This window comes from Triturus cristatus, chromosome 1_1 (assembly GCF_964204655.1).
Source record: "Triturus cristatus chromosome 1_1, aTriCri1.1, whole genome shotgun sequence".
NCBI classification, from domain to species: Eukaryota; Metazoa; Chordata; class Amphibia; order Caudata; family Salamandridae; genus Triturus; species Triturus cristatus.
This window is the reverse complement of record NC_140579.1, coordinates 654,932,066-655,074,343: the sequence shown is the minus strand read 5'-3', so window position 1 is coordinate 655,074,343 and position 142,278 is coordinate 654,932,066.

Genomic DNA, 142,278 nt, shown 5'->3' with positions numbered 1-142,278 from the left:
ACAATTATGACTGAGGAAATACAACCATCACTGCCACCATCACTCCAGTGACACACCCACACACACCTCTGACTCACGTGCCATACATGCAGGTGGACACACACATCACAACACATGGCACACAGGGACCAATGCGTGCACACTCAGACACTGGTACTCACCACTAAGCAAAGAAGTCGCGTATGAGCTGAGTTCGGATGTCCTCTTGCGGCTCCACATCCTCCACATCACTAGCCCCATTGCCAAGCCCTTCGTCCTCCACGGGTGGATGGTCCTCGTCATGTTGATTCAGGATGAGTGGCACAGCTCTTTCAACTGCCATGTTGTGCAGCATGCAGCAGACCATGAAGATCTTGCAGACCTTCGCCGGGGCATATGGGAGTGCGCCGCCGGTCTTGTGTAGGCACCTGAAACGGCTCTTCAGCAGGCCAAACGTCCTCTCGATCACTCGCCTTGTCCGGCCATGGGCGGTGTTGTAGCGGAGCTGGGCCGGCGTGATGGGGTTGCGGAGAGGTGTGAGCAGCCAAGGCATGTTGGGATAGCCAGCGTCCCCTACAAGGGAAGCACATGGACATCGTTAGAACTGGTGAAGCGGTCGTGCTGGTAGGTTATGCAAAATTACAGGACAGACAGACTGTACCCACCAACAACACATGCCCGTTCGTTGCGCAGCTGCATCATCATTTCAGGCATCCTGCTACGCCTAGGCATCGTGTGCTGATCCTGGAAAACGAGCACAGACATGTGAAATCACCATGTTGGCCTGACACACCACAAGGGCATTAATGGAGTGGTAGTGCTTTCGATTGCGGTACGCCACCTCCCGTGCGTGTGGTGGTACCAAAGCTACATGTGTCCCATCTATGGACCCAATGACATGGGGCATCCCTCCCAGGGCATAGAATCCACGCTTGACCGCAGTCATCTGTTCAGGGGTTGGAAACTTGATGAAGTCATCCAGGTGAATCAACATGGCCTCTAAGAAATCATGCAGCACACGGCAGAACATGCTCTGGGACATGCCACCAACATGAGCTATGGTATTTTGAAAGGTACCCGTGGCAAGAAAATGTAGGGCAGCCATTACCTTCAGCTGGGGTGTCAGTGCCGTAGGATACCTGTGCTGCGGTTGCAGGTGTGGTGCCAGTCTCGCCGTCAACTCCAGAATCAACGGTTGGGTGAAGCGGTAGAGCCGGATGCTGTCATTCTCCTGCATGGCAGCCAAGTCCGGAATTGGTCGGGCAAGAGGCGGCGCTCTGCAGTAATTTGGAAGTGACAAGGAAGAGTGAGTGCACTACGACAACAATTCATATGTACTGAGCACATGTTAATCTGTCAATACACATATGCTACATAGGGAGTCAGGTATGTGCTACATGCCCAGGACACGTATGGATGCAAGGTGACACTCCTACCAAGACCCAGCTACACACGGAGATTGAGAACCTCCCCATGCCACGCCATGGGAATAGCTGTGACCCAGTGCAAGTGAACAGCCAGACGCAAGACAGGAGTGACATACGCCCACACATCAGCAGCAGTAGGATGCCGATTGCAGAGACTGGTAGCGGAACACTAGAGCCACAGGTCACATGACATCACACTAGGACAGCCCACACACCTTGCCATGAAGGTGCACATGTCATGACTCACCACACATTCATTGTGAGGATGCAGACATGTCCTTGTCACGCTACTCCGTGTCCCATGCATACATGTGCACCTCACATCCAATACCACATGTGGCATGGTGTGCGGAACAGTGTGCAATGTCAATCTACACACAGACACATGTTGGTTGCTGCAACGGCTGCAGCTTTTGAGGGTGCTCCAACATCAACCTGATGGGAAGCCCCCACACATACATGACATAGTCACATTGTGCACCGTTGGTAGTGACAAGTCAGGTGTGGTAACCCCTGTACCGGGCATCAGGGGACACTTCCGTGTGTTGGTGTCCGTGCCATGCCAGTGACGCTCACCCCAAGTGTGCAGTGCGACATGCACACATGTCAAAGGAGTCAAGGGCATGCCTGGCACACATTGCACCATCACACAGTACATCTGTACACATCTCATCATACATCTGGTGCCTTCTCGACTCAGGGGTCATGTTCCACATCACAGGCCGTCACACCTGTGCCCCACACATGTAGTAATGCACAGACGATGCCTCAATGTCAACTAATGGACAAGTATGTCCATTCATGGACAAGTATGTCCATCCATGGACAAGTCTGTCCATCCATGGGCAAGTATGTCCGCTCTATCCCTACCTGTGTGCCGCCTGTCACCACTGTGATGTGTGAAAACCACTGTACTGCTGCGAAGAGGGCCTGTGTACGTTACCATTTCACTATGGGAGTGCTGCCGTATGTGTACCCATCGTGATGGCGAGCGTACAGTCATGTGTACGGGCCGTACCACTACGAGTACGCATACGCAAGAACACCCATAGTGGTACGGGCCGTACACACGCCTGTACGATCACTATCACTACGAGTACGCATACGCGAGGCCACCCATAGTGGTACGGGCCGTACACACGCCTGTACGTTCACTATCACTACGAGTACGCATACGCAAGGCCACCCATAGTGGTACGGGCCGTACACACGCCTGTACGCTCCCTATCACTATGGGTGGCCTCGCGTATGCATACTCGTAGTGGTACGGGCCGTACACACGCCTGTACGTTCACTATCACTATGGGTGTTGTCGCGTATGCGTACTCGTAGTGATAGTGAATGTACAGGCGTGTGTACGGCCCGTACCACTATGGGTGGCCTCGCGTATGCGTACTCGTAGTGATAGTGAACGTACAGGCGTGTGTACGGCCCGTACCACTACGAGTACGCATACGCGAGGCCACCCATAGTGATAGGGAGCGTACAGGCGTGTGTACGGCCCGTACCACTACGAGTACGCATACGCAAGCACACCCATAGTGATAGTGAACGTAGGCACGCGTGTACGGGCCGTTGCAATGCATTTGGGGTGCCCTAGGGCCCCGGAACGCACCGTACCTGTGTGTGAAGCTCCAAATTACATAGGGGACACATGAGGGACAAGTATTAAGGCCTACATGCATGCTGGTTGTCATGGAGACCAAGTTCAAATTTTGAATTTGTTCTGGAAGGTGCACAGCAGAAGTCAGTTGGAATTAATCTACTTTGTTGCAATGTGTTTGGGGGGCTGACATCATGCAGGAGAATGAAACCGATAGAGTACACACAGACTGCTAGGTTTGAAGGGATTGGTGGAAACATAGGATGCAAATGTGAGTGACCAATCACTCTGTACTCCTGTGCATGAGACAGGGCAGAAAGGCAGATATAAGGCAGCAAGGTCCCATGAGGGAGCACTTGCCTGCACATCTTTGAATTCGTCGACCCAGCTGCTGCTACTGATTCCCTGGAACCATGTCAAGGGCTGTGGAGAGGACACAGCCATTCACCCTGGAGGAGAACCTGGCATTGCTGGATGTGATCCTCCCACAGTACCCCCTTCTGTATGGGCGACCAGGGTATCAGGTGAGTGCATAGGCCACTGGCACAGACTGTCCCTTTGTTGTGACTGTGACTTCTGGCATTGTGTCCTGGTGTGACACACATGCTATGTACTGTAGGGGGGGTCCCAGGGGGGGATGCCTGATGTCTCCCAGCCAGAGCATGCTGTGGTGCATGTCTGCTCTCCTCACTTGCATTGTGTTTACTGTGACATTCACTGCATGTGGCATTACACATTGTGCCTGTCTAATCCTCCAGGGTATGGAGCTACTACAGTCCTCATGTGATTCTGTGGTTACCCCAGTGTGACAGGTGACTGTACCTACAGATGTGTGTTTGTCCACTGTACCTATGCTGAGAGTGTCCACATGATGTGTTCGTCCCCTGGACATCTGTGTGTGTAAGTCCAATGTCATTTGTGTGGGTGCATATGTGTAGTGGACCACCCCAGATGCGTGGGGCCTGGATATGCCCTGCACATCTCATGTGAGCAGGGGGCAGTGCTGTGTGTCTGACGTGCAGAGCCAGCCCCACACCTGTGAGCCCCCCGATCTAGTGGCACATGTGCAGTGAGGTTTGTATCTGCATTTGGCAATGGCAGGTGAATGTCCTGTGTCTGTGTACTCTGCTGAGGTGGCGTCAGTGGCCTGTGGCATGTGACTGCTTTGAGGTGCTGGCCAGACACAGGAGGTGTGTGTGCAGAGTCCTCCCAGCAGTGCTCTGAGACAGGAGGGGTGGGTGCAGAGTCCTCCCAGCAGTGCCCTGAGACAGGAGGGGTGGGTGCAGAGTCCTCCCAGCAGTGCCCTGAGACAGGAGGGGTGGGTGCCTAACACTCCCAGCAGTGCCCTGAGACAGGAGGGGTGTGTGCCTAACACTCCCAGCACTGCCCTGAGACAGGAGGGGTGGGTGCCTAACACTCCCAGCAGTGCCCTGAGACAGGAGGGGTGGGTGCCTAACACTCCCAGCAGTGCCCTGAGACAGGAGGGGTGTGTGCCTAACACTCCCAGCACTGCCCTGAGACAGGAGGGGTGGGTGCCTAACACTCCCAGCAGTGCCCTGAGACAGGAGGGGTGGGTGCCTAACACTCCCAGCACTGCCCTGAGACAGGCGGGGTGGGTGCCTAACACTCCCAGCAGTGCCCTGAGACAGGAGGGGTGTGTGCCTAACACTCCCAGCACTGCCCTGAGACAGGAGGGGTGGATGCCTAACACTCCCAGCAGTGCCCTGAGACAGGAGGGGTGGGTGCCTAACACTCCCAGCACTGCCCTGAGACAGGAGGGGTGGGTGCCTAACACTCCCAGCAGTGCCCTGAGACAGGAGGGGTGTGTGCCTAACACTCCCAGCACTGCCCTGAGACAGGAGGGGTGGGTGCCTAACACTCCCAGCAGTGCCCTGAGACAGGAGGGGTGTGTGCCTAAAACTCCCAGCACTGCCCTGAGACAGGAGGGGTGGGTGCCTAACACTCCCAGCAGTGCCCTGAGACAGGAGGGGTGGGTGCCTAACACTCCCAGCACTGCCCTGAGACAGGAGGGGTGGGTGTGATGCACAGTGTGAGCCTTGATCATTGATTGTGACATTGCCATCATTCCACCTTTGTACCTACAATGGCACGTACTGCTTCTTCCCTCCCCAGAGGATCATGCCCCTATGACAAAGGTGCAATGCGTTGGCTGCATGACATGCCTTGTTGTAAACAGCTAATTTTTTCTCATGTGTCTCTCTGTGACATGTGGCTGGTGTATTGATGTGGTGTCACTTGTTCTTCCTCACAGGTAGGCGCCACTGCCAAGGAGCAGATCTGGCTGACTGCCGTCAGTGCCGTGAGGGGTGTGGATGGTCGGAGGCGGAGCCTGTCCCAGGTGAGGAAACGCTGGCAGGATATCCGGTGCTGGACGCGGAGGATCGCACGGGTCCTGCTGGGGGACTCACCTGAGAGCCACAAGAACCGCGGGCGCCGCCGTCTGAGCCACCTCCACAGGCGTGTGCTGCCGGTGGTCTTTCCAGACTTGGAGAGGCGCTTACAGGAGATGCAGCGGCCGGAAGGGGGTAGGTACATGTGTGTTTGTTGTGTGTCACCGGCATTTGTAAGGGCACAGTAGCATGAATTCACTGCCAGGGTTTAAAGGTGCTGTGCAGATCCAGTTTGCCCCAGTATAGTGCTGCGCTCCTGCCACCCTTCCCCTCCTTGCAATGTGTTCCCTGGTCTGTGTGTAGTCACTCCTTCACAAGGTAATGTAGGCTGGCGCTTTGTCCACGAGAACTATGCCTGTGGCATCATGTGTGGGGGTGGTGTGTAACTGGTTTTGGGACCTTGCCTGTGCCCTGTCCAGTTCAATGCATGTGGGTTCCATGTCAGTTGGCACTGATGCTGAGTCCAGACATGGGAGTTAGTCTCTCAAGTGTCATGCCTTACAGCGCGCATGTCCTATGTAGTGGCCTGTGACATGCGGTGCATGAGTGTGCGATACGCATAGTGCAGGGATGGTGGCGTGTGTTGCAGTCATTACCATTCAGGAGCATGGAGTTGTGTGGCCACTACTGTCCCCTGGGGCACCTTTTCCTCGGTGTTGTATGTGTCATCCCAAAACGTGGACACTCTCAGTGTCTACAGCTTAGGTTGTGCTCTGTGCCATTGTCCCCTGGCACCATGTATATAGACGTGAAATTTAGTACAGGTGTCCACTGTGCAGCCTGACCTGAATGTCCTTCTTCATACTCACAGTTGCCAGTGCCTGTGTGTCTTGTTATACTCATCTGAGGATGGGCACTGGTACCTCATTATTTGTACAGGCGCACCTTGGGTGTCTGGCGTCCAATCTTGCATTTTGCCTGCCCCTGTGTTTATCACCCAGACTATGAGATGTTGGTGCCACCTGTGTCTCAACGATTTGCCTCGTGTAGGGGGTGGTTGGGGCGGGCAAAGCCTATATGTCAAATCCTGATTTCTACTTGCTGGGTCTGGGCAGTGTGTGATGTTTGTCTGGACATACACTCAAGGTGCAGTGACCCAGTCATGTTGGGCATGTTTTCAGCATTACCTATGCAGCATGTGTCTCAAGTTCATGGATATGGTCCCAGGTCATCCCTATTTTCGCCAACGCTGTGTGGTGCAGATGCAGTGCTGGATTGTCCCCAGGGCCTGGGTGCTATGTCAGACTCTGTTTCCTGTAATTTGCTATTGTCTCATGCTCTCCATGGTATTTCAGTGGCATGGTGGCTCAACCAAATGTGTGTTTCATGCCCTACATCGGTACCTTGTTTAGTAGATGTTAGGGATCTTCCTTTTCAGGCTATGCAATGTAACCTATGTAGATTGGACTCATGTGACAGATGTGTACAGGTGTCTGATTACTTTCTGTCTCTCCACCCTGCCCACAGCATCATCGGGGGACACAGAGGGAGACATGGACACAGACCAGGCGGAGGGACCGAGCACCAGTGCCAGCCGTGACATCGAGGCTGGCACATCGAGTGGGACAGAGGCGGAGGAGAGTGTGGCCGAGGACCTGTCGACTGGCACGTCAGAATACGAAGCTGACAGGTCCGAGGAGGATGTCTCCGAGTGGGCGGAGGCTGCACCAGCAGCTGACAGCGGAACAACACCTCGCACCGCCCCCTCCGTTCCCATCAGCCGCCTCCCACTTGCTCGTGTCCCTTCCCAGCGTGCCCGGTCACCGCATGTCTCCTTCATGCCAGGCACCGCACCCCCTGCCCCTGTCTCCACTGCTGCCGCCTATGCCGAGTCTGTGGACATCCAGCGGCAGCTGCAGGTTGGTCAGGCTGCGATCCTTAATGTCCTCCATGCCCACGGCCAGACCCTCAACAACATCGAGGCATACTTGGAGGGCATTCATTCATCGCAGGCTGACCAACGCAGCTTGATTCGGTCGATAGACTCGACACTGACTGCAGCAGTGGGTCTCCTGCAGCGCGACCTCCCACCACCTACCCCTGCCCCATCCACACTTCCCACTCCCATGCCTGTCCCATGTACACCCAGACGTCGGCATGCACCCACATCAACAGACACAGGCACCACACCAGCAGGGAAGGTCCACCGCACTCCTCCTGACACGCACACACAGGGTGAGGTAGGCACACCCACTGGGTCGGGGGGCAAACGTGTGACACGCAGCCAGAGTGGGAGTCCGCATTCCACCCAGTCCACTCCCTCCAAATCCCCTCCCCTCAGCTCTCCTGGCCACCTCTCCCCCAAAGACTCCTTCATGGCGGCTCTGTCCCTGAGCCCCACAGTGACACCACCCCGCAAGCGGTCAAGGAGGTCCCCGGTCAGGGTGCTTGATTCCCCCCCCTGTCTACACCCTCCCACAGTGGCGCTGCGACCCATCCCTCTGACCCCCCCCCCCCTCCTTGGGGCCTGTGGATCCTTCGGGTGCAGGGGAATCCCTGGAGGACCTTGCAAAGGTGTGTAGTGCCATCCTGGCCTCCGCCTTTGGCCCTGCCCCACCCCCTGTGGTGGAGTCCTCCATCCCTGCACCCACAACGCCTACCCTTTGCCCTGATGTCCCTGCGGTGCCTGGTGCTTCCCCCCCCCTGATGCCGTCACCCCTGTGGAAGACGACGGCATGTAACTGTGCAGGCAAGCTAGGGGACACGCATCCCACTGTGTCCCCCATCCAGCTGAGACTTATTGACTGCCCTATGGGCTTTGTGAATATTTAACTGCCTGCAATCCACGGACACTGTGATCATGCTGAATAAAGCTTTATTTTTTTTTTCATTCTGACACTACTGCTATGCTGGTATTGGTGTTGGTGGGGCTGCTACATGGTTTTGGGTGGTGTTTATGTGTTGGGTGTGTGGGAAATGTAGTTGTGGGCTGCTCATTGGGGGGACCCTGGGATCTGTGTGCCATCACAAGGTGTTAGCTAACTTTCTTTGTTCATGTAAGCAGTTACTGCATGGTGCAATTGTCCCAGGGTGTATTCCTCCCTCTGTGTACCCTGATATCTTCCCTGCAGGGTGTTCCCAATCTTTAGCGCAGAGCTGTGTCTACATGAGCTGTGTGTGTGACGGAGCCCTTCTACTTTGGCCATGCATGCAGTGCCATGTCTCCACCTGCAACATTCGTGGCATCCTTGGTGATCACTGTACATGTGTATGGAGTCTGTTGACATGAGTTCATGGGGACATGTTCCCTGGTAGGCAGTATGCATGTGTGTACTTCCAGCCTCACACACATGTGTTACACCCCTCCTGTCTCAGGGCACTGCTGGGAGGACTCTGCACCCACCCCTCCTGTCTCTGGGCACTGCTGGGAGGACTCTGCACACACCCCTCCTGTCTCAGGGCACTGCTGGGAGGACTCTGCACCCACCCCTCCTGTCTCAGGGCTCTGCTGGGAGGACTCTGCACCCACCCCTCCTGTGACTGGGCACTGCTGGAAGTGATAGGCACCCACCCCTCCTGTCTCTGGGCACTGCTGGGAGGACTCTGCACACACCACTCCTGTCTCAGGGCACTGCTGGGAGGACTCTGCACACACCCCTCCTGTCTCAGGGCACTGCTGGGAGGACTCTTCACCCACCCCTCCTGTCTCAGGGCACTGCTGGGAGGACTCTGCACCCACCCCTCCTGTCTCAGGGCACTGCTGGGAGGACTCTGCACCCACCCCTCCTGTGACTGGGCACTGCTAGGAGTGATAGGCACCCACCCCTCCTGTCTCAGGGCACTGCTGGGAGGACTCTGCACACACCCCTCCTGTCTCTGGGCACTGCTGGGAGGACTCTGCACACACCCCTCCTGTCTCAGGGCACTGCTGGGAGTGATAGGCCCCCACCCCTCCTGTCTCAGGGCACTGCTGGGAGTGATAGGCCCCCACCCCTCCTGTCTCAGGGCACTGCTGGGAGTGTTAGGCACCCACCCCTCCTGTCTCAGGGCACTGCTGGGAGGACTCTGCACCCACCCCTCCTGTCTCAGGGCACTGCTGGGAGGACTCTGCACCCACCTCTCCAATTTCACAATATGTACGCTCATGACATGCACGGATGTGGGTACGCTCCATACGTACGCGGGTGGGGGTAGGGGTCGTACTTACACTGTTGGGGTGGGGGTACGCTCCATACGTACGCGGGTGGGGGTACGGGTCGTACTTACACTGTTGGGGTGGGGGTACGCTCCATACGTACGCGGCTGGGGGTACGGGTCGTACTTACACTGTTGGGGTGGGGGTACGCTCCATGCATTCGAGGTGAGGGTACGTGTCTTACTTACACTGTTGGGGTGGGGGTACGCTCCATACGTACGCGGGTGGGGGTAGGGGTCGTACTTACACTGTTGGGGTGGGGGTACGCTCCATACGTACGCGGGTGGGGGTAGGGGTCGCACTTACACTGTTGGGGTGGGGGTACGCTCCATACGTACGCGGGTGGGGGTACGGGTCGTACTTACACTGTTGGGGTGGGGGTATGCTCCATACGTACGCGGCTGGGGGTACGGGTCGTACTTACACTGTTGGGGTGGGGGTACGCTCCATGCATTCGAGGTGAGGGTATGTGTCTTACTTACACTGTTGGGGTGGGGGTACGCTCCATACGTACGCGGGTGGGGTTAGGGGTCGTACTTACACTGTTGGGGTGGGGGTACGCTCCATACGTACGCGGGTGGGGGTAGGGGTCGTACTTACACTGTTGGGGTGGGGGTACGCTCCATACGTACGCGGGTGGGGGTACGTGTCGTACTTACACTGTTGGGGTGGGGGTACGCTCCATGCATTCGAGGTGGGGGTACGTGTCGTACTTACACTGTTGGGGTGGGGGTACGCTACATGCATTCGAGGTGGAGGTACGTGTCGTACTTACACTGTTGGGGTGGGGGTACGCTCCATACGTACGCGGGTGGGGGTACGGGTCGTACTTACACTGTTGGGGTGGGGGTACGCTCCATACGTACGCGGCTGGGGGTACGGGTCGTACTTACACTGTTGGGGTGGGGGTACGCTCCATGCATTCGAGGTGAGGGTACGTGTCTTACTTACACTGTTGGGGTGGGGGTACGCTCCATACGTACGCGGGTGGGGGTAGGGGTCGTACTTACACTGTTGGGGTGGGGGTACGCTCCATACGTACGCGGGTGGGGGTATGTGTCGCCATTGTTGGGGTGACGTGGGTGTGGGCGTGGTACGACTCGTACCCACGCTCTTCAGGCGTGGGTACGGGACGTACCTGTCTGGTTGTGTTGCCGGTTCGCGTCGTGACGGACTTCCGTTGTGGCGGTCGCTGGCTTAGCTGGACACGCCCCCACCCCCTCGTAGTGACCAGGGCATGGGAGTCAGGTATGTCCTGGGCATGTGTGCTGTGTGACTTTGGTGGGGGTTTTGTGGCCTGCCCTGGTCCTGCCACCCCCACCCCACCCCACTTTCCCCCCTCCCTTAGTTATTCTGACCTTCTGCAGCATCTGCGTCGGAACCTGTAGAGGAGGTCGACTGCTATGAGGGCCGGGATGACACGTAGGTTCGGGTCCATGTCTGTCCGTCGCGTAAGGGTCCTCCTTGTTCGCGTCGTCCTGTCTGTCCGTCGCGTACTGGTCCTCCTTGATCGCGTCGTCCTGTCTGTCCGTCGCGTACTGGTACTCCTTGATCGCGTCGTCCTGTCGCGTACTGGTCCTCCTTGTTCGCGTCGTCCTGTCTGTCCGTCGCGTACTGGTGGTCCTTGTTCGCGTCGTCCTGATTTCCCGGCAGTTTTTGGCAGCCTTGAAAATATTCACCGTGCGGGATGACGTCGGTGCGAATCGTAATTCCTGGTTCGTGAATGGCAGGCTGCGAGCGTCCCGACGTCAGGTCGGCGCTTTCCCGGATCGCATTTGTAGGTTTATTTTGTTCGGTCGGGGTTTTTTACGATTCGTACGGAAATGGTGTTCCCGTGCGAATCGTAATTCCATGTTTGTACATTTTGACGACCGGGTACGCGTCGGACGGAGAATATGCTCCGTCCGACGGTTCGTACCCGGTTTTTGCCGGATCGTGATCGGCACCTTTTTCCGACCCGAGGACGTGTCAGGGAATTTTCCCAATGCGATTCGTATGGATTTTTTCACATACGAATCGTACTTGCCAGTTTGTATGGGACATGTACGATTCGTACGGGAAAAAAAACGGATACGATTCGTACGGGGAATATTTTTAACGGATCGGAATCGCCTATGGGGCTGAAATTTGGGGCCGCATAAACTTGAAAAGTGTCCAGGCCGAAGAAAATAGATTCTGTAGGAGGCTTTTGGGCATACCAATTTCATCGTCCACCTTTGTATGCCATAACGAGTTAAGAATGCTATACTTGGAAGATTACATTAGGTCACGCCCTGTTTTATTCTGGCTAAAGGTTTGGAAAAACCCTGCAGCCCTATTAACATGGGAGATTTTAGTAGATTGTCTAAAATGTGATAAGGCCGGTGACATTTCCTGGCTGGCTCAAGTACGGGCAAATTTGACTGCGGTCAATCTAGAGCATATTTTTAAGAACCCTGAACAATTAGATGGTATTGATGGAAAGATTATTCGTAAAGTTTTATATCAACATTATGGGGATGCGAGATATGCCCGGGAATCCGCCAAAGTATCTGTGAAACAAAATATTTTAATGACAGGCGAGGGTGGACCCCCATTATGCTCTCCTATTAGTTATCTCTTAAGAGATATTACTCGTTGGGAGCTAAGACTTCTTTTTCGTCTCAGATCGGGCTCAATAAAGTATCTGTTGTGCTTCCCCACGGGTTACCAACCTAATATTGAGAACTTGGTCTGCCCATGTGATAGCTTAGGGAAACAGTCTACGCTACACTTTTTGTTCTTTTGTTCTTTTTACCAAAAATATAGTATGCAGTTATTGATACCGTTTTTCAGGGCAAAGGGCACAACAGATTTTAAGGCTGCATACAAAATTATTCTCCAGCTTAAAGATGATGATATAACATACCGAGTGTGTACTTTCTTGAAAATGGCCATTCGTTCACGTCTTTCTATGAATTAATGACTGCTGGATTAGGCTGTACAATACACATTTCTGGATTTTGTACTGTTGGTATTTATATTTTGTACTATGCACACTTGCACCTTCATTTATTGCTGCTAACTGTAACCTCTCTGTGATTTAAGGATCTGCCCGTTTTTAGCTGCTTTTTTGTGAAATATTTGCACTTGCACACTGTCACTTTAACATCAAGTCATGGATAACCTAGTAACTTTTAATTGATTTGTTTTAATGTGGAGTCTCTCTATTTTTTAATGATAATGGACTATGCATGTGATTATGAGTAATGTTTGTGCTTTTATGGATAACGCATATCCGAATAAAGATAACGTAACAGTAACAGAAAATATGGGATGCCTATAAGGCTTTTTATCAGAGGCAGAATTATTGGCATCTCAGCTAAAATTAATAAGCTAAATAAAGACAGATTTAAGTTTTTGGAAGCTGAAATTCTCAAAGCCTCGCTTAACCCACCAACCAATCGGAATAGTGTAGAACAGAGGGAGGAAAGTCCTGAGCTGCTACCTAAACTACAAGATATTGCAGAATATCTAGACAGTATTATTAGAAGAAGATGGGAAGTTAGCAAACTTGCTAATTATGAATATGGAGAAGGCAGTGGGAAGCTCCTGGCCTGGAAATCTCGAGTTAATCTAACTAGAAATGTTATTAAAGAGATCTGTAATATAGAAACAGGGGAGATACTCTCGGATAGGGCCAAGATGGAAAACGCGTTTGAACATTTTTTTAAGGATTTGTATACTGAAGACCTATTAGTTACTGACTCCCAAATTAAAAACTACCTAGATAAAACGCCCTTACAGTGGTTATCTGAAGATCAGGCTCAACAATTTAATAGGAAGATCTCACTATCTGAAATCATAACTGCAATAAAAAAATGTAAAGAGGGGGAGTGCTGCAGGGCTAGATGCAATCCCTAATGAGTTTTACATTGCTCTAAATGAGACGCTAGCCCCGGTCATGGAGAAACTTTTTGATAGCATTTTTTCAACGAATTCCCCAATCCCTAGCTCCTGGAATGAGGCAGCCATTACCTTGATTCTGAAATCCAAATAAGATAACAAGAAAATGTGAGTCTTACAGACCCATCTCCCTGTTTAATTGTGATTATAAAATCTTTGCGCAAAATATAGCAGGGAGATTGAATAATATAATGGGAAAATTAGTTTACCAAGATCAAAAGGGGTTTATCAGAGGGCGTCAACTGCATGACTTAACCCATGAGTTGATAGGTGCTATTGATATCGCTTCAGCCAATAATTACGATTTTTGCATTCGATGCGGCCAAAGCTTTTGACCGGGTAAACTGGACCTGCTTACATCAGCTAGTTCAAGCGTTTGGCCTAGGAGAAAATATCGCAAGAACTCTTAGGAACATCTATGAAACCCCCACAGCTAGAATCATAGTTAATGGAAACCTAACCAATTCAGTTACTTTAGAGCGAGGCACTCTTCTTTTTGATTTTTACATAGAACCACTGGCACAAATAATCCGGTCCAGTGAGTTTTTTGCCCCTTTCGAATTTAGGGGATGGTCAAAGAAGTTAGCCCTGTATGCTGACGACCTGATGATTTTTACAAAAGAATCACCTGCGATCTTACCAAAATTGGAACAACTCCTGACAGATTTTGGGAAGATATCAGGCTACCAAATTAACTCTAAAAAAACTGAGATTACGTCATGGAATTGGCAATCTAGTTCACCTTTAGTACGCCATCAAATAAGATATTTAGGCATTCAAATCACCCAGAACATCAACGATTTGCCTCAGGTTAATTTAGAGGTTAAAAGGAAGGAGATCAGAGCCTTATTGAAATCTTGGCGTAACCTCCCATAATCAATTCTTGGGTGCTCTAACTTGGTTAAAATGTCGGTTTTGCCCAAAATGACATTCATCTTTGATGCAATCCCTCTATTATTTAGTTCAGTCACTCTAAAAAACTTGCAGTCGGACATAAATAGTTTTCTCTGGGCTGACAAAGGATCAGGAATGCATGGAAGAAATTGAGATGTGAGAAAGCAGCTGGGGGAATAGCTAGTCCTGATTTTGGGTTCTACAGCTGGGCTTTCCTTTTTAAGAACATGAGATCCCTTCTTCTTGAATCTACCAATTTTATGCCTTACCTCTTAGCTATGTCTAATAGCTTACCGCAAGGAGGTGATGGGTTTCTTTTTAAATTTGGACACCCCAAATACTTTAAAAAAATTAAACTGAAGGTGATACGGTCGATCTGTGAATTAAGGTTCCAGATGAGGAAATTCCATATTACTGTGCTAGTGCTCCCATTTAGAACTCTGCAGGCACTCCAGAATGCCTAAATGACAGATTATTAGCCCCTTTATGGGAAAATGGTTATCAGGTTATCAGAAATGGGGCCAATTACTGCGTGATAATAAACTTTTGCCATGGGACGAGCTTAAATCTCAAACAAATGAAAGTTTATCCAGATTTAAATTTTATAAAATCTCCCGCTGGGCTACAAATCAAGGCAAAAATTGTGTTATGAATGAGGAATCGGAGAGCAGGTTTGGTGGCGAAATGGTACTGGATTCTGATTAAAGGAGATTTGCCACCGTTGTCTATGGAGGAGCCCTGGAGAAGAGAACTGCCTTCCAGCAACATTTCATCTTTATGGCAAGTATCTATATGCATTTTGTGGAAAGTTGTGAAGGCTGCATCATTGAGGAGAAATCATCTGTTCACACTCCACAGAGTTTATTGAACCCCGAAGAGGCTCTCCAAGCTGGGAGAAGGAGAGAAGTTGCTATGGAAGTTCGCACCGTGCGGTGTTTTTTCCATACGGTTGTGCATTCGGACGGACGGGATGGATCGTACTTGCGCGCTCGGACTTCAGTTTCCCGATTCGTAGGTAAAACTGTCCGGGGACGTGTGGGACACTTTTTCCGACCCAAGGATGTGTCAGGGAATTTTCCCAATGCGATTCATATGGATTTTTTCACATACGAATCGTACTTGCCAGTTTGTATGGGACATGTACGATTCGTACGGAAAAAAAACCGGATACGATTCGTACGGGGAATATTTTTAACGGATCGGAATCGCCTATGGGGCTGAAATTTGGGGCCACATAAACTTGAAAAGCGTCCAGGCCGAAGAAAATAGATTCTGTAGGAGGCTTTTGGGCATACCAATTTCATCGTCCACCTTTGTATGCCATAACGAGTTAAGAATGCCATACTTGGAAGATTACATTAGGTCACGCCCTGTTTTATTCTGGCTAAAGGTTTGGAAAAACCCTGCAGCCCTATTAAGAAGGGAGATTTTAGTAGATTGTCTAAAATGTGATAAGGGCGGTGACATTTCCTGGCTGGCTCAAGTACGGGCAAATTTGACTGCGGTCAATCTAGAGCATATTTTTAAGAACCCTGAACAATTAGATGGTATTGATGGAAAGATTATTCGTAAAGTTTTATATCAACATTATGGGGATGCAAGATATGCCCGGGAATCCGCCAAAGTATCTGTGAAACAAAATATTTTAATGACAGGCGAGTGTGGACCCCCATTATGCTCTCCTATTAGTTATCTCTTAAGAGATATTACTCGTTGGGAGCTAAGTCTTCTTTTTCGTCTCAGATCGGGCTCAATAAAGTATCTGTTGTGCTTCCCCACGGGTTACCAACCTAATATTGAGAACTTGGTCTGCCCATGTGATAACTTAGGGAAACAGTCTACGCTACACTTTTTCTTCTTTCGTTCTTTTTACCAAAAATATAGTATGCAGTTATGATGGAGCAGGGTTTTTACACTAAAACCGAATATCTGTTTCATTTTCGTATGTTATAACTAAAAGTACTACTGATTAATTATTAAGTATTAAAAGTTTGTCAAATGTTGTCTAATCAACCTTATTAACAAGAGAATTACACGTGGGAATGCTATTGCATGGCTAAATAATAAGTGAACTAAGTTGGTGAGCAAACTGACAGAAAACAATGTTGCTTATGTGATGTTATGGTGTTTTGCGCTTATAATTAATATGCATTAATAGCTTCTGATGTCGCAAATGGCTAGATAAATACACACACATAAGGGTATTAGCAGGGGAATAGCACTGTATATTCATTTCTATGCAGTAATTTTGTTTTATGTCTATTTTTGCCTAAAGTTGTCCATTGTGGCCTGCCACAAAATGGCCACCACCCGCAGCCTGCATTGGAGTTGCTGGAAATTTACAGAAAGGCTTCGCTCTGCCTGTGACCTTGCACCTCCGATGAACTGAAAAGCCATAAGCATGATGACAAGTCTGGGATATCCGCCAAAAGCCCCTGAAAGACAGAAAAGTTGATACGAACTTAGTGTGAACCCATTTTGAAACAAATTCACCTAGTAGAGACATCCGTAGATGTAGCGAATTAGTCATGGACGTTCAATTCTGCTATTCATTATTTGGGACAATCTATGTGTGAGAACCTCCCGTATAATATCGAAAAGTACCAAGATGACATTATTTCCGCCATTCATCCGTTCTGAATAAAGAAATTTTACTTTTTAGAATGTAAATTTCAGTATAAATAATAGTAGACTAGAGAGGTCTAGCGCCACTTCTTCCCGAGCTGATGATGCGAGGTCCCTATGCTGACGGAGAGGACGATGACTCTTCATGACGACAGAAGACTCTAATACTTCTACAGAGGACCGGTTCTGACTTAGGATCTGACATTTAGACAGAATAGGTAAATATGAGAAAAATGAAATTTGCATTTAATTGGCTTTTCTTGAAATTTTAGATAAATGAATAATCTGTTTGAATTACTGTCTCGGGTGATTATTTATGGTCATGTTTATTGATTTTACTGTGAATTCTTTGAAATGTATTTTGCTAGATCCACAGCAATCAGCTGGTCGCATTGACCTCAAAGTACAGGCAGATTAGATAGAGCATATGTGAAAGGTGTTTCTCCTTTACAGGGCATGGATAGTGTGATTTAGGGTGAATGTTGGTGTAATGGGCCCCAACAGCGTATGATGTGTGTATGCGTGTGTGACTGTGATATCATTCCGTCCGTGGAAGTAGAGGGGATTCGGAAGCTCTGATCTGCACCAGTTTCTTGGTAGCAGAATGATGGTTAGCTATTGTCTTGATCTGGCGAAATTGCGTGCATATAGGCTTGTTGATTATTGATTGATATTTGTACTAACACTATGGTGCCGATCACGATCCTGTAAAAACCGGGTATGAACCGTCGTACGGAGCATATTCTCCGTCCGACGCGTACCCGGTCGTCAAAATATACAACCATGGAATTACGATTCGCACGGAAACACCATTTCCGTACGAATCATACAAAACCCCGACCGACGAAAATAAACATACAAATGCGATCCGGGAAAGCGACGACGTGACGTCGGGACGCACGCAGCCTGCCATTCACGAACCAGGAATTACGATTCGCACCGACGTCATCCAGCACGGACAATATTTTCCGGCTGCCAAAAACTGCCGGGAAATCAGTACGACGCGAACAAGAAGTACCTGTACGCGACGGACAGACATGGACCCGAACCTACGTGTCATCCCGGCCCTCATAGCAGTCCACCTCCTCTACAGGTTCGGACGCAGACGCCGCAGAAGGTCAGAACAACTAAGGGAGGGGGAAAAGGGGGGGGGTGGCAGGACCAGGGGCAGGCCACAAAACCCCCACCAAAGTCACACAGCACACATGCCCTGGACATACCTGACCCTCAGGCCCTGGTCACTACGAGGGGGTGGGGGCGTGTCCAGCAAAGCCAGCGACGGCCACAACGGAAGTGCTTGACGACGCGAACCGGCAACACAACAATACAGGTACTTCCCGTACCCACGCCTTAAGAGCGTGGGTACGAGTTGTACCACGCCCACACCTACGTCACCCCAACAATGGCGGGACGGCTCGTACCCACGTGGCAAAGGCCTGGGTATGGCCCGCACAAGCATTCCACAGCGTGGGTACGGATATGTACGGACCGTACCCCCACCCGCGTATGCATGGAGCGTACCCCCCACCCCAACAGTGTAAGTACGACCCGTACCCTCACCCGCGTATGCATGGAGCGTACCCCCACCCCAACAGTGTAAGTACGACCCGTACCCTCACCCGCGGACGTATGGAGCGTACCCCCCACCCCAACAGTGTAAGTACGACCCGTACCCCCACCCACGTATGCATGCAGCGTACCCCCCACCCCAACAGTGTAAGTACGACCCGTACCCCCACCCGTGTATGCATGGAGCGTACCCCAACCCCAACTGTGTAAGTACGACCCGTACCCCCACCTCGTATGCATGGAGCGTACACCAACCCCAACAGCGTATGTATGTACCGTACCACCACCCCAACAATGTAAGTACGACCCGTACCCCACCCGCGTACGTATGGAGCGTACTCCCACCCCAACAGTGTAAGTACGACCCGTACCCTCACCCGCGTATGCATGGAGCGTACCCCCACCCCAACAGTTTAAGTACGACCCGTACCCCCACCCGCGTATGCATGGAGCGTACTCCCACCCCAACAGTGTAAGTACGACCCGTACCCTCACCCGCGTATGCATGGAGCGTACTCCCACCCCAACAGTGTAAGTACAACCCGTACCCTCACCCGCGGACGTATGGAGCGTACCCCCCATGCCAACAGTGTAAGTACGACCCGTACCCTCACCCGCGGACGTATGGAGCGTACCCCCCATGCCAACAGTGTAAGTACGACCCGTACCCCCACCCGCGTATGCATGGAGCGTACTCCCACCCCAACAGTGTAAGTACGACCCATACCCTCACCCGCGTATGCATGGAGCGTACCCCCACCCCAACAGTGTAAGTACGACCCGTACCCCTACCCGCGCATGCGTGGAGCGTACTCCCACCCCAACAGTGTAAGTACGACCCGTACCCCCACCCACGTATGCATGGAGTGTACTCCCACCCCAACAGTGTAAGTACGAACCGTACCCCCATGGAGCGAACCCACACATGTGTATGTTCTAAGCGTACATATTGTTAAATAGGAGGGGTGTGTGCCTATCACTCCCAGCAGTGCCCAGACAGAAGAGGGGTGTGAGCAGAGTCCTCCCAGCAGTGCCCAGACACAGGAGGGGTGGGTGCAGAGTCCCCCCAGCAGTGCACAGACGCAGGAGGGGTGGGTGCCTATCACTCCCAGCAGTGCCCAGACACAGGAGGGGTGGGTGCAGAGTCCTCCCAGCAGTGCCCAGAGACAGGAGGGGTGTGTGCAGAGTCCTCCCAGCAGTGCCCAGAGACAGGAGGGGTGTGTGCAGAGTCCTCCCAGCAGTGCCCAGAGAAAGGAGGGGTGGGTGCAGAGTCCTCCCAGCAGTGCCCAGAGACAGGAGGGGTGGGTGTAGAGTCCTCCCAGCAGTGCCCAGAGACAGGAGGGGTGTGTGCAGAGTCCTCCCAGCAGTGCCCAGAGACAGGAGGGGTGTGTGCAGAGTCCTCCCAGCAGTGCCCAGACACAGGAGGGGTGGGTGCAGAGTCCCCCCAGCAGTGCCCAGACGCAGGAGGGGTGGGTGCCTATCACTCCCAGCAGTGCCCAGACACAGGAGGGGTGGGTGCAGAGTCCCCCCAGCAGTGCCCAGACGCAGGAGGGGTGGGTGCCTATCACTCCCAGGAGTGCCCAGACACAGGAGGGGTGGGTGCAGAGTCCTCCCAGCAGTGCCCAGAGACAGGAGGGGTATGTGCAGAGTCCTCCCAGCAGTGCCCAGAGACAGGAGGGGTGTGTGCAGAGTCCTCCCAGCAGTGCCCAGACACAGGAGGGGTGGGTGCAGAGTCCCTCCAGCAGTGCCCATACGCAGGAGGGGTGGGTGCCTATCACTCCCAGCAGTGCCCAGACACAGGAGGGGTGGGTGCCTATCACTCCCAGCAGTGCCCAGACACAGGAGGGGTGGGTGCAGAGTCCCCCGAGCAGTGCCCAGACGCAGGAGGGGTGGGTGCCTATCACTCCCAGCAGTGCCCAGACACAGGAGGGGTGGGTGCAGAGTCCTCCCAGCAGTGCCCAGAGACAGGAGGGGTGTGTGAAGAGTCCTCCCAGCAGTGCCCAGAGACAGGAGGGATGTGTGCAGAGTCCTCCCAGCAGTGCCCAGAGACAGGAGGGGTGTGTGCAGAGTCCTCCCAGCAGTGCCCAGAGACAGGAGGGGTGTGTGCAGAGTCCTCCCAGCAGTGCCCAGACACAGGAGGGGTGGGTGCAGAGTCCTCCCAGCAGTGCCCAGAGACAGGAGGGGTGTGTGCAGAGTCCTCCCAGCAGTGCCCAGAGACAGGAGGGGTGTGTGCAGAGTCCTCCCAGCAGTGCCCAGAGACAGGAGGGGTGGGTGTAGAGTCCTCCCAGCAGTGCCCAGAGACAGGAGGGGTGTGTGCAGAGTCCTCCCAGCAGTGCCCAGAGACAGGAGGGGTGTGTGCAGAGTCCTCCCAGCAGTGCCCAGAGACAGGAGGGGTGGGTGTAGAGTCCTCCCAGCAGTGCCCAGACACCGGAGGGGTGTGTGCAGAGTCCTCCCAGCAGTGCCCAGAGACAGGAGGGGTGTGTGCAGAGTCCTCCCAGCAGTGCCCAGACACAGGAGGGGTGGGTGTAGAGTCCTCCCAGCAGTGCCCAGACACAGGAGGGGTGGGTGCAGAGTCCTCCCACCAGTGCCCAGAGACAGGAGGGGTGTGTGCAGAGTCCTCCCAGCAGTGCCCAGAGACAGGAGGGGTGTGTGCAGAGTCCTCCCAGCAGTGCCCAGACACAGGAGGGGTGGGTGCAGAGTCCCCCCAGCAGTGCCCAGACGCAGGAGGGGTGGGTGCCCATCACTCCCAGCAGTGCCCAGACACAGGAGGGGTGGGTGCCTATCACTCCCAGCAGTGCCCAGACACAGGAGGGGTGGGTGCAGAGACCCCCAGCAGTGCCCAGACGCAGGAGGGGTGGGTGCCTTTCACTCCCAGCAGTGCCCAGACACAGGAGGGGTGGGTGCAGAGTCCTCCCAGCAGTGACCAGAGACAGGAGGGGTGTGTGCAGAGTCCTCCCAGCAGTGCCCAGAGACAGGAGGGGTGTGTGCAGAGTCCTCCCAGCAGTGCCCAGAGACAGGAGGGGGGTGTGCAGAGTCCTCCCAGCAGTGCCCAGAGACAGGAGGGGTCTGTGCAGAGTCCTCCCAGCAGTGCCCAGACACAGGAGGGGTGGGTGCAGAGTCCTCCCAGCAGTGCCCAGAGACAGGAGGGGTGTGTGCAGAGTCCTCCCAGCAGTGCCCAGAGACAGGAGGGGTGTGTGCAGAGTCCTCCCAGCAGTGCCCAGAGACAGGAGGGGTGTGTGCAGAGTCCTCCCAGCAGTGCCCAGAGACAGGAGGCGTGTGTGCAGAGTCCTCCCAGCAGTGCCCAGAAACAGGAGGGGTGGGTGTAGAGTCCTCCCAGCAGTGCCCAGAGACAGGAGGGGTGTGTGCAGAGTCCTCCCAGCAGTGCCCAGACACAGGAGGGGTGGGTGCAGAGTCCCCCCAGCAGTGCCCAGACGCAGGAGGGGTGGGTGCCTATCACTCCCAGCAGTACCCAGACACAGGAGGGGTGGGTGCAGAGTCCTCCCAGCATTGCCCATGGAAAAAAATAAGGGTGGAGTACCCACAGATCCAATTGCCACAATTGTCAGTCAGGTGCACAAAGACCCTGCAGAACATGTACCACATGTGTGCGAGGCTGGGAGTATACGCATGCATAGTGCCGAAAAGAAAACATGTCCACATGAAGTCATGTCAATAGTCCACATACACAAGTACAATGACTACCAAGGATGCCACGAATGATGCAGGTGGAGACATCGCTCAGCATGCATGTGCAAAGTTGAAGGAGTCCGTCACACACCCAGCTAATGTACGCACAGCTCAGCGCTAAATATTGGGAACACCCTGCAGGGAAGATGTCCGGGTACACAGAGGAAGGAATACACCTTGGGACAATTTCACCATGCTGTAACTGCTTACATGAACAGAGAAACCTAGCTAACACCGTGTGATGGCACACAGATACCAGGGTCCCCCCTATGACCAGCACACTACTACATTTCACACACCACCCAAAACCATGTAGCAGCCCCACCAACAGCAATACCAGCAAAGCAGTAGTGTTCCAAGAGGAAAAAAATAAATTGCTTTATTCAGCATGTACCAAAAAAGTCTTATTTGTAGGAAGTTCAATATTTACAAAGCCCATAGGGCAGTCCAGAAGTCACAGCTGGATGGGGGACACAGTGGGATGCGTGTCCCCTAGCTTGCCTGCACAGTTAGATTCCGTCGTCTTCCACAGGGGTGAGGGCATCATGTGGGGGGGAAGAACCAGGCACCGCAGGGACAGGAGGGCGAAGGGTAGGCGTTGTGGGTGCAGGGATGGAGGACTCCACCACAGGGGGTGGGGCAGGGCCAAAGGCGGAGGCCAGGATCTCGCTGCACACCTTAGCAAGGTCCTCCAGGGAATCCCCTGCACCCGAAGGAACCACAGGCCCCAAGGAGGGGTGGGGGTCAGAGGGATGGGTCGCAGCGTCACTGGGGGAGGGTGTAGACAGGGGGGGGATCAACCACCCTGACCGGGGACTCCCTTGACCGCTTGCGGGGTGGTGTCACTGTGGGGATCAGGGATAGAGCGGCCATGAAGGAGTCTTTGTGTGATATGTGGCCAGGAGAGCTGAGGGGAGGGGATTTGGAGGGAGTGGATTTGGTGGAATGCGGACTCCCACTCTGGCTGCGTGTCTTACGTTTGCCCCCCGACCCAGTGGGTATGCCTACTTCACCCTGTGTGTGCGTGCCAGGAGGTGTGCGGGTGACCTTCCCTGCTGGTATGGTGCCTGTGTCCGTCGTGGTGGGTGCATGCTGACGTCTGGGTGTACGTGGGACAAGCATGGGAGTGGGAGGTGTGGATGGGGCAGGGGTAGGGGGTTGGACATAGCGCTGCAGGAGACCCACTGCTGCAGTCAGTGTCGAGTCTATCGACCTCAGCAAGCTGCGTTGGTCAGCCTGCGATGAGTGAATGCCCTCCAAGTATGCCTCCATGTTGTTGAGGACCTGGCTGTGGCCATGGAGGACATTAAGGATCGCAGCCTGACCAATCTGCAACTGCCGCTGGATGTCCACAGACTCGGCATTGGTGGCAGCAGTGGAGACAGGGGCAGGGGGTGCGGTGCCTGGCAGGAAGGAGACATGTGGTGACCGGGCACGTTGGGAAGGGACACGAGCAAGTGGGAGGCGGCTGATGGCAATGGAGGGGGCGGGGTGCGATGTTGTGCCGCTGTCAGCTGCTGGTGCAGCCTCCGCCCACTCGGAGAGATCATCCTCGGACCCGTCGGCTTCATATTCGGTGGTGCCAGTGGACAGGTCCTCGGCCTCACTCTCCTCCGCCTCTGTACCACTCAATGTGCCAGCCACGATGTCAACGCTGGCACTGGTGCTCGGTCCCTCCGCTCCGTCTGTGCTCATGTCTCCCTCCGTGTCCCCCGACGATGCTGTGGGCAAGGTGAAGAGACAGCAATTAATCACACACCTGTATACATATGTCACATGAGTCCAATCTACGTAGGTTACAGTGCATAGCCTGAAAAGAAAGATCAGAACATCTACAAAACAAGGTACAGATGTAGGGCATGCAACACACAGTTGGTTGACCCACCATGCCAATTAAAATCCATGGAGAGCATGACACAATAGCAAATGACATGAAATGGAGTTTGACATAGGAGCCAGGCCCTGGGGACAATCCAGCACTGCATCTGCACCACACAGCGTTGCCGACAATAGGGATGAGGAGGGACAAAATCCATGAACTTGAGGCACATGCTGCATAGGTAATACTGAAAACATGCCCAACATGACTGGCTCAATGCACCTTGAGTGTATGTCCAGCCAAACATCCCACACTGGCCAGAACTAGCAAGGAGATTTCAGGTTTTGACATGTAGGCTTGCCCCGCACCAACCACCCCCTACATGAGACAATTTGTTGAGACACAGGTGGCACGTACACCTCTTAGTCTGGGTGAAATACACAGGGGATGCATAAATGCAAGATTGGACGCCAAATACCCGAGGTGCGCCTGTCCAAATAATCATATACAAATGGCCAGCATCAGATGATTGTAACAAGACACACAGGCACTGGCCACTGTGACTATGAACAAGGAAAATCAGGTCAGGCTGTACAGTGGACACTTGTACTACATTTCACGTCAATATACATGGTGCCAGGGGACAATGGCACAGAGCACAACCTATGCTGTAGACACTGAGAGTGTCCACGTTTTGTGATGACACACATGACACCTAGGAAAATATGACCCAGGGGACAGTAGTGGCAACACAGCTCCATGGTCCTGAATGGGAATGACTGCAACACACGCCACCATCCCTGCACTATGCGTATCGCACACTCATGCACATCATGTCACAGGCCACAACATAGGACATGCGCACTGTAAGGCATGACACTTGTGAGACTAACTCCCATGTCTGGACTCTGCATCAGTGCCAACTGACATGGAACCCACATGTACTGAACTGGACAGGGCACAGGCAAGGTCCCAAAACCTGTTACACACCACCCCCATACATGATGCTCCAGGCATAGTTCACGTGGAGAAAGTGCCAGCCTAGATAACCTTGTGAAGGAGTGACTACACACAGACCAGGAAACACATTGCAAGGAGGGGAAGGGAGGCAGGAGAGCACAGCTATACAGTGGGTAACTGGATCTGCACAGCACCTTTAAACCCTGGCAGTGTATCCATGCAACTGTGCACTTACAAATGCTGGTGAAACACAACAAGCACACATGTACCTACCCCCTTCCTGCTGCTGCATCTCCTGTAAGCGCCTCTCCAAGTCTGGAAAGACCACCGGCAGCACACGCTTGTGGATGTGGGTCAGTCGGCGGTGCCCGCGGTTCTTATGGCTCTCAGGTGAGTCCCCCAGCAGGACCCGTGCGATCCTTCGCGTCCAGCACCGGATATCCTGCCAGCGTTTCCTCACCTGGAACAGGCACCGCTTCCGACCATCCGCACTCCTCACGGCGCTGACGGCGGTCAGCCATATCTGCTCCTTGACAGAGGCGCCTACCTGTGAGGATGAACAAGTGACACTACATCAATACACCTGGCACATGTCACAGAGACACATATTAGAACACATTTGCTGTTTACAACAAGGCATAGTATGCATCCAACGCATTGCACCTTTGTCATAGGGACATGATCCTCTGGGGAAGGGCAAAAGCAGTACGTGCCATTGAAAGGACACAGGTGGAATGAGGGCAACTACACAATCAATGATCCAGGCTCACACTGTGCTTCACAAGCTACACCAGGGTAATGTGCAGCACCTCTAAGCAGTCACATGCCACAGGCCACTGACGCTACCGCAGCAGAGTACACAGACACACACAGGCACAGGACATTCACCTGCCATTGCCAAATGCAGCAACAAACCTCACTCTGCACATGTGCCACTAGACTGGGGGGGGGGCTCACAGGTGTGGGGCTGGCTCTGCACGTCAGACACACAGCACTGCTCCCTGCTCACATCACATGGCCAGGGTATATCCATCCCTCATGCAGCTGGGGTGCTACGCTCCACATATGCACCCACCCACATGACAGGGGACTTACACACACACCCATGTCCAGGGTACGAACACATCATGTGGACACTCTCAGCACAGGTACACAGAACTAACACACATTTGTGGGTACAGTCACCTGTCACACTGGGCTGACCACATAATCACATGAGGACTGTAGAGGCAACATTCCCAGGAGGATAAGACAGGCATAATGTGGCATGCACCATGCAGTGATTGTCACAGTAAACACGATGCAAGTGAGGACGGCAGACATGCACCACTGCATGCTCTGGCTGGGAGACATCAGGCATTCCCCCCCTGGGACCCCCCCTACAGTACATAGCATGTGTGAGACACCTGGACACAATGCCAGAAGTCACAAAAAAGGGACACAGTCTGTGCTAGTGGACTCTGCACTCACCTGATACCCTGATCGCCCATACAGCATGGGGTACTGTGGGAGGATCACATCCAGCAAAGCCATGTTCTCCTCCAGGGTGAAGGGCTGTGACCTCTCCACAGACCTTGACATGGTTCCAGGGAATCAGTAGCAGCAGCTGGGTCGTGGAATCCAGAGATGTGCAGGCAAGTGCTCCCTCATGGGACCTGGCTGCCTTATATCTGCCTTGCTGGCCTGTTTCATGCACAGGAGTACAGAGTGATTGGTCACTCACATTTGCATCCTATGTTTCCTCCAATCCCTTCAAACCTAGCACAGTCAGTGGGTTCTTATTGTGTTTTTTTCTTCAGCATGATGTCAACCCCACTGTTAGAACCGGCGGTCTCTAGTTGGCAGAGGTATACACTTCTGACAAATAGGGACCAACCAACTCTAGTCAGGGCAAGGGGATTACACACTCAGATAACCCCTGCTACCCCCTTGGTAGCTTGGCAGAGCAGACAGGCTTATCTCAGAGGCAGTGTGTTAAGCATTTATGACCACATACAGTAATAAAGTGAATACACTACAGATGGACACGACACAGAAGTTATTATAAAAATAGTATTTTTATATAAGGCTTAGCACAAGACCAAATAACGACAAAAATATACCACAGTCTTAATAAATACTCTTTGGAAGGAAAAATAATAGTTCAAGTAAGGTTTCTTCTTGGCAAATAGTTCTTTAGCAAAGTATTCTTCTGAGCACAGTTCTTTGGCAACAATGTAACCCCCACAGGAGTCACACGACGTCGAGTCTACAAGATTCCCAAGGTTCGGCGTTGACCGCGAGGAGCGCTACGTCAAGCCTGGAGTCGCAACAGACCCCACAAGTACAGTACCTTGAGAAACGAAGAAAACGATGATCCACGGCGTCGAGATGTCGGCGTCGAGGTCGGCGTCGATCGTGCCTCGGAGTCGGGTCAATCCACAGCGGCGTCGAGGGATGTCGGGCCGGAGCAGCGCTCACGGCGTCGAGACGGGCGTCGAGTCGATGCGATCAGCAGCGGCGTCGGGACGGGGTCGCTTGGAGGCAGAGCCGATACTCACTCCCCACTGGCGTCGATACCGGCGTCGAGACGGGGTCACTTGGAGCCGGGGCCGATACCCACTGCTCACTGGCGTTGCTGCTGGCGTCGAGACTGCAGATTTTCCCTTGTGTACTGGAAACAACACTTTCCAGCAATTCAGCAATTCAGTAGATGGTGAAGTCCTTTGGCCCTGTGACTTCAACAGGAGACTGGCACTCTTCCAGTCCTTGGAGATTTTCTAGCAAGTGTTCAGAGAGTACACACCAAGTTCCTCTCTCCTTGTTCCTTGGCAAAAATAAAGAAGCAGCTTTCAGGTTCCTCCACAGCAAAACAGCACTCAGGCAGAAAGGGGAGGCAAGTCCTTAGATCAGCAGGCTTCTTGTCCTTGGTACAGGTTTCCTTGTCAGAAGTGATCTGATCTCTTGGTTCAGGGGTCCTTCTCTTATACCCCTTTTTCCCTTTGTTCCCTTTGTCCAAGCAGGGCGATTCCCACCATCTCAGGTTTGTTGTGGGTGTTGCCAGGCAGAGGCACCTGGCCTATTCACTGGGCAGGGCAGAGTCCTCAGCCGCCCAGCAGGAGGCGGAGCCAGTATTGTCACTGGTAGGAGCAGGGCTATCAGTCGCCCAGCAGGAGGCGGGGCCAGTATTGTGTCAGGCAGGGCAGGCTACTCTTCCCTCACTCTACGTGTAAACGCCCCATTCACCCCATACTGACTCACTCAGACCTCTGGAGCCACCCAGCCCCTGACACACACACCAAACCAGCAGAGACCGGTAGATAGTTGAACAAGAAAATAGCCACTTTCTAAAAGTGCTATTTTCAAACATAGAATTTAAAAACCATCCATCCTAAAGGGTGTGTTATTAAATTCTGAGTTCAGGGATACTAAACTCGACTTGCTACCATGCTCCCTGAGTCAGATAGATTATAATGGAGTTAATAATCAGTCTGCCCAGTCTGGCCTATTGGAGGCAGGTAGCCCTTCAATAGTGAAAAACGAAAATGGCTGTAATTCACTATTAGGTCATGCCACACACATCAGGGCATGACCTACCTTTTACCAACAATGCACCCTGCCCTAGGGCCTACCATAGAGGTGTCTGAAATGTGGCAAAGGGAAGGTTTAGAGACTGGTAAGTAGGTTTCCTTACCAAGTCGACATGGCAGTCAGGGACTGCACGCAGGCGCCGCGGTGGCAGGCCTGAGACACATTTTGCACGCTGCTTCTGTGGGTGGCACAACCAGTGCTGCAAGCCCACCAGCAGCAGTTAACTTACACGCCCTTGGCACGCGCAGTGCACTAGACTAGGGTCTGAACAGTAAGTCAACCAAGCCAATCATGGTAACACCAATCAACGTAACAATTTAACATAGGGAGCACTTGCACTGTGGCACTGATCAGCAGTGGCACAGTGCCCAAAGCAATAATCCAGCAAAAACATCGTAAACAGAGGAGGCAAACAGAAAAAAATGGAGGAGAGACTCATGCCAATGATGCCAGGTCTAACACGTGTCCCCTCCAGCTGAAATGTGGGGAGAACTACCCTTCACCCAGGGAGTCCTCATCACTAAGGCGGAAAAATCTGGACAGACCATCAGCATTGGCGTGATCTGTACCAGGGCGGTGCTCCACCGTAAAGTCCATCCCCTGTAGGGAAATGGACCACCTCAACAGCTTTGGGTTCTCACCCCTCATCTGCATTAACCATCTGAGGGGCCTGTGGTCTGTCTGAACCCGGAAGTGAGTCCCAAACAGGTAGGGTCTTAGCTTCTTCAGCGCCCAGACCACAGCAAATGCCTCACGCTCTATCGCACTCCACCTTTGTTCCCTGGGAAGTAACCTCCGGCTGATGAAGGCTACAGGTAAGTCTCGGCCCTCCTCATTCATCTGTGCTAGAACAGCCCCCACACCATGCTCTGAAGCGTCTGTCTGGACAATGAATTCTTTTGAAAAGTCGGGTGCCTGGAGGACCGGTGCTGTACACATTGCAGTTTTCAGGGTGTCAAAGGCGTTCTGACAGGCGTCAGTCCAGATCACAAGTCTCGGCTGCTTCCTGGAAGTCAGCGAGGTCAAGGGGTGCACAATGTTGCCATACCCCTTGACAAACCTCCTGTAGTAACCCGTGAGACCCAAGAAGGCTCTCACCTGAGTCTGGGTTTTGGGCGGTTCCCAAGCCAGGATGGTATCTATCTTGGGTTGCAGGGGGGCCACCTTGCCGCTCCCTACTTGGTGCCCCAAGTACACCACTGAACCCTGCCCAATCTGGCACTTACTAGCCTTGATTGTGAGGCCTGCTCTGCGCAGGGCCAACAACACTTCCTGGAGGTGGCGCAAGTGTTCCTCCCAGCTGGCGCTGAACACTGCTATATCGTCCAGGTAGGCGGCGCTGAAATCTTCCAGCCCGGCCAATACCTGGTTAACCAACCTCTGGAATGTGGCAGGGGCATTCTTCATCCCAAAGGGCATCACACGGAACTGGTAGTGCCCATCTGGTGTGGAGAATGCAGACCTCTCTTTTGCCCCATCAGTCAAGGCGATCTGCCAGTACCCAGACGTTAGATCAAACGTACTAAGGTACCGGGCAGCCCCCAACCGATCGATGAGCTCATCAGCTCTGGGGATGGGGTGCGCGTCAGTCTTGGTGACCGAATTGAGTCCTCGGTAATCCACACAGAACCGAAGTTCTGGTGAAGCACCAGGCGCCGCAGCCTTTGGGACCAAGACCACTGGGCTGGCCCAAGGACTGCTAGAGGACTCAACCACCCCTAAGGCAAACATCTTGGAGACCTCCTCCTTGATATATGCTCTGACCTTTTCAGTCACCCTGTAGGCCTTGTGCCTCACAGGAGTGCTGTCCCCAGTGTCCACATCATGGACACACCACTGAGTGACACCAGGGATTAAGGAGAACAGATCAGGGAATTGTACCAACAGATGGCGACAATCTTGCTGCTGCTCAGGGGTCAGTGTGTCAGAGAGGACAACACCATCCACTGACCCATCTTTTTCTTTTGCACACAGGAGGTCAGGAAGAGGCTCACTCTCCTCCTCCATCCCAGCATCTGTGGCAAGGAGCATGCCCACTTCGGACCTTTCTAAGTGGGGCTTTAACCGGTTGACATGCAGGACCCTTAAGGGGTTCCTGGGAGATTTCAAGTCCACCAAGTAGGTGACATCGCTCTTTTTCTCCACAACCTCAAATGGTCCGGTCCACCTGTCCTTGAGCGCACAAGGTTCCACAGGGGCCATGACCCAAACTTTCTGACCAGGTTGAAGCTCAACCAGAGTGGCATTCTGATCGTACCACCGCTTCATCTCTTCCTGGCTGGCCTCCAGATTTGCCTGAGCAAGATCTCTGAAGCGCCGAGTCTGGTTCCTAAAGGCCAGCATGTAACTATATACATCCTGGGGAGGTTTCCTGGGAGATTGCTCCCAGCCTTCTTTAACCAGACTCAAAGGTCCTCTTACCGGGTGACCATACAAAAGCTCAAAGGGGCTGAACCCTAGAGACTTCTGTGGCACCTCACGGTAAGCAAACAGCAGGCATGGCAAGAGGACGTCCCATTTACGCCTCATTGGTTCTTCAAGACCCATGATCATGCCTTTTAGGGTCCGGTTGAATCTCTCAACCAGCCCATTACCTTGAGGGTGGTAAGGAGTGGTAAACTTGTAGGTTACCCCACACTCCTTCCACAGAGACTTCATATAATTCGAAATGAAGTTGGTGCCTCGGTCTGACACCACCTCTCTGGGGAACCCCATGCGGGAGAAAACACCCATCAGTGCCCGTCCCACCACGGGGGCCGTCACTGTTCGGAGAGGGATGGCTTCCGGGTACCGGGTGGCATGGTCCACCAAGACCAGGATAAACCTGTTGCCCATGGCTGTCTTGGGGTCCAGTGGCCCCACAATGTCAATTCCCACTCGCTCAAAGGGGGTACTGACGACGGGAAAAGGTTGGAGGGGAGCCTTCTGCTTCCGCCCACTTTTCCCACTTGCCTGGCAAGTTTGACAGGTCCTACAATGGATATCTGAATCCCTTCTCATCTGAGGCCAATAAAAATGGGTGACAAGCCTGTCATAGGTCTTGTCCTGCCCCAGATGTCCAGCTAACGGAACGTCATGAGCCAACCCCAGTAGGAAGGCTCTGAAGCGCTGGGGTACCACCAGCACACGGGCTGACCCAGGTTCAGCAGCCTTAGGCTCGCTATACAGGAGGTCGTTCTCCCAGTAGACCCAATGTGATCCTGACTGATCACCTGTCGTTTGGGCTGAGGCCTGCTGCCTCATACCCACAAGAGAAGGGCACACTTTCTGTTCAGCACAAAATTCCTCCCTGGAGGGACCACCATCCTGCTGCCAATGGGTCAGCTCGGGCAGGTCTCCCAGTTCGGCCACTTGTTCTCCTGTCGGTTCCAGGGCATCCCCCTCAGGGTCTGCTCCCTCCTGGACCGCGGGAACGATGGGGGACGGTTTCCCGCGCCCCCTGCCTCTTCTCTTCGCGGTTGGGACCTGGGCCATACTTTCAGGCTCCGGGCCCCCATCAACACCCTTACTGACTGACATGGACCGGGTGGTCGCACACACCCACTCAGGCAGACCCAACATTTCCAGATGCGCTTTTCTCTCCACCTTAGCCCAAGGGGAGTCCTCCAAATCATTGCCCAAGAGACAATCAACAGGCATGGCGGGCCTCACAGCAACCTGAAGAGTACCTGAGACCCCCCCCCACTCAAAAGGAACTTGAGCTACCTCACACTTACTCTGTGAGTTGTCAGCAGCTACAACGGGGTAGAATGCATGAGGGACCACCTGCTCTCTGGACACCAAGTGACACTTGACAGCTGTCACACTCGCTCCGGTGTCTCTGAGAGCTTCCACCCTATGGCCATTAATGGTCACCCACTGCCTATATTTCTTAGTGTTACTAGGCAGAGGGGTTGGAGGGACCATTTCCACGTCTCCTAAAGAGACCAGGGACATTTCTGCGGGACCCCACCCACCGGGGGCACCCATCTCCTCCCCTCCCAGGGCTACACTCGCTACCTGACGAGGGGGTGCACGCGGCGGTGCATTCGAATCCTTCATGGGACACTGGGGATCATAATAACGGTGTCCCACCTGCTTACAGGCATAGCAGGTCATGGGGCCCCTGTGAACAGGTTTACCTGTCGGGGCCTCTGGCTTCTTTACAGGGGGAGGCTGGGAACCCTTCCCTTGGTTCCCTTGGGGACTACTTTGGGGCCCTTTCTGAAACTCCCTCTGTTTACCCCTGTCCCCCCCACTCTTCTGCTGGGGACCCTGCCCACCTTTGGCTGAGTCTCCCACTGGACCCTTGTGGACCCTGGTACTGACCCAGCGGTCCGCCTCCTCAGCAAGTTTTCTAGGGTTAGATAGCTTGCTGTCAACAAGGTGCTGGCGTAGCTCTGGAAAACAGTTATTAGACAAGTGCTCCCAAGCAAACAAATCATAAAGAGCATCATAACTATCAACCTTGCTACCCTTTATCCAACCATCCATGGTTCTGCAGAAAAAAGACACATATTCAACCCACGTAGTACCAGGCAACTTCTTACATTCTCTAAAGGTTTGTCTGTACTTTTCTGGGGTTAAGCCATATCTCAGCATTAAAGCATCTTTCATATGAGTATAAGACATCCTATCCTCAGCAGGAAGGCTCAACAAGGTATCTCTCCCCTCGTTTGTAAAGCGGCTCCACAACCCCGTTCCCCAATCCTTCTCAGGGACCCGGTGGGCCAACAATGCTAACTCATACGCTTTAAACCATTGGCTAATATCTTCATTCTTACTGTAATCTTTGATCACATCCTTAGGAAAATAAAACCTACTTTCTGCAGGCGCGGATGGAGTGCTGCCACCAGAGGGATTCAACTCTAAACTCTTAGTTTTAAGCTCCATCTCCCTCACCATCTTCTCACGTTCAAACGCTAATTTCTCTCTCTCAAAATCTAATCTTTTGCTCTCCATTTCAGCTTCTCTCTTGCTTCTTGCATTCTCTAATTCCAACTGCCCTCCTAATTTAAGTTTTGCCATTTCTAACTTGTACCCCCTCTCCTTCTCCCTGTCTTCTAATTCTTCGGGGGAAAGGCTCCTAGAGGACGCACTACTGCCTGGAGATGACACTGGCCCACCTGTGGGCTCTTCCTCTTCCTCTTCTTCTTCCTCTTCCGGTACCACCACCGGATCAGAGGGATTTCTGGCCTCTAACCAGGCCTTCAGCGCTTTGAGGAAGCCCTCTTTCTTTGAGACACCTGTGGTAGGAACTTTAAACTGCTTGCAAAATCCTTTTAGATCTTTTAGCGTGTAGGAATCTATCTTCTCCTTATCGAATTCCCCCACAACATTCTCCACAGGTGTAGCAGCTCCGGCATTCTCCATGGTCAAAACTGGCAGTGTTTAAGAAAATAAGCTCCAGGAAAGCGGAGAACAAAAATAGGCAATCCTACCAAACAGACTGTGGCTGCGTTATGGTCTGCTTTCACTATGTAGCGTACACTAATCACTGCACATGAGTCATAAATGCAAAGTTCAAATCCTCACCGCTGACCACCAATGTTAGAACCGGCGGTCTCTAGTTGGCAGAGGTATACACTTCTGACAAATAGGGACCAACCAACTCTAGTCAGGGCAAGGGGATTACACACTCAGATAACCCCTGCTACCCCCTTGGTAGCTTGGCAGAGCAGACAGGCTTATCTCAGAGGCAGTGTGTTAAGCATTTATGACCACATACAGTAATAAAGTGAATACACTACAGATGGACACGACACAGAAGTTATTATAAAAATAGTATTTTTATATAAGGCTTAGCACAAGACCAAATAACGACAAAAATATACCACAGTCTTAATAAATACTCTTTGGAAGGAAAAATAATAGTTCAAGTAAGGTTTCTTCTTGGCAAATAGTTCTTTAGCAAAGTATTCTTCTGAGCACAGTTCTTTGGCAACAATGTAACCCCCACAGGAGTCACACGACGTCGAGTCTACAAGATTCCCAAGGTTCGGCGTTGACCGCGAGGAGCGCTACGTCAAGCCTGGAGTCGCAACAGACCCCACAAGTACAGTACCTTGAGAAACGAAGAAAACGATGATCCACGGCGTCGAGATGTCGGCGTCGAGGTCGGCGTCGATCGTGCCTCGGAGTCGGGTCAATCCACAGCGGCGTCGAGGGATGTCGGGCCGGAGCAGCGCTCACGGCGTCGAGACGGGCGTCGAGTCGATGCGATCAGCAGCGGCGTCGGGACGGGGTCGCTTGGAGGCAGAGCCGATACTCACTCCCCACTGGCGTCGATACCGGCGTCGAGACGGGGTCACTTGGAGCCGGGGCCGATACCCACTGCTCACTGGCGTTGCTGCTGGCGTCGAGACTGCAGATTTTCCCTTGTGTACTGGAAACAACACTTTCCAGCAATTCAGCAATTCAGTAGATGGTGAAGTCCTTTGGCCCTGTGACTTCAACAGGAGACTGGCACTCTTCCAGTCCTTGGAGATTTTCTAGCAAGTGTTCAGAGAGTACACACCAAGTTCCTCTCTCCTTGTTCCTTGGCAAAAATAAAGAAGCAGCTTTCAGGTTCCTCCACAGCAAAACAGCACTCAGGCAGAAAGGGGAGGCAAGTCCTTAGATCAGCAGGCTTCTTGTCCTTGGTACAGGTTTCCTTGTCAGAAGTGATCTGATCTCTTGGTTCAGGGGTCCTTCTCTTATACCCCTTTTTCCCTTTGTTCCCTTTGTCCAAGCAGGGCGATTCCCACCATCTCAGGTTTGTTGTGGGTGTTGCCAGGCAGAGGCACCTGGCCTATTCACTGGGCAGGGCAGAGTCCTCAGCCGCCCAGCAGGAGGCGGAGCCAGTATTGTCACTGGTAGGAGCAGGGCTATCAGTCGCCCAGCAGGAGGCGGGGCCAGTATTGTGTCAGGCAGGGCAGGCTACTCTTCCCTCACTCTACGTGTAAACGCCCCATTCACCCCATACTGACTCACTCAGACCTCTGGAGCCACCCAGCCCCTGACACACACACCAAACCAGCAGAGACCGGTAGATAGTTGAACAAGAAAATAGCCACTTTCTAAAAGTGCTATTTTCAAACATAGAATTTAAAAACCATCCATCCTAAAGGGTGTGTTATTAAATTCTGAGTTCAGGGATACTAAACTCGACTTGCTACCATGCTCCCTGAGTCAGATAGATTATAATGGAGTTAATAATCAGTCTGCCCAGTCTGGCCTATTGGAGGCAGGTAGCCCTTCAATAGTGAAAAACGAAAATGGCTGTAATTCACTATTAGGTCATGCCACACACATCAGGGCATGACCTACCTTTTACCAACAATGCACCCTGCCCTAGGGCCTACCATAGAGGTGTCTGAAATGTGGCAAAGGGAAGGTTTAGAGACTGGTAAGTAGGTTTCCTTACCAAGTCGACATGGCAGTCAGGGACTGCACGCAGGCGCCGCGGTGGCAGGCCTGAGACACATTTTGCACGCTGCTTCTGTGGGTGGCACAACCAGTGCTGCAAGCCCACCAGCAGCAGTTAACTTACACGCCCTTGGCACGCGCAGTGCACTAGACTAGGGTCTGAACAGTAAGTCAACCAAGCCAATCATGGTAACACCAATCAACGTAACAATTTAACATAGGGAGCACTTGCACTGTGGCACTGATCAGCAGTGGCACAGTGCCCAAAGCAATAATCCAGCAAAAACATCGTAAACAGAGGAGGCAAACAGAAAAAAATGGAGGAGAGACTCATGCCAATGATGCCAGGTCTAACACCCACAAACACATTGCAACAAAGTAGATTCATTCCAACTGACTTCTGCTGTGCACCTTCCAGAACAAATTCAAACTTTAAACTTGGTCTCCATGACAACCAACATGCATGTAGGCCTTAATACTTGTCCCTCATGTGTCCCCTATGTAATTTTGAGCTTCACACACAGGTACGGTGCGTTCCGGGGCCCTAGGGCACCCCAAATGCATAGCAACGGCCCGTACAGGCGTGTGTACGGGCCGTACCACTATGAGTACGCATACGCAAGAACACCCATAGTGGTACGGACCGTACACGCGTGCGTACGTTCACTATCACTATGGGTGTCCTCGCGTATGCGTACTCGTAGTGGTACGGCCCGTACACACGCCTGTACGTTCACTATCACTGTGGGTGTCCTCGCGTATGCGTACTCGTAGTGGTACGGCCCGTACACACGCCTGTACGTTCACTATCACTATGGGTTTCCTCGCGTATGCGTACTCGTAGTGGTACGGCCCGTACACACGCCTGTACGCTCACTATCACTACGAGTACGCATACGCGAGAACACCCATAGTGATAGTGAACGTACAGGCGTGTGTACGGGCCGTACCACTACGAGTACGCATACGCGAGGACACCCATAGTGATAGTGAACGTACAGGCGTGTGTACGGGCCGTACCACTACGAGTACGCATACGCGAGGACACCCATAGTGATAGTGAACGTACGCACGCGTGTACGGGCCGTACCACTACGAGTACACATACGCGAGGACACCCATAGTGATAGTGAACGTATGCACGCGTGTACGGGCCGTACCACTATGGGTGTTCTCGCGTATGCGTACTCATGGTGATACGGACCGTACACACGCCTGTACGCTCACCATCACTATGGGTACACATACGGCAGCACTCCCATAGTGATACGGGAACGTACACAGGCCCTCTTAGCAAAAGTACGGTGGTTTTCACACATCACAGTGGTGACAGGCAGCACACAGGAAGGAATAGGGCTGACATACTTGTCCATGGATGGACATCAAGGCATTGTCTGGCCAGTACTACATGTGTGGGGCACAGGTGTGAAAGGCTGTGATGTGGCACATTACTCCTGAGTCGAGAAGGCACCAGATGTATGATGAGATGTGTACACATGTAATGTGTGACGGTGCAATGTGTGCCAGGCATGCCCTTGACTCATTTGACATGTGTGCATGTCGTACTGCACACTTGGGATGAGCGTCACTGGCATGGCACGGACACCAACACACGGAAGTGTCCCCTGAGGCCCGGTACAGGGGTTACCACACCTGACATGTCACTACCCACGGTGCACGATGTGACTATGTCATGTATGTGTGGGGGATTCGCATTAGCTTGATGTTGGAGCTCCCTCAAAAGCTGCAGCTGTTGCAGCAACCAACATGTGTCTGTGTGTAGATTGACATTGCACACTGTTCCGCACACCATGCCACATGTGGTATCGGATGTGAGGTGCGTATGTATGCATGGGACACGGAGTAGCGTAACAAGGACATGTCTGCATCCTCTCTATGAATGTGTGGTGAGTCATCACATGTACACCTTAATGGCAAGGTGTGTGGGCTGTCCTAGTGTAATCTCATGTGACCTGTGGCTCTAGTGTTCCGCTACCAGTCTCTGAAATCAACATCCTACTTCTGCTGATGTGTGGATGTATGTCACTCCTGTCTTGCGTCTGGCTGTTCACTTACACTGCGACACAGCTAATCCCATGCCATGGCATGTGGAGGTTCACAATCTCCGTGTGTAGCTGGGTCTTGGTAGGAGTGTCACCTGGCAGCCATACGTATCCAGGGCATGTGGCACATACCTGACTCCGTATGTAGCATATGTGTATAGACAGATTAACATGTGCTCAGTACAAATAAATTGTTGTTGTGGTGCACTCACTCTTCCTTGTCACTTCCAAATTACTGCAGAGCGCCGCCTCTTCCCCGACCAATTCCGGACTTGGCTGCCATGCGGGAGAATGACTGTATCCGGTGCTACCGCTTCCCCCAACGGTTGATTCTGGAGTTGACGGCGAGACTGGCACCACACCTGCAACCGCTGCACAGGTATCCTACGGCACTGACACCCAAGCTGAAGGTAATGGCAGCCCTACATTTTCTTGCCACGGGTACCTTTCAAAATACCATAGCTCATGTTGGTGGCATGTCCCAGAGCATGTTCTGCCGTGTGCTGCATGATTTCTTAGAGGCCATGTTGATTCACCTGGATGACTTCATCCATTTCCCAACCCCTGAAATGTTGACTGGGGTCAAGCGTGGATTCTATGCCCTGGGAGGGATGCCCCATGTCATTGGGTCCATAGATGGGACACATGTGGCTTTGGTACCACCACAGGCACAGGAGGTAGCGTACAGGAATCGCAAACACTACCACTCCATCAATGCCCTTGTGGTGTGTCTGTCCAACATGGTGATTTCACATGTCTGTGCTCGTTTTCCAGGATCAGCACACGATGCCTACATCATGAGGCGTAGCAGGGTGCCTGAAATGATGACGCAGCTGCGCAACGAACGAGCATGGGTTGTTGGTGGGTACAGTCTGTCTGTCCTGTATTTTGCGTAGACTTCCAGCACGACCGCTTCTCCTGTCCTACTTATGTCCATGTGCTTTCCATGTAGGGGACGCTGGCTATCCCAACATGCCATGGCTGATCACACCTCTCCGCAACCCCATCACGCCGGCCCAGCTCCGCTACAACACCGCCCATGGCCGGACAAGGCGAGTGATAGAGAGGACGTTTGGCCTCCTGAAGAGCCGATTCCGATGCCTCCACAAGACCGGCGGCGCCCTCCCATATGCCCCGGCGAAGGTCTGCAAAATCTTCATGGTCTGCTGCATGCTGCACAACATGGCAGTTAAGAAAGCTGTGCCACTCATCCTGGATCAAGATGACCAGGACCATCCACCCGTGGAGGACGAAGGGCTTGGTAATGGGGCTAGTGATGTGGAGGATGTGGAGCCGCAAGAGGACATCCGGACTCGGCTCATACGCGACTTCTTTGCTTAGTGGTGAGTACCAGTGTCTGAGTGTGCACGCATTGGTCCCCGTGTGGCATGTGTTGCGATGTGTGTCTCCATCTGCATGTATGGCACGTGACTCAGAGGTGTGTGTGGATGTGTCACTGGAGTGATGGTGCCAGTGATGAGTGTATTTCCCCAGTCATAATTGTGACCTAGCATGTTGTCATCCATACATGTGTCGAGTACATGCACATGCAAGTGGCTGTGCTTTTTGTGGCTGACTTCTTGTGTGTCTCTCTTCCCCAGGTACTTGCGCATGCCGTCTGCTGCTTGCATTGTTGTGGCACTGCTATTCCTCATGGACACGTCATCGTGTGCTGACTCAGCGTTACACGCACGGACAAGTTTGGAAGTCTCCTTAGGGTAAGGGATGCATCAGGGGTGTATTGGGTGTGGCAGTAGTTCACGATGTATGCACACTGCCCCTGTCGATGTTTGTTTCCTCTGCAGACATGTTGCATCACCACGGTACACATGACATGCAGATGGGTACACCTGAATAGATGGTCAGACTTGTTGACAGTCATCAGTGATGGGATTGTGGAATGTGATGATGGCATCAATGTGTGTAACACTGCCCTCGGACACATACGGTTTGCATTGGCTTGACATGGTGTGGGACTTCCACATCAGCGGATCAATGGTGTATGGCAGTCTCTCCGTGAGCAGCAGGGGGTGTTTAGCTGTTAGCCGACACTTGTGTGCCAGTTCCATGGATATCACGCATTTGTGCTGCAGAAGGGGGGTGCCAGTGTTGGACCCACATGTTACTCCACATGACCCGTTCATGTGTACTCCGACTTGCCTCTGCAATCCCAAATACATGACTAATAAAGGTGTCCCTATGCCTACAAGGTGCCTCTTCTCTGTCAATGCTGGTGTGTTGCCACGGTGCATCCGGCATGTCTGGAATGGTTTTCCGTGATAGTGGCTATGTGTCTATGTGTAGAGTAGCAAGATGCAAGCTGTTTGTGTGGGATTAGACCGTGTATTGTGCATGATGTCCATGACTGTGTGGGTATTGTGACATGTGCCATCCCCATGCATCCAACGTTGGCCAGGCCACCATTCTCTGCATCCACCTGACTCAAGCTTGCAGGACATGGTTCTGCCACCTGTCTACACATACCTTGGTGCCCCCCAGGACACTCGACATGATCCCTGACCTCTGCGCATGACTGTTGCTGTACTCAATATGTCTGTCGGCACGGTTGTGCGGCCACCCCCTCAGCTGGTTGGGCCCATCACGGGTGTGTATGGTGCTCCATGTCTGTCTTGCCTAATACACTGTGACCCGTGTGTCCTGTGCCAGACTCAGGCCCCAGGGTGTGGATGGTTGAAGTCAAATGAGAACTCAGGCATGGTTAGTCTTTATAAGACACATGTAAGGTTATAATGCAACCAGCAAGCATCCTCTCTTTATAGTGTGACTTTTTATTTTAGTGGGGGGGGGGGGTTTGACATGAGGGGCTTTCCGGGTGTGTGGAATCCAAAGTTCACTAGGGGAGTTGGTGTCCTTGCCATTAGAAATCCTCAGAGTCCATGCCACAGTCTTTGTCAACATTGGTCAGACAGTGACCAGCAAGGCCATGTGACAGAGAATGTCTTTTGATGCTGTGCTGCTGATGCTCCAGTGGGCCAGGTGCCAGGCCAGGTGTCCTGGGAGATGGTGCTGTTGCGCCGACCCTCACGGTCTTTTACGTGGACGACCCGCCCTCCTGCGGGGACCCTCAGAAGCAGGCCGTGACGATGTTTGGGATGCTCCATCGGATGTTTCCTCTTCCTCCTCCTGATCCCTCCCTGTGGGTGGTGATGTTCTACGCCTTCTGGCACAGGGAGGGTTGCCCATGTTGTCGGCCATCCGACGGAGTGTAGTGTGAATTCCCGTGACACCACCACAAGCTCAGCCTGTCTGTCCTCCATCCTCCGTTGATGTTGCAGTAGACAGGCATGTTGCTCCGCATGTTGCTGGGCCTGCTGGGTCTTGATCCCCTCGAGGATGGACACAACCTGGGCCATGCCCGTGGTGTCCTGCCGGTATGTGTCCAGGATGTTTCGGACATGGGAATATACCGGTTCCCCAGCCAACTGGTCAGGCTGGCGCCTCCGCCGTCCTCCACTCCCACCACCCCTGCCCACTTGCACCTGGCCTGCCCTTGTGGGCACATTGGGATCCGGGACCCCTGAGGGGTGGCATTGGCGTTGTCGCCTGCCTCCTCCTGGGTGCCCGGGACATCGTGTCCCTCCTGGCCAGTCTGGCTGCTTTGTGGTGGTGGGGCAGGGATGTGGCAGGAGTGGGGGTGGTGGTTGGCCCCGTTGTACCTGACGCAGGTGCTGCAGGTCGTTGGACACCAGAGGGGCCAGGTTGGTCGGGGTCAGGTTGGTCCACAGAGTGGTGAGAGTCGTCGCTGCCGGTGGCTCCTTCATCCCGCCGAGCCGGGTCCTGTGAGTCTTCCCCCCCAGTGTTGGGGGGTGATCCACGACGTTGACCTGTGTGTGAGAGAGACAATGTTAATTTTGTTCCATGCAACATCCATGTTTCATTAGTTTCAAAGTTGGAACATTTCCTCTGGGAATTTGGATATGTCTTGCATTCCAATCACAGTGCACTTGTGCATGGGTATGTCCCTTGGGCACAGCTTTGGCGACTTTACCTATGTGTGGCACAGTCTTACTTGCTGCGTCAAGTGTGACTGCAGTCAGCAGTGGAGTGGGCAGGTGTGGCGAGCCGTGCATTGGCGCCTTCCGTGTAGCACTGTACGTGGGCACATGCAGTTGTTCCACACACTTATATGATGCAGGTAGCTGTCGTTGTGCTCGTGCACAGGTTTTGACATGGCCCTGTGTTCTGCCATGGAGGAGAGGGGGGATGCTGGCACTGGCCACCCTTGTCTACATGCACGCAGTCCACCTGCTGACGAGCAGACATTCCCACACACCACAAGGCTGATTTGCTCTCCCTGTGTCTCCCTCCCTCTCTGTCCCCCTCTCCCTCCCTCTGTGTGTCGGCCTCCTCCCTCTGTCCGTCTCCCTGTGTCTCCCTCCCTCTCTGTCCCCCTCTCCCTCCCTCTGTGTGTCGGCCTCCTCCCTCTGTCCGTCTTCCTGTGTCTCTCTCCCTCGCTGTCCCCCTCTCCCTCCCTCTGTGTGTCAGCCTCCTCCCTCTGTCCGTCTCCCTGTGTCTCCCTCCCTCTCTGTCCCCCTCTCCCTCCCTCTGTGTGTCACCCTCTGTCACCTCAGCCCAGCTTACTGTGCACAGACTGTTAGCAGATCTTTGAATGGCCCTTGGATTGTTGATGTGAGTTTGTTTCTGATCTCCAGGCACCCATTGGGTGTAGTGTCTGTGTCTGCACTGCTGCTGTGGTGGTGTGTGCTGCCACTCTTTCACAGTGTTGGCTGTTCATTAGCTGCTGTCATGTGCAAGAACGTGCCGTCACCCCCATGTGTTGATGCAAGGCGTCCGCCATTTGCTGGCAAGTCATTCCTGTGTTGGGACACACTGTTTGTCTGGCTGTGACCTAGGCCATATGGGCAGGGGGCATTGTTGTCTGCTTCTGAGTTGCACTATGTGATTTTTGGGGCCCACCCTCCCGCCATCCGGCTTACCGTGTCATGTGTTGGTGTCTTCTGTGGCCTGTAACTTGACATTGTCCAGCTGGGTGCATGGGGCATGGTGGCGCCAGTGGCATGTGCGTGTTCATGGAGTGTGGTTGAGTCATGTGATAGCTTGGGATGGTTGCGTGCCCGTTTGTGAGTTTGGTTGTGGATAACGTTCCCCCCATGTGAGGTGAGTTGTTTGTTTACTCACCCGGGTCTCGGAGTCCTTCTAATCCGTCCACTGCCTCCACCGGCAGTATGGCCATCACCCTCTCCTCCCAGGGATGGTAGTGTACGGGTCTGCGGGACGGCCCTCCTCCAGTGACGTTGGCCTGGTTGTGTTCATCCGTCATCTTGGCTCGGACCCTCCTCCGCAGATCGTACCACCTGGCTTGGCATTCCTGCTTGTTCCTTCTGGTGTCCGCAACAGCATTCACAGCATCGACGATGGTCTGCCACATGGCTGTTTTTGCTGAAGGGCTGGTCTGTCTGACCAATGTTCCAAAAAGGTGTGGCTCGACTCTGAGGATTTCATCGACAAGGACCTCCAACTCTCGGCTAGTGAACTTTGGATTCTTGTTAGTGGGCATGGTGAGGGGTGTGGGTGTGGATGGTGAGGGGGTTGTGTGTGGATGGTTGTGGGTGTGTGGGTGTGGTTGTGCAGGTGTGTGTGTGAATGTGATGAGGGGGTGTTTGTGAAGGTGTGTGTGTGAAGGTGTGCAAGTGTAAGGTGTGGTAAAGCTTCTAGTATGGTGCTGTAGGTTGTCTGTGGGGTCTGGCAGCAGTGAGTCTGTTGCAAAGGCTCATGGTTTGTGTGTGTGGGCCCTTTTTATTGGTCCATTGGTGGGTGTGGCTGTGTTTGAACTTTGGGTGGGTGTGTTATAAGGAGTGGTGGTGTTTTGGGCCTCTGTTTGTTTTTGGCAGTTGCAGGTCAGTGAATGTGTTGTTTTAGTGGTTGTGTGACATGTTTTGTGGCTTTGTGCCATTCGAATGGTGTATTCTTGTGTCGTTTTGGTTTGTCCTGGTTGTGTACGTGCGTTTTTTGCGTGTGTACGGTGTGTACATGGGCCATTTTGTTGTACAGTGCTGTCCTTGTGTGTGGCTTGGTACGACTCGTACATGCGGTTGTGATGTTGGGGCCTGGGGTGCGCTCCGTACTTAGAATGTTGTGGTGGGGGTACGCTCCATGCATACGCGGGTGGGGGTACGACTCTAACGTACACGGGTGTAGATACACGGGGGTATGACACGAACGTAGAGGGGGGTAGGACACGTACACGGGTGTACATACACGGAGGGGTACGACACGTACACGGGTGTACATACACGGGGGGTACGACACGTACACGGGTGTACATACACGGGGGGTACAACACGTACACGGGTGTACATACATGGGGGTAGGACACGCACACGGGTGTACATACAGGGGGGGTACGACACGTACACGGGTGTACATACACGGGGGGTACGACATGTACACGGGTGTACATACACGGGGGTACGACACGTACACGGGAGTACATACACGGGGGTACGACACGTACACGGGTGTACATACACGGGGGGTACGACACATACACAGGTGTACATACACGGGGGGTACGACACGTACACGGGTGTACATACACGGGGGTACGACACGTACACAGGTGTACATACACGGGGGTACGACACATACACGGGTGTACATACATGGGGGTACGACATGTACACGGGTGTACATACACGGGGGGTACGACACGTACACGGCTGTCCATACCCGGGGGTACGACACGTACACGGCTGTCCATACCCGGGGGTACGACACGAACGTACACGGGTGTAAATACGGGGGGGTACGACACGAACGTACACGGGGGGTACGACACGTACACGTATGTACATACACGGGTGGGGGTGTACATACACGGGGGGTACGACTCGAACGTACGGGGGCTGGGGGGAGTGTTGGGCGCATATGCGGGCACATGTCTCCATGGTTGCTATGGGAGTTCGGTGCGGACGGTGTTTTTTCCATACGGTTGTAACATCGGACGCACGGGATGGATCGTGATTCCGCGGTCGGACTTCACTTTTCACATTTGTACGGTAAATCGTCCGTGGACGTGTCGGACACATTTTCCGACCCGAGGACGTGTGGGGAATACTTCCCAATGCGATTCGTATGGACTTTTTACCATGCGAATCGTAATTGGCAGTTTGTACGGCACTTGTACGATTCGTACGGTAAAAAGACCGGATACGAGTCGTACGGGCTATTTTTTTACCGGATCGTAATCGGCACCTCTATATTTTGGAATCGATATTTTAGTACTTACCTGTTTGTAGATAGGGAGTCGATATTCTGTCCTTCTATATTTTGGCGTCGATATTTTGGGCATTCTATATTATGTACCTCGATATTTAGTCACTGAACCGCGTGTCAGCAGTGGTGTGGCAGCAGTGGTGTCTGCAGCGGCGTGTCAGCAGCAGCATGTCAGCAGTGTTGTGTCAGCTGTGGTGTCAGCAGCAGCATGTTAGCAGTGGCATGTCAGTAGTGGTGTGTCAGCAGTGGTGTGTCAGCAGCGGCATGTCAGCAGTGATGTGTCAGCAGTGGTGTCTGTAGCAGCGTGTCAGAAGCGGGGTGTCAGCAGAAGCATGTCAGCAGTGGTGTATCAGCAGTTGTGTGTCAGCAGTGGTGTCTGCAGCGGCATGTCAGCAGCGGCAGGTCAGCAGTGTTGTGTCAGTACTGGTGTGTCAGCAGTGGTGTGTCAGCAGTGGTGTCTGCAGTGGTGTGTCAGCAGCAGCATGTCAGCAGTGGTGTGTCAGCAGTGGTGTGTCAGCAGTGGTGTCTGCAGTGGTGTGTCAGCAGCTGGGTATTAGCAGTGGCGTCAGAAGTGGCGTGTCAACAGTGGTGTGTCAGCAGTGGTGTCAGCAGCGGTGTGTCAGCAGAGATGCGTCAGCAGCAGTGTGTCAGCAGTGGTGTGTCAGCAGTGGTGTCATCAGCGGCGTGCCAACGCGGTGTGTCAGCAGTGGTTTGTCAGCAGTGGTGTGTCAGCAGTGGGGTGTCAGCAGTGGTGTCAGCTGAGGCATGTCAGCAGCAGCGTGTCAGCAGTGGTGTGTCAGCAGTGTTTTGTCAGCAGTGGTGTCGGCAGCAGTGTGTCAGCAGCGGCATGTCAGCAGTGGTGTGTCCACAGTTGTGTGTCAGCAGTGGTGTGTCAGCAGCGGCATGTCAGCAGTGGTGTGTCAGCAGCGGCATATCAGCAGTGGAGTGTCAGCAGTGATGTGTCAGCAGTGGTGTCGGCAGCAGCGTCTCAGCAGCGGGGTGTCAGCAGTGGCATGTCAGCAGTGGTGGGTCAGCAGTGGTGTGTCAGCGGTGGTGTCTGCAGTGGCGTTTCAGCAGTGGCATGTCAGCAGCGACGTGTCAGCAGCGGCGTGTCAGCAGTGGCGTCAGCAGTGATGTGTCAGCAGCGATGTGTCAGCAGTGGTGTGCAAGCAGCGATGTGTCAGCCGCGATGTGTCAGCAGTCGTGTGTCAGCAGCAGCAAGTCAGAAGTGGTGTGTCAGCAGTGGTTTCAGCAGTGGCGTGTCAGCAGTGGCGTGTCAGCAGTAGTGTGTCAGCAGTGGTGTGTCAGCAGTGGTGTCTGCAGCACCATGTCAGCAGCGGCGTGTCAGCAGTGGCGTGTCAGCAGTAGTGTGTCAGCAGTGGTGTGTCAGCAGTGGTGTCAGCAGCGATGTGTCAGCAGTGGTGTGTCCGCAGCAATGTGTTAGCAGTAGTATGTCAGCAGCGGCATGTCAGCAGTTGTGTGTCAGCAGTGGTGTCAGCAGTGGCAAATCAGCCGCGGCGTGTCAGCAGTGGTGTGTCAGCAGTGGTGTTTAAGCAGTGGTGTCAGCAGCGGTGTGTCAGCAGCAATGTGTCAGCAGTGGTGTGTCAGCAGTGGTGTGTCACCAGTGGTGTGTCCGCAGTGGGGTCTGCAGTGGCGTGTCTGCAGCGAGGTGTCAGCAGTGGAGTGTCAGCAGTGGCGTGTCAGCAGTGGTGTGTCAGCAGTGGTGTCAGCAGCGGCATGTCAGCAGCGATGTGTCATCAGTGGTGTGTCAGCAGCAGGGTGTCAGCAGCGGTTTGTCAGCAGCGATATGTCAGCAGTGGTGTGTCAGCAGCGGTGTGTCTGCAGTGGTGTGTCAGCAGTGGTGTCAGCAGCGGCATGTTAGCAGCGGCGTGTCAGCAGTGTTGTGTTAGCAGTGATGTGTCAGCAGCGGGGTGTCAGCAGTGGTGTGTCAGTAGTGGTGTCTGCAATGGTGTGTCAGCAGTGGTGTGTCAGCAGTGGTGTGTCAGCAGTGGTGTCAGCAGCAGTGGTATCAGCAGTGATGTGTCAGCAGTGGTGTGTCAGCAGCAATGTGTCAGCAGCGACATGTCAGCAGTGATGTGTCAGCAGCAGCGTGTCAGCAGTGGTGTGTCAGCAGTGGTGTGTCAGCAGTGGTGTCAGCAGCGGCCTGTCAGCAGCAGCATGTCAGCAGTGTTGTGTCAGCTGTGGTGTCAGCAGCAGCATGTTAGCAGTGGCATGTCAATAGTGGTGTGTCAGCAGTGGTGTGTCAGCAGCGGCATGTCAGCAGTGATGTGTCAGCAGTGGTGTCTGTAGCAGCGTGTCAGAAGCGGGGTGTCAGCAGAAGCATGTCAGCAGTGGTGTATCAGCAGTTGTGTGTCAGCAGTGGTGTCTGCAGCGGCATGTCAGCAGCGGCATGTCAGCAGTGTTGTGTCAGCACTGGTGTGTCAAGAGTGGTGTGTCAGCATTGGTGTCTGCAATGGTGTGTCAGCAGCAGCATGTCAGCAGTGGTGTGTCAGCAGTGGTGTGTCAGCAGTGGTGTCTGCAGTGGCGTGTCAGCAGCGAGGAGTCAGCAGTGGAGTGTCAGCAGTGGCGTGCCAGCAGTGGTGTGTCAGCAGTGGTGTCAGCAGCGGCGTGTCAGCAGCGATGTGTCATCAGTGGTGTGTCAGCAGCAGGGTGTCAGCAGCGGTTTGTCAGCAGCGGTATGTCAGCAGTGGTGTGTCAGCAGCGGTGTGTCTGCAGTGGTGTGTCAGCAGTGGTGTCAGCAGCGGCGTGTTAGCAGTGGCGTGTCATCAGTGTTGTGTTAGCAGTGATGTGTCAGCAGCGGGGTGTCAGCAGTGGTGTGTCAGTAGTGGTGTCTGCAATGGTGTTTCAGCAGTGGTGTGTCAGCAGTGATGTGTCAGCAGTGGTGTCAGCAGCAGTGGTATCAGCAGCGATGTGTCAGCAGTGGTGTGTCAGCAGCAATGTGTCAGCAGCGACATGTCAGCAGTGATGTGTCAGCAGCAGCGTGTCAGCAGTGGTGTGTCAGCAGTGGTGTGTCCGCAGTGGGGTCTGCAGTGGCGTGTCAGCAGCGGGGTGTCAGCAGCGGCGTGTCAGCAGCGATGTGTCATCAGTGGTGTGTCAGCAGCAGGGTGTCAGCAGCGGCTTGTCAGCAGCGGTATGTCAGCAGTGGTGTGTCAGCAGCGGTGTGTCTGCAGTGGTGTGTCAGCAGTGGTGTCAGCAGCGGCGTGTCAGCAGCGGCGTGTCAGCAGTGGTGAGTTAGCAGTGATGTCTCAGCAGCGGGGTGTCAGCAGTGGTGTGTCAGTAGTGGTGTCTGCAATGGTGTGTCAGCAGTGGTGTGTCAGCAGTGGTGTGTCAGCAGTGGTGTCAGCAGCAGTGGTATCAGCAGCAATGTGTCAGCAGTGGTGTGTCAGCAGCAATGTGTCAGCAGCGACATGTCAGCAGTGATGTGTCAGCAGCAGCGTGTCAGCAGTGGTGTGTCAGCAGTGGTGTCAGCAGCGGCGTGTCAGCAGCAATGTGTCAGCAGCGGTGTGTCAGCAGCGGTGTGTCAGCAGTGGTTTCAGCAGCGGCATGTCAGCAGCGATGTGTCAGCAGTGGTGTGTCAGGGTGAACACCTTAAATATCGATTCCAAAATATCGACTGCCCAGAATATCGAAGTTAAAATATAGAGTGGACAGAATATCGAATTATTAAAATATAGATAGGTCAGAATATCGAAATGGGGGTACAAAATATCGATTTCCATAATATAGAAATTAAAAATATAGAATTACATAATATCGAATATTAAAATATAGATTACCATAATATCGAATGTAAAAATATAGATATCTATAATATCGATTGTTTTTTAGTGTTATGTATGGTAGTATATGTGTTAAAATGATGTATTATTTTTGTAATGTATGTTTAATTTATTTAAACTAATGAATGTTATGTAATTTAATTTTTGCGTAATTTAATTTCGTAGCGGGTTGTGGGTTTATAGGGGAATAGGGTGGGAAGTAATTTAATTATGGTTAATTAAATATTAATTATATTTATATGTATTGATAATTAATTGATTGATAATGAATTATTAATTGGTAATTAATTTTTAATAATTGGTAATTAATTTATATTAATTGATTAATTGATAATTATGTCAATTGTATGTTTTATTATTTGGAGCGGGTTGTGGGTTTGTAGGGGAATTGGGTGGGAAGTAATTTAATTGTAATAAAGTAAATAATTATTTTTTTATTTATGTGTATTGATAATTAATTGATAATCCATTATTAATTGGTAATTAATTTGTATTAATGGGTAAATAATTTGTATGAATTGCTAATTATTTTTTATTTATTGCAAAATTATTTTTTTTAATTGATTAATTGATAATAATGTTAATTGTAGTTTTTTATTATTGGGAGTGCGTTGCGGGTTTATAGGGGAATTGGGAGGGAAATAAATTAATTGTAATAAAGTAAATAATATTTTTTTTATTTATGTTTATTGATAATTGATAATTAATTATTAATTGGTAATAAATTGGTAAATATTTTTTATTAATTGCTAATTAATATTTTTCAATGGTAATTAATTGTTATTAATTGGTAATTATTTTTAATTAACTTTTTATTGGTATTGATAATTAATGTAATCTTATTTTAAATTTAAATCATTACTTTCCCTACTTTTGCACTCTCAGGAGTGGGAATAGTATTTTTTACACTCTGTTATCCAACTCTTTCCCTACTGTTGCACTCACTGGAGTGGGAATAGTAATTTTACCCTCCTGCTATCCAACGCTTTCCCTACTGTTACACTCTTTGGAGAGGGAATACTAATTTTTACCCCTACACTATCCAGCGTTTTCCTTACTGTTGCATTCACTGGAGTGGGAATAGTAGTTTGTACCCCTACGCTATCCAACGCTTTCCCTACTGTTGCACTCACTGGAGTGGGAATAGTAATTTTTCCCTTCCCGCTATCCAACGCTTTCCCTACAGTTGCACTCTCTGGAGTGGGAATAGTAAATTTTATCCTCCCGCTATCCAACGCTTTCCCTACTGTAGCACTCTTTGGAGTGGGACTAGTAATTTTTACCCCTATGCTATCCAACGTTTTCCCTACTGTTGCGCTCACTGGAGTGGGAATAGTAATTTTTACCCCTACGCTATCCAATGCTTTCCCTACTGTTGCACTCATTGGAGTGGGAATAGTAATTTTTCTCTTCCTGCTATCCAATGCTTTCTGTACTGTTGCACTCTCTGGAGTGGGAATAGTAATTTTTACCCCTACGCTATCCAATGCTTTCCCTACTGTTGGAGTCACTTGAGTGGGAATAGTAATTTTTCCCTTCCCGCTATCCACGATTTCCCTACTGTTGCACTCTCTGGAGTGGTGATAGTAATTTTAACTTTCCCGCTATCCAATGCTTTCCCTACTGTTGCACTCTTTGGAGTGGGAACAGCAAATTTTACCCCTATGCTTTCCAACGTTTTCCCTACTGTTGCACTCACTGGAGTGGGAATAGTAATTTTTACCCCTATGCTATCCAACGTTTTCCCTACTGTTGCACTCACTGGAGTGGGAATAGTAATTTTTACGCTCTCACTATCCAACAAAAGCTCTCCTTTTTTTACATTACTTTTATTATGTTTACATGTTAAGCTTTTTTATATTATATTATCTATGTTTTATTTAATTGTTTTTAATATTTAATTACTTTTATATTATTTTTAATACATTTTAAAAATTTGATATTTTAGCTAACTATATTTTAACATTCTGGTGCCGATTACGATCCGGTAAAAAAATTCCCCGTACGACTCATATCCGGTCTTTTTACCGTACGAATCGTACAAGTGCCGTACAAACTGCCAAGTACGATTCGCATGGTAAAAAGTCCATACGAATCGCATTGGGAATTATTCCCCACACGTCCTCGGGTCGGAAAATGTGTCCGACACGTCCACGGACGATTTACCGTACAAATGTGAGAAGTGAAGTCCGACCGCGTAATTACGATCCATCCCGTGCGTCCGATGTTACAACCGTATGGAAAAAACACCGACCGCACCGGACTCCCATAGCAACCATGGAGACATGTGCCCGCATACGCGCCGACCCCCCCCAGCCCCCGTATGTACGTGCCGACCCCCCCCAGCCCCCGTACATACGCACCGACCCCCCCAGCCCCCGTACGTACGCGCCGACCCCCCAGCCCCCGTATGTACGCGCCGACCCCCCCCAGCCCCCGTACATTCGCGCCGACCCCCCAGCCCCCGTACGTACGTGCCGACCCCCCCCAGCCCCCGTACGTTCGAGTCATACCCCCACCCGTGTATGTACACCCGTGTACGTGTCGTACCCCCGTGTATGTACACCCGTGTACGTGTCGTACCCCCACCCGTGTATGTACACCTGTGTACGTGTCGTACCCCCCGTGTATGTACACCCTTGTACGTGTCGTACCCCCACCCGTGTATGTACACCCGTGTATGTGTCATACCCCCCTGTATGTACACCATTGTACGTGTCGAACCCCCCATGTATGTACACCCTTGTACGTGTCGAACCCCCCGTGTATGTACACCCGTGTACGTTCGAGTCGTACCCCCACCCGTGTATGTACATACATGGGGGGGTTCGACGTGTACAAGGTTGTACATACACGGGGGGTACGACACGTACACGGGTGTACATACACGGGTGGGGGTACGACTCAAACGTACATGGGTGTACATACACGGGGGGTACGACACGTACACGGGTGTACATACACAGGGGACTACGACACGTACACGGGTGTACATACACGGGGGGTATGACACGTACACGGGTGTACATACACGGGGGGTACGACACGTACACGGGTGTACATACACGGGGGTACGACACGTACACGGGTGTACATATACGGGGGTACGACACATACACAGGTGTACATACACGGGGGGTACGACACGTACACGGGTGTACATACACGGGGGTACGACACGTACACAGGTGTACATACACGGGGGTACGACACATACACGGGTGTACATACACGGGGGTACGACAAGTACACGGGTGTACATACACCGGGGGTACGACACGTACACGGCTGTCCATACCCGGGGGTATGACACGTACATGGCTGTCCATACCCGGGGGTACGACACAAACGTACACAGGTGTAAATACGTGGGGGTACGACACGAACGTACACGGGGGGGTACGACACGTACACGGGTGTACATACACGGGTGGGGGTGTACATACACGGGGGTACGACTCGAACGTACGGGGGCTGGGGGGAGTGTTGGGCGCGTATGCGGGCACATGTCTCCATGGTTGCTATGGGAGTTCGGTGCGGGCGGTGTTTTTTCCATACGGTTGTAACATCGGACGCACGGGATGGATCGTGATTCCGCGGTCGGACTTCACTTTTCACATTTGTACGGTAAATCATCCGTGGACGTGTCGGACACATTTTCCGACCCGAGGACGTGTGGGGAATACTTCCCAATGCGATTCGTATGGACTTTTTACCATGCGAATCGTAATTGGCAGTTTGTACGGCACTTGTACGATTCGTACGGTAAAAAGACCGGATATGAGTCGTACGGGGAATTTTTTTACCGGATCGTAATCGGCACCAGAATGTTAAAATATAGTTAGCTAAAATATCAAATTTTTAAAATGTATTAGAAATAATATAAAAGTAATTAAATATTAAAAACAATTAAATAAAACATAGATAATATAATATAAAAAAGCTTAACATGTAAACATAATAAAAGTAATGTAAAAAAAGGAGAGAGCGTAAAAATTACTATTCCCACTCCAGTGAGTGCAACAGTAGGGAAAACGTTGGATAGCATAGGGGTAAAAATTACTATTCCCACTCCAGTGAGTGCAACAGTAGGGAAAACGTTGGAAAGCATAGGGGTAAAATTTGCTGTTCCCACTCCAAAGAGTGCAACAGTAGGGAAAGCATTGGATAGCGGGAAAGTTAAAATTACTATCACCACTCCAGAGAGTGCAACAGTAGGGAAATCGTTGGATAGCGGGAAGGGAAAAATTACTATTCCCACTCAAGTGACTCCAACAGTAGGGAAAGCATTGGATAGCGTAGGGGTAAAAATTACTATTCCCACTCCAGAGAGTGCAACAGTACAGAAAGCATTGGATAGCAGGAAGAGAAAAATTACTATTCCCACTCCAATGAGTGCAACAGTAGGGAAAGCATTGGATAGCGTAGGGGTAAAAATTACTATTCCCAGTCCAGTGAGCGCAACAGTAGGGAAAACGTTGGATAGCATAGGGGTAAAAATTACTAGTCCCACTCCAAAGAGTGCTACAGTAGGGAAAGCGTTGGATAGCGGGAGGATAAAATTTACTATTCCCACTCCAGAGAGTGCAACTGTAGGGAAAGCGTTGGATAGCGGGAAGGGAAAAATTACTATTCCCACTCCAGTGAGTGCAACAGTAGGGAAAGCGTTGGATAGCGTAGGGGTACAAATTACTATTCCCACTCCAGTGAATGCAACAGTAAGGAAAACGCTGGATAGTGTAGGGGTAAAAATTAGTATTCCCACTCCAAAGAGTGTAACAGTAGGGAAAGCGTTGGATAGCAGGAGGGTAAAATTACTATTCCCACTCCAGTGAGTGCAACAGTAGGGAAAGAGTTGGATAACAGAGTGTAAAAAATACTATTCCCACTCCTGAGAGTGCAAAAGTAGGGAAAGTAATGATTTAAATTTAAAATAAGATTACATTAATTATCAATTCCAATAAAAAGTTAATTAAAAATAATTACCAATTAATAACAATTAATTACCATTGAAAAATATTAATTAGCAATTAATAAAAAATATTTACCAATTAATACAAATTAATTACCAATTAATAATTAATTATCAATTATCAATAAACATAAATAAAAAAATTGTTACAACCGTATGGAAAAAACACCGTCCGCACCGAACTCCCATAGCAACCATGGAGACATGTGCCCGCATACGCGCCGACCCCCCCCAGCCCCCGTATGTACGTGCCGACCCCCCCAGCCCCCGTACATACGCACCGACCCCCCACAGCCCCCGTACGTACGTGCCGACCCCCCCAGCCCCCGTATGTACGCGCCGACCCCCCCAGCCCCCGTACGTTCGCGCCGACCCCCCCAGCCCCAGTACGTACATGCCGACCCCCCCCAGCCCCCGTACGTTCGAGTCATACCCCCACCCGTGTATGTACACCCGTGTACGTGTCGTACCCCCACCCGTGTATGTACACCCGTGTACGTGTCATACCCCCCGTGTATGTACACCCTTGTACGTGTCGTACCCCCACCCGTGTATGTACACCCGTGTACGTGTCATACCCCCCGTGTATGTACACCCTTGTACGTGTCAAACCCCCCGTGTATGTACACCCTTCTACGTGTAGAACCCCCCGTGTATGTACACCCGTGTACGTTCGAGTCGTACCCCCACCCGTGTATGTACATACATGCGGGGGTTCGACGCGTACAAGGGTGTACATACACGGGGGGTACGACACGTACACGGGTGGGGGTATGACTCGAACGTACACGGGTGTACATACACGGGGGGTACGACATGTACACAGGTGTACATACACGGGTGGGGGTACGACTCGAACGTACACGGGTGTACATACACGGGGGGTTCGACACGTACAAGGGTGTACATACACGGGGGGTTCGACACGTACAAGGGTGTACATACACGGGGGTACGACACGTACACGGGTGTACATACACGGGTGGGGGTACGACTCGAACGTACACGGGGGTTCGACACGTACACGGGTGTACATACACGGGGGGTTCGACATGTACACGGGTGTACATACACGGGTGGGGGTACGACTCGAACGTACACGGGTGTACATACACGGGGGTGTTCGACACGTACAGGGGAGTACATACACGGGGGGTTCGACACGTACAAGGGTGTACATACACGGGGGGTACGACACGTACACGGGTGTACATACACGGGTGGGGGTACGACTCGAACCTACACGGGGGGGTTCGACACGTACACGGGTGTACATACACGGGGGGTTCGACATGTACACGGGTGTACATACACGGGTGGGGGTACGACTCGAACGTTCACGGGTGTACATACACGGGGGTTCGACACTTACAAGGGTGTACATACACGGGGGGTTCGACACGTACACGGGTGTACATACACGGGTGGGGGTACGACTCGAACATACACGGGGGGTTTGACATGTACACGGGTGTACATACATGGGGGTTCGACATGTACACGGGTGTACATACACGGGTGGGGGTACGACTCGAACGTACACGGGTGTACATACACGGGGGGTTTGACACGTACAAGGGTGTACATACATGGGGGGTTTGACACGTACAAGGGTGTACATACACGGGGGGTACGACACGTACACGGGTGTACATACACGGGTGGGGGTACGACTCAAACGTACACGGGTGTACATACACGGGGGTACGACACGTACACGGGTGTACATACACGGGTGGGGGTACGACTCGAACTTACACGGGTGTACAAACACGGGGGGTTCGACACGTACAAGGGTGTACATACACGGGGGGTTCGACACGTACAAGGGTGTACATACACGGGGGGTACGACACGTACACGGGTGTACATACACGGGTGGGGGTACGACTCGAACGTACACGGGGGGGTTCGACACGTACACGGGTGTACATACACGGGGGGGTTCGACACGTACACGGGTGTACATACACGGGTGGGGGTATGACTCGAACGTACACGGGTGTGCGTACACGGGGGGTTCGACACGTACAAGGGTGTACATATACGGGGGGGTTCGACACGTACAAGGGTGTACATACACGGGGGGTATGACACGTACACGGGTGTACATACACGCGTGGGGGTACGACTCGAACGTACACGGGTGTAGATACACGGGGGTGTTCGACACGTACACGGGTGTACATACACGGGGGGGTTCGACACGTACAAGGGTGAACATACACGGGTGGGGGTATGACTCAAACGTACGGGGGCTGGGGGGGTACGGTGCGTACATACGGGGGCTGGGGGGGTCGGCGCGTACATACGGGGGCTGGGGGGGTCGGCGCGTACATACGGGGGCTGGGGGGGTTCGGCGCGTACATACGGGGGCTGGGGGGGGTCGGCAAGTACATACGGGGGCTTGGGGGTCGGCACGTACATACGGGGGCTGGGGGGGGTCAGCGCGTACATACGGGGGCTGGGGAGGGGTCGGCGCGTACGTACGGGGTAGGGGGGGTACGGTGCGTACCGGACCACCTACTCTGGTCGTTTCGCGCCGTACTTCGCTTTTCCAGCACTTTTTGGGTGCCGTGAAAATATTGCCGTCCGGACTGCTGTCGGTTCGAATCGTGGTTCCTGGGTCGTGAAACGCTGCCTGAAAGCGTCCCGACGTCACGTCGCAGCATTCCCGGATCACATTCGTATGTATATTTTCGTCGGTCGGTGTTTTTTACGATTCGTACGGAAATGGTGTTTCCGTGCGAATCGTAATTCCTTGTTTGTAAAGTTTTACGACCGGGTACGAGTCGGACGGAGAAAACGCTCCGACCGATGGTTCGTACCCGGTTTTTACCGGATCGTAATCGGCACCTCTATATTTTGGAATCGATATTTTAGTACTTACCTGTTTGTAGATAGGGAGTCGATATTCTGTCCTTCTATATTTTGGCGTCGATATTTTGGGCATTCTATATTATGTACCTCGATATTTAGTCACTGAACCATGTGTCAGCAGTGGTGTGGCAGCAGTGGTGTCTGCAGCGGCGTGTCAGCAGCAGCATGTCAGCAGTGTTGTGTCAGCTGTGGTGTCAGCAGCAGCGTGTTAGCAGTGGCATGTCAGTAGTGGTGTGTCAGCAGTGGTGTGTCAGCAGCGGCATGTCAGCAGTGATGTGTCAGCAGTGGTGTCTGTAGCAGCGTGTCAGAAGCGGGGTGTCAGCAGAAGCATGTCAGCAGTGGTGTATCTGCAGTTGTGTGTCAGCAGTGGTGTCTGCAGCGGCATGTCAGCAGCGGCATGTCAGCAGTGTTGTGTCAGCACTGGTGTGTCAGCAGTGGTGTGTCAGCAGTGGTGTCTGCAGTGGAGTCTCAGCAGCAGCATGTCAGCAGTGGTGTGTCAGCAGTGGTGTGTCAGCAGTGGTGTCTGCAGTGGTGTGTCAGCAGCTGGGTATCAGCAGTGGCGTCAGAAGTGGCGTGTCAACAGTGGTGTGTCAGCAGTGGTGTCAGCAGCAGTGTGTCATCAGAGATGCGTCAGCAGCGGTGTGTCAGCAGTGGTGTGTCAGCAGTGGTGGCAGCAGCGGCATGCCAACGTGGTGTGTCAGCAGTGGTTTGTCAGCAGTGGTGTGTCAGCAGTGGTGTGTCAGCAGTGGTGTCAGCTGAGGTATGTCAGCAGCAGTGTGTCAGCAGTGGTGTGTCAGCAGTGGTGTGTCAGCAGCGGTGTGTCAGCAGTGATGTGTCAGCAGTGGTGTCTGCAGCATCAAGTCAGCAGCGGCGTGTCAGCAGTGGTGTGTCAGCTGTGAGTTGTCAGCAGTGGTGTCAGCAGTGTTGTGTCAGCATCAGTGTGTCAGCAGTGGTATGTCAGCAGTGGCATGTCAGCAGTGGTGTGTCAACAGCGGCATGTCAGCAGTGGTGTGTCAGCAGTGATGTGTCAGCAGTGGTGTCGGCAGCAGTGTGTCAGCAGCGGCGTGTCAGCAGTGGTGTGTCAGCAGTGGTGTCAGCAGCGGTGTGTCACCAGAGATGCGTCAGCAGTGGTGTGTCAGCAGTGGTGTGTCAGCAGTGGTGTCAGCAGCGGCATGCCAACGCGGTGTGTCAGCAGTGGTTTGTCAGCAGTGGTGTGTCAGCAGTGGTGTGTCAGCAGTGGTGTCAGCTGAGGTATGTCAGCAGCAGTGTGTCAGCAGTGGTGTGTCAGCAGTGGTGTGTCAGCAGCGGTGTGTCAGCAGTGATGTGTCAGCAGTGGTGTCTGTAGCATCAAGTCAGCAGCGGCGTGTCAGCAGTGGTGTGTCAGCTGTGAGTTGTCAGCAGTGGTGTCAGCAGTGTTGTGTCAGCATCAGTGTGTCAGCAGTGGTGTGTCAGCAGTGGCATGTCAGCAGTGGTGTGTCAACAGCGGCATGTCAGCAGTGGTGTGTCAGCAGTGATGTGTCAGCAGTGGTGTCGGCAGCAGTGTGTCAGCAGCGGCGTGTCAGCAGTGGTGTGTCAGCAGTGATGTGTCAGCAGTGGTATGTCAGCAGTGGTGTGTCAGCAGTGGTGTGTCAGCAGCGGCATGTCAGAAGTGGTGTGTCAGCAGCAGCGTGTCGGCAGTGGTGTGTCAACAGCGGTGTGTCAGCAGTGGTGTCAGCAGCGGCGTGTCAGCAGCAATGTGTCAGCAGTGGTGTGTCAGCAGTGGTGTCAGCAGAGGCATGTTAGCAGCGGCATGTCAGCAGTGGTGTGTCAGCAGTGGTGTGTCAGCAGAGGCATGTCAGCAGTACTGTGTAAGCAGTGGTGTGTCACAAGTGGTGTCTGCAGCAGCATGTCAGCAGTAATGTATCAGCAGTGGTGTATCAGGAGTGGTGTCTGCAGGGGCATGTCACCGGTGGCGTGTCAGCAGTGGTGTGTCCGCACTGGTGTGTCAGCAGTGGTGTCAGCAGCGGCATGTCAGCAGCAGCTTGTCAGCAGTGGTGTGTCATCAGCAGCATGTCAGCAGTGGTGTGTCAGCAGTGGTGTCTGTAGCAGCGTGTCAGAAGCGGGGTGTCAGCAGTGGCATGTCAGCAGTGGTGTATCAGCAGTGGTGTGTCAGCAGAGGTATCTGCAGTGGCATGTCAGCAGCGGCATGTCAGCAGTGTTGTGTCAGCACTGGTGTGTCAGCAGTGGTGTGTCAGCAGTGGTGTCTGCAGTGGTGTGTCAGCAGCAGCATGTCAGCAGTGGTGTGTCAGCAGTGGTGTGTCAGCACTGGTGTCTGTAGTGGTGTGTCAACAGCTGGGTATCAGCAGTGGCGTCAGAAGTGGCGTGTCAACAGTGTTGTGTCAGCAGTGGTGTCAGCAGCGGTGTGTCAGCAGAGATGCGTCAGCAGTGGTGTGTCAGCAGTGGTGTGTCAGCAGTGGTGTCAGTAGCGGCGTGCCAACGCGGTGTGTCAGCAGTGGTTTGTCAGCAGTCGTGTGTCAGCAGTGGTGTGTCAGCAGTGGTGTCAGCTGAGGCATGTCAGCAGCAACGTGTCAGCAGTGGTGTGTCAGCAGTGGTGTGTCAGCAGCGGTGTGTCTGCAGTGATGTGTCAGCAGTGGTGTCTGCAGCATCAAGTCAGCAGCGGCGTGTCAGCAGTGGTGTGTCAGCTGTGAGTTGTCAGCAGTGGTGTCAGCAGTGTTGTGTCAGCAGCAGTGTGTCAGCAGTGGTGTGTCAGCAGTGGCATGTCAGCAGTGGTGTGTCAGCAGCGGCATGTCAGCAGTGGTGTGTCAGCAGTGTTGTGTCAGCAGTGGTGTCGGCAGCAGTGTGTCAGCAGCGGCGTGTCAGCAGTGGTGTGTCAGCAGTGGTGTGTCAGCATTGGTGTGTCAGCAGCGGCATGTCAGCAGTGGTGTGTCAGCAGCGGCATATCAGCAGTGGTGTGTCAGCAGTGGTGTGTCAGCAGTGGTGTCGGCAGCCGCGTCTCAGCAGCGGGGTGTCAGCAGTGGCATGTCAGCAGTGGTGGGTCAGCAGTGGTGTGTCAGCGGTGGTGTCTGCAGTGGCGTTTCAGCAGTGGCATGTCAGCAGCGGCGTGTCAACAGCAGCGTGTCAGCAGCGGCGTGTCAGCAGCAGCGTTAGCAGTGATGTTTCAGCAGCGATGTGTCAGCAGTGGTGTGCAAGCAGCGATGTGCAAGCAGCGATGTGTCAGCAGTGGTGTGTCAGCAGCAGCAAGTCAGAAGTGGTGTGTCAGCAGTGGTTTCAGCAGTGGCGTGTCAGCAGCGGCGTGTCAGCAGAAGTGTGTCAGCAGTGGTGTGTCAGCAGTGGTGTCTGCAGCACTATGTCAGCAGCGGTATGTCAGCAGTGGCATGTCAGCAGTAGTGTGTCAGCAGTGGTGTGTCAGCAGTGGTGTCAGCAGCGATGTGTCAGCAGTGGTGTGTCAGCAGCAATGTGTTAGCAGTAGTATGTCAGCAGCGGCATGTCAGCAGTTGTGTGTCAGCAGTGGTGTCAGCAGCGGCAAATCAGCCGTGGCATGTCAGCAGTGGTGTGTCAGCAGTGGTGTTTAAGCAGTGGTGTCAGCAGCGGTGTGTCTGCAGCAATGTGTCAGCAGTGGTGTGTCAGCAGTGGTGTGTCACAAGTGGTGTGTCCGCAGTGGGGTCTGCAGTTGCGTGTCAGCAGCGGGGTGTCAGCAGTGGAGTGTCAGCAGTGGCGTGTCAGCAGTGGTGTGTCAGCAGTGGTGTCAGCAGCGGCGTGTCAGCAGCGATGTGTCCTCATTGGTGTGTCAGCAGCAGGGTGTCAGCAGCGGTTTGTCAGCAGCGGTATGTCAGCAGTGGTGTGTCAGCAGCGGTGTGTCTGCAGTGGTGTGTCAGCAGTGGTGTCAGCAGCGGCGTGTTAGCAGCGGCGTGTCAGCAGTGTTGTGTTAGCAGTGATGTGTCAGCAGCGGGGTGTCAGCAGTGGTGTGTCAGTAGTGGTGTCTGCAATGGTGTGTCAGCAGTGGTGTGTCAGCAGTGGTGTGTCAGCAGTGGTGTCAGCAGCAGTGGTATCAGCAGCGATGTGTCAGCAGTTGTGTGTCAGCAGCAATGTGTCAGCAGCGACATGTCAGCAGTGATGTGTCAGCAGCAGTGTGTCAGCAGTGGTGTGTCAGCAGTGGTGTCAGCAGCGGCGTGTCAGCAGCAATGTGTCAGCAGCGGTGTGTCAGCAGCGGTGTGTCAGCAGTGGTTTCAGCAGCGGCATGTCAGCAGCGATGTGTCAGCAGTGGTGTGTCAGGGTGAACACCTTAAATATCGATTCCAAAATATCGACTGCCCAGAATATCGAAGTTAAAATATAGAGTGGACAGAATATCGAATTATTAAAATATAGATAGGTCAGAATATCGAAATGGGGGTACAAAATATCGATTTCCATAATATAGAAATTAAAAATATAGAATTACATAATATCGAATATTAAAATATAGATTACCATAATATCGAATTTAAAAATATAGATATCTATAATATCGATTGTTTTTTAGTGTTATGTATGGTAGTATATGTGTTAAAATGATGTATTATTTTTGTAATGTATGTTTAATTTATTTAAGCTAATGAATGTTATGTAATTTATTTTTGCGTAATTTAATTTCGTAGCGGGTTGTGGGTTTATAGGGGAATAGGATGGGAAGTAATTTAATTATGGTTAATTAAATATTAATTATATTTATATGTATTGATAATTAATTGATTGATAATTAATTATTAATTGGTAATTAATTTTTATTAATTGGTAATTAATTTTTATTAATTGATTAATTGATAATTATGTTAATTGTATGTTTTATTATTTGGAACGGGTTGTGGGTTTGTAGGGGAATTGGGTGGGAAGTAATTTAGGGGCCGATTCCGATCCTGGAAAAATTTCCCCCGTCCGAATTGAATCCGGATTTTTTTCCGTACGAATCGTACAAGTAGCGTACAAACTGCCAAGTACGATTCGCATGGGAAAAACTCCATACGAATCTCATCGGGAAAATGTACCCACACGTCCTCGGGTCGGAAATTGTGTCTGACACATCCCCGGACGATTTACCGTACGAATCGGAAAAATGAAGTCAGACCGCGCAAGTACGATCACTCCCGTCCTTTTGATTTCACAACTGTATGGAAAATACACCGTACGGACCGAACTCCCATAGCAACCATGAAGACACGTGCCCGCATACGCGCCGAACACCCCACCACAGACCCCGCATGTACGCGCAAAATGCCCCTCGGCCGCGGATGTACGCGCCGAACCCCCACCAGTGAGTGCATGGAGCGTACCCCCACCCGTGTATGCATGGAGCGTACCAACTCCCCACCCATGTATGTACGGACCGTACCCCCACCCGTGTATGTACGGACCGTACCCCCACCCCACCAGTGTATGTATGGACCGTACCCCCACCCCACCAGTGTATGTACGGACCGTACCCCCACCCCACCACTGTATGTACGGACCGTACCCCCACCCCACCAGTGTATGTACGGACCGTACCCCCACCGTGTATGTACGGACTGTACCAACTCCCCACCCGTGTATGCATGGAGCGTACCAACTCCCCACCCGTGTATGTATGGACCATACCCCCACCCCACCAGTGTATGTACGGACCATACCCCCACCCGTGTATGTACGGACCGTACCCCCACCCCACCCATGTATGTACGGACCGTACCCCCACCCGTGTATGCATGGAGCGTACCAACTCCCCACCCGTGTATGTACGGACCGTACCCCCACCCGTGTATGTACGGACCGTACGCCCACCCGTGTATGCATGGAGCGTACCAACTCCCCACCCATGTATGTACGGACCCTACACCCAGCCCCCCCTGTATGTACGGTGCGAAACACCACCACCGATGGACGGTGCGGACCAACACCCTGCCCGTGTTCGTACGCACCCTACCCCAGGCCCACACACCAGCACCCTCACCCAACGTCGCGCATGTACGAGTCATACTAAGCCATAGCAAAGGACAGCACTGTACAACAACATGGCCCATGTACGCACCGTACAGACGCAAAAAACACTCCTACTGAACCAGGACAAACCAAAAAAACACAAGGAGAGTCAATTCGAGGCACACAATACCACAAAACATATCCAACAAGGCCAAATACATCCTATACACTGACCTGCAACTGACAAACAGCTAAACAGAGGCCCAAACCACTACCACTCCTTATAACACACCCACCCAAAGTTCAAACACAGCCACACCCACAAATGGACCAATAAAAAGGCCCAGCACACACAAACCATGATCCTTTGCAACAGATCCCCTACTGCCACACCACAACGCACTGCACCATACTACATACATCAATACACCTTACACTTGCACTCCTTCACACAACCACCATCACAAACACACCCTCATCACATTCACACACACACACCTGCACAACCACACTCACACACCCACAACCATCCACACCCACACCCCCACAACCATCCGCACCCACACCCCACACCATGCCCACTAACAAGAATCCAAAGTTCACAAAGGAGGAGCTGGAGGTCCTTGTCGACGAAATCGTCAGAGTCGAGCCACAGCTCTTTGGAACATTGGTCAGACGGACCAGCATATCCGAAAAATCTGCCATGTGGGAGAGGATAGTCAATTCCGTGAATGCTGTTGGGGCCACCAGAAGGACCAGGCATGAGTGCCAAGCCGGGTGGTACGATCTGCGGAGGACGGTCCGCCGCAAAATGACGGATGACCACAACCAGGCCAACATCACTGGAGGAGGTCCGTCCCGCAGACCGGTACACTACCATCCCTGGGATGAGAAGGTGATGGCCACGGTGGGAGTAGACGGACTAGAAGGAGTCCGAGAGCCTGGTGAGTACACAAACAACTCACCTCACATGGGGAGAACGCCATATACAACCCAAATACCAATCATGCACGCAACCCCCCCAAAGCCAGCACCGTACACAACCACACTCCAAAAACACACACATGCCACTAGCGCCTCCATGCCCCATGCCCCAAGCAAGGCCATGCCAAGTCACAGGCCACACAAAACACCAACACAAGACAGGATGTCCCCGATGCCGGGAGGGTGGGCCTCAAAACTAACATAGAGCAACTCTGAAGCACACAACAATGCCCTCAGCCCATATGACTTAGGGCACAGCCATACAAACAGTGTGTCCCCACACAGTACTGTTTTGCCTGCTAATGGTGGCCGTGTTACAGGACGACATGGGTATGAAGGCACAATTTGCACATAACAGCAGCTAATGAAGACGCATCACACTGAAAGAGTGTCAGCACACACCGCCACAGCAGCAGCGCAGACTCAGACACTCCACCCAATGGGTGCCGGCAGAGAATAAACAAACCTACATGAACAAGCCAATGGCCTTTGAAAGACCTGCAAACTGTGTGTGCCCAGGAAGCTGGGCTGGTGACAGAGGGTGACACACAGGGGGAGGGAGAGGGGCAGAGAGAGGGACAGAGACAGAGGTGGACACAGGGAGACAGACAGATGGAGGGAGGAGGCTGACAGAGGGAAGGGGAGACGGACAGAGGGAGGAGGCTGACAGAGGGAGGGAGAAAGGGAGACGGACAGAGGGAGGAGGCTGACAGAGGAAGGGAGAAAGGGAGACGGACAGAGGGAGGAGGCTGACAGAGGGAGGGAGAAAGGGAGACAGACAGAGGGAGGAGGCTGACAGAGGGAGGGAGAAAGGGAGACGGACAGAGGGAGGAGGCTGACAGAGGGAGGGAGAAAAGGCTGACAGAGGGAGGGAGAAAGGGAGACAGAGGGAGATGGACAGTGGGAGGAGGGTGACAGAGGGAGGGAGAAAGGGAGATAGAGGGAGACGGACAGAGGGAGGAGGCTGACAGAGGGAGGGAGAAAGGGAGACAGAGGGAGATGGACAGTGGGAGGAGGGTGACAGAGGGAGCGAGAAAGGGAGACAGAGGGAGACAGACAGAAGGAGGAGGCTAACAGAGTGAGGGAGAAAGGGAGACGGACAGAGGGAGGAGGCTGACAGAGGGAGGGAGAAAGGGAGATGGACAGAGGGAGGAGGCTCACAGAGGGAGGGAGAAAGGGAGACGGACAGAGGGAGGAAGCTGACAGAGGGAGGGAGAAAGGGAGACGGACAGAGGGAGGAGGCTGACAGAGGGAGGGAGAAAGGGAGACGGACAGAGAGAGGAGGCTGACAGAGGGAGGGAGAAAGGGAGACAGAGGGAGACGGACAGTGGGAGGAGGGTGACAGAGGGAGGGAGAAAGGGAGACAGAGGGAGACGAACAGAGGGAGGAGGCTGACAGAGGGAGGGAGAAAGGGAGACAGAGGGAGACGGACAGTGGGAGGAGGGTGACAGAGGGAGGGAGAAAGGGAGACAGAGGGAGACGGACAGAGGGAGGAGGCTGACAGAGGGAGGGAGAAAGGGAGACAGACAGAGGGAGGAGGCTGACAGAGGGAGGGAGAAGGGGAGACGGACAGAGGGAGGAGGCTGACAGAGGGAGGGAGAAAGGGAGATGGACAGAGGGAGGAGGCTGACAGAGGGAGGGAGAAAGGGAGACGGACAGAGGGAGGAGGCTGACAGAGGGAGGGAGAAAGGGAGACGGACAGAGGGAGGAGGCTGACAGAGGGAGGGAGAAAGGGAGACAGAGGGAGACGGACAGTGGGAGGAGGGTGACAGAGGGAGAGAGAAAGGGAGACAGAGGGAGAGAGAAAGGGAGACAGAGGGAGACAGACAGAGGGAGGAGGCTGACAGAGGGAGGGAGAAAGGGAGACAGAGGGAGACGGACAGTGGGAGGAGGGTGACAGAGGGAGGGAGAAAGGGAGACAGAGGGAGACGGACAGAGGGAGGAGGCTGACAGAGGGAGGGAGAAAGGGAGACGGACAGAGGGTGGAGGCTGACAGAGGGATGGAGAAAGGGAGACGGACAGAGGGAGGAGGCTGACAGTGGGAGGGATAAAGGGAGACGGACAGAGGGAGGAGGCTGACAGAGGGAGGGAGAAAGGGAGACGGACAGAGGGAGGAGGCTGACAGAGGGAGGGAGAAAGGGAGACGGACAGAGGGAGGAGGCTGACAGAGAGAGGGAGAAAGGGAGACGGACCGAGGGAGGAGGCTGACAGAGGGAGGGAGAAAGGGAGACGGACAGAGGGAGGAGGCTGACAGTGGGAGGGATAAAGGGAGACGGACAGAGGGAGGAGGCTGACAGAGGGAGGGAGAAAGGGAGACGGACAGAGGGAGGAGGCTGACAGAGGGAGGGAGAAAGGGAGACGGACAGAGGGAAAAGGCTGACAGAGAGAGGGAGAAAGGGAGACGGACCGAGGGAGGAGGCTGACAGAGGGAGGGAGAAAGGGAGACAGAGGGAGACCAAATCACCCTTGGGTGGTGTGGCCATGTCCGCTCGTCAGCAGGTGGACTGTGTGCATGTAGACAAGGTTTGGTACTGCGTGAACCCCCCCTTCAACCTTTGATAAACACTGGGCCATGTGTCAATCTGTGCGCGAGTATATCCGTGCTGCAGGCACAAACAGAACCTTACACCCAGTATACCCACCCACTGTGTTTGTCAGAACCCTGTCACAAATTGTTAAGTTACCTACCTGCATTCTCAAATAGCATGGAAAAAACACCATTTGGCCACGTACAGTGCAACACGTAATGCGGCTCTGCATGGCTTGCTACGCCCGCTCACTACACTGCTGACTGCGTTCCCAAAAGTTTCATCAACTAAGATTGTGTCACACATAGGTAAAGTGTCAAAAGCTGTGGCCAAGGGACATACCCATGCACAAGGGCACTGTGAGAGGAATGCTAGCCAAATCCAACCACCCAGAGGAACTGTGCCAACTCAAAAATGAATGAAACATGGATGTCGCATGTAACACAATTAACACTGTCTCTCTCACACACAGGTCAACGTCATCGATCTCCCCCCAACACTGGGGGGGAAGACTCACAGGACCAGGCTCTGCGTGAAGAGGACCCCACCGGCAGCGACGACTCTCACCACTCCGTGGATGACCCAGACCAACCTGGCCCCTCTGGTGTCCAACCACCTGCAGCACCTGCGTCAGGTACAACTGTGCCAACCACCACCCCCATTTCTGCCACATCCCAGGAGACACCCAGGAGCCCTGCCCACACACAACAACACAGCCAGTCTGTCCAGGAGGGACAAGGTTCTCCGGGCACCCAGGAGGAAGAAGGCGACACCGCAAATGCCATCCCTCAGGGGTCCCGGAGACCCGATGTGCCCACAACGGCAGGCCAGGCGCAAGTGGGCAGGGGTGGTGGGAGTGGAGGACGGCGGAGGTGCGAACCTGCCCAGTTGGCTCAGGACCCGGCAATGTCACACGTCAGAAACATCCTGGACGCATACCGGCGTGACTCCAGAGGCATCGACCAGGTAGTGGAGACCCTCAATGAGATGAAGACCCTGCAGGTCAAGCATCTTGCCAGTCATCTACAACACCATGGACGGATGGAGGCAAGACTGGCAGAGATCCTGGCGGTGCACAGGGACGTGAGCCAATCACTCCGTCAGATCGCCCAAAGCCTGGCAAACCCTCCCTGTGCCACCAGGCGTAGACCAGCACCAGAAACAGGGAGGGAGGAGGAGGAGGATTCATCTGACGGAGCGTCCCTAGCATCGTCAAGGCCTGCTTCTGAGGGTCCCCGCAGGAAGGTGAGTCGTCCACGCAAAAGACCGTGAGAGTCAGCGGAACATCACCATCTCCCAGGTCACCTGGCCTGGCACCTGGCCCTCTGGCCCAACAGCAGCACAGCAGCAACTGACATTCTCTGCCACATGGCCTTGCTGGTCACTGTCTGACCAATGTTGACAAAGTCTGTGGCACAGACTCTGATGACTTTCAATGGCAGGATACCAACTCCCCCTGTGAACTTTGGATTCTACACTCCCGCCAAGCACCTCTTGTCACCCCCCCAAACACGTACCCCAGCACCAATAAAAATCATCACAATCACAAGATGGTGCCGTCAGTTTGCATTATTCCACTACATGTGTGTGTTGTAAAGTCAATTATTACCAAAGGAGGGACAAGGAGCCAAGTTTTTGAGGTCCTGCTCATAGGCACCAGGGAGAGTACTATGTAAGAAGTGAGCAGTTCCTAGGAATAACAGACTATAAGGGGGGGAAGAACAGGTCTTTCTTCAAAATGCCCTCACACACCCCAAGGGATGTCATGCTTCATCATTTGTCCGTAGGACAACAGCAAGTTGCTCGCCTACTCATATATCAGAGCAACCAAGGTGCTCTGATCCAACCCCCGTCAGCCGGGACTGGGTAACTAGGGGTCTTTCAACACAAGCCCAGTACCAGTTCCTTAGTACACCTCCTACCGCTTCTAGCAACTTTACGCATAGTGCTAGACGGCAGTGCACTCACTACACATCCTTCACACTGGTCCTGATGAAGTGCCATTGACCCCGGTTGGGGCAGTTGGGGCACGAAACATGTTGACCACGTCCACCACTGATTAGCCCTTTTTGGAACATCACTCCTATACAAAGGCTTCCATATAGTTTTAATTAGGCTGGAGCTACCTCAACAATTAAATCATTGAATCAAGTAGGATGGCTCTATACCTATTTTATTCACTTCCTACCTTGTGCACTACCTAGCCCTCACACCCACACGCACCCATACGGCTTCTTCTAAAGATCCCCGACAAAGAGCCCCGGTTTCGGGAGCCCGTCAGGCATTGCAGCGCCGGCTTGACGAGGGGCAAATGCCCAAATGATGAAGCATGACATCCCTTGGGGTGTGTGAGGGCATTTTGAAGAAAGACCTGTTCTTCCCCCCCTTATAGTCTGTTATTCCTAGGAACTGCTCACTTGTTGTAAAGTCAAACCATGCCTGATTTCAGAAGTAACTCCAAACATCCATACCCTGGGGTCTGAGTCTGGCACAGGACACACATGGGTCACAATGTACCATCCAAGACAGACATGGAGCACCATACTCACCCGTGATGGGCCCAACCAGCTGAGGGGGTGCCCGCACAACTGTGCCTACAGACCTATTTAGAAGAGCAACAGTCATGCGCAGAGGTCAGGGATCATGTGGAGTGTCCTGGGGTGGGAGTCCCAGGTATGTGTAGACACGTGGCAGAACCATGTCCTGCATGCTTGAGTCAGGTGGATGTGGAGAATGGTGGGCCAGCCAAGGTTGGATGCATGGAGATGGCACAATTGGGTGTTGGATCACAGTGCCACAAGGTTGTGTTGTGGTTGTGGGCTGCATCCTGAGTGTGTGCGTGGATTGAGAAGGTCATCCTGCAGCTGGCAGTGATCCACTCCCCCCATCTCTGTTGGACGTTGATGTGGCCTGGTCGCTGGATGTAGTAGCAGAGCTGTGCAGATGCACCCTGGATGTGGACAAGTATCATGGGATTTCTAACGCACATGTCCGTAGAGTGCAGGGTAGGATTAGACACGGATGTCATAGTTGACCTGGGGGATGGTCTCCCTCTTGCCTTGAGGTGGATGGAACTGGGGATCTTGTGCATAATGCAGAGTGTGCTGCCGCATGAGGCACAGATGCTGCTGATCAGCATAGCACATGTCAGCAAGCAATCCATGATGAACACCAGCTCGTTTGCGTGGACACTGGGTGCCCTTGCTGCAGGGCCTGCAGCAGCATGCGCCATGTCAAGGAAACAATGCCACAAGTAGCACACAAAGACAAGGATCTCAGGAAGGAACTATGCAAAAGGTGTATGTCAAGGAAGGAATGTCTGGTTCAACATGGCACACACACACACAATGGATTCACATGCAGCACAGTGGCCGTCGTGGAGACTGACATGCCACAATACCTACACAGCCATGGACATCATGCACAATACAGAATCTAATCCCTGACAAACAGCTTGAATCTTGCTACTCTACACATAGACTCATATGCACCATCTCTGAGAACAATGCCAGACATGCCGCATGCACAGTGGCAACAGACCACCATTGACAGAGATGAGGCACCTTGGAGGCAGAGGGACACCTTTATTACTCATGTGTGTCGGAATGCTAATGCAACTCTGTCAACACATACACAGGTCATGTGGATGAACACATGGGACCAACACTGGCACCCCCCTTACCACCACAGATGCTGGAAATCCATGGCACTGGCACACAAGTGACGGGTTACAGCTAAACACCGCCTGCTGCTCACGGAGAGGCTGCTATACACCATTGAGCCCCTATGGGGAATTCACACACAATGTCAACCCGGTGCAACCCGTATGTTTCCGAGGGCAGTGTTACACACATTGATGGCTCCATCACAATCCACAATCCCATTACAGATGAGTGTCACCAAGTCTGACCATCAATTCAGGTGAATTCAGCTCCATGTCATGTGCCCCATGGTGATTTTACATGTATGTAAAGTATCCAAACATGAACAGGAGCAGTGCACACACATTCAAAACAAATACCACTCCCAAAAAGCCGTGCTGCATCCCTTACCCGAAGGAGATTTTCGAACTTGTCCGTGCATGTAACGCTGATTCAGCACATGTTGCTGTGTTCATGAGGAATGGCAGGAGCACAACAATGCCACCAGCAGACAGCATGCGCAAGTACCTGTGGATGGGAGACACACCAGAAGTCAGCCAAAAGAAGCACATCCGCATGCATGTGCATGTACTCGACACGTATAAGGTTGTCAACATGCTAGGTGACAATGATGACTCTGGAAAAACATTCTTCTATTGCACCATCACTCGAGTGACACATCCAAACACACCTCTGACTCACTTGGCAGACATGCAGATGGACACACACATTGCAACACTTGCCACACACGGCCCAATGCGTGCACACTCAGACACTGGAACTCACCACAAAGCAAAGAAGTTGCGTATGAGCTGACTCCGCATGTCCTCTACCTCCTCCTCCTCCTCCACATCACTTGCCTCGTGACCAAGCCCTTCATCCTCCACGGGTGGATGGTCCTGCTTATCTGGATCCAGGATGAGTGGCACAGCTTTCTCCACTGCCATGTTGTGCAGCATGCAGCACACGAGGAATATCTTGCAGACCTTCACCGGTGCATATGGGAGTGCGCCACCGGCCTTGTGGAGGCAACAGAATCGGCTCTTCAGGAGGCCAAACGTCCTCTCTATCACTCGCCTGGTCCACCCATGGGCGTTGTTGTAGCGGTGATCGGCAGCCGTGCTGGGGTTGCGGAGAGGCGTGATCAGCCATGGCATGTTGGGATAGCCAGCGTCCCCTACATGGAAACATCATGGACAAGAGTGGGTCAGGAGAAGCAGTAAGACAGGAAGATGACGTTAAATACAGGACTGCCAGAGTATACCCACCAACAATACATGCTCGTTCGTTGCACAGCTGCAGCATCATTTCAGGCACCCTGCTATGCCTCATGATGTAGACATCGTGTGCTGAACCTGGAAAACGAGCACAGACATGTGAAATCACCATGTTGGCAAGACACACCGCAAGGGCATTAATGGAGTGGTAATGCTTGCAGTTCCTATACGCTACCTCCTGTGCCTGTGGTGGTACCAAAGCCACATGTGTTCCATCTATGGACCCAATGACATGGGGCATCCCTCCCAGGGCATAGTGGTGAGAGTGTCCAAATGATGTGGTCGTCCCCTGGACATTGGTGTGTGTGTGTGAGTCCCCTGTCATGTGGGTGTGTGCATATGTGGAGTGTTGCACCCCAGCTGCATGTCGGATGGATACACCCTGCCCATCTGATGTGAGCAGGGAGCTGTGCTGGATGTCTGCCGTGCTGAGACAGCCCCACATCTGTGACACCCCCAGTCTAGTGGCACATGTGCAGAGTGAGGTTTGTAGCGGCAGTTGCCAATGCCAGGTGATTGTTCAGTGCCTGTGTGTGTCTGTGTACTCTGCTGAGGTAGCATAAGTGGGCTGGGGCATGTGACTGCTTAGGGGTACTGTTCAGATTCCTGTTGTAGCTTGGGATGCACAGTGTGAGCCTGCATCATTGATTGTGTTGCACCCCTCATGCCACCTCTGTACTTTCAATGGCACCTACTGCATTTGCCCATTCCCAGGAGGATGATGTCACTATGACAAAGGTACAATGAGTTGGCTGCATACTATGGCCAGTTCAAACATGCATAATTTGTAATATGTGTGTCTCTGTATCATTAATAAGGTGGATTGATGTATTGTCACTTTTGCATCCTCACAGGTAGGCGTCTGTGCCAAGGGGGAGATCTGGAAGCAAGCCGTCAGTGCCGTGAGGAGGACGGAGGGTCGGAAGCGGCGCCTAGCCCAGGTGAGGAAACGCTGGCAGGACATCCGGTGCTGGACGCGGAGGATCGCACGGGTCCTGCTGGGGGACTCACCTGAGAGCCACAAAAACCGTGGGCGCCGGCGTCTGACCCACATCCATAAGCGTGTGCTGGCGGTGGTCTTCCCTGACTTGGACCGGCGCTTACTGGAGAAGCAGCAGCAGGAAGGGGGTAGGTACATGTGTGTTTGTTGTGTGTGACCAGCTTTTGGAAGTGCGCAGTTGCATGGATACACTGCCAGGGTTTTAATGTGCAGTGCATATCCTGTTCCCCAAAGTACAGCGGTGCTGTTCTTCCTCCCTTCCCCTCCTTGCCATGTGTTCCCTGGTCTGTGTGTAGTCACTCTTGCACAAGGTCATCTAGGTTGGCATTTACTCCAAGTGCCCAATGCTTGCAGCATCATGTGTGGGGGTGGTGTGTTACAGGTTTTTGCACGTTGCCTGTGCCCTGGCCAGTTCTGTCATTGTGGGGTCCATGTTAGTTGGCACTGATGCTGAGTCCCGACATGGGAGTGTGTGTTTCATGTGTACTGCCTTACTGCCTGCATGTCGAATGTTGTGCCCTCTGACATGATGTGCTTGAGTGTGAGATATGCATAGTGCAGGGATGGTGGCTTGTGTTCCAGTCATATCCATCCAGGGCCATGGAGTAGTGTGGCCACTACAGTCCCCTGAGGCACCTTTTCCTAGGTATCATGTGTGTCATCAGACAATGTGGACATTCTCTGTGTCTTCAGCATAGTTTGGGCCCTGTGGCATAGTACCCTGGCCTCATTTGTATTCACGTATACTGAGCTATATGTGTCCACTGTACAGGGTGACCTAATTTAGCTGGTGCATACTCACAGGGGCCAGTGCCTGTGTGTCTTGGTACAACTATCTGATGATGGTTGTTTGTCAGTGATATATGTGGACAGGCGCACCAGGGGTAGTTTGTGTGCGATCAGGATTTATTGCAGGCCATGTGTTTTCATCCCAGAATAAGAGGTGTAAGTACTTCCTCTGTCTCAATCACATTGTCTCAGGTAGGGGGGGAGGTTGGTGCGGGCAAGGCCTACATGTCCAAACCTGAAGTCTCCTTGCTCGGTCTGGCCAGTGTATGATGTTTGTGTGGCCAAACACTCAAGGTGCAGTGCCCCAGTCATGTTGGCCATGGTTTTCAGTATTACCTTTGCAGCTTGTCCCAAGAGTTGATAGACATGGTTCCTGCTCATCCCTTTCTTATGTCGCAGATGCTGTGCTAGATTGTCCCCAGAGCCTGGCTCCTCTGTACAATTTGATATCAAGTTATTTGCTATTGTGTCATGCTCTTCATATTTTAACAGTGGCATGGTGGGTCAACAAACTGTGTGTTGCAGGGACTACATATGTACCTTGTATTGTAGATGTTACTCTTGTTGCTTTTCAGGCTATGCACTGTGACCTATGTAGAGTTGACTCATGTTGCATATGTATACAGGTGTCTGATTTCTCCTGTCTCTTCACCTTGCCCACAGCATCGTCGGGGGACTACGAGGGAGACACTGGCACGGACCGTAAGGAGGGAGCGCGCACCAGTGCCAGCAGTGCTGAGTTGGCTGGCACATCGAGTGGCACGGAGGCCGACGGGAGTGCAGCGGAGGACCTGTCCAGTCAAACCACCACTGACTATGACGCTGATGGGTCCGAGGCTGAGCTCTCCGAGGGGGTGGAGGCTGTTCCCACAGCTGACACCAGCACTCCATCACTACCCGCCCCCTCCATTCCGATCACCGGCCTCCCACTTGCTCGTGTCCCTTCCCGCCGTGCTAGGTCACCACGTGTCTCCTTCTTGCCAGACACCGCACCCCCTGCCCCTGTCTCCACTGCTGCCACCAATGCCGAGTCTGTGGACATCCTGCGGCAGTTGCAGGTTGGTCAGACTGCGATGCTTAATGTCCTCTATGGCGACAGCTGAGTGCTCAACCAGATGGAGGCATACATGGAGGGCATTTCAGCTGCGCAGTCTGACCAAAGCAACTTGCTGAGGTCCATAGACTCGACACTGACTGCAGCAGTGGGTCTCCTGCAGCACTACGTCCCCCCCACCCCTTAACCATCCTCACTTCCTACTCCCATGCCTGTCCAAAGCACACCCAGATGTCCCCATGCACGCACCCCACCAGACACAGGCACAACACCACCAGGGAAGGCAAAGCGCACACCTCCTGGCACGCACACACAGGGTGAAGTAGGCACACCCACTGGGTCGGGGGGGAAACGGAAGACACGCAGCCAGAGTGGGAGTCCACATTCCTCATGACCACCACCCTCCAAATCCACTCCCCTCAGCTCTCCTGGCCAAGAGTCGGACACAGGGTCAGTCCTGCCCAGTGTGTCCATCAGCCCCAGTGTGGCACCACCCCGCAAGTGGTGGAGGCAGGACACCGGCAGGGGAGTTGAGTCCCCCCCCTGTCCACACCTTCCCCCAGTAGCGCTGCGACCCATCCCTGCGAACCCCCCCCCCTCCTTGGGGCCTGTGGTTCCTTCGGGTGCAGGGGAGACGCTGGGCGACCTGGCAGTAGTGTGCAGCGCCGTGCTCAAATCCACCTTTGGCGCTGCCCCACCCCCTGTGTTGGAGTCGTCCGTCCCTGCACCCACAACACCTACCCTTGCCCCTCCTGTCCCTGCGGTGCCTGCTCCTTCCCCCCACATGATGCCCCCCCTGTGGATGACAAGGTAGTCTGAACTGTGCAGGCAAGCTAGGGGACACGCATCCCAATGTGTCCCCCACCTGGATTGGAACTATGGACTGCCCTATGGGCCTTGTGCATATGGAACTTTTCATACAATACATTTTAGAACATTGCTGAATAAAGCTATTTTATTTTCCTTGGCACACTACTGCTTTTCTGGTATTGCTGTTGGTGGTGCTGCTCCATGATTTGGGGTGGCGATAATGTGTTAGGTGTCTGGGATATGTTGTAGTGTGCTGGTCGTGGGGTGGACCCTGTTATCTGTGTGCCATCACACGGTATTTGCTATCAAACTTTGCTCATGTAAGCTGATACTGCATGGTGACATTGTCCCAAGGTGTGTACCTTCCTCTGTGGACCCTGACATCTTCCCTGCAGGGTGTTGTGAAGACATTTGTGCAGTGCTGTGTCTACATTTGCTGGGTGTGTGACGGACCCCTTCAACTTTGGCCATGCATGCTGGGCATGATCTCCACCTGCATCATTTGTGGCATCCTTGGGGGTCACTGTACTTGTGACTGGAGTATATTGACATGACTTCATGTGTACATGTTACCTTTTCCGCACTATGCATGTGTGTACTCCCAGCCTCGCACACATGTGTTTCGTGTTCTGCTGGGTCTTTGAGCACCTGACTGACAATTGCGGGCATTGTATCTGTGTGTACTCAACCTCTTTCTTTCCATGGGCACAGCTGGGGGGACTCTGCACCCACCCCTCCTGTGTCTGGGCACTGCTGGGGGGACTCTGCACCCACCCCTCCTGTGTCTGGGCACTGCTGGGGGGACTCAGCACCCACCCCACCTATGTCTGGGCACTGCTGGGAGTGATAGGCACCCACCCCTCCTATGTCTGGGCACTGCTGGGGGGACTCTGCAACCACCCCTCCTATGTCTGGGCACTGCTGGGGGGACTCTGCACCCACCCCTCCTGTGTCTGGGCACTGCTGGGGGGACTCTGCACCCACCCCTCCTGTGTCTGGGCACTGCTGGGGGACTCAGCACCCACCCCTCCTATGTCTGGGCACTGCTGGGAGTGATAGGCACCCACCCCTCCTATGTCTGGGCACTGCTGGGGGGACTCTGCACCCACCCCTCCTGTGTCTGGGCACTGCTGGGTGGACTCTTCACCCACCCCTCCTATGTCTGGGCACTGCTGGGGGGACTCTGCACCCACCCCTCCTGTGTCTGGGCACTGCTGGGGGGACTCTGCACCCACCCCTCCTGTGTCTAAGCACTGCTGGGGGGACTCAGCACCCACCCCTCCTATGTCTGGGCACTGCTGGGGGGACTCTGCAACCACCCCTCCTATGTCTGGGCACTGCTGGGGGGACTCTGCACCCACCCCTCCTGTGTCTGGGCACTGCTGGGGGGACTCTGCACCCACCCCTCCTGTGTCTGGGCACTGCTGGGGGGACTCAGCACCCACCCCTCCTATGTCTGGGCACTGCTGGGAGTGATAGGCACCCACCCCTCCTATGTCTGGGCACTGCTGGGGGGACTCTGCACCCACCCCTCCTGTGTCTGGGCACTGCTGGGTGGACTCTGCACCCACCCCTCCTATGTCTGGGCACTGCTGGGGGGACTCTGCACCCACCCCTCCTATGTCTAGGCACTGCTGGGAGTGATAGGCACCCACCCCTCCTATGTCTGGGCACTGGTGGGGGGACTCTGCACCCACCCCTCCTATGTCTGGGCACTGCTGGGAGTGATAGGCACCCACCCCTCCTATGTCTGGGCACTGCTGGTGGGACTCTGCACCCACCCCTCCTGTGTCTGGGCACTGCTGGGGGGAATCTGCACCCACCCCTCCTGTGTCTGGGCACTGCTGGGAGTGATAGGCACCCACCCCTCCTATGTCTGTGCACTGCTGGGGGGACCCTGCACCCACCCCTCCTGTGTCTGGGCACTGCTGGGGGGACTCTGCACCCACCCCTCCTATGTCTGGGCACTGCTGGGAGTGATAGGCACCCACCCCTCCTATGTCTGGGCACTGCTGGGGGGACTCTGCACCCACCCCTCCTATGTCTGGGCACTGCTGGGAGTGATAGGCACCCACCCCTCCTATGTCTGGGCACTGCTGGGAGTGATAGGCACCCACCTCTCCTATGTCTGGGCACTGCTGGGGGGACTCTGCACCCACCCCTCCTGTGTCTGGGCACTGCTGGGGGGACTCTGCACCCACCCCTCCTGTGTCTGGGCACTGCTGGGAGTGATAGGCACCCACCCCTCCTATGTCTGGGCACTGCTGGGGGGACTCTGCACCCACCCTCCTGTGTCTGGGCACTTCTGGGGGGACTCTGCAACCACCCCTCCTGTGTCTGGGCACTGCTGGGAGTGATAGGCACCCATCCCTCCTATGTCTGGGCACTGCTGGGAGGACTCTCACCCACCCATCCGATGTCTGGGCACTGCTGGGGGGACTCAGCACCCACCCCTCCTATGTCTGGTCACTGCTGGGAGTGATAGGCACCCACCCCTCCTATGTCTGGGCACTGCTGGGGGGACTCTGCACCCACCCCTCCTGTGTCTGGGCACTGCTGGGGGGACTCTGCACCCACCCCTCCTGTGTCTGGGCACTGCTGGGAGTGATAGGCACCCACCCCTCCTATGTCTGGGCACTGCTGGGGGGACTCTGCACCCACCCCTCCTGTGTCTGGGCACTGCTGGGGGGACTCTGCACCCACCCCTCCTGTGTCTGGGCACTGCCGGGGGGACTCAGCACCCACCCCTCCTATGCCTGGGCACTGCTGGGAGTGATAGGCACCCACCCCTCCTATGTCTGGGCACTGCTGGGGGGACTCTGCACCCACCCCTCCTATGTCTGGGCACTGCTGGGGGGACTCTGCACCCACCCCTCCTATGTCTGGGCACTGCTGTGAGTGATAGGCACCCACCCCTACTATGTCTGGGCACTGCTGGGAGGACTCTGCACCCACCCCTCCTGTGTCTGGGCACTGCTGGGAGTGATAGGCACCCACCCCTCCTATGTTTGGGCAAGCTGGGGGGACTCTGCACCCACCCCTCCTGTGTCTGGGCACTGCTGGGAGTGATAGGCAACCACCCCTCCTATGTCTGGCCATGTACGCTCCATGCATACTCGGGTGGGGGTACGCTCCATACATACACAGGTGGGGGTACGCTCCATTCATGCACGTGTGGGGGTACGCTTCGTACATACCCGTACCCACGCTCTGCGGGCCTTTGGAACATGGGTACGGTGCGGACCCCCAATGTTGGTGTGCGGTAGGGGTCCGCACCGTACCCAGCACTTCAGAGCATGGGTACGGGCCGTACCACGCACACACCTACGTCACCCCAACAATGGCGGTACGACCCGTACCCACGTTCGGAAGGCCTGGGTACGGGCCGTACCAGCATTGTTGGGGTGATGTAGGGGTGCGTGTGGTCCGACCCGTGCCCACGCTCTGAAGGCCTGGGTACGGCGCAGACCCCTACGGCACACCAACATTGGGGGTCCGCACCGTACCCACGCTCTTCAAGCATGGGTACAGTGCGGACCCCTACGACACCCCAACATTGGGGGTCCGCACCATACCCACGCTCTTACAGCATGGGTACGGTGCGGACCCCCAATAGGGTGCCGTAGGGGTGCGCACCGTACCCGGGCCTTCTGGGCGTGGGTACGGGTCGGACCACGCGTACCCCTACGTCACCCCAACAATGCTGGTACGGCCCGTACCCAGGCCTTTCGAACGTGGGTACGGGTCGTGCCGCCATTGTTGGGGTGACGTGGGTGTGTGCGTGGTACGGCCCGTACCCACGCTCTTAAGGCGTGTGTACGGTACGTACCGGATTTGTTGGGTTGGCGGTTCTCGTCATCACCCACTTCCGTTGTGGCGGACGCTGGCGTTGCTGGACACGCCCCCACCACCTCAAGGTGACCAGGCCCTGGAGGTCAGGTATGTGCAGGGCATGTATGACTTGTGACATGGGTGGGGGTTTGGTTTCCTGCCCCTGCCCCCCCCTTTGCCCCTGGGTGTGGTTCTGACCTGCGGCGTCTGCGTCGGTACCTGTAGAGCAGGTGGACTGCTATGAGGGCCGGGATGACACGTAGGTTCGGGTCCATGGCTGTCCGTCGCGTACAGGTGCTCCTTGTGCGCGTCGTCCTGATTTCCCGGCAGTTTTTGGCAGCCGGAAAATATAATCCGTGCGGGGTGATCCTACTTCCTGGTTCGTGAAATGCAGCCTGAAGGCGTCCCGACGTCACGTCGGAGCATTCCCGGATCACATTCGTATGTACATTTTCGTCGGTCGGTGTTTTGTACGATTCGTAAGGAAATGGTGTTTCCATACGAATCGTTCTTGTATTTTTGTAATGTTTTTTCACCGGGTACGAGTCGGACGGAGAAAATGCTACGTCCGACGGTTCGTACCCGGTTTCTCCAGGATCCGAATCGGCACCATAATTGTAATAAAGTAAATAATAATTTATTTATTTATGTGTATTGATAATTAATTGATAATGAATTATTAATTGGTAATTAATTTGTATTAATGGGTAAATAATTTGTATTAATTGCTAATTAATTTTTATTTATTGCAAAATTATTTTTATTAATTGATTAATTGATAATAATGTTAATTGTATTTTTTATTATTGGGAGTGGGTTGCGGGTTTAGAGGGGAATTGGGTGGGAAATAAATTATTTGTAATAAAGTAAATAATATTTTTTTTATTTATGTTTATTGATAATTGATAATTAATTATTAATTGGTAATTAATTTGTATTAATTGGTAAATAATTTTTATTAATTGCTAATTAATATTTTTCAATGGTAATTAATTGTTATTAATTGGTAATTATATTTAATTAACTTTGTATTGGTATTGATAATTAATGTAATCTTATTTTAAATTTAAATCATTACTTTCCCTACTTTTGCACTCTCAGGAGTGGGAATAGTATTTTTTAAACTTTGTTATCCAACTCTTTCCCTACTGTTGCACTCACTGGAGTGGGAATAGTAATTTTTACCCTCCTGCTATCCAACGCTTTCCCTACTGTTACACTCTTTGGAGTGGGAATATTAATTTTTACCCCTACACTATCCAGCGTTTTCCCTACTGTTGCATTCACTGGAGTGGGAATAGTAATTTGTACCCCTACGCTATCCAACGCTTTCCTTACTGTTGCACTCACTGGAGTGGGAATAGTAATTTTTCCCTTCCCGCTATCCAGCGCTTTCCCTACAGTTGCACTCTCTGGAGTGGGAATAGTAAATTTTATCCTCCCGCTATCCAACGCTTTCCCTTCTGTTGCACTCTTTGGAGTGGGACTAGTAATTTTTACCCCTATGCTATCCAACGTTTTCCCTACTGTTGCACTCACTGGAGTGGGAATAGTAATTTTTACCCCTACGCTATCCAATGCTTTCCCTACTGTTGCACTCATTGGAGTGGGAATAGTAATTTTTCTCTTCCTGCTATCCAATGCTTTCTGTTCTGTTGCACTCTCTGGAGTGGGAATAGTAATTTTTACCCCTACGCTATCCAATGCTTTCCCTACTGTTGGAGTCACTTGAGTGGGAATAGTAATTTTTCCCTTCCCTCTATCCAACGATTTCCCTACTGTTGCACTCTCTGGAGTGGTAATAGTAATTTTAACTCTCCCGCTATCCAATGCTTTCCCTACTGTTGCACTCTTTGGAGTGGGAATAGCAAATTTTACCCCTACACTATCCAACGTTTTCCCTACTGTTGCACTCACTGGAGTGGAAATAGTAATTTTTACCCCTACGCTATCAAACGCTTTCCCTACTGTTGCACTCACTGGAGTGGGAATAGTAATTTTTCCATTCCCGCTATCCAACGCTTTCCCTACTGTTGCACTCTCTGCAGTGTGAATAGTAATTTTTACCCTCCCGCTATCCAACGCTTTCCCTAATGTTGCACTCTCTGGAGTGGAAATAGTAATTTTTACCCCTACGCTATCCAACGCTTTCCCTACTGTTGCACTCACTGGAGTGGGAATAGTCATTTTTACCCCTATGCTATCCAACGTTTTCCCTACTGTTGCACTCACTGGAGTGGGAATAGTAATTTTTACGCTCTCACTATCCAACAAAAGCTCTACTTTTTTTACATTACTTTTATTATGTTTACATGTTAAGCTTTTTTATATTATATTATGTATGTTTTATTTAATTGTTTTTAATATTTAATTACTTTTATATTATTTTTAATACATTTACCAAATTCGATATTTTAGCTAACTATATTTTAACATTCTATATTTTGGAATCGATATTTTAGTACTTACCTGTTTGTAGATAGGGAGTCGATATTCTGTCCTTCTATATTTTGGCGTCGATATTTTGGGCATTCTATATTTTGTACCTCTATATTTAGTCACTGAACCGTGTGTCAGCAGTGGTGTGTCAGCAGTGGTGTCTGCAGCGGCGTGTCAGCAGCAGCATGTCAGCAGTGTTGTGTAAGCTGTGGTGTCAGCAGCAGCGTGTTAGCAGTGGCATGTCAGTAGTGGTGTGTCAGCAGTGGTGTGTCAGCAGCGGTATGTCAGCAGTGATGTGTCAGCAGTGGTGTCTGTAGCAGCGTGTCAGAAGCGGGGTGTCAGCAGTAGCATGTCAGCAGTGGTGTATCAGCAGTTGTGTGTCAGTAGTGGTGTCTGCAGCGGCATGTCAGCAGCGGCATGTCAGCAGTGTTGTGTCAGCACTGGTGTGTCAGCAGTGGTGTGTCAGCAGTGGTGTGTCAGCAGTGGTGTCTGCAGTGGTGTGTCAGCAGCAGCATGTCAGCAGTGGTGTGTCAGCAGTGGTGTGTCAGCAGTGGTGTCTACAGTGGTGTGTCAGCAGCTGGGTATCAGCAGTGGCGTCAGAAGTGGCGTGTCAACAGTGGTGTGTCAGCAGTGGTGTCAGCAGTGGTGTGTCAGCAGAGATGCGTCAGCAGCGGTGTGTCAGCAGTGGTGTCAGCAGCGGCGTGCCAATGCGGTGTGTCAGCAGTGATTTGTCAGCAGTGGTGTGTCAGCAGTGGTGTGTCAGCAGTGGTGTCAGCTGAGGTATGTCAGCAGCAGTGTGTCAGCAGCGGTGTGTCAGCAGTGGTGTGTCAGCAGCGGTGTGTCCGCAGTGATCTGTCAGCAGTGGTGTCTGCAGCATCAAGTCAGCAGCGGCGTGTCAGCAGTGGTGTGTCAGCTGTGAGTTGTCAGCAGTGGTGTCAGCAGTGTTGTGTCAGCATCAGTGTGTCAGCAGTGGTGTGTCAGCAGTGGCATGTCAGCAGTGGTGTGTCAACAGCGGCATGTCAGCAGTGGTGTGTTAGCAGTGGTGTCGGCAGCAGTGTGTCAGCAGCGGCGTGTCAGCAGTGGTGTGTCAGCAGTGGTGTGTCAGCAGTGGTGTGTCAGCAGTGGTGTCAGCAGCAGTGGTGTTAGCAGCGATGTGTCAGCAGTGTTGTGTCAGCAGCGATGTGTCAGCAGCGATGTGTCAGCAGTGGTGTGTCAGCAGCGGCATGTCAGAAGTGGTGTGTCAGCAGCAGCGTGTCAGCAGTGGTGTGTCAACAGCGGTGTGTCAGCAGTGGTGTCAGCAGTGGCGTGTCAGCAGCAATGTGTCAGCAGTGGTGTGTCAGCAGTGGTGTCAGCAGCGGCATGTTAGCAGCGGCATGTCAGCAGTGGTGTGTCAGCAGTGGTGTGTCAACAGAGGCATGTCAGCAGTACTGTGTAAGCAGTGGTGTGTCACAAGTGGTGTCTGCAGCAGCATGTCAGCAGTGATGTGTCAGCAGTGGTGTATCAGGAGTGGTGTCTGCAGTGGCGTGTCAGCAGCAGCTTGTCAGCAGTGGTGTGTCATCAGAAGAGTGTCAGCAGTGGTGTGTCAGCAGTGGTGTCTGTAGCAGTGTGTCAGAAGCGGGGTGTCAGCAGTGGCATGTCAGCAGTGGTGTATCAGCAGTGGTGTGTCAGTAGTGGTGTCTGCAGTGGCATGTCAGCAGCGGCATGTCAGCAGTGTTGTGTCAGCACTGGTGTGTCAGCAGTGGTGTGTCAGCAGTGGTGTCTGCAGTGGTGTGTCATCAGCAGCGTGTCAGCAGTGGTGTGTCAGCAGTGGTGTCTGTAGCAGCGTGTCAGAAGCGGGGTGTCAGCAGTGGCATGTCAGCAGTGGTGTATCAGCAGTGGTGTGTCAGCAGTGGTGTCTGCAGCGGCATGTCAGCAGCGGCATGTCAGCAGTGTTGTGTCAGCACGGGTGTGTCAGCAGTGATGTGTCAGCAGTGGTGTCTGCAGTGGTGTGTCAGCAGCAGCATGTCAGCAGTGGCGTGTCAGCAGTGGTGTGTCAGCAGTGGTGTCTGCAGTGGTTTGTCAACAGCTGGGTATCAGCAGTGGCGTCAGAAGTAGCGTGTAAACAGTGTTGTGTCAGCAGTGGTGTCAGCAGCAGTGTGTCAGCAGAGATGCGTCAGCAGCGGTGTGTCAGCAGTGGTGTGTCAGCAGTGGTGTCAGCAGCGGCGTTCCAACGCGGTGTGTCAGCAGTGGTTTGTCAGCAGTGGTGTGTCAGCAGTGGTGTGTCAGCAGTGGTGTCAGATGAGGCATGTCAGCAGCAGTGTGTCAGCAGTGGTGTGTCTGCAGTGGTGTGTCAGCAGCAGTGTGTCAGCAGTGATGTGTCAGCAGTGGTGTGTCAGCAGAGGCATGTCAGCAGTACTGTGTAAGCAGTCGTGTGTCACAAATGGTGTCTGCAGCAGCGTGTCAGCAGTGATGTGTCAGCAGTGGTGTATCAGGAGTGTTGTCTGCAGTGGCATGTCACCCGCAGTGTGTCAGCAGTGGTGTCTCAGCACTGGTGTGTCAGCAGTGGTGTCAGCAGCGGCATGTCAGCAGCAGCTTGTCAGCAGTGGTGTGTCAGCAGCAGCGTGTCAGCAGTGGTGTGTCAGTAACGGTGTGTCAGCAGTGGTGTGTCAGCATTGGTGTGTCAGCAGTGGTGTCGGCAGCCACGTGTCAGCAGCAGGGTGTCAGCAGTGGTAGGTCAGCAGTGGTGTGTCAGCAGTGGTGTGTCAGCTGTGGTGTCTGCAGCAGCGTGTCAGCAGTGGCATGTCAGCAGTGGCATGTCAGCAGCGGTGTGTCAACAGCGGCGTGTCAGCAGTGATATGTCAGCAGCGATGTGTCAGCAGTGGTGTGTAAGTGTTAGAAATGGGATTTCTGGTTCACCAGAATGCGGGGTGGGCACCCGCCGTCGGAATGCAAAATAAGCGGGGTGGGCACCCGCAAGGCTCAGAAGGAGGGGGGAATCCCTACGCTGGGGATTCCCTCAGCCAGGGCTGCAGCGCCGCGCTGCTCAGCCCTCAGGCTCTTCTTTCGGGGGGAATGAAGTTAAAGCGCTACTAGTGCGCAGAAAAGGCTGCATGAAGTCTTTGGCAAAGTCAAAGGGGAGAAAACGGTCCCAGATGTCCTGGCATAAAGAAATGGAGCAGCAAAGCTCCCAGCAAAGAGGCCTTTAGAAAGTAAGGGGCAATGGCAAAAAGAATGGTCCCAGAAGTCCTCCAGCGTCCAGGGCATCCAGGGGCTGGGCAGGGCCCAGGGAGGCAAGCCTTCCCCTGGGCCCCAGCAGCAGCACACCCCTGGCAGATTCAAGTCAGAACAAGAACATTTTCATGGGGTCACAGCCCCTCTTTTATACACCAAATCCCATTGTTCTGGGTTCAGGGTGAGGGGGAAAACCAGTCGCAGCTGGTTGGGGAGCACCCTTGATGTGCTCAGCCCCTCACTGTATTCACTGGCAGGGCTAGGGTCATCAGTCGCACCACAGGGGGCGGAGCCAGCATTGTGTGGGGGAAAGCCCTGCCCTATTCAGGTCCAAGGTGCACTCTTCCCCAGCCATCCGCATGCTAATCTCACACTCACCACTGGGGCAGACCCACCCAGACTCCTGGAGCCAGGCTCACCAGCCAGCTCCAGCCAATCACATGCCGGACACCTTTTACACTAATATGCCAACTCCTAGAAGTGGCACTTCCGCACATGACATAAACACGCATCATACATCATTGCGAAGCATTCGATCACACGAGTCCGCACATACCAGACTCGACCCTGCACACCCCACGCATCAGGAACTACCAGGGACACATACATTCCCCATGCATTCCTATGGGAGGGCAGGCCTATCTCACCACATGCACTCAGGAGGGCGCACGCACTTTACTCTGGGACACAGGGAAAGTGCGCAGAAACAAAAAATCACTATCACCAAGTCACCAATAAGTTTAGGGGTGAACCTGCCAGAAGGGCCAAGTCCAACAGTAAGCAGCGATGTGTCAGCAGCAATGTGTCAGCAGTGGTGAGTCAGCAGCAGCAAGTCAGATGTGTTGTGTCAGCAGGAGCTTGTCAGCAGTGACGTGTCAGCTGTGGTGTGTCAGCAGTGGTGTGTCAGCAGCAGCTTGTCAGCAGTGGTGTGTCAGGAACGGTGTGTCAGCAGTGGTGTGTCAGCATTGGTGTGTCAGCAGCGGTGTGTCAGCAGTGGTGTGTCAGCAGCAGCATATCAGCAGTGGTGTGTCAGCAGTGGTGTGTCAGCAGTGGTGTCGGAAGCCGCGTGTCAGCAGCAGGGTGTCAGCAGTGGCATGTCAGCAGTTGTGGGTCAGCAGTGGTGTGTCAGCGGTGGTGTCTGCAGTGGTTTGTCAACAGCTGGGTATCAGCAGTGGCGTCAGAAGTAGCGTGTAAACAGTGTTGTGTCAGCAGTGGTGTCAGCAGCAGTGTGTCAGCAGAGATGCGTCAGCAGCGGTGTGTCAGCAGTGGTGTGTCAGCAGTGGTGTCAGCAGCGGCGTTCCAACGCGGTGTGTCAGCAGTGGTTTGTCAGCAGTGGTGTGTCAGCAGTGGTGTGTCAGCAGTGGTGTCAGATGAGGCATGTCAGCAGCAGTGTGTCAGCAGTGGTGTGTCTGCAGTGGTGTGTCAGCAGCAGTGTGTCAGCAGTGATGTGTCAGCAGTGGTGTGTCAGCAGAGGCATGTCAGCAGTACTGTGTAAGCAGTCGTGTGTCACAAATGGTGTCTGCAGCAGCGTGTCAGCAGTGATGTGTCAGCAGTGGTGTATCAGGAGTGTTGTCTGCAGTGGCATGTCACCCGCAGTGTGTCAGCAGTGGTGTCTCAGCACTGGTGTGTCAGCAGTGGTGTCAGCAGCGGCATGTCAGCAGCAGCTTGTCAGCAGTGGTGTGTCAGCAGCAGCGTGTCAGCAGTGGTGTGTCAGTAACGGTGTGTCAGCAGTGGTGTGTCAGCATTGGTGTGTCAGCAGTGGTGTCGGCAGCCACGTGTCAGCAGCAGGGTGTCAGCAGTGGTAGGTCAGCAGTGGTGTGTCAGCAGTGGTGTGTCAGCTGTGGTGTCTGCAGCAGCGTGTCAGCAGTGGCATGTCAGCAGTGGCATGTCAGCAGCGGTGTGTCAACAGCGGCGTGTCAGCAGTGATATGTCAGCAGCGATGTGTCAGCAGTGGTGTGTAAGTGTTAGAAATGGGATTTCTGGTTCACCAGAATGCGGGGTGGGCACCCGCCGTCGGAATGCAAAATAAGCGGGGTGGGCACCCGCAAGGCTCAGAAGGAGGGGGGAATCCCTACGCTGGGGATTCCCTCAGCCAGGGCTGCAGCGCCGCGCTGCTCAGCCCTCAGGCTCTTCTTTCGGGGGGAATGAAGTTAAAGCGCTACTAGTGCGCAGAAAAGGCTGCATGAAGTCTTTGGCAAAGTCAAAGGGGAGAAAACGGTCCCAGATGTCCTGGCATAAAGAAATGGAGCAGCAAAGCTCCCAGCAAAGAGGCCTTTAGAAAGTAAGGGGCAATGGCAAAAAGAATGGTCCCAGAAGTCCTCCAGCGTCCAGGGCATCCAGGGGCTGGGCAGGGCCCAGGGAGGCAAGCCTTCCCCTGGGCCCCAGCAGCAGCACACCCCTGGCAGATTCAAGTCAGAACAAGAACATTTTCATGGGGTCACAGCCCCTCTTTTATACACCAAATCCCTTTGTTCTGGGTTCAGGGTGAGGGGGAAAACCAGTCGCAGCTGGTTGGGGAGCACCCTTGATGTGCTCAGCCCCTCACTCTATTCACTGGCAGGGCTAGGGTCATCAGTCGCACCACAGGGGGCGGAGCCAGCTTTGTGTGGGGAAAGCCCTGCCCTATTCAGGTCCAAGGTGCACTCTTCCCCAGCCATCCGCATGCTAATCTCACACTCACCACTGGGGCAGACCCACCCAGACTCCTGGAGCCAGGCTCACCAGCCAGCTCCAGCCAATCACACGCCAGACACCTTTTACACTAATATGCCAACTCCTAGAAGTGGAACTTCCGCACATGACATAATCACGCATCATACATCATTGCGAAGCATTCGATCACACGAGTCCGCACATACCAGACTCGACCCTGCACACCCCACGCATCAGGAACTACCAGGGACACATACATTCCCCATGCATTCCTATGGGAGGGCAGGCCTATCTCACCACATGCACTCAGGGGGGCGCACGCACTTTACTCTGGGACACAGGGAAAGTGCGCAGAAACCAAAAATCACTATCACCAAGTCACCAATAAGTTTAGGGGTGAACCTGCCAGAATGGCCAAGTCCTACACAACCCCCTTCCAGCCAAAATGCAGGGCAGACCAATCACCACCGTGATGGTCTTCCCTGCTTGGGGCGATAGAACACGGACGCAGGCCCGCACTGCAGGGACACTCTCCGGTTCTACGCCATTCTCAATCAACATGGTTCCATCTGAAAAAAAAACAACCAAAAAGAACTCAGGCCCAACTAGGCTACCCCACTGGTACTACCTAGTTGTCCACGGCCAGGACCAGGCCCTAGGCCACCCAGATACCACTGGTCCTTGCCAAACCCAGAGTGGGGGGTAGTAACCCCTGGCGTACAAGCCATTCTCCACTCTCCCTCTCAGTGTAGTTCCCAACTACCACTGATCCTTCAACCTAGGGTCCGCAACCTCAGGCTGACCAGAGGTCACGGGCAAGAATGCTCCACCCTACCTCTACTTCTGGGGTTCCGCACCCTCCCAGGGAAGCACCCACCAGAACACAACTCTCCCACCAGTTCAGGACCTCTCTCCACCAACTGGTCTACCACCTGGGATCCAAGGGGTCAGAGGCGAGGACTCCCTCCCTCTGCACCCCCTTCCACTGTAAAGCAGGGTCTCTTCACTTAAGATGAGCCCCACCTGCCCTCAGGACTACAGCCGCCCTTACGTCTAGATCCGGAAACACCGACTACTGGCTCCCCAACCGAGGGACGTACCCTTTGGTCAGACGCCTGGCGAACCAGGACTTAACGAGGGTGACACATACCTACTGGGTCGTGTGACAGTCTGCCTGGCGCTGATCTCACGACTTCCTGTCCATCTGACAGTGCGTGCAGACCCCCCAGGACAGAAGTGGCGACACCACGGTCACTCAGTGGCGACTCAGCCCTCCCGGCTGGTCCCTGACCTACTGGTTCCCACTGGGGAATCACTCCCCCTCTCACCCCTCCCTCTGGACTTCTGCACCCTCCCAACTGGAGCGGTACCGCCAGACACCAGGACTACTGGAGCTCTGATTACAGACACTCCACGTCCTCTAGACACTGGGAGATCCTCCTCAAATGACCTATTGGTACAGCCTAGGCCCCCGACCTGATGTTCCCTAAAGAAACCATCCAGGCCCTGAGACTGGGTTTTGGGCAACGGGAGACACACAGTCCCACCCACTCCTTCTCCGCAGAGACAGGCCGTGTGCCCCTACACCGAGACCTAGCTGGGCTACTCTGAACCTCTTCCACCACGCTGGGCTGGAAGACACCTCAGCCACTCCTTTTGGAATCACCCCCCAGTGCAAGCTCCCTATCCCAGATAACTCACACCCAATCAACTAGCAAGCTCCTTATTTCAGAGAACTCACACCAAAGAATTCAGCAAGCTCCTTATTTCAGAGAACTCACACCATTCATCCACACACACCCCCCCCAGACTAGTAAGACAGTTTCTACCGCCCCTGATTTCTCAACCTGACCACCACGTGACACAGGTACTATTACTCTGGGAACTGGGAATGGGACGTTCACATTCATCCAGCGCATTACACATTCATCCCCAAACCCCTCCCAAGACTGGTAAGACAGTTTCTACCGCCCCTGATTTCTCAACCTGACCACCACGTGACACAGGTACCATTACCCCTGGAACTGGGAATCGGAATACATGCACTGGACACACATCTGCTGCCACCACTGGATCCCACCCTTACTGGTGAATCCAGAAAACACACTGCACTTAGGGGGACGATCTACCCTCCAGAGCAAGGGACACCTAAGTCACAGTGCACAAGAAACACATTTCCACAGAAATGACACTTAAGAACAATAATCTATATACCATGTGACTATCTAAATGCAGAGTTTTGTAGTGCGGCCAGTTGCTGCTGCGGTACAGCGCAAACGCAAGTCCAAATCCCACCGCTGATCACCAATGTTAGAATCCGGGGTCTCTGGTTGGCGCAGGTATGCACTTGCGACAAGCAGGGACCCTTTTCATCCAAGTCAGGGTAAAGGATCACCTCTTTAAAAATGGCGGCACTTCCGCTTCCGTCCCGCGGCCCCGCCCACAACCAGGCGGGCCGCGGACGGCAGCAGACATCTCGGCTCCCGGGGGTAATTACAATTAAAATATAGAGCGGGGTGGGCACCCGCGAGCTCACCAGAATGCGGGGTGGGCACCCGCCGTCGGAATGCAAAATAAGCGGGGTGGGCACCCGCAAGGCTCAGACGGAGGGGGGAATCCCTACGCTGGGGATTCCCTCAGCCAGGGCTGCAGCGCCGCGCTGCTCAGCCCTCAGGCTCTTCTCTCGGGGGAATGAAGTTAAAGCGCTCCTAGTGCGCAGAAAAGGCTGCATGAAGTCTTTGGCAAAGTCAAAGGGGAGAAAACGGTCCCAGATGTCCTGGCATAAAGAAATGGAGCAGCAAAGCTCCCAGCAAAGAGGCCTTTAGAAAGTAAGGGGCAATGGCAAAAAGAATGGTCCCAGAAGTCCTCCAGCGTCCAGGGCATCCAGGGGCTGGGCAGGGCCCAGGGAGGCAAGCCTTCCCCTGGGCCCCAGCAGCAGCACACCCCTGGCAGATTCAAGTCAGAACAAGAACATTTTCATGGGGTCACAGCCCCTCTTTTATACACCAAATCCCATTGTTCTGGGTTCAGGGTGAGGGGGAAAACCAGTCGCAGCTGGTTGGGGAGCACCCTTGATGTGCTCAGCCCCTCACTGTATTCACTGGCAGGGCTAGGGTCATCAGTCGCACCACAGGGGGCGGAGCCAGCATTGTGTGGGGGAAAGCCCTGCCCTATTCAGGTCCAAGGTGCACTCTTCCCCAGCCATCCGCATGCTAATCTCACACTCACCACTGGGGCAGACCCACCCAGACTCCTGGAGCCAGGCTCACCAGCCAGCTCCAGCCAATCACATGCCGGACACCTTTTACACTAATATGCCAACTCCTAGAAGTGGCACTTCCGCACATGACATAAACACGCATCATACATCATTGCGAAGCATTCGATCACACGAGTCCGCACATACCAGACTCGACCCTGCACACCCCACGCATCAGGAACTACCAGGGACACATACATTCCCCATGCATTCCTATGGGAGGGCAGGCCTATCTCACCACATGCACTCAGGAGGGCGCACGCACTTTACTCTGGGACACAGGGAAAGTGCGCAGAAACAAAAAATCACTATCACCAAGTCACCAATAAGTTTAGGGGTGAACCTGCCAGAAGGGCCAAGTCCAACAGTAAGCAGCGATGTGTCAGCAGCAATGTGTCAGCAGTGGTGAGTCAGCAGCAGCAAGTCAGATGTGTTGTGTCAGCAGGAGCTTGTCAGCAGTGACGTGTCAGCTGTGGTGTGTCAGCAGTGGTGTGTCAGCAGCAGCTTGTCAGCAGTGGTGTGTCAGGAACGGTGTGTCAGCAGTGGTGTGTCAGCATTGGTGTGTCAGCAGCGGTGTGTCAGCAGTGGTGTGTCAGCAGCAGCATATCAGCAGTGGTGTGTCAGCAGTGGTGTGTCAGCAGTGGTGTCGGAAGCCGCGTGTCAGCAGCAGGGTGTCAGCAGTGGCATGTCAGCAGTTGTGGGTCAGCAGTGGTGTGTCAGCGGTGGTGTCTGCAGTGGCGTTTCAGCAGTGGCATGTCAGCAGCGGCGTGTCAACAGCGGCGTGTCAGCAGCGGCGTATCAGCAGCGGCGTCAGCAGTGATGTGTCAGCAGCGATGTGTCAGCAGTGGTGTGCAAGCAGCGATTTGTCAGCCACGATGTGTCAGCAGTGGTGTGTCAGCAGCAGCAAGTCAGAAGTGGTATGTCAGCAGTGGTTTCAGCAGTGGCGTGTCAGCAGCGGCATGTCAGCAGTAGTGTGTCAGCAGTGGTGTGTCAGCAGTGGTGTCAGCTGAGGCATGTCAGCAGCAGCATGTCAGCAGTGGTGTGTCAGCAGTGGTGTGTCAGCAGCGGTGTGTCAGCAGTGATGTGTCAGCAGTGGTGTCTGCAGCGTTAAGTCAGCAGCGGTGTGTCAGCAGTGGTGTGTCAGCTATGAGTTGTCAGCAGTGGTGTCAGCAGTGTTGTGTCAGCAGCAGTGTGTCAGCAGTGGTGTGTCAGCAGTGGCATGTCAGCAGTGGTGTGTCAGCAGCGGCATGTCAGTAAAGTGTGTCAGCAGTGGCGTGTCAGCAGTAGTGTATTAGCAGCGGTGTGTCAGCAGTGGTGTGTCAGCAGTGGTGTCAGCAGCGGCGTGCCAACGCGGTGTGTCAGCAGTGGTTTGTCAGCAGTGGTGTGTCAGCAGTGGTGTGTCAGCAGTGGTGTCAGCTGAGGCATGTCAGCAGCAGTGTGTCAGCAGTGGTGTGTCAGCAGTGGTGTGTCAGCAGCGGTGTGTCAGCAGTGATGTGTCAGCAGTGGTGTGTCAGCAGAGGCATGTCAGCAGTACTGTGTAAGCAGTGGTGTGTCACAAGTGGTGTCTGCAGCAGCGTGTCAGCAGTGATGTGTCAGCAGTGGTGTATCAGGAGTGGTGTCTGCAGTGGCATGTCACCCGTGGCGTGTCAGCAGCGGTGTCTCAGCACTGGTGTGTCAGCAGTGGTGTCAGCAGCGGCATGTCAGCAGCAGCTTGTCAGCAGTGGTGTGTCAGCAGCAGCGTGTCAGCAGTGGTGTGTCAGGAACGGTGTGTCAGCAGTGGTGTGTCAGCATTGGTGTGTCAGCAGCGGCATGTCAGCAGTGGTGTGTCAGCAGCAGCATATCAGCAGTGGTGTGTCAGCAGTGGTGTCGGCAGCCGCGTGTCAGCAGCAGGGTGTCAGCAGTGGCAGGTCAGCAGTGGTGTGTCAGCAGTGGTGTGTCAGCTGTGGTGTCTGCAGCAGCGTGTCAGCAGTGGCATGTCAGCAATGGCATGTCAGCAGCGGTATGTCAACAGCGGCGTGTCAGCAGTGATGTGTCAGCAGCGATGTGTCAGCAGTGGTGTGTAAGCAGTGATGTGTCAGCAGCAATGTGTCAGCAGTGGTGAGTCAGCAGCAGCAAGTCAGAAGTGTTGTGTCAGCAGGAGCTTGTCAGCAGTGGCGTGTCAGCTGTGGTGTGTCAGCAGTGGTGTGTCAGCAGCAGCTTGTCAGCAGTGGTGTGTCAGGAACGGTGTGTCAGCAGTGGTGTGTCAGCATTGGTGTGTCAGCAGCGGCGTGTCAGCAGTGGTGTGTCAGCAGCGGCATATCAGCAGTGGTGTGTCAGCAGTGGTGTGTCAGCAGTGGTGTCGGAAGCCGCGTGTCAGCAGCAGGGTGTCAGCAGTGGCATGTCAGCAGTTGTGGGTCAGCAGTGGTGTGTCAGCGGTGGTGTCTGCAGTGGCGTTTCAGCAGTGGCATGTCAGCAGCGGCGTGTCAACAGCGGCGTGTCAGCAGCGGCGTATCAGCAGCGGCGTCAGCAGTGATGTGTCAGCAGCGATGTGTCAGCAGTGGTGTGCAAGCAGCGATATGTCAGCCGCGATGTGTCAGCAGTGGTGTGTCAGCAGCAGCAAGTCAGAAGTGGTGTGTCAGCAGTGATTTCAGCAGTGGCGTGTCAGCAACGGCGTGTCAGTAGTAGTGTGTCAGCAGTGGTGTGTCAGCAGTGGTGTCAGCTGAGGCATGTCAGCAGCAGCATGTCAGCAGTGGTGTGTCAGCAGTGGTGTGTCAGCAGCGGTGTGTCAGCACCGATGTGTCAGCAGTGGTGTCTGCAGCGTTAAGTCAGCAGCGGTGTTTCAGCAGTGGTGTGTCAGCTATGAGTTGTCAGCAGTGGTGTCAGCAGTGTTGTGTCAGCAGCAGTGTGTCAGCAGTGGTGTGTCAGCAGTGGCATATCAGCAGTGGTGTGTCAGCAGCGGCATGTCAGTAAAGTGTGTCAGCAGTGGCGTGTCAGCAGTAGTGTATTAGCAGCGGGGTGTCAGCAGTGGTGTGTCAGTAGTGGTGTCTGCAATGGTGTGTCGGCAGTGGTGTGTCATCAGTGGTGTGTCAGCAGTGGTGCCAGCAGCAGTGGTGTCAGCAGCGATGTGTCAGCACTGGTGTGTCAGTAGCAATGTTTCAGCAGAGACATGTCAGCAGTTGTGTGTCAGCAGCAGCGTGTCAGCAGTGGAGTGTCAGCAGCGGTGTGTCAGCAGAAATGTGTCAGCAGTGGTGTGTCAGCAGCGGTGTGTCAGCAGTGGATTCAGCAGCGGCATGTCAGCAGCGATGTGTCAGCAGTGGTGTGTCAGCAGTGGTGTGTCAGCAGTGGTGTCTACAGTGGCGTGTCAGCAGCAGCATGTCAGCAGTTTTGTGTCAGCTGTGGTGTCAGCAGCAGCGTGTTAGCAGTGGCATGTCACCAGTGGTGTGTCAGCAGTGGTGTGTCAGCAGTGGTGTCTGCAGCAGCGTGTCAGAAGCGGGGTGTCAGCAGTGGCATGTCAGCAGTGGTGTGTCAGCAGTGGTGTGTCAGCAGTGGTGTCTACAGTGGTGTGTCAGCAACAGCATGTCAGCAGTGGTGTGGCAGCAGTGGTGTGTCAGCAGTGGTGTCTGCAGCGGTGTGTCAGCAGCCGGGTAGCATCAGTGGCGTCAGAAGTGGCGCGTCAACAGTGGTGTGTCAGCAGTGGTGTCAGCAGCGGTGTGTCAGCAGAAATGTGTCAGCAGCGGTGTGTCAGCAATGGTGTGTCAGCAGTGGTGTCAGCAGCGGCGTGACAGCAAGGTGTGTCAGCAGTGGTATGTCAGCAGCGGTGTGTCAGCACTGGTGTGTCAGCAGTGGTGTCAGCTGAGGCATGTCAACAGAAGCGTGTCAGCAGTGGTGTGTCAGCAGTGGTGTGTCAGCAGCGGTGTGTTAGAAGTGATGTGTCAGCAGTGGTGTCTGCAGCGTCAAGTCAACAGCGGTGTGTCAGCAGTGGTGTGTCAGCTATGAGTTGTCAGCAGTGGTGTCAGCAGTGTTGTGTCAGCAGCAGTGTGTCAGCAGTGGTGTGTCAGCAGTGGCATGTCAGCAGTGGTGTGACAGCAGCGGCATGTCAGTAAAGTGTGTCAGCAGTGGTGTGTCAGCAGTGATGTCTGCAGCAGTGTGTCAGCAGCGGTGTGTCAGCAGTGGTGGGTCAGCAGTGGTGTGTCATCAGTGGTGTCAGCAGCAGTGGTGTTAGCAGCGATGTGTCAGCAGTGGTGTGTCAGCAGCGATGTGTCAGCAGCGATGTGTCAGCAGTGGTGTGTCAGCAGTGGCGTGTCAGAAGTGGTGTGTCAGCAGCAGCATGTCAGCAGTGGTGTGTCAACAGCGGTGTGTCAGCAGTGGTGTCAGTAGCGGCGTGTCAGCAGCAATGTGTTAGCAGTGGTGTGTCAGCAGTGGTGTCAGCAGTGGCATGTTAGCAGCAGCATGTCAGCAGTGGTGTGTCAGCAGTGGTGTGTCAGCAGAGGCATGTCAGCAGTACTGTGTAAGCAGTGGTGTGTCACAAGTGGTGTCTGCAGCAGCGTGTCAGCACCGAGGTTTCAGCAGTGGCGTGTCAGCAGTGATGTGTCAGCAGTGGTGCATCAGGAGTGTTGTCTGCAGTGGTGTGTCACTCACTGCGTGTCAGCAGTGGTGTGTCAGCACTGGTGTGTCAGCAGTGGTGTCAGCAGCGACATGCCAGCAGCAGCTTTTCAGCAGTGGCGTGTCAGCTGTGGTGTGTCAGCAGTGGTGTGTCAGCAGCAGCGTGTCAGCAGTGGTGTGTCAGGAACGGTGTGTCAGCAGTGGTGTGTCAGCATTGGTGTGTCAGCAGCGGCATGTCAGCAGTGGTGTGTCAGCAGTGGCATATCAGCAGTGGTGTGTCAGCAGTAGTGTGTCAGCAGTGGTGTCGACAGCCGCGTGTCAGCAGCAGGTTGTCAGCAGTGGCATGTCAGCAGTGGTGGGTCAGCAGTGGTGTGTCAGCGTTGGTGTCTGCAGTGGCGATTCAGCAGTGGCATGTCAGCAGCGGCGTGTCAACAGCGGCGTGTCAGCAGTGGCGTGTCAGGAGCGGCATGTCAGCAGTGGCGTCAGCAGTGATGTGTCAGCAGCGGTGTGTCAGCAGTGGTATGCAAGCAGCGATGTGTCTGCTGCAATATGTCAGCAGTGGTGTGTCAGCAGCAGCAAGTCGGAAGTGGTGTGTCAGCAGTGGTTTCAGCAGTGGTGTGTCTGCAGCGACGTGTCAGCAAGAGTGTGTCAGCAGTGGTGTGTCAGCAGTGGTGTGTCAGCAGCAGGGTGTCAGCAGCGGCTTGTCAGCAGCGGTGTGTCAGCAGTGGTGTGTCAGCAGCGGTGTGTCTGCAGTGGTGTGTCAGCGGTGGTGTCAGTAGCAGCGTGTCAACAGCGGCGTGTCAGCAGTGGTGTGTTAGCAGTGATGTGTCAGCAGTGGGGTGTCAGCAGTGGTGTGTCAGTAGTGGTGTCTGCAATGGTGTGTCAACAGCGGTGTGTCAGCAGTGTTGTCAGCAGCGGCATGTCAGCCGCAATGTGTCAGCAGTGGTGTGTCAGCAGTGGTGTCAGCAGTGGCATGTTAGCAGCAGCGTGTCAGCAGTGGTGTGTCAGCAGTGGTGTGTCAGCAGAGGCATGTCAGCAGTACTGTGTAAGCAGTGGTGTGTCACAAGTGGTGTCTGCAGCAGCGTGTCAGCACTGAAGTTTCAGCAGTGGCGTGTCAGCAGTGGTGTGTCAGCAGCAGCGTGTCAGCAGTGGTGTGTCAGCAGTGGTGTGTCATCAGTGGTGTCAGCAGCGGCGTGTCAGCAGCAATGTGTCAGCAGTGGTGTGTCAGCAGCGGTGTGTCAGCAGTGGTTTTAGCAGCGGCATGTCAGCAGCGATGTGTCAGCAGTGGTGTGTCAGGGTGAACACCCTAAATATCGATTCCAAAATATCGACTGCCCAGAATATCGAAGTTAAAATATAGAGTGGACAGAATATCGAATTATTAAAATATAGATAGGTCAGAATATCGAAATTGGGGTATAAAATATCGATTTCCATAATATAGAAATTAAAAATATAGAATTACATAATATCGAATATTAAAATATAGATTACCATAATATCGAATTTAAAAATATAGATATCTATAATATCGATTGTTTTTTAGTGTTATGTATGGTAGTATATGTGTTAAAATTATGTATTATTTTTGTAATGTACGTTTAATTTATTTAAACTAATGAATGTTATGTAATTTATTTTTGCGTAATTTCATTTCGTAGCGGGTTGTGGGTTTATAGGGCAATAGGGAGGGAAGTAATTTAATTATGGTTAATTAAATATTAATTATATTTATATGTATTGATAATTAATTGATTGATAATTAATTATTAATTGGTAATTAATGTTTATTAATTGGTAATTAATGTATATTAATTGATTAATTGATAATTATGTTAATTGTATGTTTTATTATTTGGAGCGGGTTGTGGGTTTGTAGGGGAATTGGGTGGGAAGTAATTTAATTGTAATAAAGTAAATAATTATTTTTTTATTTATGTGTATTGATAATTAATTGATAATGAATTATTAATTGGTAATTCATTTGTATTAATGGGTAAATAATTTGTATGAATTGCTAATTAATTTTTATTGATTGCGAAATTATTTTTATTAATTGATTATTGATAATGTTAATTGTATTTATTATTATTGGGAGTGGGTTGCGGGTTTATAGGGGAAGTGGGTGGGAAATAAATTAATTGTAATAAAGTAAATAATCATTTTTTTATTTATGTTTATTGATAATTGATAATTAATTATTAATTGGTAATTAATTTGTATTAATTGGTAAATAATTTTTATTAATTGCTAATTAATATTTTTCAATGGTAATTAATTGTTATTAATTGGTAATTATTTTTAATTAACTTTTTATTGGTATTGATAATTAATGTAATCTTATTTTAAATTTAAATAATTACTTTCCCTACTTTTGCACTCTCAGGAGTGGGAATAGTATTTTTTACACTCTGTTATCCAACTTTTTCCCTACTGTTGCACTCACTGGAGTGGGAATAGTAATTTTACCCTCCTGCTATCCAACGCTTTCCCTACTGTTACACTCTTTGGAGTGGGAATACTAATTTTTACCCCTACACTATCCAGCGTTTTCCCTACTGTTGCATTCACTGGAGTTGGAATAGTAATTTGTACCCCTACGCTATCCAACGCTTTCCCTACTGTTGCACTCACTGGAGTGGGAATAGTAATTTTTCCCTTCCCGCTATCCAACGCTTTCCCTACAGTTGCACTCTCTGGAGTGGGAATAGTAAATGTTATCCTCCCGCTATCCAACGCTTTCCCTACTGTTGCACTCTTTGGAGTGGGACTAGTAATTTTTACCCCTATGCTATCCAACGTTTTCCCTACTGTTGCACTCACTGGAGTGGGAATAGGAATTTTTACCCCTACGCTATCCAATGCTTTCCCTACTGTTGCACTCATTGGAGTGGGAATAGTAATTTTTCTCTTCCTGCTATCCAATGCTTTCTGTACTGTTGCACTCTCTGGAGTGGGAATAGTAATTTGTAAACCTACGCTATCCAACGCTTTCCCTACTGTTGCACTCACTGGAGTGGGAATAGTAATTTTTCCCTTCCCGCTATCCATCGCTTTCCCTACAGTTGCACTCTCTGGAGTGGGAATAGTAAATTTTATCCTCCCGCTATCCATCGCTTTCCCTACTGTTGCACTCTTTGGAGTGGGACTAATAATTTTGTCCCCTATGCTATCCAACGTTTTCCCTACTGTTGCACTCACTGGAGTGGGAATAGTAATTTTTACCCCTACGCTATCCAATGCTTTCCCTACTGTTGCACTCATTGGAGTGGGAATAGTAATTTTTCTCTTCCTGCTATCCAATGCTTTCTGTACTGTTGCACTCTCTGGAGTGGGAATAGTAATTTTTACCCCTACGCTATCCAATGCTTTCCCTACTGTTGGAGTCACTTGAGTGGGAATAGTAATTTTTCTCTTCCCGCTATCCAACGATTTCCCTACTCTTGCACTCTCTGGAGTGGTAATAGTAATTTTAACTCTCCCGCTATCCAATGCTTTCCCTACTGTTGCACTCTTTGGAGTGGGAATAGCAAATTTTATCCCTACGCTATCCAACGTTTTCCCTACTGTTGCACTCACTGGAGTGGGAATAGTAATTTTTCCATTCCCGCTATCCAACGCTTTCCCTACTGTTGCACTCTCTGGAGTGTGAATAGTAATTTTTACCCTCCCGCTATCCAACGCTTTCCCTAATGTTGCACTCTCTGGAGTTGGAATAGTAATTTTTACCCCTACGCTTTCCAACGCTTTCCCTACTGTTGCACTCACTGGAGTGGGAATAGTAATTTTTACCCCTATGCTATCCAACGTTTTCCCTACTGTTGCACTCACTGGAGTGGGAATAGTAATTTTTACCCCTACGCTATCCAATGCTTTCCCTACTGTTGCACTCATTGGAGTGGGAATAGTAATTTTTCTCTTCCTGCTATCCAATGCTTTCTGTACTGTTGCACTCTCTGGAGTGGGAATAGTAATTTGTAACCCTACGCTATCCAACGCTTTCCCTACTGTTGCACTCACTGGAGTGGGAATAGTAATTTTTCCCTTCCCGCTATCCAACGCTTTCCCTACAGTTGCACTCTCTGGAGTGGGAATAGTAAATTTTATCCTCCCGCTATCCATCGCTTTCCCTACTGTTGCACTCTTTGGAGAGGGACTAGTAATTTTGTCCCCTATGCTATCCAACGTTTTCCCTACTGTTGCACTCACTGGAGTGGGAATAGTAATTTTTACCCCTACGCTATCCAATGCTTTCCCTACTGTTGCACTCATTGGAGTGGGAATAGTAATTTTTCTCTTCCTGCTATCCAATGCTTTCTGTACTGTTGCACTCTCTGGAGTGGGAATAGTAATTTTGACCCCTACGCTATCCAATGCTTTCCCTACTGTTGGAGTCACTTGAGTGGGAATAGTAATTTTTCTCTTCCCGGTATCCAACGATTTCCCTACTGTTGCACTCTCTGGAGTGGTAATAGTAATTTTAACTCTCCCGCTATCCAATGCTTTCCCTACTGTTGCACTCTTTGGAGTGGGAATAGCAAATTTTACCCCTACGCTATCCAACGTTTTCCCTACTCTTGCACTCACTTGAGTGGGAATAGTAATTTTTCCATTCCCGCTATCCAACGCTTTCCATACTGTTGCACTCTCTGGAGTGTGAATAGTAATTTTTACCCTCCCGCTATCCAACGCTTTCCCTAATGTTGCACTCTCTGGAGTTGGAATAGTAATTTTTACCCCTACGCTTTCCAACGCTTTCCCTACTGTTGCACTCACTGGAGTGGGAATAGTAATTTTTACCCCTACGCTATCCAACGTTTTCCCTACTGTTTCACTCACTGGAGTGGGAATAGTAATTTTTACGCTCTCACTATCCAGCAAAAACTCTCCTTTTTTTACATTACTTTTATTATGTTTACATGTTAAGCTTTTTTATATTATATTATCTATGTTTTATTTAATTGTTTTTAATATTTAATTACTTTTATATTATTTTTAATACATTTAAAAAATTAGATATTTTAGCTAACTATAGTTTAACATTCTATATTTTGGAATCAATATTTTAGTACTTACCTGTTTGTAGATGGGGAGTCGATATTTTGTCCTTCTATATTTTGGCGTCGATATTTTGGGCATTCTATATTATGTACCTCGATATTTCTTCACTGAACCGTGTGTCAGCAGTGGTGTGTCAGCAGTGGTGTCTGCAGCGGAGTGTCAGCAGCAGCATGTCAGCAGTGCTGTGTCAGCTGTGGTGTCAGCAGCAGCGTGTTAGCAGTGGCATGTCAGTAGTGGTGTGTCAGCAGTGGTGTGTCAGCAGCGGCATGTCAGCAGTGATGTGTCAGCAGTGGTGTCTGTAGCAGCGTGTCAGATGCGGGGTGTCAGCAGTAGCATGTCAGCAGTGGTGTATCAGCAGTTGTGTGTCAGCAGTGGTGTCTGCAGCGGCATGTCAGCCGCGGCATGTCAGCAGTGTTGTGTCAGCACTGGTGTGTCAGCAGTGGTGTGTCAGCAGTGGTGTCTGCAGTGGTGTGTCAGCAGCAGCATGTCAGCAGTGGTGTGTTAGCAGTGGTGTTGTAGCAGTGGTTTCTGCAGTGGTGTGTCAGCAGCTGGGTATCAGCAGTGGCGTCAGAAGTGGCGTGTCAACAGTGGTGTGTCAGCAGTGGTGTCAGCAGCGGTGTGTCAGCAGAGATGCATCAGCAGCGGTGTGTCAGAAGTGGTGTGTCAGCAGTGGTGTCAGCAGCGGCGTGCCAACGCGGTGTGTCAGCAGTGGTTTGTCAGCAGTGGTGTGTCAGCAGTGGTGTGTCAGCAGTGGTGTCAGCTGAGGTATGTCAGCAGCAGTGTGTCAGCAGTGGTGTGTCAGCAGTGGTGTGTCAGCAGCGGTGTGTCAGCAGTGATGTGTCAGCAGTGGTTTCTGCAGCATCAAGTCAGCAGCGGTGTGTCAGCAGTGGTGTGTCAGCTGTGAGTTGTCAGCAGTGGTGTCAGCAGTGTTGTGTCAGCATCAGTGTGTTAGCAGTGGTGTGTCAGCAGTGGCATGTCAGCAGTGGTGTGTCAACAACGGCATGTCAGCAGTGGTGTGTCAGCAGTGGTGTCGGCAGCAGTGTGTCAGCAGCGGCATGTCAGCAGTGGTGTGTCAGCAGTGGTGTGTCAGCAGTGGTGTGTCAGCAGTGGTGTCAGCAGCAGTGATGTTAGCAGCGATGTGTCAGCAGTGTTGTGTCAGCAGCGATGTGTCAGCAGCGATGTGTCAGCAGTGGTGTGTCAGCAGCGGCATGTCAGAAGTGGTGTGTCAGCAGCAGCGTGTCAGCAGTGGTGTGTCAACAGCGGTGTGTCAGCAGTGGTGTCAGCAGCGGCGTGTCAGCAGCAATGTGTCAGCAGTGGTGTCAGCAGCGGCATGTTAACAGCGGCATGTAAGCAGTGGTGTGTCAGCAGTGGTGTCGGCAGCCACGTCTCAGCAGCGGGGTGTCAGCAGTGGCATGTCAGCAGTGGTGGGTCAGCAGTGGTGTGTCAGCAGTGGTGTGTCAGCAGTGGTGTCAGCAGCAGTGGTGTTAGCAGCGATGTGTCAGCAGTGTTGTGTCAGCAGCGATGTGTCAGCAGCGATGTGTCAGCAGTGGTGTGTCAGCAGCGGCATGTCAGAAGTGGTGTGTCAGCAGCAGCGTGTCAGCAGTGGTGTGTCAACAGCGGTGTGTCAGCAGTGGTGTCAGCAGCGGTGTGTCAGCAGCAATGTGTCAGCAGTGGTGTGTCAGCAGTGGTGTCAGCAGCGGCATGTTAGCAGCGGCATGTAAGCAGTGGTGTGTCAGCAGTGGTGTCGGCAGCCGCGTCTCAGCAGCGGGGTGTCAGCAGTGGCATGTCAGCAGTGGTGGGTCAGCAGTGGTGTGTCAGCGGTGGTGTCTGCAGTGGCGTTTCAGCAGTGGCATGTCAGCAGTGGCGTGTCAACAGCGGCGTGTCAGCAGCGGCGTGTCAGCAGCGGCGTCAGCAGTGATGTTCTCAGCAGCGATGTGTCAGCAGTGGTGTGCAAGCAGCGATGTGTCAGCCGCGATGTGTCAGCAGTGGTGTGTCAGCAGCAGCAAGTCAGAAGTGGTGTGTCAGCAGTGGTTTCAGCAGTGGCGTGTTAGCAGCGGCGTGTCAGCAGTAGTGTGTCAGCAGTGGTGTGTCAGCAGTGTTGTCTGCAGCACCATGTCAGCAGCGGCGTGTCAGCAGTGGCGTGTCAGCAGTAGTGTGTCAGCAGTGGTGTGTCAGCAGTGGTGCCAGCAGCGATGTGTCAGCAGTGGTGTGTCAGCAGCAATGTGTTAGCAGTAGTATGTCAGCAGCGGCATGTCAGCAGTTGTGTGTCAGCAGTGGTGTCAGCAGCGGCAAATCAGCCGCGGCGTGTCAGCAGTGGTGTGTCAGCAGTGGTGTTTAAGCAGTGGTGTCAGCAGCGGCATGTCAGCAGCAATGTGTCAGCAGTGGTGTGTCAGCAGTGGTGTGTCACCAGTGGTGTGTCCGCAGTGGGGTCTGCAGTGGCGTGTCAGCAGCGGGGTGTCAGCAGCGGCGTGTCAGCAGCGATGTGTCATCAGTGGTGTGTCAGCAGCAGGGTGTCAGCAGCGGCTTGTCAGCAGCGGTATGTCAGCAGTGGTGTGTCAGCAGCGGTGTGTCTGCAGTGGTGTGTCAGCAGTGGTGTCAGCAGCGGCGTGTCAGCAGCGGCGTGTCAGCAGTGGTGAGTTAGCAGTGATGTCTCAGCAGCGGGGTGTCAGCAGTGGTGTGTCAGTAGTGGTGTCTGCAATGGTGTGTCAGCAGTGGTGTGTCAGCAGTGGTGTGTCAGCAGTGGTGTGAGCAGCAGTGGTATCAGCAGCAATGTGTCAGCAGTGGTGTGTCAGCAGCAATTTGTCAGCAGCGACATGTCAGCAGTGATGTGTCAGCAGCAGCGTGTCAGCAGTGGTGTGTCAGCAGTGGTGTGTCATCAGTGGTGTCAGCAGCGGCGTGTCAGCAGCAATGTGTCAGCAGTGGTGTGTCAGCAGCGGTGTGTCAGCAGTGGTTTCAGCAGCGGCATGTCAGCAGCGATGTGTCAGCAGTGGTGTGTCAGGGTGAACACCCTAAATATCGATTCCAAAATATCGACTGCCCAGAATATCGAAGTTAAAATATAGAGTGGACAGAATATCGAATTATTAAAATATAGATAGGTCAGAATATCGAAATTGGGGTACAAAATATCGATTTCCATAATATAGAAATTAAAAATATAGAATTACATAATATCGAATATTAAAATATAGATTACCATAATATCGAATTTAAAAATATAGATATCTATAATATCGATTGTTTTTTAGTGTTATGTATAGTAGTATATGTGTTAAAATTATGTATTATTTTTGTAATGTATGTTTAATTTATTTAAACTAATGAATGTTATGTAATTTATTTTTGCGTAATTTCATTTCGTAGCGGGTTGTGAGTTTATAGGGCAATAGGGTGGGAAGTAATTTAATTATGGTTAATTAAATATTAATTATATTTATATGTATTGATAATTAATTGATTGATAATTAATTATTAATTGGTAATTAATTTTTATTAATTGGTAATTAATGTATATTAATTGATTAATTGATAATTATGTTAATTGTATGTTTTATTATTTGGAGTGGGTTGTGGGTTTGTAGGGGAATTGGGTGGGAAGTAATTTAATTGTAATAAAGTAAATAATTATTTTTTTATTTATGTGTATTGATAATTAATTGATAATGAATTATTAATTGGTAATTAATTTGTATTAATGGGTAAATAATTTGTATGAATTGCTAATTAATTTTTATTGATTGCGAAATTATTTTTATTAATTGATTATTTGATAATGTTAATTGTATTTTTTATTATTGGGAGTGGGTTGCGGGTTTATAGGGAAAGTGGGTGGGAAATAAATTAATTGTAATAAAGTAAATAATCATTTTTTTATTTATGTTTATTGATAATTGATAATTAATTTGTATTAATTGGTAAATAATTTTTATTAATTGCTAATTAATATTTTTCAATGGTAATTAATTGTTATTAATTGGTAATTATTTTTTATTAACTTTTTATTGGTATTGATAATTAATGTAATCTTATTTTAAATTTAAAGAATTACTTTCCCTACTTTTGCACTCTCAGGAGTGGGAATAGTATTTTTTACACTCTGTTATCCAACTTTTTCCCTACTGTTGCACTCACTGGAGTGGGAATAGTAATTTTTACCCTCCTGCTATCCAACGCTTTCCCAACTGTTACACTCTTTGGAGTGGGAATGCTAATTTTTACCCCTACACTATCCAGCGTTTTCCCTACTGTTGCATTCACTGGAGTGGGAATAGTAATTTGTACCCCTACGCTATCCAACGCTTTCCCTACTGTTGCACTCACTGGAGTGGGAATAGTAATTATTCCCTTCCCGCTATCCAACGCTTTCCCTACAGTTGCACTCTCTGGAGTGGGAATAGTATGTTTTATCCTCCCGCTATCCAACGCTTTCCCTACTGTTGCACTCTTTGGAGTGGGACTAGTAATTTTTACCCCTATGCTATCCAACGTTTTTCCTACTGTTGCACTCACTGGAGTGGGAATAGTAATTTTTACCCCTACGCTATCCAATGCTTTCCCTACTGTTGCACTCATTGGAGTGGGAATAGTAATTTTTCTCTTCCTGCTATCCAATGCTTTCTGTACTGTTGCACTCTCTGGAGTGGGAATAGTAATTTGTACCCCTACGCTATCCAACGCTTTCCCTACTGTTGCACTCACTGGAGTGGGAATAGTAATTTTTCCCTTCCCGCTATCCAACGCTTTCCCTACAGTTGCACTCTCTGGAGTGGGAATAGTAAATTTTATCCTCCCGCTATCCAACGCTTTTTCTACTGTTGCACTCTTTGGAGTGGGACTAGTAATTTTGTCCCCTATGCTATCCAACGTTTTCCCTACTGTTGCACTCACTGGAGTGGGAATAGTAATTTTTACCCCTACGCTATCCAATGCTTTCCCTACTGTTGGAGTCACTTGAGTGGGAATAGTAATTTTTCTCTTCCCGCTATCCAACGATTTCCCTACTGTTGCACTCTCTGGAGTGGTAATAGTAATTTTAACTCTCCCGCTATCCAATGCTTTCCCTACTGTTGCACTCACTGGAGTGGGAATAGTAATTTTTACCCCTACGCTATCCAATGCTTTCCCTACTGTTGGAGTCACTTGAGTGGGAATAGTAATTTTTCTCTTCCCGCTATCCAACGATTTCCGTACTGTTGCACTCATTGGAGTGGGAATAGTAATTTTTCTCTTCCTGCTATCCAATGCTTTCTGTACTGTTGCACTCTCTGGAGTGGGAATAGTAATTTTTACCCCTACGCTATCCAATGCTTTCCCTATTGTTGGAGTCACTTGAGTGGGAATAGTAATTTTTCTCTTCCCGCTATCCAACGATTTCCCTACTGTTGCACTCTCTGGAGTGGTAATAGTAATTTTAACTCTCCCGCTATCCAATGCTTTCCCGACTGTTGCACTCTTTGGAGTGGGAATAGCAAATTTTACCCCTACGCTATCCAACGTTTTCCCTACTGTTGCACTCACTGGAGTGGGAATAGTAATTTTTCCATTACCGCTATCCAACGCTTTCCCTACTTTTGCACTCTCTGGAGTGTGAATAGTAATTTTTACCCTCCCGCTATCCAACGCTTTCCTTAATGTTGCACTCTCTGGAGTGGGAATAGTAATTTTTACCCCTACGCTTTCCAACGCTTTCCCTACTGTTGCACTCACTGGAGTGGGAATAGTAATTTTTACGCTCTCACTATCCAGCAAAAGCTCTCCTTTTTTTACATTACTTTTATTATGTTTACATGTTAAGCTTTTTTATATTATATTATCTATGTTTTATTTAATTGTTTTTAATATTTAATTACTTTTATATTATTTTTAATACATTTAAAAAATTAGATATTTTAGCTAACTATAGTTTAACATTCTATATTTTGGAATCGATATTTTAGTACTTACCTGTTTGTAGATGGGGAGTCGATATTCTGTCCTTCTATATTTTGGCGTCGATATTTTGGGCATTCTATATTATGTACCTCGATATTTAGTCACTGAACCGTGTGTCAGCAGTGGTGTGTCAGCAGTGGTGTCTGCAGCGGCGTGTCAGCAGCAGCGTGTCAGCAGTGTTGTGTCAGCTGTGGTGTCAGCAGCAGCGTGTTAGCAGTGGCATGTCAGTAGTGGTGTGTCAGCTGTGGTGTGTCAGCAGCGGCATGTCAGCAGTGATGTGTCAGCAGTGGTGTCTGTAGCAGCGTGTCAGATACGGGGTGTTAGCAGTAGCATGTCAGCAGTGGTGTATCAGCAGTTGTGTGTCAGCAGTGGTGTCTGCAGTTGCATGTCAGCAGCGGCATGTCAGCAGAGTTGTGTCAGCACTGGTGTGTCAGCAGTGGTGTGTCAGCAGTGGTGTCTGCAGTGGTGTGTCAGCAGCAGCATGTCAGCAGTGGTGTGTCAGCAGTGGTGTGTCAGCAGTGGTGTCTGCAGTGGTGTGTCAGCAGCTGGGTATCAGCAGTGGCGTCAGAAGTGGCGTGTCAACAGTGGTGTGTCAGCAGTGGTGTCAGCAGCGGTGTGTCAGCAGAGATGCATCAGCAGCGGTGTGTCAGAAGTGGTGTGTCAGCAGTGGTGTCAGCAGCGGCGTGCCAACGCGGTGTGTCAGCAGTGGTTTGTCAGCAGTGGTGTGTCAGCAGTGGTGTCAGCTGAGGTATGCCAGCAGCAGTGTGTCAGCAGTGGTGTGTCAGCAGTGGTGTGTCAGCAGCGGTGTGTCAGCAGTGATGTGTCAGCAGTGGTTTCTGCAGCATCAAGTCAGCAGCGGTGTGTCAGCAGTGGTGTGTCAGCTGTGAGTTGTCAGCAGTGGTGTCAGCAGTGTTGTGTCAGCATCAGTGTGTCAGCAGTGGTGTGTCAGCAGTGGCATGTCAGCAGTGGTGTGTCAACAACGGCATGTCAGCAGTGGTGTGTCAGCAGTGATGTGTCAGCAGTGGTGTCGGCAGCAGTGTGTCAGCAGCGGCATGTCAGCAGTGGTGTGTCAGCAGTGGTGTGTCAGCAGTGGTGTGTCAGCAGTGGTGTCAGCAGCAGTGGTGTTAGCAGCGATGTGTCAGCAGTGTTGTGTCAGCAGCGATGTGTCAGCAGCGATGTGTCAGCAGTGGTGTGTCAGCAGCGGCATGTCAGAAGTGGTGTGTCAGCAGCAGCGTGTCAGCAGTGGTGTGTCAACAGCGGTGTGTCAGCAGTGGTGTCAGCAGCGGCGTATCAGCAGCAATGTGTCAGCAGTGGTGTGTCAGCAGTGGTGTCAGCAGCGGCATGTTAGCAGCGGCATGTAAGCAGTGGTGTGTCAGCAGTGGTGTGTCAGCAGAGGCATGTCAGCAGTACTGTGTAAGCAGTGGTGTGTCACAAGTGGTGTCTGCAGCAGCATGTCAGCAGTGATGTGTCAGCAGTGGTGTATCAGGAGTGGTGTCTGCAGTGGCGTGTCACCCGTGGCGTGTCAGCAGTGGTGTGTCAGCACTGGTGTGTCAGAGGTGGTGTCAGCAGAGGCATGTCAGCAGCAGCTTGTCAGCAGTGGTGTGTCATCAGCAGCGTGTCAGCAGTGGTGTGTCAGCAGTGGTGTCTGTAGCAGAGTGTCAGAAGCGGAATGTCAGCAGTGGCATGTCAGCAGTGGTGTATCAGCAGTGGTGTCTGCAGCGGCATGTCAGCAGCGGCATGTCAGCAGTGTTGTGTCAGCACTGGTGTGTCAGCAGTGGTGTGTCAGCAGTGGTGTCTGCAGTGGTGTGTCAACAGCTGGGTATCAGCAGTGGCGACAGAAGTAGCGTGTCAACAGTGTTGTGTCAGCAGTGGTGTCAGCAGCGGTGTGTCAACAGAGATGCGTCAGCAGCGGTGTGTCAGCAGTGGTGTGTCAGCAGTGGTGTCAGCAGCGGCGTGCCAACGCGGTGTGTCAGCAGTGGTTTGTCAGCAGTGGTGTGTCAGCAGTGGTTTGTCAGCAGTGGTGTCTGCAGTGGTGTGTCAACAGCTGGGTATCAGCAGTGGCGTCAGAAGTGGCGTGTCAACAGTGTTGTGTCAGCAGTGGTGTCAGCAGTGGTGTGTCAGCAGAGATGCGTCAGCAGCGGTGTGTCAGCAGTGGTGTGTCAGCAGTGGTGTCAGCTGAGGCATGTCAGCAGCAGCGTGTCAGCAGTGGTGTGTCAGCAGTGGTGTGTCAGCAGCGGTGTGTCAGCAGTGATGTGTCAGCAGTGGTGTCTGCACCATCAAGTCAGCAGCGGTATGTCAGCAGTGGTGTGTCAGCTGTGAGTTGTCAGCAGTGGTGTCAGCAGTGTTGTGTCAGCAGCAGTGTGTTAGCAGTGGTGTGTCAGCAGTGGCATGTCAGCAGTGGTGTGTCAGCAGCGGCATGTCAGCAGTGGTGTGTCAGCAGTGATGTGTCAGCAGTGGTGTATCAGGAGTGGTGTCTGCAGTGGCGTGTCACCCGTGGCGTGTCAGCAGTGGTGTCTTAGCACTGGTGTGTCAGCAGTGGTGTCAGCAGCGGCATGTCAGCAGCAGCTTGTCAGCAGTGGTGTGTCAGCAGCGATGTGTCAGCAGCGATGTGACAGCAGTGGTGTGTCAGCAGCAGCATGTCAGAAGTGGTGTGTCAGCAGCAGCGTGTCAGCAGTGGTGTGTCAACAGCGGTGTGTCAGCAGTGGTGTCAGCAGCGGCGTGTCAGCAGCGATGTGTCAGCAGTGGTGTCAGCAGCGGCATGTTAGCAGTGGCGAGTCAGCAGTGGTTTGTCAGCAGTGTTGTGTCAGCAGAGGCATGTCAGCAGTACTGTGTAAGCAGTGGTGTGTCACAAGTGGTGTCTGCAGCAGCATGTCAGCAGTGATGTGTCAGCAGTGGTGTATAAGGCGTGGTGTCTGCAGTGGCGTGTCACCCGTGGCGTGTCAGCAGTGGTGTCTCAGCACTGGTGTGTCAGCAGTGGTGTCAGCAGTGGCACGTCAGCAGCAGCTTGTCAGCAGTGGTGTGTCAGCAGCAGCGTGTCAGCAGTGGTGTGTCAGGAACGGTGTGTCAGCAGTGGTGTGTCAGCATTGGTGTGTCAGCAGCGGCATGTCAGCAGTGGTGTTTCAGCAGTGGTGTCGGAAGCCGCGTGTCAGCAGCAGGGTGTCAGCAGTGGCAGGTCAGCAGTGGTGTGTCCGCAGTGGTGTGTCAACTGTGGTGTCTGCAGCAGCGTGTCAGCAGTGGCATGTCAGCAGTGGCATGTCAGCAGTGGTGTGTCAACAGCGGCGTGTCAGCAGTGATGTGTCAGCAGCGATGCGTTAGCAGTGGTGTGTAAGCAGCGATGTGTCAGCAGCAATGTGTCAGCAGTGGTGAGTCAGCAGCAGCAAGTCAGAAGTGTTGTGTCAGCAGGAGCTTGTCAGCAGTGGCGTGTCAGCTGTGTTGTGTCAGCAGTGGTGTGTCAGCAGCAGCTTGTCAGCAGTGGTGTGTCAGCATTGGTGTGTCAGCATTGGTGTGTCAGCAGCGGCGTGTCAGCAGTGGTGTGTCAGCAGCGGCATATCAGCAGTGGTGTGTCAGCAGTGGTGTCGGAAGCTGCGTGTCAGCAGCAGGGTGTCAGCAGTGGCATGTCAGCAGTGGTGGGTCAGCAGTGGTGTGTCAGCGGTGGTGTCTGCAGTGGCGTTTCAGCAGTGGCATGTCAGCAGCGGCGTGTCAACAGTGGCGTGTCAGCAGCGGCATGTCAGCAGTGGCGTCAGCAGTGATGTGTCAGCAGTGATGTGTCAGCAGTGGTGTGCAAGCAGCGATATGTCAGCTGCGATGTTTCAGCAGTGGTGTGTCAGCAGCGATGTGTCAGCAGTGATGTGACAGCAGTGGTGTGTCAGCAGCGGCATGTCAGAAGTGGTTTGTCAGCAGCAGCGTGTCGGCAGTGGTGTGTCAACAGCAGTGTGTCAGCAGTGGTGTTAGCAGCGGCGTGTCAGCAGCAATGTGTCAGCAGTGGTGTGTCAGCAGTGGTGTCAGCAGCGGCATGTTAGCAGCGGCGTGTCAGCAGTGGTGTGTCAGCAGTGGTGTGTCAGCAGAGGCATGTCAGCGGTACTGTGTAAGCAGTGGTGTGTCACAAGTGGTGTCTGCAGCAGCGTGTCAGCAGTGATGTGTCAGCAGTGGTGTATCAGGAGTGGTGTCTGCAGTGGCGTGTCACCCGTGGCATGTCAGCAGTGGTGTCTCAGCACTGGTGTGTCAGCAGTGGTGTCTGCAGCAGCGTGTCAGCAGTGGCATGTCAGCAGTGGCATGTCAGCAGCGGTGTGTCAACAGCAGCGTGTCAGCAGTGATGTGTCAGCAGCGATGTGTCAGCAGTGGTGTGTAAGCAGCGATGTGTCAGCAGCAATGTGTCAGCAGCGGTGAGTCAGCAGCAGCATGTCAGCAGTGTTGTGTCAGCTGTGGTGTCAGCAGCAGCGTGTTAGCAGTGGCATGTCAGTAGTGGTGTGTCAGCAGTGGTTTGTCAGCAGCGGCTTGTCAGCAGTGATGTGTCAGCAGTGGTGTCTGTAGCAGCGTGTCAGAAGCGGGGTGTCAGCAGTAGCATGTCAGCAGTGGTGTATCAGCAGTTGTTTGTCAGCAGTGGTGTCTGCAGCGGCATGTCAGCAGCGGCATGTCAGCAGTGTTGTGTCAGCACTGGTGTGTCAGCAGTGGTGTGTCAGCAGTGGTGTCTGCAGTGGTGTGTCAGCAGCAGCATGTCAGCAGTGGTGTGTCAGCAGTGGTGTGTCAGCAGTGGTGTCTGCAGTGGTGTGTCAGCAGCTGGGTATCAGCAGTGGCGTCAGAAGTGGTGTGTCAACAGTGGTGTGTCAGCAGTGGTGTCAGCAGCGGTGTGTCAGCAGAGATGCGTCAGCAGCGGTGTGTCAGAAGTGGTGTGTCAGCAGTGGTGTCAGCAGCGGCGTGCCAACGCGGTGTGTCAGCAGTGGTTTGTCAGCAGTGGTGTGTCAGCAGTGGTGTCAGCTGAGGTATGTCAGCAGCAGTGTGTCAGCAGTGGTGTGTCAGCAGTGGTGTGTCAGCAGCGGTGTGTCAGAAGTGATGTGTCAGCAGTGGTGTCTGCAGCATCAAGTCAGCAGCGGTGTGTCAGCAGTGGTGTGTCAGCTGTGAGTTGTCAGCAGTGGTGTCAGCAGTGTTGTGTCAGCATCAGTGTGTCACCAGTGGTGTGTCAGCAATGGCATGTCAGCAGTGGTGTGTCAACAGCGGCATGTCAGCAGTGGTGTGTCAGCAGTGATGTGTCAGCAGTGGTGTCTGCAGTGGTGTGTCAGCAGCAGCATGTCAGCAGTGGTGTGTCAGCAGTGGTGTGTCAGCAGTGGTGTCTGCAGTGGTGTGTCAGCAGCTGGGTATCAGCAGTGGCATCAGAAGTGGCGTGTCAACAGTGGTGTGTCAGCAGTGGTGTCAGCAGCGGTGTGTCAGCAGAGATGCGTCAGCAGCGGTGTGTCAGAAGTGGTGTGTCAGCAGTGGTGTCAGCAGCGGCGTGCCAACGCGGTGTGTCAGCAGTGGTTTGTCAGCAGTGGTGTGTCAGCAGTGGTGTCAGCTGAGGTATGTCAGCAGCAGTGTGTCAGCAGTGGTGTGTCAGCAGTGGTGTGTCAGCAGCGGTGTGTCAGCAGTGATGTGTCAGCCGTGGTGTCTGCAGCATCAAGTCAGCAGCGGTGTGTCAGCAGTGGTGTGTCAGCTGTGAGTTGTCAGCAGTGGTGTCAGCAGTGTTGTGTCAGCATCAGTGTGTCACCAGTGGTGTGTCAGCAATGGCATGTCAGCAGTGGTGTGTCAACAGCGGCATGTCAGCAGTGGTGTGTCAGCAGTGATGTGTCAGCAGTGGTGTCGGCAGCAGTGTGTCAGCAGCGGCGTGTCAGCAGTGGTGTGTCAGCAGTGGTGTGTCAGCAGTGGTGTGTCAGCAGTGGTGTGTCAGCAGTGGTGTCAGCAGCAGTGGTGTTAGCAGCGATGTGTCAGCAGTGTTGTGTCAGCAGCGATGTGTCAGCAGCGATGTGTCAGCAGTGGTGTGTCAGCAGCGGCATGTCAGAAGTGGTGTGTCAGCAGCAGCGTGTCAGCAGTGGTGTGTCAACAGCGGTGTGTCAGCAGTGGTGTCAGCAGCTGCGTGTCAGCAGCAATGTGTCAGCAGTAGTGTGTCAGCAGTGGTGTCAGCAGCGGCATGTTAGCAGCGGCATGTCAGCAGTGGTGTGTCAGCAGTGGTGTGTCAGCAGAGGCATGTCAGCAGTACTGTGTAAGCAGTGGTGTGTTACAAGTGGTGTCTGCAGCAGCATGTCAGCAGTGATGTGTCAGCAGTGGTGTATCAGGAGTGGTGTCTGCAGTGGCGTGTCACCCGTGGCGTGTCAGCAGTGGTGTGTCAGCACTGGTGTGTCAGCAGTGGTGTCAGCAGCGGCATGTCAGCAGCAGCTTCTCAGCAGTGGTGTGTCATCAGCAGCATGTCAGCAGTGGTGTGTCAGCAGTGGTGTCTGTAGCAGCATGTCAGAAGCGGGGTGTCAGCAGTGGCATGTCAGCAGTGGTGTATCAGCAGTGGTGTGTCAGCAGTGGTGTCTGCAGCGGCATGTCAGCAGCGGCATGTCAGCAGTGTTGTGTCAGCACTGGTGTGTCAGCAGTGGTGTGTCAGCAGTGGTGTCTGCAGTGGTGTGTCAACAGCTGGGTATCAGCAGTGGCGTCAGATGTGGCATGTCAACAGTGTTGTGTCAGCAGTGGTGTCAGCAGCGGTGTGTCAGCAGAGATGCGTCAGCAGCAGTGTGTCAGCAGTGGTGTGTCAGCAGTGGTGTCAGCAGTGGCATGCCAACGCGGTGTGTCAGCAGTGGTTTGTCAGCAGTGGTGTGTCAGCAGTGGTGTGTCAGCAGTGGTGTCTGTAGTGGTGTGTCAACAGCTGGGTATCAGCAGTGGCGTCAGAAGTGGCGTGTCAACAGTGTTGTGTCAGCAGTGGTGTCAGCAGTGGTGTGTCAGCAGAGATGCGTCAGCAGCGGTGTGTCAGCAGTGGTGTGTCAGCAGTGGTGTCAGCAGCGGCGTGCCAACGCGGTGTGTCAGCAGTGGTTTGTCAGCAGTGGTGTGTCAGCAGTGGTGTGTCAGCAGTGGTGTCAGCTGAGGCATGTCAGCAGCAGCGTGTCAGCAGTGGTGTGTCAGCAGTGGTGTGTCAGCAGCGGTGTGTCAGCAGTGATGTGTCAGCAGTGGTGTCTGCACCATCAAGTCAGCAGCGGCGTGTCAGCAGTGGTGTGTCAGCTGTGAGTTGTCAGCAGTGGTGTCAGCAGTGTTGTGTCAGCAGCAGTGTGTCAGCAGTGGTGTGTCAGCAGTGGCATGTCAGCAGTGGTGTGTCAGCAGCGGCATATCAGCAGTGGTGTGTCAGCAGTGTTGTGTCAGCAGTGGTGTCGGCAGCAGTGTGTCAGCAGCGGCGTGTCAGCAGTGGTGTGTCAGCAGTGGTGTGTCAGCAGTGGTGTGTCAGCAGTGGTGTCAGCAGCAGTGGTGTTAGCAGTGATGTGTCAGCAGTGGTGTGTCAGCAGCGATGTGTCAGCAGCGATGTGACAGCAGTGGTGTGTCAGCAGCGGCATGTCAGAAGTGGTGTGTCAGCAGCAGCGTGTCAGCAGTGGTGTCAACAGCGGTGTGTCAGCAGTGGTGTCAGCAGCGGCGTGTCAGTAGCAATGTGTCAGCAGTGGTGTGTCAGCAGTGGTGTCAGCAGCGGTATGTTAGCAGCGGCATGTCAGCAGTGGTGTGTCAGCAGTGGTGTGTCAGCAGAGGCATGTCAGCAGTACTGTGTAAGCAGTGGTGTGTCACAATTGGTGTCTGCAGCAGCATGTCAGCAGTGATGTGTCAGCAGTGGTGTATCAGGAGTGGTGTCTGCAGTGGCGTGTCACCCGTGGCATGTCAGCAGTGGTGTCTCAGCACTGGTGTGTCAGCAGTGGTGTCAGCAGCGGCATGTCAGCAGCAGCTTGTCAGCAGTGGTGTGTCAGCAGCAGCGTGTCAGCAGTGGTGTGTCAACAGCGGTGTGTCAGCAGTGGTGTCAGCAGCGGCGTGTCAGCAGCAATGTGTCAGCAGTGGTGTGTCAGCAGTGGTGTCAGCAGCGGCATGTTAGCAGCGGCATGTAAGCAGTGGTGTGTCAGGAGTGGTGTGTCAGCAGAGGCATGTCAGCAGTACTGTGTAAGCAGTGGTGTGTCACAAGTGGTGTCTGCAGCAGCATGTCAGCAGTGATGTGTCAGCAGTGGTGTATCAGGAGTGGTGTCTGCAGTGGCGTGTCACCCGTGGCGTGTCAGCAATGGTGTGTCAGCACTGGTGTGTCAGCAGTGGTGTCAGGAGAGGCATGTCAGCAGCAGCTTGTCAGCAGTGGTGTGTCATCAGCAGCGTGTCAGCAGTGGTGTGTCAGCAGTTCTGTCTGTAGCAGAGTGTCAGAAGCGGGATGTCAGCAGTGGCATGTCAGCAGTGGTGTATCAGCAGTGGTGTGTCAGCATTGGTGTCTGCAGCGGCATGTCAGCAGCGGCATGTCAGCAGTGTTGTGTCAGCACTGGTGTGTCAGCAGTGGTGTGTCAGCAGTGGTGTCTGCAGTGGTGTGTCAACAGCTGGGTATCAGCAGTGGCATCAGAAGTAGCGTGTCAACAGTGTTGTGTCAGCAGTGGTGTCAGCAGCGGTGTGTCAGCAGAGATGCGTCAGCAGCGGTGTGTCAGCAGTGGTGTGTCAGCAGCAGCTTGTCAGCAGTGGTGTGTCAGCATTGGTGTGTCAGCAGCGGCCTGTCAGCAGTGGTGTGTCAGCAGCGGCATATCAGCAGTGGTGTGTCAGCAGTGGTGTCGGAAGCTGCGTGTCAGCAGCGGGGTGTCAGCAGTGGCATGTCAGCAGTGGTGGGTCAGCAGTGGTGTGTCAGCGGTGGTGTCTGCAGTGGCGTTTCAGCAGTGGCATGTCAGCAGCGGCGTGTCAACAGCGGCGTGTCAGCAGCGGCGTGTCAGCAGTGGCGTCAGCAGTGATGTGTCAGCAGTGATGTGTCAGCAGTGGTGTGCAAGCAGTGATATGTCAGCTGCGATGTTTCAGCAGTGGTGTGTCAGCAGCGATGTGTCAGCAGTGATGTGACAGCAGTGGTGTGTCAGCAGCGGCATGTCAGAAGTGGTTTGTCAGCAGCAGCGTGTCGGCAGTGGTGTGTCAACAGAAGTGTGTCAGCAGTGGTGTTAGCAGCGGCGTGTCAGCAGCAATGTGTCAGCAGTGGTGTGTCAGCAGTGGTGTCAGCAGCGGCATGTTAGCAGCGGCGTGTCAGCAGTGGTGTGTCAGCAGTGGTGTGTCAGCAGAGGCATGTCAGCGGTACTGTGTAAGCAGTTGTGTGTCACAAGTGGTGTCTGCAGCAGCGTGTCAGCAGTGATGTGTCAGCAGTGGTGTATCAGGAGTGGTGTCTGCAGTGGCGTGTCACCCGTGGTGTGTCAGCAGTGGTGTCTCAGCACTGGTGTGTCAGCAGTGGTGTCAGCAGCGGCATGTCAGCAGCAGCTTGTCAGCAGTGGTGTGTCAGCAGCAGCGTGTCAGCAGTGGTGTGTCAGGAACGGTGTGTCAGCAGTGGTGTGTCAGCATTGGTGTGTCAGCAGCGGCATGTCAGCAGTGGTGTGTCAGCAGTGGTGTCGACAGCCGCGTGTCAGCAGCAGGGTGTCAGCAGTGGCAGGTCAGCAGTGGTGTGTCTGCAGCAGCGTGTCAGCAGTGGCATGTCAGCAGTGGCATGTCAGCAGCGGTGTGTCAACAGCAGCGTGTCAGCAGCAGGGTGTCAGCAGTGGCAGGTCAGCAGTGGTGTGTCTGCAGCAGCGTGTCAGCAGTGGCATGTCAGCAGTGGCATGTCAGCAGCGGTGTGTCAACAGCAGCGTGTCAGCAGTGATGTGTCAGCAGCGATGTGTCAGCAGTGGTGTGTAAGCAGCGATGTGTCAGCAGCAATGTGTCAGCAGCGGTGAGTCAGCAGTAGCATGTCAGCAGTGTTGTGTCAGCTGTGGTGTCAGCAGCAGCGTGTTAGCAGTGGCATGTCAGTAGTGGTGTGTCAGCAGTGGTTTGTCAGCAGCGGCTTGTCAGCAGTGATGTGTCAGCAGTGGTGTCTGTAGCAGCGTGTCAGAAGCAGGGTGTCAGCAGTAGCATGTCAGCAGTGGTGTATCAGCAGTTGTTTGTCAGCAGTGGTGTCTGCAGCGGCATGTCAGCAGCGGCATGTCAGCAGTGTTGTGTCAGCACTGGTGTGTCAGCAGTGGTGTGTCAGCAGTGGTGTCTGCAGTGGTGTGTCAGCAGCAGCATGTCAGCAGTGGTGTGTCAGCAGTGGTGTGTCAGCAGTGGTGTCTGCAGTGGTATTTCAGCAGCTGGGTATCAGCAGTGGCGTCAGAAGTGGCGTGTCAACAGTGGTGTGTCAGCAGTGGTGTCAGCAGCGGTGTGTCAGCAGAGATGCGTCAGCAGTGGTGTGTCAGAAGTGGTGTGTCAGCAGTGGTGTCAGCAGCGGCATGCCAACGCGGTGTGTCAGCAGTGGTTTGTCAGCAGTGGTAGGTCAGCAGTGGTGTGTCAGCAGTGGTGTCAGCTGAGGTATGTCAGCAGCAGTGTGTCAGCAGTGGTGTGTCAGCAGTGGTGTGTCAGCAGCGGTGTGTCAGCAGTGATGTGTCAGCAGTGGTGTCTGCAGCATCAAGTCAGCAGCGGTGTGTCAGCAGTGGTGTGTCAGCTGTGAGTTGTCAGCAGTGGTGTCAGCAGTGTTGTGTCAGCAGCAGTGTGTCAGCAGTGGTGTGTCAGCAGTGGCATGTCAGCAGTGGTGTGTCAACAGCGGCATGTCAGCAGTGGTGTGTCAGCAGTGATGTGTCAGCAGTGGTGTCGGCAGCAGTGTGTCAGCAGCGGCGTGTCAGCAGTGGTGTGTCAGCAGTGGTGTGTCAGCAGTGGTGTGTCAGCAGTGGTGTGTCAGCAGTGGTGTCAGCAGCAGTGGTGTTAGCAGCGATGTGTCAGCAGTGTTGTGTCAGCAGCGATGTGTCAGCAGCGATGTGTCAGCAGTGGTGTGTCAGCAGCGGCATGTCAGAAGTGGTGTGTCAGCAGCAGCGTGTCAGCAGTGGTGTGTCAACAGCGGTGTGTCAGCAGTGGTGTCAGCAGCGGCGTGTCAGCAGCAATGTGTCAGCAGTAGTGTGTCAGCAGTGGTGTCAGCAGCGGCATGTTAGCAGCGGCATGTCAGCAGTGGTGTGTCAGCAGTGGTGTGTCAGCAGAGGCATGTCAGCAGTACTGTGTAAGCAGTGGTGTGTTACAAGTGGTGTCTGCAGCAGCATGTCAGCAGTGATGTGTCAGCAGTGGTGTATCAGGAGTGGTGTCTGCAGTGGCGTGTCACCCGTGGCGTGTCAGCAGTGGTGTGTCAGCACTGGTGTGTCAGCAGTGGTGTCAGCAGCGGCATGTCAGCAGCAGCTTGTCAGCAGTGGTGTGTCATCAGCAGCATGTCAGCAGTGGTGTGTCAGCAGTGGTGTCTGTAGCAGCGTGTCAGAAGCGGGGTGTCAGCAGTGGCATGTCAGCAGTGGTGTATCAGCAGTGGTGTGTCAGCAGTGGTGTCTGCAGCGGCATGTCAGCAGCGGCATGTCAGCAGTGTTGTGTCAGCACTGGTGTGTCAGCAGTGGTGTGTCAGCAGGGGTGTCTGCAGTGGTGTGTCAGCAGCAGCATGTCAGCAGTGGTGTCAGATGTGGCATGTCAACAGTGTTGTGTCAGCAGTGGTGTCAGCAGCGGTGTGTCAGCAGAGATGCATCAGCAGCAGTGTGTCAGCAGTGGTGTGTCAGCAGTGGTGTCAGCAGTGGCGTGCCAACGCGGTGTGTCAGCAGTGGTTTGTCAGCAGTGGTGTGTCAGCAGTGGTGTGTCAGCAGTGGTGTCTGTAGTGGTGTGTCAACAGCTGGGTATCAGCAGTGGCGTCAGAAGTGGCGTGTCAACAGTGTTGTGTCAGCAGTGGTGTCAACAGCGGTGTGTCAGCAAAGATGCGTCAGCAGCGGTGTGTCAGCAGCGGTGTGTCAGCAGTGGTGTCAGCAGCGGCGTGCCAACGCGGTGTGTCAGCAGTAGTTTGTCAGCAGTGGTGTGTCAGCAGTGGTGTGTCAGCAGTGGTGTCAGCTGAGGCATGTCAGCAGCAGCGTGTCAGCAGTGGTGTGTCAGCAGTGGTGTGTCAGCAGCGGTGTGTCAGCAGTGATGTGTCAGCAGTGGTGTCTGCACCATCAAGTCAGCAGCGGCGTGTCAGCAGTGGTGTGTCAGCTGTGAGTTGTCAGCAGTGGTGTCAGCAGTGTTGTGTCAGCAGCAGTGTGTCAGCAGTGGTGTGTCAGCAGTGGCATGTCAGCAGTGGTGTGTCAGCAGCGGCATATCAGCAGTGGTGTGTCAGCAGTGTTGTGTCAGCAGTGGTGTCGGCAGCAGTGTGTCAGCAGAGGCGTGTCAGCAGTGGTGTGTCAGCAGTGGTGTGTCAGCAGTGGTGTGTCAGCAGTGGTGTCAGCAGCAGTGGTGTTAGCAGCGATGTGTCAGCAGTGGTGTGTCAGCAGCGATGTGTCAGCAGCGATGTGACAGCAGTGGTGTGTCAGCAGCGGCATGTCAGAAGTGGTGTGTCAGCAGCAGCGTGTCAGCAGTGGTGTCAACAGCGGTGTGTCAGCAGTGGTGTCAGCAGCGGCGTGTCAGCAGCAATGTGTCAGCAGTGGTGTGTCAGCAGTGGTTTCAGCATCGGCATGTTAGCAGCGGCGTGTCAGCAGTGGTGTGTCAGCAGTGGTGTGTCAGCAGAGGCATGTCAGCAGTACTGTGTAAGCAGTGGTGTGTCACAAGTGGTGTCTGCAGCAGCATGTCAGCAGTGATGTGTCAGCAGTGGTGTATCAGGAGTGGTGTCTGCAGTGGCGTGTCACCCGTGGCGTGTCAGCAGTGGTGTGTCAGCACTGGTGTGTCAGCAGTGGTGTCAGCAGAGGCATGTCAGCAGCAGCTTGTCAGCAGTGGTGTGTCATCAGCAGCGTGTCAGCAGTGGTGTGTCAGCAGTTCTGTCTGTAGCAGAGTGTCAGAAGCGGGATGTCAGCAGTGGCATGTCAGCAGTGGTGTATCAGCAGTGGTGTGTCAGCAGTGGTGTCTGCAGCGGCATGTCAGCAGCGGCATGTCAGCAGTGTTGTGTCAGCACTGGTGTGTCAGCAGTGGTGTGTCAGCAGTGGTGTCTGCAGTGGTGTGTCAACAGCTGGGTATCAGCAGTGGCGTCAGAAGTAGCGTGTCAACAGTGTTGTGTCAGCAGTGGTGTCAGCAGCGGTGTGTCAGCAGAGATGCGTCAGCAGCGGTGTGTCAGCAGTGGTGTGTCAGCAGTGGTGTCAGCAGCGGCGTGCCAACGCGGTGTGTCAGCAGTGGTTTGTCAGCAGTGGTGTGTCAGCAGTGGTGTGTCAGCAGTGGTGTCTGCAGTGGTGTGTCAACAGCTGGGTATCAGCAGTGGCGTCAGAAGTGGCGTGTCAACAGTGTTGTGTCAGCAGTGGTGTCAGCAGCGGTGTGTCAGCAGAGATGCGTCAGCAGCGGTGTGTCAGCAGTAGTGTGTCAGCAGTGGTGTCAGCTGAGGCATGTCAGCAGCAGCGTGTCAGCAGTGGTGTGTCAGCAGTGGTGTGTCAGCAGCGGTGTGTCAGCAGTGGTGTGTCAGCTGTGAGTTGTCAGCAGTAGTGTCAGCAGTGTTATGTCAGCAGCAGTGTGTTAGCAGTGGTGTGTCAGCAGTGGCATGTCAGCAGTGGTGTGTCAGCAGCGGCATGTCAGCAGTGGCGTGTCAGAAGTGGTGTGTCAGCAGTGGTGTGTCAGCAGTGGTGTGTCAGCAGTGGTGTCAGCAGCAGTGGTGTTAGCAGCGATGTGTCAGCAGTGGTGTGTCAGCAGCGATGTGTCAGCAGCGATGTGACAGCAGTGGTTTGTCTGTAGCAGCGTGTCAGAAGCGGGGTGTCAGCAGTAGCATGTCAGCAGTGGTGTATCAGCAGTTGTTTGTCAGCAGTGGTGTCTGCAGCGGCATGTCAGCAGCGGAATGTCAGCAGTGTTGTGTCAGCACTGGTGTGTCAGCAGTGGTGTGTCAGCAGTGGTGTCTGCAGTGGTGTGTCAGCAGCAGCATGTCAGCAGTGGTGTGTCAGCAGTGGTGTGTCAGCAGTGGTGTCTGCAGTGGTGTGTCAGCAGCTGGGTATCAGCAGTGGCGTCAGAAGTGGCGTGTCAACAGTGGTGTTTCAGCAGTGGTGTCAGCAGCGGTGTGTCAGCAGAGATGCGTCAGCAGCGGTGTGTCAGAAGTGGTGTGTCAGCAGTGGTGTCAGCAGCGGCGTGCCAACGCGGTGTGTCAGCAGTGGTTTGTCAGCAGTGGTGTGTCAGCAGTGGTGTGTCAGCAGTGGTGTCAGCTGAGGTATGTCAGCAGCAGTGTGTCAGCAGTGGTGTGTCAACAGTGGTGTGTCAGCAGCGGTGTGTCAGCAGTGATGTGTCAGCAGTGGTGTCTGCAGCATCAAGTCAGCAGCGGTGTGTCAGCAGTGGTGTGTCAGCTGTGAGTTGTCAGCAGTGGTGTCAGCAGTGTTGTGTCAGCATCAGTGTGTCAGCAGTGGTGTGTCAGCAGTGGCATGTCAGCAGTGGTGTGTCAACAGCGGCATGTCAGCAGTGGTGTGTCAGCAGTGATGTGTCAGCAGTGGTGTCGGCAGCAGTGTGTCAGCAGCGGCGTGTCAGCAGTGGTGTGTCAGCAGTGGTGTGTCAGCAGTGGTGTGTCAGCAGTGGTGTGTCAGCAGTGGTGTCAGCAGCAGTGGTGTTAGCAGCGATGTGTCAGCAGTGTTGTGTCAGCAGCGATGTGTCAGCAGCGATGTGTCAGCAGTGGTGTGTCAGCAGCGGCATGTCAGAAGTGGTGTGTCAGCAGCAGCGTGTCAGCAGTGGTGTGTCAGCAGTGGTGTCAGCAGCAGTGGTGTTAGCAGCGATGTGTCAGCAGTGTTGTGTCAGCAGCGATGTGTCAGCAGCGATGTGTCAGCAGTGGTGTGTCAGCAGCGGCATGTCAGAAGTGGTGTGTCAGCAGCAGCGTGTCAGCAGTGGTGTGTCAACAGCGGTGTGTCAGCAGTGGTGTCAGCAGCGGCGTGTCAGCAGCAATGTGTCAGCAGTAGTGTGTCAGCAGTGGTGTCAGCAGCGGCATGTTAGCAGCGGCATGTCAGCAGTGGTGTGTCAGCAGTGGTGTGTCAGCAGAGGCATGTCAGCAGTACTGTGTAAGCAGTGGTGTGTTACAAGTGGTGTCTGCAGCAGCATGTCAGCAGTGATGTGTAAGCAGTGGTGTATCAGGAGTGGTGTCTGCAGTGGCGTGTCACCCGTGGCGTGTCAGCACTGGTGTGTCAGCACTGGTGTGTCAGCAGTGGTGTCAGCAGCGGCATGTCAGCAGCAGCTTGTCAGCAGTGGTGTGTCATCAGCAGCATGTCAGCAGTGGTGTGTCAGCAGTGGTGTCTGTAGCAGCGTGTCAGAAGCGGGGTGTCAGCAGTGGCATGTCAGCAGTGGTGTATCAGCAGTGGTGTGTCAGCAGTGGTGTCTGCAGCGGCATGTCAGCAGCGGCATGTCAGCAGTGTTGTGTCAGCACTGGTGTGTCAGCAGTGGTGTGTCAGCAGTGGTGTCTGCAGTGGTGTGTCAACAGCTGGGTATCAGCAGTGTTGTCAGATGTGGCATGTCAACAGTGTTGTGTCAGCAGTGGTGTCAGCAGCGGTGTGTCAGCAGAGATGCGTCAGCAGCAGTGTGTCAGCAGTGGTGTGTCAGCAGTGGTGTCAGCAGTGGCGTGCCAACGCGGTGTGTCAGCAGTGGTTTGTCAGCAGTGGTGTGTCAGCAGTGGTGTGTCAGCAGTGGTGTCTGTAGTGGTGTGTCAACAGCTGGGTATCAGCAGTGGCGTCAGAAGTGGCGTGTCAACAGTGTTGTGTCAGCAGTGGTGTCAGCAGCGGTGTGTCAGCAGAGATGCGTCAGCAGCGAAGTGTCAGCAGTGGTGTGTCAGCAGTGGTGTCAGCAGCGGCGTGCCAACGCGGTGTGTCAGCAGTGGTTTGTCAGCAGTGGTGTGTCAGCAGTGGTGTGTCAGCAGTGGTGTCAGCTGAGGCATGTCAGCAGCAGCGTGTCAGCAGTGGTGTGTCAGCAGTGGTGTGTCAGCAGCGGTGTGTCAGCAGTGATGTGTCAGCAGTGGTGTCTGCACCATCAAGTCAGCAGCGGCGTGTCAGCAGTGGTGTGTCAGCTGTGAGTTGTCAGCAGTGGTGTCAGCAGTGTTGTGTCAGCAGCAGTGTGTCAGCAGTGGTGTGTCAGCAGTGGCATGTCAGCAGTGGTGTGTCAGCAGTGGCATATTAGCAGTGGTGTGTCAGCAGTGTTGTGTCAGCAGTGGTGTCGGCAGCAGTGTGTCAGCAGCGGTGTGTCAGCAGCAGTGGTGTTAGCAGCGATGTGTCAGCAGTGGTGTGTCAGCAGCGATGTGTCAGCAGCGATGTGACAGCAGTGGTGTGTCAGCAGCGGCATGTCAGAAGTGGTGTGTCAGCAGCAGCGTGTCAGCAGTGGTGTCAACAGCGGTGTGTCAGCAGTGGTGTCAGCAGCGGTGTGTCAGCAGCAATGTGTCAGCAGTGGTGTGTCAGCAGTGGTGTCAGCAGTGGCATGTTAGCAGCGGCGTGTCAGCAGTGGTGTGTCAGCAGTGGTGTGTCAGCAGAGGCATGTCAGCAGTACTGTGTAAGCAGTGGTGTGTCACAAGTGGTGTCTGCAGCAGCATGTCAGCAGTGATGTGTCAGCAGTGGTGTATCAGGAGTGGTGTCTGCAGTGGCGTGTCACCCGTGGCGTGTCAGCAGTTGTGTCTCAGCACTGGTGTGTCAGCAGTGGTGTCAGCAGCGGCATGTCAGCAGCAGCTTGTCAGCAGTGGTGTGTCAGCAGCAGCGTGTCAGCAGTGGTGTGTCAACAGCAGTGTGTCAGCAGTGGTGTCAGCAGCGGCGTGTCAGCAGCAATGTGTCAGCAGTGGTGTGCCAGCAGTGGTGTCAGCAGCGGCATGTTAGCAGCAGCATGTAAGCAGTGGTGTGTCAGCAGTGGTGTGTCAGCAGAGGCATGTCAGCAGTACTGTGTAAGCAGTGGTGTGTCACAAGTGGTGTCTGCAGCAGCATGTCAGCAGTGATGTGTCAGCAGTGGTGTATCAGGAGTGGTGTCTGCAGTGGCGTGTCACCCGTGGCGTGTCAGCAGTGGTGTGTCAGCACTGGTGTGTCAGCAGTGGTGTCAGCAGAGGCATGTCAGCAGCAGCTTGTCAGCAGTGGTGTGTCATCAGCAGCGTGTCAGCAGTGGTGTGTCAGCAGTTCTGTCTGTAGCAGAGTGTCAGAAGCGGGATGTCAGCAGTGGCATGTCAGCAGTGGTGTATCAGCAGTGGTGTGTCAGCAGTGGTGTGTCAGCATTTGTGTGTCAGCAGTGGTGTCTGCAGTGGTGTGTCAACAGCTGGGTATCAGCAGTGGCGTCAGAAGTAGCGTGTCAACAGTGTTGTGTCAGCAGTGGTGTCAGCAGCGGTGTGTCAGCAGAGATGCGTCAGCAGCGGTGTGTCAGCAGTGGTGTGTCAGCAGTGGTGTCAGCAGCGGCATGCCAACGCGGTGTGTCAGCAGTGGTTTGTCAGCAGTGGTGTGTCAGCAGTGGTGTGTCAGCAGTGGTGTCTGCAGTGGTGTGTCAACAGCTGGGTATCAGCAGTGGCGTCAGAAGTGGCGTGTCAACAGTGTTGTGTCAGCAGTGGTGTCAGCAGCGGTGTGTCAGCAGAGATGCGTCAGCAGCGGTGTGTCAGCAGTAGTGTGTCAGCAGTGGTGTCAGCTGAGGCATGTCAGCAGCAGCGTGTCAGCAGTGGTGTGTCAGCAGTGGTGTGTCAGCAGCGGTGTGTCAGCAGTGATGTGTCAGCAGTGGTGTCTGCACCAACAAGTCAGCAGAGGTGTGTCAGCAGTGGTGTGTCAGCTGTGAGTTGTCAGCAGTAGTGTCAGCAGTGTTGTGTCAGCAGCAGTGTGTTAGCAGTGGTGTGTCAGCAGTGGCATGTCAGCAGTGGTGTGTCAGCAGCGGCATGTCAGCAGTGGCGTGTCAGAAGTGGTGTGTCAGCAGTGGTGTGTCAGCAGTGGTGTGTCAGCAGTGGTGTCAGCAGCAGTGGTGTTAGCAGCGATGTGTCAGCAGTGGTGTGTCAGCAGCGATGTGTCAGCAGCGATGTGACAGCAGTGGTGTGTCAGCAGCGGCATGTCAGAAGTGGTGTGTCAGCAGCAGCGTGTCAGCAGTGGTGTGTCAACAGCGGTGTGTCAGCAGTGGTGTCAGCAGCGGCGTGTCAGCAGCGGCGTGTCAGCAGCAATGTGTCAGCAGTAGTGTCAGCAGCGGCATGTTAGCAGCGGCGTGTCAGCAGTGGTGTGTCAGCAGTGGTGTGTCAGCAGAGGCATGTCAGCAGTACTGTGTAAGCAGTGGTGTGTCACAAGTGGTGTCTGCAGCAGCATGTCAGCAGTGATGTGTCAGCAGTGGTGTATCAGGAGTGGTGTCTGCAGTGGCGTGTCACCCGTGGCATGTCAGCAGTGGTGTCTTAGCACTGGTGTGTCAGCAGTGGTGTCAGCAGCGGCATGTCAGCAGCAGCTTGTCAGCAGTGGTGTGTCAGCAGCAGCGTGTCAGCAGTGGTGTGTCAGGAACGGTGTGTCAGCAGTGGTGTGTCAGCATTGGTGTGTCAGCAGCGGCATGTCAGCAGTGGTGTGTCAGCAGTGGTGTCGGCAGCCGCGTGTCAGCAGCAGGGTGTCAGCAGTGGCAGGTCAGCAGTGGTGTGTCCGCAGTGGTGTGTCAGCTGTGGTGTCTGCAGCAGTGTGTCAGCAGTGGCATGTCAGAAGTGGCATGTCAGCAGTGGTGTGTCAACAGCGGCGTGTCAGCAGTGATGTGTCAGCAGCGATGCGTCAGCAGTGGTGTGTAAGCAGCGATGTGTCAGCAGCAATGTGTCAGCAGTGGTGAGTCAGCAGCAGCAAGTCAGAAGTGTTGTGTCAGCAGGAGCTTGTCAGCAGTGGCGTGTCAGCTGTGGTGTGTCAGCAGTGGTGTGTCAGCAGCAGCTGGTCAGCAGTGGTGTGTCAGCATTGGTGTGTCAGCAGCGGCGTGTCAGCAGTGGTGTGTCAGCAGCGGCATATCAGCAGTGGTGTGTCAGCAGTGGTGTGTCAGCAGTGGTCTCGGAAGCTGCGTGTCAGCAGCGGGGTGTCAGCAGTGGCATGTCAGCAGTGGTGGGTCAGCAGTGGTGTGTCAGCGGTGGTGTCTGCAGTGGCATTTCAGCAGTGGCATGTCAGCAGTGGCGTGTCAACAGTGGCGTGTCAGCAGCGGCGTGTCAGCAGCGGCGTGTCAGCAGTGGCGTCAGCAGTGATGTGTCAGCAGTGATGTGTCAGCAGTGGTGTGCAAGCAGCGATATGTCAGCTGTGATGTTTCAGCAGTGGTGTGTCAGCAGCGATGTGTCAGCAGTGATGTGACAGCAGTGGTGTGTCAGCAGCGGCATGTCAGAAGTGGTTTGTCAGCAGCAGCGTGTCGGCAGTGGTGTGTCAACAGCAGTGTGTCAGCAGTGGTGTTAGCAGCAGCGTATCAGCAGCAATGTGTCAGCAGTGGTGTGTCAGCAGTGGTGTCAGCAGCGGCATGTTAGCAGCGGCGTGTCAGCAGTGGTGTGTCAGCAGTGGTGTGTCAGCAGAGGCATGTCAGCAGTACTGTGTAAGCAGTGGTGTGTCACAAGTGGTGTCTGCAGCAGCGTGTCAGCAGTGATGTGTCAGCAGTGGTGTATCAGGAGTGGTGTCTGCAGTGGCGTGTCACCTGTGGCGTGTCAGCAGTGGTGTCTCAGCACTGGTGTGTCAGCAGTGGTGTCAGAAGTGGTGTGTCAACAGTGTTGTGTCAGCAGTGGTGTCAGCAGCGGTGTGTCAGCAGAGATGCGTCAGCAGCGGTGTGTCAGCAGTAGTGTGTCAGCAGTGGTGTCAGCTGAGGCATGTCAGCAGCAGCGTGTCAGCAGTGGTGTGTCAGCAGTGGTGTGTCAGCAGCGGTGTGTCAGCAGTGATGTGTCAGCAGTGGTGTCTGCACCATCAAGTCAGCAGCGGTGTGTCAGCAGTGGTGTGTCAGCTGTGAGTTGTCAGCAGTGGTGTCAGCAGTGTTCTGTCAGCAGCAGTGTGTTAGCAGTGGTGTGTCAGCAGTGGCATGTCAGCAGTGGTGTGTCAGCAGCGGCATGTCAGCAGTGGCGTGTCATCAGTGGTGTGTCAGCAGTGGTGTGTCAGCAGTGGTGTGTCAGCAGTGGTGTCAGCAGCAGTGGTGTTAGCAGCGATGTGTCAGCAGTGGTGTGTCAGCAGTGATGTGTCAGCAGCGATGTGACAGCAGTGGTGTGTCAGCAGCGGCATGTCAGAAGTGGTGTGTCAGCAGCAGCGTGTCAGCAGTGGTGTGTCAACAGCGGTGTGTCAGCAGTGGTGTCAGCAGCGGCGTGTCAGCAGCGGCGTGTCAGCAGCAATGTGTCAGCAGTGGTGTCAGCAGCGGCATGTTAGCAGCGGCGTGTCAGCAGTGGTGTGTCAGCAGTGGTGTGTCAGCAGAGGTATGTCAGCAGTACTGTGTAAGCAGTGGTGTGTCACAAGTGGTGTCTGCAGCAGCATGTCAGCAGTGATGTGTCAGCAGTGGTGTATCAGGAGTGGTGTCTGCAGTGGCGTGTCACCCGTGGCGTGTCAGCAGTGGTGTCTTAGCACTGGTGTGTCAGCAGTGGTGTCAGCAGCGACATGTCAGCAGCAGCTTGTCAGCAGTGGTGTGTCAGCAGCAGCGTGTCAGCAGTGGTGTGTCAGGAACGGTGTGTCAGCAGTGGTGTGTCAGCATTGGTGTGTCAGCAGCGGCATGTCAGCAGTGGTGTGTCAGCAGTGGTGTCGGCAGCCGCATGTCAGCAGCAGGGTGTCAGCAGGGCAGGTCAGCAGTGGTGTGTCCGCAGTGGTGTGTCAGCTGTGGTGTCTGCAGCAGCGTGTCAGCAGTGGCATGTCAGCAGTGGCATGTCAGCAGTGGTGTGTCAACAGCGGCGTGTCAGCAGTGATGTGTCAGCAGCGATGCGTCAGCAGTGGTGTGTAAGCAGCGATGTGTCAGCAGCAATGTGTCAGCAGTGGTGAGTCAGCAGCAGCAAGTCAGAAGTGTTGTGTTAGCAGGAGCTTGTCAGCAGTGGCGTGTCAGCTGTGGTGTGTCAGCAGTGGTGTGTCAGCATTGGTGTGTCAGCAGCGGCGTGTCAGCAGTGGTGTGTCAGCAGCGGCATATAAGCAGTGGTGTGTCAGCAGTGGTGTGTCAGCAGTGGTGTCGGAAGCTGCGTGTCAGCAGCGGGGTGTCAGCAGTGGCATGTCAGCAGTGGTGGGTCAGCAGTGGTGTGTCAGCGGTGGTGTCTGCAGTGGCATTTCAGCAGTGGCATGTCAGCAGCGGCGTGTCAACAGCGGCGTGTCAGCAGCAGCGTGTCAGCAGCGGCGTGTCAGCAGTGGCGTCAGCAGTGATGTGTCAGCAGTGATGTGTCAGCAGTGGTGTGCAAGCAGCGATATGTCAGCTGCGATGTTTCAGCAGTGGTGTGTCAGCAGCGATGTGTCAGCAGTGATGTGACAGCAGTGGTGTGTCAGCAGCGGCATGTCAAAAGTGGTTTGCCAGCAGCAGCATGTCGGCAGTGGTGTGTCAACAGCAGTGTGTCAGCAGTGGTGTTAGCAGCGGCGTATTAGCAGCAATGTGTCAGCAGTGGTGTGTCAGCAGTGGTGTCAGCAGCGGCATGTTAGCAGCGGCGTGTCAGCAGTGGTGTCAGCAGCGGCATGTCAGCAGCAGCTTGTCAGCAGTGGTGTGTCAGCAGCAGCGTGTCAGCAGTGGTGTGTCAGGAACGGTGTGTCAGCAGTGGTGTGTCAGCATTGGTGTGTCAGCAGCGGCATGTCAGCAGTGGTGTGTCAGCAGTGGTGTCGGCAGCCGCGTGTCAGCAGCAGGGTGTCAGCAGTGGCAGGTCAGCAGTGGTGTGTCCGCAGTGGTGTGTCAGCTGTGGTGTCTGCAGCAGTGTGTCAGCAGTGGCATGTCAGAAGTGGCATGTCAGCAGTGGTGTGTCAACAGCGGCGTGTCAGCAGTGATGTGTCAGCAGCGATGCGTCAGCAGTGGTGTGTAAGCAGCGATGTGTCAGCAGCAATGTGTCAGCAGTGGTGAGTCAGCAGCAGCAAGTCAGAAGTGTTGTGTCAGCAGGAGCTTGTCAGCAGTGGCGTGTCAGCTGTGGTGTGTCAGCAGTGGTGTGTCAGCAGCAGCTGGTCAGCAGTGGTGTGTCAGCATTGGTGTGTCAGCAGCGGCGTGTCAGCAGTGGTGTGTCAGCAGCGGCATATCAGCAGTGGTGTGTCAGCAGTGGTGTGTCAGCAGTGGTGTCGGAAGCTGCGTGTCAGCAGCGGGGTGTCAGCAGTGGCATGTCAGCAGTGGTGGGTCAGCAGTGGTGTGTCAGCGGTGGTGTCTGCAGTGGCATTTGAGCAGTGGCATGTCAGCAGCGGCGTGTCAACAGCGGCGTGTCAGCAGCGGCGTGTCAGCAGCGGCGTGTCAGCAGTGGCGTCAGCAGTGATGTGTCAGCAGTGATGTGTCAGCAGTGGTGTGCAAGCAGCGATATGTCAGCTGTGATGTTTCAGCAGTGGTGTGTCAGCAGCGATGTGTCAGCAGTGATGTGACAGCAGTGGTGTGTCAGCAGCGGCATGTCAGAAGTGGTTTGTCAGCAGCAGCGTGTCGGCAGTGGTGTGTCAACAGCAGTGTGTCAGCAGTGGTGTTAGCAGCAGCGTATCAGCAGCAATGTGTCAGCAGTGGTGTGTCAGCAGTGGTGTCAGCAGCGGCATGTTAGCAGCGGCGTGTCAGCAGTGGTGTGTCAGCAGTGGTGTGTCAGCAGAGGCATGTCAGCAGTACTGTGTAAGCAGTGGTGTGTCACAAGTGGTGTCTGCAGCAGCGTGTCAGCAGTGATGTGTCAGCAGTGGTGTATCAGGAGTGGTGTCTGCAGTGGCGTGTCACCTGTGGCGTGTCAGCAGTGGTGTCTCAGCACTGGTGTGTCAGCAGTGGTGTCAGAAGAGGTGTGTCAACAGTGTTGTGTCAGCAGTGGTGTCAGCAGCGGTGTGTCAGCAGAGATGCGTCAGCAGCGGTGTGTCAGCAGTAGTGTGTCAGCAGTGGTGTCAGCTGAGGCATGTCAGCAGCAGCGTGTCAGCAGTGGTGTGTCAGCAGTGGTGTGTCAGCAGCGGTGTGTCAGCAGTGATGTGTCAGCAGTGGTGTCTGCACCATCAAGTCAGCAGCGGTGTGTCAGCAGTGGTGTGTCAGCTGTGAGTTGTCAGCAGTGGTGTCAGCAGTGTTCTGTCAGCAGCAGTGTGTTAGCAGTGGTGTGTCAGCAGTGGCATGTCAGCAGTGGTGTGTCAGCAGCGGCATGTCAGCAGTGGCGTGTCAGCAGTGGTGTGTCAGCAGTGGTGTGTCAGCAGTGGTGTGTCAGCAGTGGTGTCAGCAGCAGTGGTGTTAGCAGCGATGTGTCAGCAGTGGTGTGTCAGCAGCGATGTGTCAGCAGCGATGTGACAGCAGTGGTGTGTCAGCAGCGGCATGTCAGAAGTGGTGTGTCAGCAGCAGCGTGTCAGCAGTGGTGTCAACAGCGGTGTGTCAGCAGTGGTGTCAGCAGCGGCGTGTCAGCAGCGGCGTGTCAGCAGCAATGTGTCAGCAGTGGTGTCAGCAGCGGCATGTTAGCAGCGGCGTGTCAGCAGTGGTGTGTCAGCAGTGGTGTGTCAGCAGAGGCATGTCAGCAGTACTGTGTAAGCAGTGGTGTGTCACAAGTGGTGTCTGCAGCAGCATGTCAGCAGTGATGTGTCAGCAGTGGTGTATCAGGAGTGGTGTCTGCAGTGGCGTGTCACCCGTGGCGTGTCAGCAGTGGTGTCTTAGCACTGGTGTGTCAGCAGTGGTGTCAGCAGCGACATGTCAGCAGCAGCTTGTCAGCAGTGGTGTGTCAGCAGCAGCGTGTCAGCAGTGGTGTGTCAGGAACGGTGTGTCAGCAGTGGTGTGTCAGCATTGGTGTGTCAGCAGCGGCATGTCAGCAGTGGTGTGTCAGCAGTGGTGTCGGCAGCCGCATGTCAGCAGCAGGGTGTCAGCAGTGGCAGGTCAGCAGTGGTGTGTCCGCAGTGGTGTGTCAGCTGTGGTGTCTGCAGCAGCGTGTCAGCAGTGGCATGTCAGCAGTGGCATGTCAGCAGTGGTGTGTCAACAGCGGCGTGTCAGCAGTGATGTGTCAGCAGCGATGCGTCAGCAGTGGTGTGTAAGCAGCGATGTGTCAGCAGCAATGTGTCAGCAGTGGTGAGTCAGCAGCAGCAAGTCAGAAGTGTTGTGTTAGCAGGAGCTTGTCAGCAGTGGCGTGTCAGCTGTGGTGTGTCAGCAGTGGTGTGTCAGCATTGGTGTGTCAGCAGCGGCGTGTCAGCAGTGGTGTGTCAGCAGCGGCATATAAGCAGTGGTGTGTCAGCAGTGGTGTGTCAGCAGTGGTGTCGGAAGCTGCGTGTCAGCAGCGGGGTGTCAGCAGTGGCATGTCAGCAGTGGTGGGTCAGCAGTGGTGTGTCAGCGGTGGTGTCTGCAGTGGCATTTCAGCAGTGGCATGTCAGCAGCGGCGTGTCAACAGCGGCGTGTCAGCAGCGGCGTGTCAGCAGCGGCGTGTCAGCAGTGGCGTCAGCAGTGATGTGTCAGCAGTGATGTGTCAGCAGTGGTGTGCAAGCAGCGATATGTCAGCTGCGATGTTTCAGCAGTGGTGTGTCAGCAGCGATGTGTCAGCAGTGATGTGACAGCAGTGGTGTGTCAGCAGCGGCATGTCAAAAGTGGTTTGCCAGCAGCAGCATGTCGGCAGTGGTGTGTCAACAGCAGTGTGTCAGCAGTGGTGTTAGCAGCGGCGTATTAGCAGCAATGTGTCAGCAGTGGTGTGTCAGCAGTGGTGTCAGCAGCGGCATGTTAGCAGCGGCGTGTCAGCAGTGGTGTGTCAGCAGTGGTGTGTCAGCAGAGGCATGTCAGCAGTACTGTGTAAGCAGTGGTGTGTCACAAGTGGTGTCTGCAGCAGCGTGTCAGCAGTGATGTGTCAGCAGTGGTGTATCAGGAGTGGTGTCTGCAGTGGCGTGTCACCCGTGGCGTGTCAGCAGTGGTGTCTCAGCACAGGTGTGTCAGCAGTGGTGTCAGCAGCAGCATGTCAGCAGCAGCTTGTCAGCAGTGGTGTGTCAGCAGCAGCGTGTCAGCAGTGGTGTGTCAGGAACGGTGTGTCAGCAGTGGTGTGTCAGCATTGGTGTGTCAGCAGCGGCATGTCAGCAGTGGTGTGTCAGCAGTGGTGTCGACAGCCGCATGTCAGCAGCAGGGTGTCAGCAGTGGCAGGTCAGCAGTGGTGTGTCAGCAGTGGTGTGTCAGCTGTGGTGTCTGCAGCAGCGTGTCAGCAGTGGCATGTCAGCAGTGGCATGTCAGTAGCGGTGTGTCAACAGCAGCGTGTCAGCAGTGATGTGTCAGCAGCAATGTGTCAGCAGTGGTGTGTAAGCAGCGATGTGTCAGCAGCAATGTGTCAGCAGCGGTGAGTCAGCAGCAGCATGTCAGCAGTGTTGTGTCAGCTGTGGTGTCAGCAGCAGCGTGTTCGCAGTGGCATGTCAGTAGTGGTGTGTCAGCAGTGGTGTGTCAGCAGCGGCTTGTCAGCAGTGATGTGTCAGCAGTGGTGTCTGTAGCAGCATGTCAGAAGTGGGGTGTCAGCAGTAGCATGTCAGCAGTGGTGTATCAGCAGTTGTGTGTCAGCAGTGGTGTCTGCAGCGGCATGTCAGCAGCGGCATGTCAGCAGTGTTGTGTCAGCACTGGTGTGTCAGCAGTGGTGTGTCAGCAGTGGTGTCTGCAGTGGTGTGTCAGCAGCAGCATGTCAGCAGTGGTGTGTCAGCAGTGGTGTGTCAGCAGTGGTGTCTGCAGTGGTGTGTCAGCAGCTGGGTATCAGCAGTGGCGTCAGAAGTGGCGTGTCAACAGTGGTGTGTCAGCAGTGGTGTCAGCAGAGGTGTGTCAGCAGAGATGTGTCAGCAGCGGTGTGTCAGAAGTGGTGTGTCAGCAGTGGTGTCAGCAGCGGCGTGCCAACGCGGTGTGTCAGCAGTGGTTTGTCAGCAGTGGTGTGTCAGCAGTGGTGTGTCAGCAGTGGTGTCAGCTGAGGTATGTCAGCAGCAGTGTGTCAGCAGTGGTGTGTCAGCAGTGGTGTGTCAGCAGCGTTGTGTCAGCAGTGATGTGTCAGCAGTGGTGTCTGCAGCATCAAGTCAGCAGCGGTGTGTCAGCAGTGGTGTGTCAGCTGTGAGTTGTCAGCAGTGGTGTCAGCAGTGTTGTGTCAGCATCAGTGTGTCAGCAGTGGTGTGTCAGCAGTGGCATGTCAGCAGTGGTGTGTCAACAGCGGCATGTCAGCAGTGGTGTGTCAGCAGTGATGTGTCAGCAGTGGTGTCGGCAGCAGTGTGTCAGCAGCGGCGTGTCAGCAGTGGTGTGTCAGCAGTGGTGTGTCAGCAGTGCTGTGTCAGCAGTGGTGTGTCAGCAGTGGTGTCAGCAGCATCAAGTCAGCAGCGGTGTGTCAGCAGTGGTGTGTCAGCTGTGAGTTGTCAGCAGTGGTGTCAGCAGTGTTGTGTCAGCATCAGTGTGTCAGCAGTGGTGTGTCAGCAGCGGCATGTCAGAAGTGGTGTGTCAGCAGCAGCATGTCAGCAGTGGTGTGTCAACAGCGGTGTGTCAGCAGTGGTGTCAGCAGCGGCATGTCAGCAGCAATGTGTCAGCAGTAGTGTGTCAGCAGTGGTGTCAGCAGCGGCATGTTAGCAGCGGCATGTCAGCAGTGGTGTGTCAGCAGTGGTGTGTCAGCAGAGGCATGTCAGCAGTACTGTGTAAACAGTGGTGTGTTACAAGTGGTGTCTGCAGCAGTGATGTGTCAGCAGTGGTGTATCAGGAGTGGTGTCTGCAGTGGCGTGTCACCCGTGGCGTGTCAGCAGTGGTGTGTTAGCACAGGTGTGTCAGCAGTGGTGTCAGCAGCAGCATGTCAGCAGCAGCTTGTCAGCAGTGGTGTGTCAGCAGTGGTGTTTGTAGCAGCGTGTCAGAAGCGGGGTGTCAGCAGTGTCATGTCAGCAGTGGTGTATCAGCAGTGGTGTGTCAGCAGTGGTGTCTGCAGCGGCATGTCAGCAGCGGCATATCAGCAGTGTTGTGTCAGCACTGGTGTGTCAGCAGTGGTGTGTCAGCAGTGGTGTCTGCAGTGGTGTGTCAACAGCTGGGTATCAGCAGTGGCGCAGATGTGGCATGTCAACAGTGTTGTGTCAGCAGTGGTGTCAGCAGCGGTGTGTCAGCAGAGATGCGTCAGCAGCAGTGTGTCAGCAGTGGTGTGTCAGCAGTGGTGTCAGCAGTGGCGTGCCAACGCGGTGTGTAAGCAGTGGTTTGTCAGCAGTGGTGTGTCAGCAGTGGTGTGTCAGCAGTGGTGTCTGTAGTGGTGTGTCAACAGCTGGGTATCAGCAGTGGCGTCAGAAGTGGCGTGTCAACAGTGTTGTGTCAGCAGTGGTGTCAGCAGCGGTGTGTCAGCAGAGATGCGTCAGCAGCGGTGTGTCAGCAGTGGTGTGTCAGCAGTGGTGTCAGCAGCGGCGTGCCAACGCGGTGTGTCAGCAGTGGTTTGTCAGCAGTGGTGTGTCAGCAGTGGTGTGTCAGCAGTGGTGTCAGCTGAGGCATGTCAGCAGCAGCGTGTCAGCAGTGTTGTGTCAGCAGTGGTGTGTCAGCAGCGGTGTGTCAGCAGTGATGTGTCAGCAGTGGTGTCTGCACCATCAAGTCAGCAGCGGTGTGTCAGCAGTGGTGTGTCAGCTGTGAGTTGTCAGCAGTGGTGTCAGCAGTGTTGTGTCAGCATCAGTGTGTCAGCAGTGGTGTGTCAGCAGTGGCATGTCAGCAGTGGTGTGTCAACAGCGGCATGTCAGCAGTGGTGTGTCAGCAGTGATGTGTCAGCAGTGGTGTCGGCAGCAGTGTGTCAGCAGCGGCGTGTCAGCAGTGGTGTGTCAGCAGTGGTGTGTCAGCAGTGCTGTGTCAGCAGTGGTGTGTCAGCAGTGGTGTCAGCAGCAGTGGTGTTAGCAGCGATGTGTCAGCAGTGTTGTGTCAGCAGCGATGTGTCAGCAGCGATGTGTCAGCAGTGGTGTGTCAGCAGCGGCATGTCAGAAGTGGTGTGTCAGCAGCAGCGTGTCAGCAGTGGTGTGTCAACAGCGGTGTGTCAGCAGTGGTGTCAGCAGCGGCATGTCAGCAGCAATGTGTCAGCAGTAGTGTGTCAGCAGTGGTGTCAGCAGCGGCATGTTAGCAGCGGCATGTCAGCAGTGGTGTGTCAGCAGTGGTGTGTCAGCAGAGGCATGTCAGCAGTACTGTGTAAGCAGTGGTGTGTTACAAGTGGTGTCTGCAGCAGTGATGTGTCAGCAGTGGTGTATCAGGAGTGGTGTCTGCAGTGGCGTGTCACCCGTGGCGTGTCAGCAGTGGTGTGTCAGCACAGGTGTGTCAGCAGTGGTGTCAGCAGCGGCATGTCAGCAGCAGCTTGTCAGCAGTGGTGTGTCATCAGCAGCATGTCAGCAGTGGTGTGTCAGCAGTGGTGTTTGTAGCAGCCTGTCAGAAGCGGGGTGTCAGCAGTGGCATGTCAGCAGTGGTGTATCAGCAGTGGTGTGTCAGCAGTGGTGTCTGCAGCGGCATGTCAGCAGCGGCATGTCAGCAGTGTTGTGTGAGCACTGGTGTGTCAGCAGTGGTGTGTCAGCAATGGTGTCTGCAGTGGTGTGTCAACAGCTGGGTATCAGCAGTGGCGTCAGATGTGGCATGTCAACAGTGTTGTGTCAGCAGTGGTGTCAGCAGCGGTGTGTCAGCATAGATGCATCAGCAGCAGTGTGTCAGCAGTGGTGTGTCAGCAGTGATGTCAGCAGTGGCGTGCCAACGCGGTGTGTAAGCAGTGGTTTGTCAGCAGTGGTGTGTCAGCAGTGGTGTGTCAGCAGTGGTGTCTGTAGTGGTGTGTCAACAGCTGGGTATCAGCAGTGGCGTCAGAAGTGGCGTGTCAACAGTGTTGTGTCAGCAGTGGTGTCAGCAGCGGTGTGTCAGCAGAGATGTGTCAGCAGCGGTGTGTCAGCAGTGGTGTGTCAGCAGTGGTGTCAGCAGCGGCGTGCCAACGCGGTGTGTCAGCAGTGGTTTGTCAGCAGTGGTGTGTCAGCAGTGGTGTGTCAGCAGTGGTGTCAGCTGAGGCATGTCAGCAGCAGCGTGTCAGCAGTGTTGTGTCAGCAGTGGTGTGTCAGCAGCGGTGTGTCAGCAGTGATGTGTCAGCAGTGGTGTCTGCACCATCAAGTCAGCAGCGGCGTGTCAGCAGTGGTGTGTCAGCTGTGAGTTGTCAGCAGTGGTGTCAGCAGTGTTGTGTCAGCAGCAGTGTGTCAGCAGTGGTGTGTCAGCAGTGGCATGTCAGCAGTGGTGTGTCAGCAGCAGCATGTCAGCAGTGGTGTGTCAGCAGTGTTGTGTCAGCAGTGGTGTCGGCAGCAGTGTGTCAGCAGCGGCGTGTCAGCAGTGGTGTGTCTGCAGTGGTGTGTCAGCAGTGGTGTGTCAGCAGTGGTGTCAGCAGCAGTGGTGTTAGCAGCGATGTGTCAGCAGTGGTGTGTCAGCAGCGATGTGTCAGCAGCGATGTGACAGCAGTGGTGTGTCAGCAGCGGCATGTCAGAAGTGGTGTGTCAGCAGCAGCGTGTCAGCAGTGGTGTGTCAACAGCGGTGTGTCAGCAGTGGTGTCAGCAGCGGCGTGTCAGCAGCAATGTGTCAGCAGAGCAGTGGTGTGTCAGCAGTGGTGTCAGCAGTGGCATGTTAGCAGCGGCGTGTCAGCAGTGGTGTGTCAGCAGTGGTGTATCAGCAGTGGTGTTTAAGCAGTGGTGTGTCAGCAGTGATGTGTTAGCAGTGTTGTCAGCAGCAGCAAATCAGCAGCGGCGTGTCAGCATTGGTGGGTCAGTGGTGGGGTTTAAGCAGTGGTGTCAGCAGCGGTGTGTCAGCAGCAATGTGTCAGCAGTGGTGTGTCAGCAGTAGTGTGTCACCAGTGGTGTGTCAGCAGTAGTGTCTGCAGTGGCATGTCAGCAGCGGGGTGTCAGCAGTGGAGTGTCAGCAGTGGCTTGTCAGCAGTGGTGTGTCAGCAGTGGTGTCAGCAGCGGCGTGTCAGCAGCGATGTGTCGTCAGTGGTGTGTCAGCAGCGGGGTGTCAGCAGCGGCTTGTCAGCAGCGGAGTGTCAGCAGTGGCGTGTCATCATTGGTGTGTCAGCAGTGATGATTTAGCAGCGGGGTGTCAGCAGTGGTGCATCAGTAGTGGTGTCTGCAATGGTGTGTCAGCAGTGGTGTGTCAGCACTGGTGTCAGCAGCAGTGGTGTCAGCAGCGATGTGTCAGTAGTGGTGTGTCAACAGCAATGTGTCAGCAGCGACATGTCAACAGTGGTGTGTTAGCAGCAGCATGCCAGCAGTGGTGTGTCAGCAGCGGTGTGACAGCAGGGGTGTCAGCAGCAGCGTGTCAGGAGCAATTTATCAGCAGTGGTGTGTCAGCAGCGGTGTGTCAGCAGTGGTTTTAGCAGCAGCATGTCAGCAGCGAAGTGTCAGCAGTGGTGTATCAGCAGTGGTGTCTGCAGTGGCGTGTCAGCAGCAGCATGTCAGCAGTAGTGTGTCAGCTGTGGTGTCAGCAGCAGCGTGTTAGCAGCGACATGTCAGCAGTGGTGTGTCAGCAGTGGTGTGTCAGCAGCGGCATGTCAGCAGTGGTATGTCAGCAGTGGTGTCTGCAGCAGGGTGTCAGAAGCGGGGTGTCAGCAGTGACATGTCAGCAGTGGTGTGTCAGCAGTGGTGTGTCAGCAGTGGTGTCTGCAGCGGCATGTCAGCAGCGGCATGTCAGCAGTGGTGTGTCAGCACTGGTGGGTCAGCAGTGGTGTGTCAGCAGTGGTGTCTGCAGTGGTGTGTCAGCAGCAGCATGTCAGCAGTGGTGTCAGCAGTGGTGAGTCAGCAGTGGTGTCTGCAGAGGTGTGTCAGCAGCTGGATATCAGCAGTGGCGTCAGAAGTGGCGTGTCAGCAGTGGTGTGTCAGCAGTGGTGTCAGCTGAGGCATGTCAGCAGCAGCATGTCGGCAGTGGTGTGTCAGCAGTGGTGTGTCAGCAGCGGTGTGTCAGCAGAGGCATGTCAGCAGTACTGTGTAAGCAGTGGTGTGTCACAAGGGGTGTCTGCAGCAGCGTGTCAGCAGCGCAGTGTCAGCAGTGGCATGTCAGCAGTGATGTGTCAGCGGTGGTGTATCAGGAGTGGTGTCTGCAGTTGCTTGTCAACCGCAGCGTGTCAGCACTGGTGTGTCAGCACTGGTGTGTCAGCAGTGGTGTCAGCAGTGGCATGTCAGCAGCAGCTTGTCAGCAGTGGTGTGTCAGCTGCGGTGTGTGAGCAGCAGCAGTTCAGCAGTGGTGTGTCAGCAGTGGTGTGTCAGCAGGGGTGTCTGCAGCAGGGTGTCAGCAGCGGCGTGTCAGCAGTCGTGTGTCAGCAGTGGTGTGTCAGCAGTGGTGTGTCAGCAGTGAAATCAGCAGAAGTGGTGTTAGCAGCGACGTGTCAGCAGTGGTGTGTCAGCAGCGATGTGTCAGCAGCGATGTGTCAGCAGTGGTGTGTCAGCAGCGGCGTGTCAGAAGTGGTGTGTCAGCAGCAGCGTGACAGCAGTGGTGTGTCAACAGCGGTGTGTCAGCAGTGGTGTCAGCAGCAGCATGTCAGCAGCAATGTGTAAACAGTGGTGTGTCAGCAGTGGTGTCAGCAGCGGCATGTTAGCAGCGGCGTGTCTGCAGTGGTGTGTCAGCAGTGGTGTGTCAGCAGAGGCATGTCAGCAGTACTGTGTAAGCAGTGGTGTGTCACAAGTGGTGTCTGCAGCAGCGTGTCAGCAGCGCGGTGTCAGCAGTGGCGTGTCAGCAGTGATGTGTCAACAGTGGTGTATCAGGAGTGGTGTCTGCAGTAGCGTGTCACCCACGGCGTATCAGCAGTGGCGTGTCAGCTGTGGTGTGTCAGCAGTGGTGTGTCAGCAGCAGCGTGTCAGCAGTGGTGTGTCAGGAACGGTGTGTCAGCAGTGGTGTGTCAGCATTGGTGTGTCAGCAGCGGCATGTTAGCAGTGGTGTGTCAGCAGCGGCATATCAGCAGTGGTGTGTCAGCAGTGGTGTCAGCAGCGATGTGTCAGCAGTGGTGTGTCAGCAGTGATGTGTTAGCAGTGTTGTCAGCAGCAGCAAATCAGCAGCGGCATGTCAGCATTGGTGGGTCAGCAGTGGTGTTTAAGCAGTGGTGTCAGCAGTGGTGTGTCAGCAGCAATGTGTCAGCAGTGGTGTGTCAGCAGTAGTGTGTCACCAGTGGTGTGTCAGCATTAGTGTCTGCAGTGGCATGTCAGCAGCAGGGTGTCAGCAGTGGAGTGTCAGCAGTGGCTTGTCAGCAGTGGTGTGTCAGCAGTGGTGTCAGCAGCGGCGTGTCAGCAGCGATGTGTCGTCAGTGGTGTGTCAGCAGCGGGGTGTCAGCAGCAGCTTGTCAGCAGCGGAGTGTCAGCAGTGGCGTGTCATCATTGGTGTGTCAGCAGTGATGATTTAGCAGCGGCGTGTCAGCAGTGGTGTGTCAGCAGTGGTGTGTCAGCAGAGGCATGTCAGCAGTACTGTGTAAGCAGTGGTGTGTCACAAGTGGTGTCTGCAGCAGCATGTCAGCAGTGATGTGTCAGCAGTGGTGTATCAGGAGTGGTGTCTGCAGTGGCGTGTCACCCGTGGCGTGTCAGCAGTGGTGTCTTAGCACTGGTGTGTCAGCAGTGGTGTCAGCAGCGACATGTCAGCAGCAGCTTGTCAGCAGTGGTGTGTCAGCAGCAGCGTGTCAGCAGTGGTGTGTCAGGAACGGTGTGTCAGCAGTGGTGTGTCAGCATTGGTGTGTCAGCAGCGGCATGTCAGCAGTGGTGTGTCAGCAGTGGTGTCGGCAGCCGCATGTCAGCAGCAGGGTGTCAGCAGTGGCATGTCAGCAGTGGTGTGTCCGCAGTGGTGTGTCAGCTGTGGTGTCTGCAGCAGCGTGTCAGCAGTGGCATGTCAGCAGTGGCATGTCAGCAGTGGTGTGTCAACAGCGGCGTGTCAGCAGTGATGTGTCAGCAGCGATGCGTCAGCAGTGGTGTGTAAGCAGCGATGTGTCAGCAGCAATGTGTCAGCAGTGGTGAGTCAGCAGCAGCAAGTCAGAAGTGTTGTGTTAGCAGGAGCTTGTCAGCAGTGGCGTGTCAGCTGTGGTGTGTCAGCAGTGGTGTGTCAGCATTGGTGTGTCAGCAGCGGCGTGTCAGCAGTGGTGTGTCAGCAGCGGCATATAAGCAGTGGTGTGTCAGCAGTGGTGTGTCAGCAGTGGTGTCGGAAGCTACGTGTCAGCAGCGGGGTGTCAGCAGTGGCATGTCAGCAGTGGTGGGTCAGCAGTGGTGTGTCAGCGGTGGTGTCTGCAGTGGCATTTCAGCAGTGGCATGTCAGCAGCGGCGTGTCAACAGCGGCGTGTCAGCAGCGGCGTGTCAGCAGCGGCGTGTCAGCAGTGGCGTCAGCAGTGATGTGTCAGCAGTGATGTGTCAGCAGTGGTGTGCAAGCAGCGATATGTCAGCTGCGATGTTTCAGCAGTGGTGTGTCAGCAGCGATGTGTCAGCAGTGATGTGACAGCAGTGGTGTGTCAGCAGCGGCATGTCAGAAGTGGTTTGCCAGCAGCAGCATGTCGGCAGTGGTGTGTCAACAGCAGTGTGTCAGCAGTGGTGTTAGCAGCGGCGTATTAGCAGCAATGTGTCAGCAGTGGTGTGTCAGCAGTGGTGTCAGCAGCGGCATGTTAGCAGCGGCGTGTCAGCAGTGGTGTGTCAGCAGTGGTGTCAGCAGTGGCATGTTAGCAGCGGCGTGTCAGCAGTGGTGTGTCAGCAGTGGTGTATCAGCAGTGGTGTTTAAGCAGTGGTGTGTCAGCAGTGATGTGTTAGCAGTGTTGTCAGCAGCAGCAAATCAGCAGCGGCGTGTCAGCATTGGTGGGTCAGTGGTGGTGTTTAAGCAGTGGTGTCAGCAGCGGTGTGTCAGCAGCAATGTGTCAGCAGTGGTGTGTCAGCAGTAGTGTGTCACCAGTGGTGTGTCAGCAGTAGTGTCTGCAGTGGCATGTCAGCAGCGGGGTGTCAGCAGTGGAGTGTCAGCAGTGGCTTGTCAGCAGTGGTGTGTCAGCAGTGGTGTCAGCAGCGGCGTGTCAGCAGCGATGTGTCGTCAGTGGTGTGTCAGCAGCGGGGTGTCAGCAGCGGCTTGTCAGCAGCGGAGTGTCAGCAGTGGCGTGTCATCATTGGTGTGTCAGCAGTGATGATTTAGCAGCGGGGTGTCAGCAGTGGTGCATCAGTAGTGGTGTCTGCAATGGTGTGTCAGCAGTGGTGTGTCAGCACTGGTGTCAGCAGCAGTGGTGTCAGCAGCGATGTGTCAGTAGTGGTGTGTCAGCAGCAATGTGTCAGCAGCGACATGTCAACAGTGGTGTGTTAGCAGCAGCATGTCAGCAGTGGTGTGTCAGCAGCGGTGTGACAGCAGGGGTGTCAGCAGCAGCGTGTCAGGAGCAATTTATCAGCAGTGGTGTGTCAGCAGCGGTGTGTCAGCAGTGGTTTTAGCAGCAGCATGTCAGCAGCGAAGTGTCAGCAGTGGTGTATCAGCAGTGGTGTCTGCAGTGGCGTGTCAGCAGCAGCATGTCAGCAGTAGTGTGTCAGCTGTGGTGTCAGCAGCAGCGTGTTAGCAGCGACATGTCAGCAGTGGTGTGTCAGCAGTGGTGTGTCAGCAGCGGCATGTCAGCAGTGGTATGTCAGCAGTGGTGTCTGCAGCAGGGTGTCAGAAGCGGGGTGTCAGCAGTGACATGTCAGCAGTGGTGTGTCAGCAGTGGTGTGTCAGCAGTGGTGTCTGCAGCGGCATGTCAGCAGCGGCATGTCAGCAGTGGTGTGTCAGCACTGGTGGGTCAGCAGTGGTGTGTCAGCAGTGGTGTCTGCAGTGGTGTGTCAGCAGCAGCATGTCAGCAGTGGTGTCAGCAGTGGTGAGTCAGCAGTGGTGTCTGCAGAGGTGTGTCAGCAGCTGGATATCAGCAGTGGCGTCAGAAGTGGCATGTCAGCAGTGGTGTGTCAGCAGTGGTGTCAGCTGAGGCATGTCAGCAGCAGCATGTCGGCAGTGGTGTGTCAGCAGTGGTGTGTCAGCAGCGGTGTGTCAGCAGAGGCATGTCAGCAGTACTGTGTAAGCAGTGGTGTGTCACAAGGGGTGTCTGCAGCAGCGTGTCAGCAGCGCAGTGTCAGCAGTGGCATGTCAGCAGTGATGTGTCAGCGGTGGTGTATCAGGAGTGGTGTCTGCAGTTGCTTGTCAACCGCAGCGTGTCAGCACTGGTGTGTCAGCACTGGTGTGTCAGCAGTGGTGTCAGCAGTGGCATGTCAGCAGCAGCTTGTCAGCAGTGGTGTGTCAGCTGCGGTGTGTGAGCAGCAGCAGTTCAGCAGTGGTGTGTCAGCAGTGGTGTGTCAGCAGGGGTGTCTGCAGCAGGGTGTCAGCAGCGGCGTGTCAGCAGTCGTGTGTCAGCAGTGGTGTGTCAGCAGTGGTGTGTCAGCAGTGAAATCAGCAGAAGTGGTGTTAGCAGCGACGTGTCAGCAGTGGTGTGTCAGCAGTGATGTGTCAGCAGCGATGTGTCAGCAGTGGTGTGTCAGCAGCGGCGTGTCAGAAGGAGTGTGTCAGCAGCAGCGTGACAGCAGTGGTGTGTCAACAGCGGTGTGTCAGCAGTGGTGTCAGCAGCAGCATGTCAGCAGCAATGTGTAAACAGTGGTGTGTCAGCAGTGGTGTCAGCAGCGGCATGTTAGCAGCGGCGTGTCTGCAGTGGTGTGTCAGCAGTGGTGTGTCAGCAGAGGCATGTCAGCAGTACTGTGTAAGCAGTGGTGTGTCACAAGTGGTGTCTGCAGCAGCGTGTCAGCAGCGCGGTGTCAGCAGTGGCGTGTCAGCAGTGATGTGTCAACAGTGGTGTATCAGGAGTGGTGTCTGCAGTAGCGTGTCACCCACGGCGTATCAGCAGTGGCGTGTCAGCTGTGGTGTGTCAGCAGTGGTGTGTCAGCAGCAGCGTGTCAGCAGTGGTGTGTCAGGAACGGTGTGTCAGCAGTGGTGTGTCAGCATTGGTGTGTCAGCAGCGGCATGTTAGCAGTGGTGTGTCAGCAGCGGCATATCAGCAGTGGTGTGTCAGCAGTGGTGTCAGCAGCGATGTGTCAGCAGTGGTGTGTCAGCAGTGATGTGTTAGCAGTGTTGTCAGCAGCAGCAAATCAGCAGCGGCATGTCAGCATTGGTGGGTCAGCAGTGGTGTTTAAGCAGTGGTGTCAGCAGTGGTGTGTCAGCAGCAATGTGTCAGCAGTGGTGTGTCAGCAGTAGTGTGTCACCAGTGGTGTGTCAGCATTAGTGTCTGCAGTGGCATGTCAGCAGCAGGGTGTCAGCAGT